Below are 143,321 nucleotides of genomic sequence, written 5' to 3'. Positions count from 1 at the left end.
AACATAAGTAATTTCGACAAAGATTTTACATAATGCACCTCACATGTCATGAGGTGCATGGGATCGACCTTTTAGACAATTTATACCAAGGAGCATGCATGGGATCGACCTTATCTAATTGGAGTCATTTTTCAATTTTGCTAAACTATTTTTTGAGATGTTTGTTGGGATCTCCCTCTCCCATATATCCTTTTAGAGCAAATTAAGACAAATGTTGAGCTAGCGGGCGTATAGATCAAAACAATAACAGTACTCATGTCAATATGATATTACACTATTATATGGCTGGTGTTTGTTAGGAATGATAGGCTTGAAGCCTTGAAGGTGCTTCGTATGACTCAATTTAAGAGATCAAAACAGTAAATATGGCTATAACTTTCAACTTTCACTTTAATATATATAATGAGTTTGCTTATTCCTGATGCCTGACCCAATCTAAAAATCAGATCAATCTAGGTATAATGAACCTTCCTTTTACGAATCTAATTTGCTTATTTTCTTTTTGAAAGGAAAGGAAAACATTTATTATTCATAAATCAAATTACATCATCTCACATAACACAATATCATGAATACACTCTGGAATCTGATCCTCAACATCCATGACATCGAATGTAACACAATATCATTAATAACATCTTTAGCAAGATTATGAGTAGCATAGTTTCCTTCACATCCAACATGTTGACCTGGCCAATTTGAGAAACATTTCAACAAGACTCTGATGTCCCTTAGCAGAAACTCAGATTGGCTCCAGTCCCTAGTTCTCTTATTCAGTGCATTGACCACTTGAAGTGCTACTTTTGGGCCCTTCATCTTTCTGAATCGACACATTTACCCATATTTCAGAATGTGCCTATTACCCATCTTTCAAAATCCCTGACTATAACCTGATGCCAATTTTGCTCTGTGGTTTATCTAGGGGTGGGCAGCGGGGCCCCGCCCCCGCTGCCCCGACCAGTTTCCGCCCCGCACCCGTGCGGCGGGGCGGACCACCCCGTCCGCCAGATGCGGGGGCGGGGTCAATCTGGCGCTCTGTCCGGGGGTGGGTGCGGGATGGGGGTGACACCCACCCCGCCCCGCCAATTACTGTTCATATATATATATATATATATAAAGTACGCATGAAACGACGTCGTTTCATGCGTAGGTTTTTTTTTTTTAAACCCAGGCATGAAACGACGTCGTTTCATGCCTGGGTTAATTAGAAATGAAATCCCCCCCCCCCCCGATTCCCTCCCTCGCTCACTCTCAGACTCTCACTTCTCTGTCTCTGCTGCCTCACAGTGACCCAGCTCCGCTCATCTCTCCCTCTCTCTGAGTTTCCGGCGCCGCACCCAGCTACCAGCGTCTCCTTCAACGTCGCCGTGCGCATCCGGTCCCTTTCTCTGCATCTCACCGAAGATCCAAATCCCGAACTCGAAGGTAAGAAACTCAAACCCTATCCTATTTTATTTTTTTGTAATTTATATTTTTAATGGAGATTGGAGGAAGGAAGGGGTTTATCGGAGATGGAGGATGAGATTTTTGTGAATTGTGTGCTGTGGAGCTTAGATTGTGCATGTGTTTTGGTTTGAAATTTGAATGAGTCCGTGAAATGCATGTGAATTGTGTTTGTTTTCTCATTTCTGTAATTATTTCAGATTTGATTGGATTTGATTGTTTAATTAATTCGGATTGGAACCCCTAAATTAATTTAGGACTCAAATCCGAAACTCTAAATTAATTTAAGAGTTTCAATCTTTGAAACCCCTAAATTAATTTAGGGTATCAAAGATTGAAACCCCTAAATTAATTTAGGGCTCAAATCCGAAACCCTAAATTAATTTAGGGGTTTCAAAGATTGAAACCCCTAAATTAATTTAGGGTTTCGAAATACCTTAAATTAATTTAGGGGATTCAAAGATTGGAACCCCTAAATTAATTTAGGGTTTCGGATTTGAGCCCTAAATTAATTTAAGGTATTTCTAAACCCTAAATTAATTTAGGGTTTTCAAATATTGGAACCCCTAAATTAATTTAGGGCTCAATGTATAAACAAGAAATTGCATGCCATTAAAATCTGGAAATTAACTTTGTGTGTGTATATATTATCCTCTAATACCCTATTCTAGACTAGTAATGCTAGATATAATTTATACAAGTATACTAAGAATTTTCTTTAAAAAAAAAATAAGATTCATCATTAAAAAAAAATATTATTCTTGTAAGTTTCACATTTACTAATCAAGTTTTTTCTTTAAAAAAAAATACACAAGACTTATCTACTCTAAATATCATTTTTCAACCCATACATAATACTACATTTTAAAAATTATTTGATGTTATATTAAGAGATAAAGATTTTTTAAAAAAAAAATAATAAATAAAAAGATGTCATTTCTTTGTTAATATTTTTTAATTTGTTGGATGTGGACTTTTCTACCTTACTTAAATAAAGGAAACATTCATATTTTCTTTCCTCATGTAGTGTATTTGTTAATATACTTTATTAACAACATATAGTGTATTTGTTGTTAATATACTTTATTACATTTATAACCAAATGATAGTGTGATACTTTTTTTTATTCTACTTTTCTTTTATGTTCATTATATAGTTGTTATGTTTTCTATTATTTCAGATTTCTTGTTTGCTTTAGTTCATGGATATGCCAGCGGATTCGAGTGCGAGCTCTCCTTTTCAGGCCGAGGGCACCCCTACCCCTACCCCTACACCTACACCTACCCCTCCTACTCATACCCCTACCCCTAGCCCTACGGCACCTTGCCCCGCCCCCAAGCCCAGCAAAAAACCTGCTTCAATAGTTTAGAGTCATTTTACCAAACTAGAGGGTGGTGACTCAAGTAACCCCCAAGCCAAGTGCAACCATTGTGGCAAAATTTATGGATGCCACTATAGGAAACATGGCACCTCACAATTAAAGGTCCACTTAGAAGAGCAATGCAAAAAAAGTCCAATATTAAGATCATTACAAGATAAAAGCCAATTTAGGCTAGAAGTTGGACTTCAAAAAATGGCGGATGGGACTAGTGGGAGTGCAAGTTTGAGGGGGTATACTAAGTATGATCCGGATGAGTGTAGAAGACATCTAGCTCGTATGGTCATAATAGACGAGCTACCTTTTCAAATTGTAGACGGGAAATGGTTCCAATCGTATTCTCACTACTTTGAACTAAGGTTTAATATTCCCTCTCGCCACACGGTGGCAAAGGATGTAAAAAATCATTTTTACATTGAAAATGAGAAGTTGAGGGGTCAATTGGCGGATCAATTTGTTTGTCTCACCACTGACACTTGGATATCGATCCAAAATTTTAATTATATGTCTTTGACTGTGCATTTTATTGATTGCCATTGGACATTACACAAGAAAATTATAAAATTTTGTAAAATCACCGATCATAAGGGTGAGACAGTTGGGAAGGCCTTGGAGGCTTCAATAAAAGAGTGGGGTTTGAGCCGAGTTGTTACAGTCACAGTCGATAATGCCTCGTCTAACGATGTTGCATTAGGACATTTGAAAACTTATCTTAGAGAGGCAAATAAGACACTTATGGGTGGTGAGTGTCTGCATGTGAGATGTGCAGCACATATTCTGAATTTGATTGTCAGTGATAGTTTGAGATATCTTTATGACTCGATTGCTCAAGTTAGGACTGCTGTGAGATGGGTGAGATCTTCTCCTTCAAGGTTGGAGAAATTCAAGGTTGCTGCGAGATCTGCGAGTCCAACATCTAAGAAGGGCCTTTGTACTGATGTGCCTACACGATGGAATTCAACATTTCTGATGTTGGAGGCGGCCCAAGAATATAGGCTGGCATTTGCATTATTGGGTGATGAAAACATCCAATATGTAAAATATTTTGATGATCACGGGGGATTGGGGAAACCCGTAGCTGATGATTGGGAAATTGTAACTATTTTTGTAGAGTTTTTGAGGCTTTTTTACGATGTCACCACGAGGCTATCTGGAACTTTGTACCCTACATCCAATGTTGTATGCCAGCAAATATGTAGGGTGAAAGAATAATTAGATGACATGGTCGCGGGTGGTCACATTAGGCTGCGGGAGATGACATTGATTATGAGGTCAAAGTACGACAAGTATTGGGGAGATTTAACTAGGGCTAATATTTTGTTATATGTAGCTGTCGTCTTTGACCTGAGGTATAAGTTGGATGGCATGATATTTGGATTGGGCCTTGCATACGGGCAAGTATGAGCGGAGCTTATTGCAACAAGGGTTCGGGAAACCCTAACTAGATTATTTGATGAGTTTTCCACCATGCGGGGTGGTAATATTGCGGCACATACATCTACCCCCTCAGCCTCAGGCTCACAGTTTCCTGAAGTCGAGAGTGGGAAAAGGCGTAGATTGGAGTGGGGTGAGAGGTATGAGCAGACCCCCTTCCTCCGGACTTCTGTAGAGGCTCAGTCAGAGATAGACAGATACTTAGCAGCAGAGATTCTACCATTTTCACGAGATTTCGATATATTAAGTTGGTGGAAGGTGAATGCTGTGAAGTATCCCATCCTTGGAGAGATAGCCCGCACATTTTTGGCCATCCCTGTTAGCACAGTAGCCTCAGAGTCGGCCTTTAGCACCAGAGGACGTGTATTAGATTTATTTCGGAGTTCATTAGCTCCTGCCACTGTGGAGGCTTTGATTTGCATGCAGAATTGGATCAAGGGAACTCCAATTCATGTTCCGGATGTTCTTGAGTATGAGGAGGCCGACGTCGAGGAGGAGGGTGATTATCAGTCTGGATCTGGTATTTATTCTAATTTCTTATTTTTATTTATTTATTTTTATTTATTTATTTTCATTTAATTGGTATTCATTAATTTCATTTCAAATTTAATACTTATAGTGATACATGAGACGGCGTCTACGGCTACCTCCGATGCAGCATGATTTTTGTATTGGACTCACCATTGCCATGGTTTACATAATTTCTTCCCTAATTGTTTTTTGTATTTAAAACTTTGTTTCATTTTTATAACTTTTTAATTCTAATTTGTTTTATTTTTAACTTATTAATATTTTTAACTTATTAATATTTTGAAAAAAAAAAGTGATGTGAAGTGTGTGCTGGTGTGGGGCTGATGCATAGCATTTCCCTAATATTTTAGGGTTTTTGACTTATTAACTTTTATTTTTAACTTATTGATTTTCAGTTTCACAGCAATCGACATTCGACACAACTTAGTGAACTCACAACTACGGCTCCACCCCAAAATTAATTTTCTTAATTTACAATTATTGTAATGTTGCTACAATAGTTAATTATACAATTTGTAATATTTATTTTTTTTAGAAGAGTTTGTAATAGTGTAATAATTTATTAGTTCTCTTAATTTGTATAATTGTAAACTATTTATTTTAGCATAGTGTCTTACTGCCTTAGTGATGAATATTAATTAATTATTTAATAGTTAAAACTTAATATCTACTTATAAAAAAAAATTATTTCTTTTCTGTTTTTAAATTTATATTTTTTTTAATCTAAATAATGGGCCCAAAAAGAATTCTGGGCCCAAAGGGGCCAAAAAACTGATTCTGGGCCATTTAGGGCCCAGAAAAAAGTACTGGGCCGACCATGTGCGGGGGGTGCGGACGGGTGGGGGTCCACCCCCGCACCCCGGGCAGCGGACGGGGGACCCCGCCCCCGCCCATGCGGGGGCAGGGTCCGGGAAAAAAATCTCACCCCCGCATATGCGGGGGCGGGGGGCAGGGAAGGGGTGGCCCCGCCCCGTAGGGGGCGGGTATCGCCCCTAGGTTTATCAACTACAGCATCCCAATTCAATTTATAAAAACCTATTGGAGGTTTCTCCCACAATCGAACCATTTGAAAGGAAGCTAGTATGAGGTTTTCTGAGAGACTTGAGCATTCCTAAAAGCTTGTACCTCCTCCATTGCCTTCTTATAAAGTTGTAAAGATTTAGGAAGGATGTGACGCCCTCAACCTCTGCGTGGGATTAAATGGAGATTTAGAACGTCAGGACATGTAACACAATGTTATATACCCCCGTACATGACAGTTAATATGCAATGCATTCTATAAGTGCAACTAGCATAATGCAATATTCGGAGTGGATTAAGGGTGAAAATAAAACTTATGTCAGAATAACTAAAAACATCTCAATAAATTAATGACTATCATAAATTCAAATCAAATAGTAGCATAAGCTAAACATAAAAGTCTGCAAAACTAAATCAATCACTTCCTGCGTTCTAGAGCATGAAGGACTAGTGCTATAAACATAAGGATAAGGTCTAGTATTTTCTCGATGTCTGGTTCCTTCTCAATCAGTTGGATCCAACGCTCTATCCAATCTGTCATTCTCGGGTCCTCATACAACTTCTATCATTCCAATGATAGTGGGTTCACAAGGTGTGAGATTTACTTGAAATCTTAATAAGTTAAACAACCCATGTGCACAAATATAAATTATGTATGAAGAATGATAAATATGAAATGCATAAAATGCATAAAATGTGAAAAAGTTAGTGTGTCTCCCATCCAGATTCCTTAACATTTTCAAAAAATTTGAGACATATATTTTCGTTCAAAGTGCATTTTTACTTCAACCGTACAAAACATCATAACATTTCATCATTATTAGTAATTTATATTTAATCGTAACATCCTAATGTGTGGTATCATCACAATCCCCCATATGCACTGTGAGTACCTGCCGGTGATCGTAGTATAACTCACCTTGAAACTAAGTTTTCAGCAGACTTGTTCTCAATGCATTGGTAATATAACATAACAGCATAACATGTACACCCACCAGCCTTAGGTGTCATAACATTTGATTTCGCTCCGGTGTTCTTTAAAAAGAACACATTCGAAACCCGTTGACTGTTCTTCGTCAACTCAGGGGTTACCACTTCATTCTTAAACACTCCAGAATGGATAGAGGAGTTCCACTAGGATAATTTCTCATCTTAGCCTTTGGGGTCGTGACAAAAATTATTTTTCATACTATGTTGAAAAATGTATTTCATGACATGTGCATATGTAGCAAGCTTTCATGAAAAAATGATATTTATAGATGCAATATGCTAAAATTGTGAAAAATATCACATGTCATGTAAGTATGCACTCGATGTATTATATAACATGATATTTTATGCTCAAAATGACATTTAAAACATAAATGTGATATTTATCAATAAATCATAAATAACTTATCAATGTGTAAGTTAGAGGCTAACTTACTAACTTATTGAGTTTGAAAAGTCGTAGCATTTGAAATCAGATTCATACTAAGTTAAGATTTGAACCTCTAAGGAAGATGTTCATAGTCAAAGGCTTCAAAAATGAGTATTTACAAAAATACTCCTAAACTTTCAAAAATTGCCACTAAGGCAAGAAATTTTCACTATTTGCAAACAAATATCAAATTTAACCAAACTTCATGAACCTCATATTTTTTATATTCTAAACCCATCGATACACTTAGAATTGTAAAATTAAAAGTGAAACTAGTTCAAACAATCCTAACTCATGGCATGTACTCTAATTGATACCTTTGTGTGTTTTCATATATTGATCTCTACGAATGCATGTTTATGAAATTTTATTTAGTCACAAAAAAAACACTATAGCCCTTAATGATATGATAAAGGTAAATTCTTTAGTGAACATATTCATTCCAACACTTAATCATGGCTAAAAACCTTAATTTTCATTAATCTTTCATTAATCATGCTTAATATTCCTAGTATAAATCACAAAGACCTGCTTTCAAAACCTACCCAAAATATGCATTTTCATTCTTATCCCAATCAGAAGGTTTCTAAATGCTTAATTATCAAGTCTAGGTAGAACAAATCAAACTTCATGCCTTAATCACATACTTACTTAAAACCCATGCATGTTTTGATGATCAAAATAAGATAGAATTTAAAAAAATAAAACGTTCCATGATCATTCTAAGACACTAATAAATCATATCAAAATATGCTAAGACATGTCATAGCTAAAATTTCTAAGTAAAACGATTTAAACACTTAAACCATTCTTAATAACTTGGGTTTGAATCAAGCATGATAACCTTTTCTAAATTCATTCAAAAATCACTTCAACATTTAAAATCACAACTTGACATGTAGACTAAGATCTAGGGAAAGAATACTTACAAATTTCGTAGCACACTCAAGCTCCTAGCACAAGAAATCCAAGAACACTCAAGTAAACACACCTTTCAGTTTCTCTCAAAACTAAGGGGAAGATGGCTCTCAATGCTCAAGGGAAAGCTGGAGATGAGGTGTGAAGGAAATGACGGGGTGGAGGGGCCTATAGGTGGCCAAGGGGGTGGAGACGTTGGCCTAAGTCTATGGTGATTGGAGGAATTGGGCAGTGGTGTAAGGGGATGATTTTTCAGTTTGCACTTCATCACCTTATGTCACTTGTGCAAAGTGAATAGTCCCCTAAAACCACCATGATTTCATCACTTCAGGTGCTACAATGAACCTAAGGGTGTTGGTAAAATCGTGGTGTAGAAGAAATAGAAGAAAACCAACCAAAACCAACTATGAGGCTGACAGGTTCAAAGTGGTTTTTTTTTTTGGCATATTTGATCATAGCCTTGACTCATCTTCTTGACTATTCTTCAAGGCTGATTTTTGCATGTGGAAGGTCACTTCTTGAAGGCTTTTTCAAGTGGTAGAAGGTGGAGAGTGGGCTGTGAAGTGATCATGGACGTGCAGCTCAAAGAAAATGATGCAAGGGAGGGTGGCTACCAAGTGGAGTGGTGCACAAAGCCATTCGGTTTTGGGTGCCTTCTTTGGGTTCAAAAACTGTTCAAAGCTCATGATGACCATTAGGGCCTCTTGAGGATTGAGTGGTGCTGGAGGTGGCATAGGGTGGTGGCTCAGCCATGGGCAAATGGATGGTTGAAACCCAACCAATTCGGTTGTCATCCAACTAGTCTTTTGAGTAAAATCGGTTTGGGGTTTTAGTTTGGTTTTCGAATCCAAATTTCGTCCAAGGCTAGGTCTAAGTTTAAGGGATCATATGAGGTATTAAAGACCATATTGCCTTTAAGAAAAATGCACAATAGGATTGGATTTAAGGACAAAACAATCCATTGCATACAAAGGGCACTCATGTGTGTTGATTGGTGTAGTTTGGGGTTTGATATGTCATTTCTTCTAATGACATGCGTGGAGGTTTATCTAGGGTCCTAATATGATCGAAGAATGATGTAATTAAATAATGAAACAAGAAAATTTCAGATAAAAAAGGTTAAAAAGAATAAGAAAAAATTTAAACTCTAAACATGGTTTAAAGATCACTAATCATAGATAAGTTGATTAATGATCTTAACCCAATTTCAAAACTTAATTTAGGTACTTAGGGTATCACATGGATTTGAGGAAGTTCATGGTATTATGGGTGTAAACTCAAACCGGGTTTTACCGGTTTTGAACCGGTTCGGTCCGGAACCGGTTTCTAAAATGTAAAAACCAGCCGGTTCCGGTTCCGGGATTTTTTGGCCGGGACCAAACCGGACCGGACCCGTTGATTAAAAAAAAAATAAAAAATAATATTTTTATATATAAGTTTTATACAATATATTTTTTTATATATTAAATATTAATATATATAAGTTTTATATATAATGTGTAATTATAAATTTTTATATGAAATTTTATACATAATATATATATTCATATATGAAATAATTTCTTATTATAATTTATAAATTATTACATAAAATGTAATACTAAATCACTAAAAGTTTAAAACTAATACTAATATATAACTTATAACTATACCAATAGTCTAATATTAATACTATTATATAGTCTAATATATTAATAAAAGTATAAAACAGTTTTTGTAAAATCAAAAAATTTTTTTTTTATAAACAAATTTTTAATGACAAATTGTGAAACTTACATTTTAAAAAAATCCGAAAACCGGACCAGAAACCGGTAAAATCGGAAGTACCGGTTTAGGAGGGTAACTGGTGCGTAATCGGTTTTGAAAAATACAAAACCAGTACATACCGGTTCGATCCTAGATTTTATAAAAAACCGGACCGGACCGGACCGGACCGGTTACACCCCTACATGGTATGATGTATTGAGCTTTTAAATTGAAGAGTGAAATAGAACAAAACAAGGCTTTGGGTCTTGTGGGCTTAAAATGGTTATGAGTGTGGGTTAATGGTTCATGGGCTTTGGGGTTTGAGTGAATGGGGGTCTTGTTTTCAGATTTTGAAAGATTATAAGAGACCTCAAGACCCACAAAGATGGGGCTTGAAAGACTTATCTTGACCTAATTGGGCCATGAGTCAAACTTATACCATGTTTGGCCCAAAAGGCCTTATGCCTTCCTCATACTTGGGCTAAGGCTATCCTATCAAGTCTTGTACTCCTATGAGGCTTGGTTAAAGGGTTGTAAGGTTTGGCCCATTAATGTCCTAAGGTTCTAAAGGCCTTAATAGAAATACTAATTGCTTGTTTCTCTAATCTTTCAAGGTTAATAATTAATGACACTAAGTGTCATGGTCTAAAAAAATATAACTATCAACATTGAAGTAAATAAGTAAAATAAGCAATAAAAAATAATATAATAATAATAGTAATAATAAAAAAAATATTTAAAGTCCAAAATCATAAACTTATTCTAATGATATTTTAAGGTTAATCCTAATAGTTAATTAGGCAGGGTGTTACAAAAGACATTTAATGTAAAAAAAACATCCATGTTTTTAGGATAATAATGGCCATTATCAACCATTAAAGTAGTTTCTTTTTGTTGTCTTCCTTTTTTATTTTCTTTATTTTGTATCGAATGGCCCCTTCCGACAAAAGAACATAAATTCATTAATTAGAAATATTGTTAGCATTTAGGGGTTAAAAATTAGGAAAATACTAAATGTATTTAAGAAAAACTTACAAAAAAATTAATTCTCCACATATTAATTATTGATATACTGAAAATCATGAAATTTTAAAATTTCAAAAGAAAACTAACAAAATGAGTATTGTAAGTAAAATTATAAGTACATATAGTACTACTCAAGCCTAAAAGGTCCCCCGGACCCCTTCGATTTCCACCACATAAAGAATCACTCCAAAGTTTCAATCTTGACTTCTAAAAAAACACAAATAATTTTTTTTATAGGTAATTAAGAAATTGTATGCATAGAAATAAGCAAAGTCTAAGTACACAGAGATTATACATGAGAATAACCTAATTAGAATTTACAATCGAAAAGAAAAGATAATATTGTTTACCAAAAAGATAAAAACATTTATCAAGTTGGAGAAGGTTAAGTAGTGTAGATGACATGATCAGATAATTATTTTAGTATTGCAGTCAACCATGCATGCCTTCGACTGAGAAATAGTGCTAATTGTTTCGGAGGATATATATTGGGCTTACGGCCACAAGGAAATAATAATACAACTCATATAACGTGCTATTAAGAAACGTTTGGACACATAGATGAAACATAAAATTATCAAAAAAATTTATATATATATTTTAAAAATACTCAAATATAAACTATTTTTTAATTTAAAAATAATTTTTTTGCAATTTTTTTTTCTCTTTTTTCTAAAATAAAATATTATTTCATTAAAAAGTTCAAATAAAAATAGCAGGTCGTTTCCACACTTATAATTTAAGAAAAGAAAAATAGGGTCATAGATTGCGTGTGGGTTCAAGTAGGAAGCCCATTCCGGCCCAAATCAATCATCATGGAAAGGTTTGGGAACCCAGGCATTAGTTCCCGTTGGGATTGTAAGATAGTCTAATATTATCTTATCTCTTCTCAATATTTAAACATCATAAACATAAATATTTTTTAATTTCAAATCTTTAACTTTTTTTCATATAATCATTATTTAATTATTACAACTTTCTCATACTTTCAAATAAAATATAAAAAATAATTCAACTTTTTTATAATTTAAAAACAAAAATAATATTAAAAAATTATATTCTAATCCTATTTTAACTTTATAATATTTTTATTTAATTTTCTCTCTCCATTTTTTCAATCTATAAAACATTCACTATTATTGATAAATTTCTTTTATCTTTATGAGTGTAGGGACACTATACTGACTAACAAAATTATGCCATTGAAATAAAGGGCAAAAAAAAAAAACAAAAGAAAGAAAAAGTAAGAAACTCCAGAGCAACTTTCACAATGGAAACCATTAAAAAAGGACAAACCGCGGGTCCCGCTTTCATGCATGTACAAGCACCACAAATGCGAAAGAACAACCACCTTCATGGAAAGTGACCAAATAGCTGCACGCCACGTAATTAGTTAATCGATCGATGACTTCATATGATATACGTGTCAATAGTGAAGAGTAGTACTGAAGCTGCATACCCCAAACAATAGAATCTTTTGCTTCATGAGTCCCTACTGAAATTAAAGTTTCACGTCACTAGCTATGAACTGGACAATCTGGCGGGGGTAAAAATTGAAAGAGGAAATTATTCAAACAAAAGCAATTAGAATCTATAAAGTGAAAGGATAAAAAAGTAGAAGAGAAAAATATGTAACATATATCATCAGGAAGTTTTAATTGGAGGACTCTAGGTCATTAGAGAGCTGGAAAAAACTACGAAGGTGGCGTGGCTTGGTATTACGTTATAGTACTACGTCAAATTGTAAAATTATTTTATTTTAAAATAAATTTAATAAATTATATAAAGTGTATTAATTTATAAATTTATTTTTATAAAATCTCTTTATAATTGTATATCAGTATTGCTTGAAACATAATTAAGTGGACGGACAGGAAATCATGGAATGATGATTAGAAAGATTTAATGGTTATGATCTATGTCTTTTGTTTGAGGCTCAATTTGGATTGAGATTTAATTTCAATCTACCTCATCTCATCTCATATCTCATCATTATAATTTTCACAAATTATCAAATTATTTCATTTCATTTCATCTCAACTTACCATTCAAAGCTAACCTGAATGTCTACTAATGGATGGTGCTTTCCGTCTCATTGTTTAGTTACATGATATTGATTAGAATATGCCCACAAATAATACAAATGGTTAAATATAGGATCGTGATATCATATTATAATGACTTTATGATTATGGAAGAGGATAAATGAGAGAAGTTTGTTGTTTAATCGGTAAATCATTAAAGCTAAATAGATAACCTAGCTATATAATTTCCTTCAAATTCATCTCTCTCTCTCTCTCTCGGAAGGTCACCCGCAGCCCCTAATTGACTATTTTAAAACTTGCTTTTCACTTCTCTTTACTCCTTTTTATCGATTCAAAACGTGCTTTTAATTTCTCCTTAGAAATGAATTAATATCCTAGAAGGTGCAATGTGAGCTCGCATTCGCAATACATAGAACTGGCGCTCGTGCTGATCATTTGTTTATAATTAAAGTACTCGTGGAGCACCCTCCGGAGAGTTGGCCCCATCCATAATTCATAGTACTCTGTATAGTTAAATTCTCTTACACATGAGGAAGTGGAGTGTGTGTGTGTGTGTATATCTATATACGTACATGAGTTATATATATAGATTAATTATATGATTGCTTTGCATGGCAAGCTCATCATGTGTTATATCCACGTATAAGCTGCATATTTATGCAGCTTCGCTACAATAAAGCTTAAAGCTGCTGGTCGTCTTACTGTTACTGATAACGGTGGATCATAATGAAATTATAAACGATATATATAAATATATATATATATATATATATATATATTTATGACATGTCGAGTACTCTTGGCCTGGAAGGAATTGTGGATCATGGATAAATCTGCATGTATGAGCTCTTATATATATTTAAACCCACAAACTGATCATCTACTTTACATTAGAGCCGTGCATGCAGGCCGATGCATCCAATTCCAAACCAGATAGACAAGCTTGAAAAGTTTCTGAACGCCAATTGGTTGTGCCATCTTTATTGCAGACAAAAGCACGGTCAAGGACCTGCTTTATTTCCTCCCTCATTCCTTTCCCACGTAATGTATTAGACAGTGCATTAGAGCAAGTGCACAGCAGGGACTCGATATAATGCTCCACCTTGACCTACTTACTCAGCATCCACATCAATGTCTTCCTTAAACACTTCTATATATATAGGTGCGCATATATTTATGAGAAATTCTATTTGTAGTCTCTACTTGGAGACTGTATGTGCAGGCCCTTTATTAAATAAGAAAAAACATCATTTCAGAAGGGATAGTTTTGTAATTTTAAAAAATTTAAAGATAAAATTGCCTAGACTTGTATTGCAGTCTCCAAATGGGGACTGTATCTAGCATTGCTCTTTTATTGAACATCAAAACAATAAAATTCCTATATAAATACATCTAGATATCCGCTCATTCCTGCACATCAAAACTCTCAGAAGATTTTCTAATTAGTTCACTGTCTGAGAGAGAGAGGGAGATAGAGAGATTGTACATGTCTTTGTCAGTGATGGGTATAAGTGAGGTGGTGGAAGTGAACATGATCGGTCCGGTGACAACAAAGAGGCCGGAAGAGGCAGAGACTCCGGCCATCTCAGCCCCACCCCTTCAACTTCATTGCCCTTCAATGTCTCGGTCTCCACTTTTGGATTTAGCCTCTAAGACCCCTAAAAGCCCATTTGCTTCCCGTTTTATGAGTACTCCAATAGCCAGCCCCATGAAAAAAGCCATTATAAGCATGCACGGCTACTTGGAAGAAGTTGGCCACTTTACCAAGCTTGATCCACAGGATGCTTGGCTTCCCATCACAGAGTCGAGGAACGGTAACGCTTACTACTCTGCATTTCATACGCTGTGTTCGGGCATCGGGATTCAAGCCCTTGTTCTTCCCCTAGCTTTCACTTCCCTCGGCTGGTAAATTTCGTCTCTTTTTGTCAAGGGTTAAATGCTTAAGATTGCCTATACGTACATGTAAGTTAGAATAAATTATATAAATTATGTGATTATAAGTACTGATCATCATCTCCTATAAGCCAATTAATTAGATCTATTATTGAGGGATATGAAAATTTAAGTTTTTGTATTGCATGCATGCATGAAATTAAAGCTTGAGTTTAAGGGTTGATCAACGTCTGATGCATGAATTGGGTTTTAATTACCTGTTTCAGGACATGGGGAATTCTGTGTCTTTCCCTGGCTTTTGTCTGGCAGATGTACACTCTGTGGTTACTAATTCAGTTGCATGAATCGGAATCTGGGACACGTTATAGTAGATATCTCCGCCTTTCCATGGTAGCTTTTGGTACGTACGCATATATATGATCATCATCATCTTATACATATATAGTACTATACCTGTAGACTGAACATGAGTACTGGCTTTCAAGCAATTTCGATAAAATTAAATGAGTACTTTAGAACTGTAACGTACATTGATATAAGATTAGAGATTATGAGTTGAAAAACTTAAAGATATATAATCAGGAGAGAAAATTAAAGATATTCTTGTAATAAACAGAAAATTTGCAAGTTTATATATATATATATATATATATATACACGTAATTTTCGAATTAATATATACACACACACACTGAGAATATATAAAATGAGCACCCGTTTAGTAAGCGGGAGGTCTTGAGTTCGACTCTCAAAAGAGTGCAAAAACATATCCTGTCTACTCTTTCTTATAAAAAAAAAAAAGAGAATATATATAATTAAGTGTGTATAATTATATAAAGAGTTATTAAAAAAAAAAAGGTTTATTACTCATCATCCTCACACACTATATATCACACTTTTTTATTATTATTATTATTATTATTATTTTATTCTAATTAAATTGATTGAGTTCTTCTACTCATCATTTATACACCACGTATTTAGTAAAACATTGCTACTCATTATCCCCACGCACCACGCACCATATTATTATTATTATTATTATTATTTTGGGTCATGTTACATCCACCGAGGATGTAGCACAAGACGGCTTCCGACAAGAATAAAAAGGTTTATTTATTTATTTATTTTATTCTTTTAAACATTTTTTTTAAAAACAAATTTATTATATCATTAAAAAATATTCTTTTAATCACTAAATTAAAAAAAAATTGTCGAGATCCAATTAGAACCCAGCTCTTGGTGACAATAGCATTTCTGTTTTGTTTTTTTAGTTTTATTTTTCTTAAACTAATCGAATTATTTTACTTATAATTTATATACCATATATTTTATAAGAGGAAAAAAAATTATGGTATATGATTTCTGAGGATGATAAATAAAATTTTTTATTTAATAAAAGAAAAATTTACATAATTAAAAAATTATATGTAAAGTACAGTGAGAATACGATCATAGTACAATCTTTCTAAAAAGTTAAAAAAAAATTCCCGTATGCCATTATTATATTTTAATAACTTGCGGATAGTCGAGCAACTCTGTGGATAGTCAATTATTTTGCTGAAATGTGTTGTACGTGATAGAAGCATGACCATCCATATCAAACAAATCAACACATAAGTGGCATTCACGTTGAAAGCAGAAATGAACTTACAAAGAAATTAACATTATTATTTTTCCGAAACGTGTTTTGGTCTATCCTCGTCTTTTTGTTACAAGGTTGCTTTCTTTCTTGTCTGAACTTTTTCTTACTATTTACTGTTTAGACGTTAAAAGGTTTGAAACCCCGGGAAAGTTGATAATTCCCAAAATTATTGTAATTGACTAATTCCTACCTGAGTGTGAAATGTGAATAGAACTTAAAAAAAAAATAGATCGGAGGAGTTTAAACTATATACAGAATTGGAGGCATTTCTTTTCTCGAATCTAAACCTAATTTTCAATATTGGTACTGTTCACAATCTAAATTTAAGAGAGCCATTATCATGTATATATAACAGGTGAGAAGCTAGGAAAACTGCTTGCACTGTTTCCAACTATGTATCTATCAGGTGGGACATGTGTGACCCTAATCATGATAGGAGGTGGGACCATGAAAGTCCTATTCCAGATCATCTGTGCGGCCACATGCAATGTCAATCCATTAACGACAATAGAGTGGTACGTGGTTTTCACTTGTTGCGCTACTGTTCTGGCTCAGCTTCCTAACCTAAATTCTATTGCCGGAGTTTCCCTGATCGGAGCCATCACTGCCATAAGCTATAGCATGCTAATATGGATTGTCTCTATAAGCAAAAGTAGACCCATGGGCATCTCGTATGACCCAGTACCCCATGCAAAATCTCATGCAGAAAGGGTTTTCGACATTTTCAATGCACTTGGGATAATAGCTTTCGCTTTCAGAGGCCACAATCTCGTCCTTGAAATACAGGTAAATTTCCAAATATATCTTGTGAAATGATTATTTCAAATGAGAAAGAGATGTATCTAACCTTTTAGGTTAATCTTGGAATCATTGCAGGGGACCATGCCTTCAAGCGCAAAGCGCCCATCGAGAGTACCAATGTGGAAAGGAGTGAAGTTTGCATATGTAATTATTGCAATGTGTTTGTTTCCCATTGCAATTGGAGGCTATTGGGCTTATGGGAATTTGGTAAGCACTTCATTTTAGTACTCGGAACATTCTTGTAACAGTTAGATTAGTGAATTAATAATTCCTCTTTACAGCAAACACAATCAACGGTTTCTGCTTTGTTGCCAGATACCTAATGGAGGGATGCTCAGTGCTTTGTCCAAATATCACGCGGACGACACATCAAAATGGCTCCTAGGATTAACGAGCTTGCTTGTGGTGGGCAACTGTCTGAGCTCATTTCAAATATATGCAATGCCAGTGTTTGACAATCTGGAGTTGAGATACACCAGCAAAGTGAACAAACCCTGTCCATGGTGGTTGCGAGTGGGGTTCCGAGCCGCCTTTGGTTGCCTTGCATTTTTCATAACAGTGGCACTGCCATTCTTGCCAAGCTTGGCAGGATTGATTGGAGGGATAGCGCTACCCATCACCTTGGCATATCCATGCTTCATGTGGATACTGATCAAGAAACCACAAAAATACAGTGGGATTTGGTACATCAATTGGGGGTTGGGAGTCTTGGGAATGATTCTCAGCGTCTTGGTTGTCACTGGAGCAATTTGGGTTATAGTGACCATAGGAATAGAGATCCACTTTTTCAAGCCCCAATGAATGGTAATGAGAAGAAAGCATAAGAAATATTTTCTCCAGTCAGTGACAACTACGGCGAATAGCCATGACTACAGTCAAGTATTTGCATATGATAATAATCACTCACAGAAAACAACTTTAATTGTCTAACACAACTACATCTATAACCCCTCAATTCAATCATAAAACCCCCAATTTTCTATCTCGCAACCGTACCAGTTTGATCAGCTTTTCTTGAAGCAAGCACATCATTATATTCTCTATCAACCTTCTTTAGGTGCAATAGATTGTCCAAAAACGCTGGACCAATTGCAATGGCCAATAACATATATATAACACAACAAAGTTGGGTTACTTTAAAAACAAATAAACAAAAAGAAAGAAAGATTGCAACTGCATATATTGTTTCACATTGATAGTGGAAGAAGCATCCTTCGCTTCTTTTTCCTGGCCAATCTCACTTGCTTTGTAATTTTCATACATAATAGGAATAGCATCGTGATGCATACTAGAGTGAAAGCTAGTCGCATATGCCTAAAGTATAGAGAGACTGCAGAAAAAACCAGCAAAGCTAGAATAACCAGTTCCCATATTACAAAGATCACAACATCCACCCTGCATCCAGATAAACAAGAAAAATGGGCAAAAACACCATCAGAAGTCATCCTACGAAAACCAATCTGCAGCATAACTGAAAAAGAAAATGCAGTTAAAGAACCCATGAATTAGAATTACCCAAAGAAAAATGAAACTCTTCTAGTAAACTAACATATCAAGAAAATTTAGACTAGTGAGAAATTAACCCATTAGTTGAAAATGCTAGGTACAAAGATAAAAACGGGCGCCGCTGTGCAACAGCACCAATAACAGTACTCTTGCACACTGATCAATACACTATGGTTGCGGCCAAATGATTAATGGTCCATAAGAAACAATTACAAAACGTTGTGTCTACCAAGAATTGCTAACATCCAAACAAGCACTCAATATCTTGCAGTTCAAGGTTAGGAGTTTTATGCTCAATTCGTTGGTTGTACTGATTCAAGCCAAGTTTTAAAACTAGACCAGGCCGGCTAGTAGAACCATGGGACCATTTAACCTGTCAACTGTGAGTTGAACTGGTCAGAGGATAGGTCAGTTCTCTATGGTAGCTTAAATTAAAAATGTTCTTCTCAAATTTCAATATGCTGGAGGTAAGTTTCAAGCCTCAGACAAAGGAATTGATATGTCCATTTTCACCACACGGCCAACTTGATGTTTGTACAAGATGTTACCCAAAAATTATTCATATATGTTTCTTTAAATTAAATTAACAAAAAAATTTTTTTTGATAGGTAATAAGCAATTGTATTGATAAAGATAGGCATAGCCCAAGTATACCGGAGGTATGGTATACATATGAGGATACCCAATTAAGAACTAGAAATTGTTACAAGGAAATCATAGAAGCTGAGACCATTTAACTCTAAAGCAATGGCCCACATAAATAAAGTTTTTCAAAAAAAACTCCGAAACTCCTCCAAGTCGTTCATGATCCTCAAAGAATCTACCATTCCTTTCACTCCAAATACACCAGAAAATACAAATGCGCCATCTTCCACACCGCTACAATCTGTGGTGTCCTTGTTATCCCTCTCCAGCTAGCTAGTAATTCCACCACTGTTCCTGGCATTACCCATGCGACTCCCAACTTGTTGAAAAAGTAAGTCCATATGTCTCTTGCAAAATCACAATGTAATAGTAAATAATCTACCGTTTCTCCACTATTTTTGCACATACAGCACCAATCCATAATTATGAGTCCACGCCTTCTTAAGTTGTCCATGGTTAGTATCTTCCCTAAAGCTGCTGTCCAAACAAAGAACGCAGCCTTAGGAGGTGCTTTACTCCTCCATATGTTCTTCCAAGGAAAATAGAGCCTATCTTGAGCTGTAAGAATGTCATAAAAAGAGTGTACCGAAAATTTCCCATTCTTGGAAGGCCTCCATTCCATCATGTCAGCTGGACCCGCAGTAGTGATGTTATATAATAAACTGAGAAAATTCAACAGCTCACTTACTTCCCAATCTTGTGCCTCCCTAGTGAGATTAATGTTCCACTCCTGTGAACCTTGTCTAAGCACCCTCACATCAGCCACCGTAGCTTCCTTTTCTCTTGCAATTCTGAAAATGTTAGGATAAGCATTTTTGAAGGCCATATCTCCTACCCATACATCATTCCAAAAGCTGATTCTACTGCCCTCCCCCAAACACAGCCTAGTATTATTATTCGAGAAAGTCCCCCACCCTTGCCTTATGTGCTTCCACAACCCAACCCCATAAGCCCCCCTCCCCTCATTAGAACACCAATCCCCCCTTGCACACCCATACTTTGCATCAATTACCCCTTTCCATAAGGTTTCCCTCTCATAATTATAACGCCACAACCATTTTTCTAGTAGTGCCTTATTAAGAATCTAACATTGCGAACCCCCAACCCACCAGCGCTCAATGAAGTACATACTTTATCCCATCCAACTAAGTGAAATTTAAACTCATCCCCTATTCCACTCCACAAAAAGTCACATTGGAGTTTCTCAATTCTGGATGCAATGCTTACCGGGAGGGGAAATAAAGACAAGAAGTATGTGGGAAGGTTAGATAGCGTGCTCTTGATAAGTGTGATCTTTCCCCCTTTTGATAAGTATAACATTTTCCACCCGGCCAGCCTACGCTCTAGTTTCTCTAATACCTCCTCCCAAATTGTCTTGGCTTTAAAATTTGCACCCAACGGAAGACCAAGATACTTTAACGGCAACGAGGAGACCACACATCCCAATAAGCTGGCCAACCCACTAATATTTCTCACCGCACCCACTGCAACCATCTCTGTTTTAGCAAGATTGATATTTAACCCGGAAACCGCTTCAAAACAAAGTAAGATAGCTTTTAGAGATTGAATATGTCCTGCATTATCCTCACAAAACAGCAGCGTATCATCCGCAAACAAAAGATGAGAAATAGTGATGGAGCCATGGTTAGAAGCCCCCACTGAAAAACCTGAGAAAACCCCCCCTCTACAGCCGCCGACACCATTCTACTTAGTGTCTCCATCATGAGGACAAATAAGAGTGGTGAAAGTGGATCTCATTGTTGTAGTCCTCGCGAACTATTAAAGAAGCCCACCGGGTCACCCTTTACCAAAACCGAAAAGCGAGTCGTCGACACAATGCATTATCCACCCCTTCCATCTTTCCCCGAATCCACATCTACCTAACAAATAAAACAGAAAATCCCAATTGACTTGGTCATAGGCCTTCTCCATGTCCAACTTACATAAAATACCTGGTACCCCCGACTTAAGCCTGCTATCTAGACATTCATTGGCTACAAGAACAGAATCCAGTATTTGTCTACCTCTCACAAAGGCATTTTGAGACTTAGAAATTATCTTATCCATTACTATGCTCATCCTATTGGCTAGTACCTTGGCTATTATCTTGTATATGCTGCCCACAAGACTAATCGGCCTGAAATCTTGCACTTTTATGGCACCTACCTTTTTAGGGACAAGTGCAATAAAAGTAGCATTTAAACTTTTCTCAAATTTTCCAAACGAGAAAAATTCCTGAAACACCTGCATGACATCTCCTCCCACCACCTCCCAGCAAGTTTGAAAAAATGCCATAGTAAAGCTGTCTGGACCTAGCGCTTTATCCTTGTTCATTTTTCTGACGACGAGTCGTACCTCTTCCTCTTCAAATGGTCTCTCCAATGAAGTCATGCTGTTTTGATCAATGGCCTCAAAAACTAGACCATCCACTTTTGGCCTCCATTCATGGGGTTCTGTCAACAATCGTTCAAAATGTACAGCAACATGATCTTTGATTACGGCTTGATCTGAGGATATACCTTCATCTACTGTCATGGACTCTATGGCATTAAACCTCCTGTGTGAGTTTGCAACTCGATGAAAGAATTTTGTGCATCTATCCCCCTCCTTGAGCCACAAAGCTCTTGACTTTTGCCTCCACGATATCTCTTCCATTAATATCAACCTTTCTAACTCGGACAATACTTGGCCTTTTCGTTCATTCTCATCTTCAACATCCTCCAAACTTTGTAGTTCTTGTAGGAGAGTTTTTTTTTTTAACCACAGGATTAATATATATTTTTTGTTAATGCACAATGAGCTTTGTAGTTCTTGGAAGTGCTTAACAAAAAATATATATTAATCTGTAGTAAATCTGATGTCGGAAACAAGCTAGGCATCTCTACCACGGCCTTATGTATTAGGTCATTCGTAATTCAAACCTATAGGTATTGGTCAATGCACAATGATTACAGCCAACTCCTAAAACTTCGATGGTCCAAATTTAAGAACCACAGAAAATACTAGCAAAAGTTACCAAGTACAGAATCTCTATTCATGTGTACTTGGGCTTCACCTATATACTTCTATCAATAAAATGTTATTTTACCTATGAAAAAAGAACAGAATTCTATCAAAAGCAACAAATAGACATGTCATTTACACTCCAAGACTACCTAATAATCATCCATTGAAAAGAAGCTCTGGATAGTTTATCCAGGGAAAAACATGAAGCTCCTACGAAAAAAACTCGGATCAAATGATTAACAGTCGCCACCAGATGTAATATGTATGGTAATTTATGAAACCACGTGCACATACACAACAAATATCCTCGAGTAAATCCAAGTGTATGTTACATGATAAAGTAAAAAGAAGGTCGGTAACAAAAAGTCCCAAAGTTACAACCTGAAGGCTCCCTTTTCTAAAATGATTCGACACACCAGATGATTTTATTTGGTAGGTCTTCCAGCTTCGACAGGAGCCCCGATGATAGTACTTTATGAATTAAAAGTGCAGTAAGGAGAAATTTTCAAAATTGATCCCAAACGTAAAAACTATAAAGGAAATAGTTTTCACATACAATTACAAATCCCGCTGATCCGAAAAGGAGGCAAAAAAAGTAAAAGAAGTGCCTAATTGTGAGGATATAAACCTAAACGGCGAACAATCGCATCTTATTGAAAAAGAAAAATATATAAGGTAAATTGGCATACCTTGAAGAAGAAGGGAGATTAGAAGTAGATGAGAAGAAGGAGACAGAGGCCCAGTCATGCTTGGATCGAAGCTGGTACTCTCTCAACTGCTCCGCCAGATTCGATCGCGTAATCATGGCGCTCTCTCTCTCTCTCTCTCTCTCGGTCTCTCCCTTCCTGTCTACCTGTGTGAAATGTTTTCCCTCGTCTCTCTGGAGCTCAGAGATCGTCGTCGTCGTTGACAGGGCAACGGGCAACGACGATTTGAACGATGGAACGCGACGGAAGTGGACCTCAACGTTCAATTCGTCACGGCTCCACCCCTTTTCTGAGCTCTCCCTCGTGTATGACGGTTTGGCCCAACAAATTTGAAAGCGCTGTATAGGTTATCTTCCTGGCCTAATAGGCCACTTTCCCACCCGGGCTTTGAACATAGCCCGATATAACAAATAGACCATGTTTTGATCCAATTTGGCTCTCCGCCGAAGAAACCTATCTATGAGCTAATCCCATTATGGGCTCAAATGTTTTGGGCAACTCAATGAAAACTTGACCCATGCGTTTGGACTCACCCATATCTGGGCTCTTTTTCGTAGAGGCTGAAGCCCATGAAAGAAATCTTGAGGCCTCAACACAATGGCCAGTAGCAAACGTCCTTGCTATGATTTATTTATTCGGTTTGAAGGCTGCTCGCACAGGACAACTCATCCTCCGGTCTTGGAAGGAAGGAAGGAAGGAATGAGCCAGACACTTCTGCTTGTGTTCACAAGCAAAATCAAAATCATCGTTTCCTTTTGACGTGAAAGCAGTGTGAATTGTGAAAGGCCATTTGTAAGGAATATATTGGTGTGTTCTCAATAACAAACAAGTTTTAGAATTTATGCGTCTCATGTGCTTCATTTGACAAAAATTGATACCACAATTAAAAAAAAATATAGATATTTTCATTGTGAAATTCAACGTGAAAATTTTACACTACACACCTCTACCTAATTAATATGTGATTTATCATTTTTATTATTTTATTTTAACGCTTAAATCTGTATATATTTAAAATATCATTTTTATTTGAGCTCAAAACTTGTTTACTATTTTTTAAAAGAAGTCTATGAGATTTGTACACATCAAAATAATATCTAACATTACTCTAACAAAATATCTCACTAAAGTCTTCTCAAGTTCTCTATTCAAATTTGAGAAAAAAAATTCTTAAAACATACTCATTCCCATTCCCTCTCTCGTTTGCTAAAAAAACAAAAACAAATGAAAAATATCAATGTTACAGCCTGTCTAGGAAATGGATGCAGCCTTGTTTGGATGATAGATATTTTCAGATATTTTCAAAATTTCTTGTAATTTGGTTCCAAGCTTCCTTAAATATAAAATATTTTTTAATTTTAACTTTTTTAATCCAAATATGAATGATAGCCGCAAAAGGAAACAGCCAACCTAAACCGACCACTTGTCCAACAGCAGCTCCCAATGCCTCTACCCGCATGCAGACCTAAGTACAGATCGCAGAACCAGTCGTAAATCTTGATACACCCCCCTCTCCCTTTAATTGCCACGTGTCACCACTCATACTTAAGTAGGTGCCCGCGCCGACCATTCCATATTTATCCCCCACCTAGACCGACAAAATCGGGTCCCACAACTACACCCTTCCACATTTTTCTTACACGTCATAGGCCCCATTGATTCGTATGTGCATGGGTGTCTTCCCCTCACTCACCTTTCTCTACTTTATTTCTTCTTTTAATTCTTTAGACTATATGCCTTCTCAGATCTCTCGACCTACGGGACAGTTGTCTGAATCAGAGCGTACGAGATGTCTGTTTTACAATCACGACGTTAATACGACACGTCGGTTACACCGATTGATTGGCCACCGATTGAGTCCTCTTTATTGTGACAACGAACTAGCTGGCTTGATCGCGTCAGATCCGCGTCTTAAATTGGTTATATAAACCGTCTCCTCTCAGTGTCTTACCACACAGAATCCATAGTCGCAACACTAAAAACCTTCACAAAACCTTTCAGTTTCAGCGAACCAGAGTATCTTGTTCCATAAAAGATTTATTTGATCGAGAATGGCGGAGGAGCAGTACCACAACAAGGGTAGCCATGAGTACGAGTCTGCTGTGGTCGATCATGATCGGAAAGAGGATGCTGTGGAGAGCACGGACCGAGGGCTGTTTGCAGATTTATTGGGGAAGAAAGAGGAGAAGAAGCCGCAGGAGGAGGTGATCGTTAGTACTGATCAGTTTGAAGAGAAAGTTGCAGTGTCTGAAGTACCTGAGCCAAAGGTAGAGAAAGAAGAATACAAGCTGGAGGAGGAGAAAAAACACGACCTTTTGGATCAGAAACTCCCCCGATCTAAGAGCAGTTCTAGCTCTGTAAGTATCCATCTGTATTTTTTTGCTTTATCAGTAACAGTCGTTGTATGAATCAGTACAAATCTGTTTTGATAATTAATAATTTTGTTCTTATTTTGATCTGAGTGATCCGTTTTTCATGGTCATTCATGAATAGCGACTTGAATCATAAGAAACGTACATATATTGGAAACGACCAATGGTCTAGCACATGAAATCTACTTTTTTGTCTTTTGCATGTATAATCAGAATAGACAGAATATATACGTAAATTAACTGTAAAGTTTAAACCAAGTAAGTTGTAATTAATATTAGAACATGATTTTTATCGCTTGAAAATTTTGCAGTCTAGCGATGAGGAGGAAGGCGAAGGAGAAGAAAAGAAGAAGAAAAAGAAGGAAAAGAAGGGGCTGAAGGATAAGCTAACAGGAGATAAAAAAGAAGAGAAGTACGAAGACACTTCGGTCCCGATTGAGAGGTATGAAGGAGTAGCAGCAGCGCCTGTTCATCATTCAGCAGAGCCAGTCCAACCTGATGAAAAGAAGCCCAGTTTCCTCAGTAAAATTAAGGAAAAAATTCCACAGAAGAAGACCGAAGAGGTCCATCCTCCTCCTCCTCAGGCAGAGTATGCAGAGGTGCCTAGTCCTGACAGCGAGGGGAAGGAGAAGAAGGGCCTTTTGGAGAAGATCAAGGAGAAATTGCCTGGACACCACCCCAAGACTCAGGAAGAAAAGGATAAAGAATCTGCTGCCAAATATTAGAGAACTGGACTGAGTTCAGTGAGTTGTGTTCAATTAAAATGGTGTGATAGTACTGTCACTGGCCTGTGTAGTGTGTGCGCTTTGTTACTATGTTGATTTACGATCTGGGTTGGTTCTTTTGCTTTCTGTTTTTGTTTTTTTAATTATATTAATTTTGGGTCTATAATACCTAAGTGTGCTTTATAGTTTATATCATGTACTTATTATGTGTAAGTTATTTCTGATTTAATATTTGTTTTGATAAATAAATTTATAAGAAAAAGAAAAAGAAAAATAGTTTGTGCACTTGTTTATTTTTTACCTTTTTTTGTTTGTGAGTTGAGCAATATTTATTTAATTCTGTGTCATAGCTGGAAAGAGAGAAAGAAAGTGAAAGTAAAAGAAAAAGAAAAATAAACTTGTAATTATGCCTGGCTCACTTTAGGCCTTGTGTATTGACGAAGGTGCAAGCCAAGCAGCTGTGTCATTATGCCCTCTGACCCACTTGACTTTTCCTCAATTAATCACGCTCCAAAAGCAAAGTAACGTTAGAATTTGAAAAATAAAATTTAGATCTGTTTGGATTGAATCGAAATATATCGTTTTTATATCATAGCCGGTACAGAGAAGAGTATAATAAATTTATTTTTTTATTTTTAATTCAGATTAGATTATTTATAATTTATATCTATATATAATTTATTTATATATAAATTATTATTTTAAAATATAATTTATATATATAATTTATTCATATATAAACTATTTTGAAACGGTACGATATTGAAATATCTCGTTTCAATACGTCAATTGAAATAGTTATCAGTACGGTATTCAAAATATTGATTGAGATATTATCTCATTATTATTCATAAATTTTAATTCACAAATTTTATTACTATTTATTAAATATTTTAACTTATTTTATCTCATCTCTGAATCCGAACGGTGGTTACATCTCTTCATTTATTCATTTCTATAACAATGTAAACTTTCTATACAATGAAGAAATGTTTTAGAAAAAAAAAACTTATAAAAATTAATTTATAAATTAATATATTTTAACATTAAATTATAAAATTATTTGAACTTATTATGTTATATAAAATCATAATAATTTATATATTTATTTTTATAAAATTTATTCATAAGCATAGTGTTTTGAATGTTACTCATAGTAATGGCAATATGTGACACGATCTGTTAATCCAATACGAACACGACACGATAAGAGCGGATTAGAATTTAAGCCTTAACGGATTCAGGTTAAAACGGGTTGACCCGTTAAGACACGATTGCTTAACGGGTCACTAACGGGTCAACCCGTTATGACCCGTTTAAAATTTTAAAATTACCCTTATACTCTTTACCCTTATAACCTAAAGGCTAAAACTATAAAAAAAAAAAAAAAAAAAACCCTAACTCTAACCAGCACCCCCCCCACCCCGCGTTTCCAATGTTTCTTCGTTTCTTCTTTAGAAACTCGATTCCGAACTCCTCGGCTCTTCGCGACGACCACGCCACCCTCCGGGCTCGCCACTCCACTCCTCTTCACGGTGACGTCGCGTCGCCTCCAGTAGTCCAGTGTGCTTCAGTCTTCACGCCTCACGATGATGCCGCCCCCCTCTAGTTTCACGGTGATGCCGAGTCGCCCACACAGATTTAAGCCACGGATTCGCACTTGCCGTCGCCAGCACTCCGTCGCCCACGCCGCGGTAAGAAAATTTGATTTTCGAGATTTTTTCTGTGTTGTACAGTTGTTCTATATTTTAACAACTTTTTCTCGGCATCCAAACACCCATGGATTCCGTCATTATACTAGTCATGGGCAACAAGACAATAATTTGAAGAGGCTGCTTTTTCTTATTGGGTTTTGTGTTCTTCTTGCTCTTATCTAGCAGTAGTTTAAATCTGTTAATGTAAACGTGAATTAAATCTGTTAATCTGCTCTTCGTGAATTAATGTAGAGAAATTGTTCAGAAAATTATAGTCCCATTACGTTGTTAAAGATTGGGATTGTTAGACGTACATAAATCATATAATATTCTGGATCCGACGCCTTCTAGTACCATTCCCATATTGTTAATCAAGAGAGAAGACTTGAACTCACCTGATCAATCACATCTTTCATCCATTCAAATTACATATAAATTCTAGGATGAAATATAGGACGATCCTAATTAATTAGCCTATGCCTGCTGATTAGATCAAGAACACCAAAGCACAAGCAAATTAAACAATATATATATATATATATATATAATTTATGTATGTTTTACATTCAACTATGCATGATTTGTAGATGCGTGCCCAGCTTGCCAATAATTACAGATTCCTTCAAATTTCTCCACATATTTGCACCACGAAATTAATGACAGTTTTCTACAAATGGATCACATATTTGCACCAGTATTATCCTATTTATAAACATGTGTAGTGTGTATGTATGTTGGCTCTTATTCCGTATGAATAGTCAGATTTAGTTGATATGATAATTTTTTTTCCAAATTCTTAAAAATTTAAGAGAAAATTTAATAAATTCCGTAAAATGAATTCTCCCTAACAAGAATAAATTTGGATCCATGAAGATGGATGGAATCATCCTACTCTAGTTATAGTATTGTCTTATCACTTTTGTGAGGGTTAACATAAACTGATAAACATCACTTTGTGTTTTCCTTTGGTATGTGCTACATATTGAGCTAAAAGTACCTTATATATAATGTATTGGATCGTGCTACAGCCCCCGCTGGGGGCTCCCGCTGGGGCTGTAGTGTATTTTTATATGTGTTTTTTTTTAAGTTGTTTTTTATATAATTTTTTTTAATATTTTTTAATATTTTTTAAAAAATAAAATAAATTTAGAATATTATTAAAAACACTTTCTTAATCAAGAAGTAAAAAAAAATTATTAAAAAATACTTCCTTAATCACGAAGTAAAATAAAAAATTATATAAAAATATTTTATATTTTACTTCGTGATTAAGCAAGTATTATTTAATAATATTATAAATTTTTTTATTTTTTAAAAATATTTAAAATTATTAAAAACATCTACATAAAAAAAAGAATTAAAAAATACACATAAAAAAATACACTAGAGCTCCAGCGGGAGCTCTAGCATTTTCCATAATGTATTACTCTTACATTTGTTCTTGTTGTTTGTTGTCAGATGAGTTCGGCAACAAGTGAAAATGACGAGATGATTGATTTGGATCCGTTTGACTCAGAAAGTTTTCAAAATGAGGAAGTTAAAACAAAAAGAAGGAAATGGTCAAACGTGTAGACTTTTTTTGAAATGGTTCCTGATTCTGAGATCAATGATGGCAAACCACGAGTCAAGTGCAAGATGTGTAGAGTTATTTATATGGTAGCAAGCAAATACGGAACCGGCAATATGAAGCATCACATTGAGACATGCCCTAGGAGAAGTTCACGAAATATTGGTCAGATGATCTTATCACAAAATAGTGGAAATATTTCGGTAAGCACTCATAAATTTGACACTGAACAATATAGAGAACTTTTGGTAGCTGCCATTGTGAAGCATGAATTGCCTTTTTGGTCTGTTGAATATTCGGGGGTGAGATCTTTATTACAATATTTACGTCTAGATGTTTCAATTATTTCTAGGAATACTGCCAAGACTGATTTGGTTAAGATGTATCATCGAGAAAAAAAAAAGATTAAATGTATGTTAAATGATTATCCTGGTAGAATTAGTCTAACATCTGACTTATGGACTTCTATAACCATTGATGGTTATATGTGCATTACAACACATTTTCTGGATAAGAATTGAGTTCTGCAGAAAAGGGTTTTGAACTTTTCTTTTATGCCACCACCACATAATGGCATATTTTTGTCTGAAAAAATTTATAATTTGCTATGTGAGTGGGGAATTCAACACAAGATTTTTTCATTGACTTTAGACAATGCTTTTTCTAATGATGTTTCAGTAGAGTTGTTAAAAACTCAATTGAACATTAAGAAAGCTCTTCTTTGTGATGGTGAGTTCTTTCATCTTCGTTGTTGTGCTCATATTCTGAATTTGATAGTACAAAATGGATTAAAAGAGATTGATGTTGCTATCCAAAAAGTTTGTGAAAGTATCAAATATGTCAAATGATCAGAAACAAGGAAAGTAAAATTTATAGATTCAACAAATCAAATGTCTTTGGATAGTAAGAAAGGGTTGAGACATGATGTCCCCACTAAATGGAATTCTACTTATCTTATGCTTGAGAGTGTTCTTTTCTATCGTCGTGCCTTTACTCATTTGGAGTTGACTGATTCCAATTTTAAGCATTGTCCATCAATATCTGAGTGGGAAAGAGTACAGAAGATTAACGATTTATTAAGAGTTTTTTTATAGAGACACCTGTAATTTTTCTGGGATGAAATACCCTACAGCCAATCTCTACTTTCCATCAGTGTTTTCGATTTATTTTACATTAAAGAGACACTCTGAGGGTGAAGATGACTACATGAAGAGAATGTGTTGTAAAATACTTGCTAAGTTTGAGAAATATTGATCCGAATTCAATGTGTCGTTGGCTATAACAATTATATTGGATCATCGATACAAGCTTCATTTTGTTGATTTTTTTTATACAAAGCTTTATGAAAAATGTTACATAGAGTATATGAATATTTAGAATAAAATATTATCTCTTTTATAAAATATGGTTCTTCTAGTACTCCTACAATGACATATTCTACCAATAGCTCATTTAAAAATGAGAAATAAAATTGGATAAGTTCAAGCCCAAACGTATGGGTCCCGTGCAATGCTCGAAAGTCGAAGGACTATATCTGATGTAAATTAATACATCCAATAAAAGTTGCGAATTATTGCAACCACCAGACTATATTTCTTTCGTAGTTCGCAATCACACGTCAATAAACGCCGAGAATTTTGTAGTTGAGACGACGGAGACACTTAACTACTGGTCCTTATGATTAATAGCCATAATGCACTGAAATGGACTAGTAATTATAGTTTTATAAAGATAATATTATGATATTAAAAATAAATTTATAAATTGATATATTTTATATAATATATTAAAAATAAATTTATAAACTGATATATTTTATATGATATATTATATTTATTTTATAATAAAAATAATTTTATAATTTAATACATCGCATCCGCATCAAATTTATAAATTTATTTTATAAAATCTTTCGATATTCAAAGCATGATTTTTGTACCGAAATATTGCCTACCAAACAGTACTTGATCTCAAAGACCGTTAGTTTCACATTAATGCTGACCGTTAAAAAAATACTTAAAATAAAATGATAAAAAAATAAAAACACTACAAATAGTAGATGGATAGTAGATAAATAGTAAGTCTATCACTATCCTTCTAGCATTGATCCTATCCATGTCATTTCGAAGGCTAAATAGTTTTTTTTCATGCATTCTTTTTATATTTTAAAATATTTTTTTAAAAATTAAAATATCATTTAAAAAATACGTAATTAAAAGTATAAAAAACAAAAACAAAAAAAAAAGTGTTTGGAAAATTATGGGAAGCTATTCTACTTTAGCTTTTTCCTTATGAAAAATTACATGAACTGGGCCCCGATTTTGAAGTTGGGAAAGGAATTATTATTATTAAAACTGGATCCTTCCAATAAAGTACACGTGTTCCGTTCTAATATTTTGTCATGAGTTATTTAGGAGACGTATCTAAGCAGCTCAATTGGTCAAAATCTTGATGTGTGGGGAAGCAGCTCTAGAGATTGCCAGCCAAGACAGGCCGAGTTCAGATATTATTCTAGAGCCAAGTTTTTCAATATATAAATTCTATATGAAATCATATACCAAACACCTCCTGTTAATTAATATATAATTTATTATTTTATATTTTTATTTTAATATTTAAATAAAAAAAATAAAAATGACAAATCGTATATTGATGAGACCGTGAAAATATATAGTGTAAGAATCTTATTGTATAAGACTTCCATACAACATTTCTCTATTTTGGAACTATTGAAGTGCCTATATTTCTTGATATTCATCCCTATGTATGGCAAATTGGAGGGAGCGTGATCTCCCATGCATGCATGATAGGGCCATATTGATCAGCTTTGCCACACTATAAGAAAAGTGAGGTTTTGTGACTATTTAATTGCGATAAAAAATTATTTCGAATCAAAATAAATTTATTTTAATTGTAAATAGTGATTTCGTTGGAATTAACTGACTACAGATAAAAAATTTCTATAGAAGTAGGAGAAATAGGTGTTGCCGCTTTTTCTTCAATTCATAAGCTGGTTAACTAACTAGGAATATACCATTTAACTAAAATAGTATGAAAATTGTGGACAACATCAGCTTAACCAGTAAAAATTTTATATGGTTCCTTAAATTAGGAATGGCTACGGCCTGTTATAAACTGAAGGGTTGTAGAAAAGTGAGACTCTGCAGGCAGAGGATCGAACAGACTAGGGCTCAGCATTCAAACTAGCCCTAAAAGACTAGAGGAAAGAGCGTGCGTGGAACGAAGAAGATGAGGATGGGGGTAGCGAATCAAAGATTGTTGCTGTTGATGGTCCTCTTTGTGATTGTGCTGCTTGCTTTTCCTGCGGAGGCCAGAAAGCTTGGCTCAGTGGGTGGGTTCTTTAGAAATTTGCCCTATTATTTTGGTGGGCGCAGTTACAGAAGGGCGCATCGCGTTCATTCACCTCCTCATTCTTTATAATTTGTTCCACGACAGAGGATCATGGGGCCCGGACTGAATCTGTATTTTCATAGGCTGAATGAATCTGTGAGGGCTTCAGCCTCACAGAAAGTATTTCTCTTTCCCTACGTACATTTCCTGCTGTTCTGATCTCCTCACTTGCCGGAGTTTCTGAGAATAAAAGACCTTTCATTCAACCTATGAAAATATTAATTGCATTAAATATTTGTGTTATTTGTGCTGTGATGAGTGTGAGGCAGTTTAATTTTTTTGTTCTTTTATCGATCGAGCGTCAAACTCATCTACTATACTTTCTCATCGATCCATAAAGTATAACCATCAGATTCAACAACATGAAATCCATCGTGTCACACAAAAATAAATTATTGATGTTTTAAATGAAGCTTTTACTGGGAAGACCCATGTACCTAATGAGTTTATTCATCTATATATGCTGAGAAAATAATTTTATATATATATATATATATATATATAAAGGGAATGAGATTCGATGACTTCTATGGCACACTCAAGGAAGACGAGGCCTTATGATCTTGAGGGTGGATTTTTCAGCTTTGCATGCATGCACAGAGCGACATCCGCTTATTATAGAACATGCATCCGGTATATAAAAATCACAGTAATTGGGCTTATCATTTTGCTACACATTAAACAGAAGATGGCCTTGTAAAGCAGCGAGGTCATGTATGGAAGAACCTTGCCTGCAATTGCATGCCTTTTTTTTTTTTTTTAAAGCAAGTTGTATTGTTTAATTAAATATTTTGCAAGGGCGAATCCTCTCTGCTATCAAACTTTACCACACACATGCAAGGAGAAAGGTTGTGCGTTATACTAAAGACGTCAATTTGGATGCTGATCATTGCGCTAGGGAATGCGTGTTAATTAGGAACAATAAGAGAGAAGGTAAAACGAAAAATAAGATTAATCATACACAAAAAAAAGATTTTTTTTTATTCGACAATGTGCCTATGTCTACTAAGCTGTAGAGAATTTAAATATATAATGCAACAATACAATGAGCAGCTTTACAAAATACAATATATGTATATGTGTGTGTGGCGAAACCCTTATTTTGGCTATAGTGGGTAAACTATAATCATTACAAGAAAACTGTTTATTTATGGCTATTTAATTCCAGTAAAATGACTATTTACAGTCAAAATGAGTCTGTTTTGATCACAAATAATATTTTCGCCGTAATTAAATGGCCACAAAAGTCTAATTTTCTTGTAGTGAATTAAAAATCAGGTCAGACCGGTTCAAGAGTAAAAACCCGATCAAAAGGGACAAATTCTTATTGGGAATTCACTCAAAAATCACAACAAATTCTTATCAAATTGGATCATCAAATCCTTATTTGGCTTGCCATTGTTGATTGAGCGCAAAGTAATGGCGTGCATGAGTCTTGAGAGGTGCAAGTTGCATGCCCCTGGTTGTTTGCGGGCCCTATTTGGCGGTTGAAGCTACATAGTCTCCATCATAATGGACAAGAACATACCTAGTCCTTCTCACATACGGAGAAAGCCAAGAAGTGATGCTCTTTTGCCAGCTCAAACCTCGGCAAATCGACAAAACTATCTTAGAACTCATGAGTAGTCTCTTTGTTTTAGGTCCAAACTCGCAAAGAATCCATCACTAACTCCTAAGAAACAAACAGTACTATCAAAAAACAAGAAGCTCAAAACGACGGCTTTATATATCTTTGCTACTAACCGATGTTTTTTACTCAAACCCAAAGATGATTAGCAAGATGCATCGACACCCAGATCCTATGTTCTTTGTAGCTTTTCTCGGCATAATCTGCGGTGTGCTTGGAAGCGCCACCAACGGGGAATACCTGACAGGCGTGGGGAGCTTTGACATGACTGGTCCTGCCGCCGGCGTGAACATGATGGGCTATGCTAACATTTTCCAGAACACTGCCGGCGTCCATTTTAGGCTAAGAACTAGGACTTTTATAGTTGCAGAGAGTCCCCAAGGTCCAAGGTTTGCTTTTGTAAATCTTGATGCGGGCATGGCTTCGCAGCTTGTCACTACAAAAGTGCTGGAGAGGCTAAAATCAAGGTATGTACACTAAAGGCCAGCAAAACCCAGTAGTACCTGATCAAAACATATACAATCCGTTTCTGACTTGTTAACTTAATGATGATTCTTTTTTTGTTTGGGCAATTTGAAGGTTCGGAAATTTGTACACACAGGAAAATGTGGCAATTAGTGGCATCCATACTCATGCTGGGCCAGGAGGCTACTTGCAGTATTTGCTTTATTCTATCACTTCTGCAGGTTTCGTGCAACAATCGTTTGATGCCATTGTTGGAGCAATCGAGCAGAGCATTGTTCAGGCACACAATAATCTCAAGCCCGGTTCGGTTTTCATCAACAAAGGTCGACAGTTTTCCCTATGAAGTGGGAATATATATATATATATATATATATATAAATATATATATATATATTTATATATTTATGAGAAGCATTCATCTTATACAATATATATATATATATATGCCATACTTATTTTGCAGGAGAAGTGGAAAATGCGGGAATAAACAGGAGCCCAAGTGCTTATTTGTTTAACCCGGCAGAGGAGAGAGACCGGTATCCAAACAACGTGGATACCCAAATGACGCTTTTGAAGTTGCTTGATAGAGGAAGCGGGAAGAGCATTGGAGCATTCAGCTGGTACGCAACGCACGGAACCTCCATGAGCAGAGACAACAAGCTCATCAGTGGGGACAACAAGGGTGCGGCTGCCAGGTTCTTCGAGGACTGGTTCTCTTTCAATAAATCTTCCTCCACACCAATCTCCAGCCCCGCCGGTAATTAGTTCATTCATGATTTCCAAGTCCTAACTAGCTAGGTTCTCACGATTAGAATATAATTTAAAAGTTAAATTTGCCATTAAGTTTTTTGGCCAAGCAGTCTGTTAAGGATGTGTTTCACACCACTAACCACTCGGATGACATCTACAGTAATGAGGGATGGCGCTAGCCGTCTTGCGTAAACTCTGATGCTTAAGTCAATAATAATATAAAATTAAGCATATAAAAGTAGAGATCATCATTCAGAATGTTACCTCCATCTAGTTATTTATTGAAAGATATAGTGTGGTATCAAATAACTCTAATTGTCAGTCATTCGTGATCCATTAACTAAACGGAGTGGATATCTCCTATTTTATAGGAGTTATTTCATGCAAGATATTCATACTTTGCCTTAGGCCTCATCCCCTATTCTTCGGGGTTATCTCACCCATAATTATTGTTGTGAGTCATTTACTTATAGGACTCTTAGTCTCAAGCCATCCACAAGTCTTTCTAGGCTTGCGGACGGACTCTGCCTCGGATATGGGCTTGGCCTTAGACAGGCTCTCAGTCCAGGGGTCTAAATGTCCTCTCTACAGTAATTCCAAATTCTTAATTTTTTCTTTATCGAGACTAGATGTCTGTAATATAGTCCCACCTAATTCTGAGTGTGGATCGACAAGCTTTCAATAAAGTATTTTTTCACAAGTGCAATTCAAATAATTAAATATTTTACATATTAAAATCAATCATTAGGAGAGTGTTAAAATATAATTTAAAATCTCTGTTATGGATATAAATCAACTATAGCATTTGCCTGTGCATGTGAAGATGGAAGATGTACGTAAGCCCTTTTAAATGTGACATGAACATAACTCAGTAGGATCATGCCAGGCTAATCTCTTGCGTTCTTTTATTTTATTTTATTTTTTCTCGGCAAGTAAGCATTTATAAATAAACTAACGAATACAAGACACAAGTTCGGTGGGGTGGGAGTCTCTTACAGTCTTCCCAAAGCCAATACACATTACAACACAAAAGTAAAAATACAAAAGAGGTAATCAAAGTCAAAAAATTGACTCACACCCAATTCTCACAATGGGAGACCACTAGGTGACGGTTTTTATATAGTCTGATGAACAGACTATTAAACTGTAGCTAGAAGCCACAATACGAAGAGGGTGTACTGCAACGTGTTGGTCTAGACTGGCTGGAAGGAACTATCACATTCACTTTCACTCGATCTTCGGTTAGGAAAAGTGGAAACATAGTGTAGCAACAAAAAATTGAGACGAATAGCCGGCAAGGGGCCACCATTGGCTGTAGCGGCGCGTGCAGTACACGTGCCACACCTGGAGAGGGTTGAAATGACAGAACAGGAAGATCCGACGCCGCTGATCCCGACGGTGCCGCACGTGGCGGCAGGAAGCTTTCGCAGGCGTGGTGGCGCGTGAAACTCACGCACGGCATAGACCGCGCGTGAGGTTTACGCGCCACTCGAATGGGCAAATTTCTTCTTCCATCATGAAGATTGGCGCCTGGGGAGGTTAATGACAGGGCGCTTGTCGGACTTTGCTTGCTGGAAAGCAGCAGATCGACCAGTTTCGATGCAACCGATGAAAAACTAACATAAAAACTAGGGAAAGAAAAACCTAAATAGAGACTAAGGTTGGTGAGGGAGGGAGGTGGATGAAGCCAAAGCTTCAAGCCTTCAACCCCCCCTCCCCCAGCAAACGGATCAAACTCTTAGAGGTGGCGATTCGTTTTCAAAAGCGAGAGAGAAAACGAGAGAATAAAAGGTTCTTCACTACACTACCATCTCTTGCGTTCTTCATTTACTATAGTAAGTAACAATGATATATCTTCATGATTTTCCATCTTATTTCAAATTTCAACAAACGGTCCATAATTTGAAATAATCTTTACTATGGAACTGTTGATTTTCCATGTGAGATAGAGATTGAAACACTGGTGGAGAAAGCGCAAACAATCAAAGCAACAGGAGGACAACCTTGCGGTAAAACAACCAGCCAAGCTTTTAAAGTGAGGAAGAACGACGGGTCATTGTTCGTAGGAGCATTCTGCCAATCAAATGTGGGAGACGTGACCCCCAATGTGCTAGGAGCATTTTGCACTGATAGCGGAAAGCCTTGCGACTTCAATCGCTCCTCCTGCCATGGCAATGACCTCCTCTGCGTTGGCCGTGGACCTGGGTATTGAAACTTTAACCCAAGTGGGTTCATGTCTTTTACTAAAACGAGCTCACATTAAAGGATGGACTCTGGTAATTATGTGAAAAAACAGATACCCAGATGAAATACAGAGCACAAAGATTATAGGAGAGAGGCAGTTCCAAAAGGCTGTTGATCTATTTGCGACTGCCACAGAGGAATTGACAGGGAAGATTGACTATCGCCATGTTTATTTGAATTTTACAAACATTGATGTTGAATTAGATGGAAGCAAGGTTGTCAAAACATGCCCTGCAGCCGTTGGTCCAGGTTTTGCTGCTGGAACCACAGATGGTCCCGGTGTCTTCGGTTTTCAACAAGGTGATACAGAGGTCAGCATGAGACTCTTGTCTCCTGAAAATTGCAAAATGCTATATATTTGTCTTTTACAAGGATTGAACACCGACACAGGCCAAAAAAAGGTCTCTGTTCATGAGACAGTAACCTTTTTTTTTGGCTCGTGTTCGTGTTCAATCCATGCATGTCTGTGCAGTACAAATCATTCCTGTTATTCAAATTATCACTGTCATATTCGTTAGCTTTCTATTTGGTGTCTCTCCCCCATGTTTCCAGATCAGCGAAATGTGGAAAAAGTTGAGAAATGCACTGAAAGAACCGAGCCCATATCAAGTGGAGTGCCAAAAACCGAAGACTGTTTTGCTTGACGCAGGCGAAATGTTTGATCCATATGCATGGGCGGTAGGACTGATTTGTAATTAGTTTATATATAATTGTTATTCATGGATTTGTTACGTTTTGTGGATACAAATGCAGCCTGCGATTCTTCCAATTCAGATGCTAAGGCTGGGAAAGCTGATCATACTTTCTGTACCAGGAGGTTTGTTTTTTCTCACAAATTTTCCTGCAACCACGTAAATGACACAATCTGATTCTTTGCTTCGACTGTTTACGTGATAAATACCCCAAAACAAGTTGGATAGTGAAATTTAAAAGTCGTGAAAACGAAGCCTAGAGAGGAAATCATGTTACTGTCAGATATAAGAACAACTGAGCTCTTGCATGACTTGGGAATCTGGGATGATAAAGTCCCAACAAAACATTGATCATGACAATGTCGCCTAAGCTATTGAGAATTGCAGAGTTCACAACAATGGCGGGGCGGCGACTGAGGGAGGCAGTTAAGGAGACGCTGATAAGTAACGGGAATGGAGAGTTTGATGACAAAACCGAAGTTGTAATAGCGGGTCTCACAAATACCTACTCGCAATATGTTGCAACTTTTGAAGAATACGAGCAACAACGATACGAGGTATGTACGTATAATGATTGGTCTTGCAACCTCGGAAGAATACGAGCAACAAGATTTTCGTATGATTTAATTGTGCTTGGGATGATACAAAGGATAATGATATTTTGGTATGTTCAGGCTGCCTCAACGCTCTACGGTCCACACACGCTATCAGCCTACATCCAAGAGTTCAATAAATTAGCTAAAGCCATGGCAAAAGGAGAGAAGTTAATTTCCAACGGCCCCACGCCGCCGGACCTTTCCTCTGTTCAACTCAAATTCTTACTCGAACCTGTGGGTGACTCACCTCCTCCCGGAAAAAACTTCGGCGACATGAAACAAGACATCATTATACCAAAAAGTGGCACATTCAGAAAGGGAGACAAACCAAGTGCCACATTTTGGAGTGCAAACCCAAGATATGACCTATTGACAGAAGGTACATTTGCAGTGGTGGAGATGCTTCAGGTGGAGCGTTGGATCCCAGTTTTTGATGATGATGATTTTTGTTTGTACTTTAAATGGAGCGTAGATAATAGCAGCTTTTATGGCTTGGCGACCATTGAGTGGGAAATACCAGAGGTGGTAAGTTCTGGGGTGTACAGGCTAAGGCATTTTGGTTCGGCAAAGAAAACAAAGGCCTCTCCCAACACATACTTCACTGGGGCATCTACTGCATTTACAGTATCATAGAGATTATATATATATATTCCCTATGTAATTTTGCATTTTACAGAAAACAATAAGAACTGTCCATTATTTGCTTAAGATTACTTAGGGGACAGACATCATCTACATATGGTGCACCAAAACCTGATTTGGGCACCAAAACTATATATATATAGTTGGAGGTCTCTCAATTGTTCATCCAAATCACACACCGAAGACACTGTCCTTCAATAAGTAAATCAAAAGCTTTGTTGATTTCATCGAACTGTATCTCGTGCGTGACGAACTCATCCAATTGCAGTTCCTGGTTGCCATTGACAAAAATAGAAGATTTAGAAACTACAAAGAAAACCATCAGCAAGTACTTGAATCAAAATAGCCACCAGAAAATGAAATGCAGCATTTGGTTTTGCATGCTAATTACCATCAGCAAAAAATAAAGGCATGCTTAGGCCTAAAGACATATATGTAGATCAGAGCAACTGTTAAGATCACCTTGTCCAAGTAACGCTTGAGGAGGATGGGAATATCAGACTTAGCTTTGATTCCTCCATAGACGCATCCCATGATGCTCTTCCCCCCTCCATCAAGGACATCTTGAAAGTTAACGCCCAATTCTGACCCCGGCCTGGCCACTCCTATCACAACAGTCTTCCCCCAACCCTGAACACAGAATAAAAATTGTCATAACCTTGAATATTGATTTTCAATCATAAAACAAAAATTAATGTGACCGGCATAATCAGACCCGCCTCTTTTCATATAGACATGAGAGGCTTGATTCTGGTTGCAGATCTGATCTATTACTATGCCATAAAACATGTCATGTAGGACAAGTGTGTGTGTGTGTGAGAGAGAGAGAGAGAGAGAGACATTTCGGCAGCAAGCATATGCTTCTTTCACCAAGGGTGCTACTCCAATGCATTCAAAACAATAGTCTGCTCCCCCACCAGTCATCTCATTGATCAGCTGCACGGTGACAAAGAAAGTAACCACAACACTTTAGAAACAAAAGCATATACACTCATCATTAATGACACAATACTCCATTCTTAATTGTTTCCACCCTCACCATGGGATAACATTCCACACCCTCCCCCCATCCCTAACTCAAAAACCAAAAGGGAAACTAAAATATGTTCTTAATCATCATAAACTAACATATCAACCCCAGGCTGCTTCCAAGCCCAAAAAGTAAATTCGCGAGAACATAACAAATGCACTTGTCGAGTTCTTGGGGCACAAGCTCAAGGCACCAAAAGCATATACACATTTCAAGACGATAAGAGTTCATCTCAAGATTAAGAACATGTAAGAGTATAAAACAAAAACGCAAAGTTTCCAATTCCTTATTGTGTGGGTTAAGAGGAAGACCTGGCTCGCAGGTTTATCTCCACAATTTCCAGGGTTGACAAAGTCTGTGACTCCAAACTTCTTTCCTGTACATTGTGACAACGAAAGTGACTTGAAGAATATGCTCCCTTATATAAAGGAAAGCCTGTTATTTCATTAAGACGAATTCAGTGTTCCATAAATCCCAAAAAACAGGAATCCCCAGATATAACAGACTTACCAATTTCTTTTTTGTCTGGATTAACATCTACACCAATAATTCTAGTAGCTCCGCATAGTCTAGCTCCCTCCGCAACCTAGAAAACAAAAGGGCAGCCGTGAGCTTCTCTCTACAATTCCAATGATGAATGCAAGTTATAAGGAAGAAGATAAATCTCTTTATAATAAGTTAGTTCGAGTTCATACAGCTAATCCAACAGAGCCAAGCCCAAATATAGCAACAGTTGATCCTTCCTTCACATTTGCTATTTTCCAAGCAGCGCCAACCCCTAAGAATTCAAGTTGCATTCAATGAGATAAAAATACATCAATGTTTTCTTAGCATAGAATGCAAGCCTTTAATCAAGTACAACACAAAATACATCACAAATTACCTGTTCCAACTGCACAGCTGAGAAGACATGCCCTGTTTGGGGGGACCAAGGGATCGATTTTTGCTACATTGGCAACATCCACCACTGTGTACTCGCTAAAACTCGACACGTTCATGAAGTGGTATATAACTTCTCCATTAAGGTCAGTGAATCTGCTGCTGTCATATCTTGGCATCCAAGGAGATACTCTGAAAGGGAGTTTTGAACACAGGTTGCTCTTCTTTGACCTGCAATCTTCACATTCTCCACATTCTGAGACAAATATGGGGATGACAGTGTCTCCTTCAGTTACTTCATCTACATCCTCCCCCACACTTTCCACCACCCTACGGAGCACAGAAATTGGATTAACTCATGGGTAATTCAAGGCCTAAATAACAACAACATGGTATCTAACTATCACAAAAATCATTAAAATCAGATTTAGAAAGTTCACAGTAAACGACTGTATGATAACGACACAGGACAAAGAACAAATAGAATGAGCAATGCTAGTCTTCTTCATCTTTAATTTTATTATCCTTAACCAGATCAGCTGATTTGACACAGTTTAAGTTGTTTCATCGGTAAACCACTTAACATATGACACATTGATCAATATACTGGCGATACCAAAGAAAAACAAGGACAGCAGGTAATTTTATTTGACTATAATGTATCACCTACCCGATGGCTTCGTGACCAAAAATTCTTGGAAACATTCCAGGAGGATCCTTCAAACATTAGAAAAAGAAAATGCAGGCATAAATGTATGTTAATGAAGTAGTCAAGAATTTATGAAAAGATTAAGACTATGCTTTCAAATAATAGTTACTGACTGACTACCTTTAGTTTCCAGATAGAGAGATCAGTATGACATAGGGAGGTGCATATGACTCGAATCCGAACCTCCCGAGGCATTGGCGGCGCCACCATAATCTCCTCCATCACCAGAGGCTCCCCTGGTGCCCGACCAACCGCAGCTACAACATATACACATAACAAATCAGTTTCGCACGCTTAAAATGAAAAGGCTTAACTTTAGCATCTTGTGTTCCTTTTTCAGAACTCAGTACTGGAACAAAATGAGCAAAGAAACACCATCAAAAGTCTATCAAATATCCTTTTAAATATCATCATCAGTCCATAATTATCTTTAGAAACGACCATTACCTTATCTTTATGATTTTTCTAAAAAGCATATTTCTTCAATAAAAGTTGTTCTCAATGTATCCCCAAGAGGTACGTACCTCTGCATCGAATAGGCTTCCCTGCAGTGGACATTTTCTCAAGCGTGCAATGCCAAGACCACCCTCCTCTTCCCTCCTTCGCTTATTGACCTTTGTGATTACAATTAAATGTGGGACTCGTGAGATGTAGTTGGCGGGGGGCGACATGTTATTTATATGCTGCAGTTGCCTAACCAACCCGACAGATAACTAACTTAATTAAGGACTATTTCCAGTTATAGATTAGGCCCCATTTTGGGACGAGAATGTTACCTTAATTAGTTGATAGATAAGGACGGTGGGTGATATCTTGTGCAACAATTTAACTAATTAATACCGGAATTGAATTTTATATTTTTTTATAAATCAAATTATGTTACGTGCCGTCGTCTCATTGATTTGTAAATGTAATTTGTCTATATATATATATAAATGAACGCTATAAACTCTTTAAATAGTAGTATGCACGCGCGGGTCAAATGGCTTTCTTAAATGGATGGATAATGAAAATGAAAAACAATTATTTTTTAACTATTTTATAATTTTATATGAAATAAATTAGGAAATGCAGTGATAGGAATAAAGAAAAAGAGAGTGATAGGGATTATGACACTATTAAGGGCCCAGTTGGAAGAATAGGAAAGTTCTTTCCGGAAATAAACCTTTCTAGACATAAACCGACTGATTGACTATGTAATGGACAGAAACATACATTTTGATATTGGTAGGCATTCATTCAAATTCACTAAAGGAGGTGAGAAATATGTGGATGCATAAACTGGACAAAGTACATAGGATGGCAAAGTAAACATACAAAGTATATAATTTGAATATGTTCATAAAGTACCAAGTGAAACAGTACAAAGTTAAAACAGATCGTAAATTCATGCAAGCTTAGTGAATAAGCAAAGCATGACAATTTATATTACAATTTTTTTAGCCAACAGTAGATGTCATGCCAATGTTTCATGGCTGCACAGTTTGGTGGGAATCGATATTCAGAGTTTATGTTGGTGTTTTATTGACGGGGGTAATGGACAGGACATTAAATCTGTTATGACGTTGTTGTCGAAATTGATCTACTTCTTCACCAAAGTGGATGATTCACTCCTTTTCTGAAGCGTTCTGCAATATTTTGGGGATATGGTAAATGGTTCTGCAGGAAATGAATTTAGGGCGTCAATATGGTTATTGTTGTTGTGTGTTGGGGCAAGAAAAACAGAGTGAGCAAAAGCTATAAACACAAAGTCAAAATTTAACTTCAAAATCAAAATTTAACAAAAAAAATACAATGTATGGTGCTTTGTAATAACAAACAATAATTACCTTCAGTTTGGGTTCGTGGACAGGCAAAGCATTGTCATATATACTTATTATCTGTACCCATGTCCAATCAAGTCACAAAAGAAAACCGGGGACCTGCATATGCCCAAATGCATATATAATTATCAATAAGTGATACACAAGGTTCATGGTTCCAACTTCTGAGTAACATATATTGATTAAAAACTTCTTAGTAAAATATACTTTGGTACCACCAGACAAAGGGAGAAGCCTCAAAGAGTAAGAAATAACATGCTGAGAGTGGAAAAAAAAAATGATTATCCATATAAAAGGAAAAGATATAGAAGATGCTTTTGGCATTGATAAACTCATCCTAACCTTCTTACAAGAACAGATTATACAAAACTGGTAAAATTTTATACAATTCAATGCAATTCAATTATTCAAAAAGAAAAGAAAAAGAAAAAGAAAAAGAAAAGAAACCATTACAAATTGCTATAGACCTCGTATTGGTTACCATTCAATTCAGAATTGTGAGTAGTTTTATTGGTTGGCCCATCCTGGAAAACAGCAGGAAGAAAAGAAACATGATGACATTGAATCTACTAATCATTTTAATAAATAAATAGAAATTCTAAAATAACAAGAAAAAATGCCATTCTCATACCTGGTTGCTGCAACAGTTCGCATACTTGAGCTAAACTGTACAAGCATGAAGCAAGTTTTTGCACCATTACTCCCCACAACCTCCCTCTCCCTTTCCCATTCCCCTTTTTCTAGGGGATAAAAAAAATTAGATGACAAAATGTAAAGGTGATGTGTAGGAAAGCCAAATTTGTTTGGCTGGATGTGATGAAACCTTACTTCAGTAGGATGGTTTACAATGATATCATCAAGCTCTGATCCCTAAATTTTATGCTCGACTCTTCACATGTTCTACTACCCTACAAAAGTCATTCAACAAGACCAGACTCCCAATTATAAGTTATAAAAAGGAAAGGGCACCATCCTCAAGAGAATAAACTATGGTTATTTATACCTTTGATTGGCATCCGCCTACAGCCTCTGAATCAAAACCTGTCAAAAACCAGAAGCAAGAGTTCACCTTAATACGCAAGCAATCCTTAATCACAGAAGCAAGCAGAGAGATCTATGAAGGATATCCTGATATTGATATGGGCAACAAATAATTACATGAGGGAGGATAGGAGAGTACTAACATGCAAAACCGGATTCAAGTTTGAATTCTTAAGGGGAAGAGAGGCAGACGAGAGCTTGGTCGCCTAAGCATAGTATGCAAAATCAATAGAGATTTTCCCAATTGTACCTGGTTTTGATGATCCCTGCACACACCCACTGAACGAAAATCACATATTGACCTCCTCTCACAATGCCACACACGATAACAAAATAGAGCACAAATACACAAGAAATTGTATCCAAAGGAGCGAGTTTTCTTTTGACGAAAAATAAGGAAAGTTTACCAAGCTCTAAACCTAGGAGCTGTGAGAGAAGAAGCAATAACAACAACAACAACAACAAAAAAGAGAGACAGAAACGCGATAGAGATGAAGCACATACTTGCAAAAACCATTGGTGGGCAACATTTGGGGAGATTAAGCAAAAACTCATCTGTAGGGATCTTCGAGATGAAGGGAAAATCGATAGGAAAAATCGGTGGAGAAAATCTAGTGCTTCATAAGAGGCAGTAACAATGTCAACATCAACAACGATGACAGCGGCATCATTGGCGGGAGCCGCAGTAGCAGCAATGGGGACAACAGCGGTAGACTGTAGTGAAGAGAAGATGGGTTGGGTTTTGAGGGGGTTTGGCTAATTATGTCTTGCATTTTGTGAAAACGTGAGAGAAATGCAGATGCAGACAGTCTCGTTTGGGGACAAGGGCACACCTCACCTCCTCCCATCAGTCGGCCTGTCAACACAACACACCACCACACTGTACAATAAAAAAGGGGCGACGATTCAGTTCTCAAAGGACCAAAGAAAGCAAATCATTCAAATTGTGACTCTTGATCTTACAGAGAAAAAAACATCAAAGCAATCAGTGCAATACGCACAATAAGAAACCAACAGCCATCACAAAAATATTGCAGATGAAAAACATACCCGGTATAGTAGTTCTTTGGCAGATAAACATCTTTCACCGGACCATATCACTCAGATGGAATCCTAAGATCTTCTATCATGCACATCGTAGTCCAAAATCTCAAAAATTTCATTCTTTAATAGGAGATCATTCACTGATTATATTAACAGATTAGAAAATAATTAGAGTGGAGATTTGAAGATAAATAATATTATGATAATCAGACAACACAAACAGGGATAATAATACAAGATTTTCTCTTGAGAAAAAGACTTGAAGAAGCAAGGAAGAGACCATACGTCAATGGGGAGATTGCGGACCAGCAAACTAGAGGGAACAGGGGAGGGACGGTCTCTATAGGACCTGCCTTCGCGATAGTGATCGCGATGGTCATCTTCGTATTGCTTGCGGCCGAGTGGCGGGGTTCTGCTCCACCGGCGAGGGCTGTAACTTCTGGTACGATTCGTGTACCTCGCCATTGCTACAGATTCTCTCACTCTTACTCCCGATTAAAAATCGATTGAGAAACCCTAGGTGGTGCAAGGCAGCCCCATGGCTGTCAGTTGGTGGCTGGAAGTGAGGTTTGGACTGTCCTTGGTGGGTGGAGGCCGAGAGATGGGAGAAACGGAGAAACAGAGAAGGAGAGAGAAGGGCATTGGGGGCTGGATCTCACGGTGGAGTTTGCTGTGTGGGTGACACCGGCACTGTCTATGGTGGTCCGAGGCGGAACCATAGGCTGGATCTGCTGCAGACTCTGGTTGGCAGCTCAATGGCGACGGCTGCGAGAGGGAAACGTAGGAGAGATTGAGAGAGAGTTTTGTTATGGACTCAGAGCAATAGTATTGGATTAGCCAAAGGCTCTTACTATCCATAAGCCTCATGTTCTATATATTTAAAAATATGTTATTTTATATTTTAATCTTATTTTACGTACAAACATATCTAGAATTATTTTTATTATATAAATAAAAAAATAAAATGATATATTTTTAAATAAATATACATAATGTGAAGTTTATATCTAAAATTTTTGTTAGCCAAATATATTTTCATCTTTAAATTTAACAAATATCATCCATATTTACTTTATATTGAATTAGTTAAATTATTTTCATTCAAACTATAAGCTACAATAAATTCATTTTTCTTTTCAAATATAAAAAGAATTATAGCAAGTTTAAAAGTATTTTTTGAGATTATTATATTATAGATATGAGATTTTTATTCATATGAGATTTTACCATCTATGTATATGAGATTATTATATTATAAATTGTTAGATTGTGAAAATAAAAATAAATATGATTTATTGGTGGTTATTGAAAATTATGAAAATAAAATAAAAATTAATTAAAAAATATAAATAATAAAAAATAATAATATTTTATTATTATAGAGAGTGTGATGACTAATCCAATGTAGACTTCAAGTTTTGAATGATTAGCTAAAAATGAAAAAATTACATATTAGTCAAAATTTGAAGAATAGGATGACCGATTCAATGCTAATGCTCTCACTGCAGTAAACTGTAAAATAATGGCAGATTACGAAAATAGTACGTAAACACAAGAGGATGATGAAAATGGAAACTACAGTGCTTCCATTGCTGATAACTTGGAGTTTTGAGGAATCCAAAATCGCCCAAAGGAAAATACCAAAATTGTTCAGATTTCACATAAGGAATTGCATATTCCTTTTCCCATCTTATCTGCGTGACCTTAACTGAATTACAATTAAAAGACATAAAGACCCTTACACATCCAGCTGATAAAACACAGCGTTTTAGAGTAACAATTCAAACTATACCATACGTTATTAAAGTAAAAGCTGTAAATGACTCCAGGCATGAAAACTACATCGCACCATCCTTCCCTCTACGCACCGTTTCATCACCCATATGAAATGCCCAATTCTTTTCTGCTTCTCATTTGCCCTAGCCCTTCGATACTCTCATTCTCAAATAAAGCTCCTACATTTTCTTCTTCTTCTTCCATAGAACTTCCCATCAGAATCCTAACAATCCCCCACACTTACAAGATCTTGCCCACAAGGTGTGGGTACAAGGCTTTGAGGTCCCATATTTTCTCCCACGTGCTGTCCTCCATGGCCACTCCCGTCCATTTCACCAGTACCTCTGTCACTGCGCGATCGCCTTGTTGTTTCATACGGTGCTCTAATATCTTCTCCGGCTCAGGTAAAATCTCCCCATTTCTGTTTGTAAGTGGAAGAGAAGGCAAGATTTGAACTTGCTCATCGATTTTCTTCTTTAAACAGGACACGTGGAATACAGGATGTATCTTGCTTGTGGGAGGCAACTCCAGTCAGTATGCCACGGATCCCAACCTCTGGATCACTTGGAAAGGTTCGTAAAACCTTGGGGATAACTTCAAGTTGTGACGCACGGCCACTGTCTTCTGTCGGTAAGGTTGAAGGCATAGGTAGACCCAGTCACCTTCCTTGAACTCTTTCTCGGTTCTTTTCTTATCTGCAAATGTTTTCATTCTGTTTTGAGCTGACTTAAGGCTTTGCCTTAAAAGCTCCAACATTTGTGATATGTTGCGTAAGTTCCTATCTACTGCATCGTTGTTTGATGTCCAGGTTATGTAAGAGATGAGTCTCGGGGGTGGATATCCATATAAAGCTTCAAAAGGTGACATTTTTGTTGAACTATGGTAGCTTGAATTGTAGCACCACTCGGCTAAGGGTAGCCACTGCGCCCAAATTTTTGGTTTCTATCCCACATAACACCTTAGATAACCCTCTAGGTTTTTGTTTAAAGCTTTTGTTTAGCCATCACTTTGAGGGTAATAGGCAGAACTGAAGTTTAATGTAGTTCCCTGCAGTTCAAACAAACTTCTCCAAAAAGAGCTTAAGAAAAGAGAGTCATGGTCAGACACAATTGTTTTAGGAAGTCCATGGAATTTGAAAACTGTATCCATAAAGATCTGAGCTACATCTTGAGTTGTATAGGGGTGTGACAGGGTCATAAAATGATCATACTTAGTGAGTCTATCAACTACCACCAGAATCACTGAGGCCCCTTTTGAAATGGGCAGGCCCTCTATGAAGTCCATAGAGATGTCTGTCCAAGCTTGCTCTGGGATGGGTAGTGGCTGGAGCAACCCTGCAGGAAGAATAGTCTCATGTTTAACTGTTTGGCACACCTCGTACCCTTTCACCCATCTTTTTGTCTTTTTCCATACCAGTCCAGTAGAAATCTCTCTTAACTCGCTGATAAGTCTTAAGGTACCCGGTGTGGCCTACCATTGGGTCATTGTGAATGTAATGGAGCACCTTCCTGATGAAAGGTGTTCTCGGTACCAACATCAGTCTTCCTTTTTTTAAAAGAAGTCCTTGTATGATAGAGATTCCTGATTCCTTGTTGTGCTACTGCCTTTGTAAAAATCTCTTTGAACTCTTGATATAATTGGTAACTCAGTTTCAGTTCCTCTACCCAATCAGGTTTTGAAAGTGTAATCTGAGTAAATACTGCTTTGACGACATAATTCCCCCTTCCTTTAGTGAAAGAGTATCAGCCACTCTATTCTCTTGGCCTTTCTTGTACTCAATTTTAAATTCATACCCCATCAATTTAGTAAGCCATTTCTGTTGTGCTTCTGTGCCCACTCTTTGTTCCAGTAAAAATTTTAGCGCTTGCTAATCTGTTTTGACTATAAATGACTGCCCCAACAAGTAGGGCCTCCATTTTTGGACAGCCGTTACTAAAGCCAACAGTTCTCTCTCATAGGTGGAAAGGAGGAGAGCTCTACCCTTCAACATCTTGCTTAAAAAGGCAATAGGTTGTCCCGACTGCATTAGGACAGCCCCTATTCCTGTACCACTAGCATCGCACTCAATGATAAAAGGTTGAGTAAAATCAGGAAGTTTCAACACCAGAGGTTGAGTCACCACCTCTTTCAACCTATTAAAGGCCTGTTCCGCATCTGAAGTCCACCCAAAATTATTCTTTTTAAACAAACTGGTCAATGGAGCTACAAGCACCTCATACCCCTTAATGAACTTCCTATAGTATCCCGTTAGACCCAAGAATCCCATCAAGGCCTTAGTATTCTTTGGCGATTGCCAATCCAGCATAGATTTAATCTTGTTTGGATCTGCCCTGACCCCTTCAAAAGATATGATGTGACCCAAATAATCCACCTTCTCTACCCCAAATCTACACTTAGACATCTTCGCATACAGTTGATGTTGTTGTAGCACTTCCAACACTTGTTTTAAATGTTGTAAGTGTTCTTTCCAGCTCCTACTATACACCAAAATATCATCGAAAACACACAAGTACGAACCTCCTTAAGAACTGCTTGAATACTTGGTTCATAAGCCCTCGAAAAGTGGACGGGGCATTAGTAAGCCCAAAGGGCATTACCAAGAACTCGTAGTGCCCTTCGTGAGTTCTAAAAGTAGTTTTCTCAATGTCCTCGAGTACCACCCGAATTTGATGATATCTCGATTTGAGATCCAATTTTGAAAACACCATCGTCCCACCCAACTCATCCAGTAGCTCATCTATCACCGGGATGAGAAATTTATCTTTAATTGTGTGCTGATTTAGTGCGCGGTAATCGACACACATGCGCCAACTCCCATCAGCCTTCCATACAAGCAGTACATGTGAGGAAAAAGGGCTGGAACTGGGTCTAATAACCCCTGTTTTCAGCAACTCTACCACTATCTTCTCTATCTCGATTTTCTGGTAATATGGGTATCGATAGGGTCTATTTGAGATAGGTGGGGTACCCTCTTTCAAAACAATTTTATGGTCATGGTCCCTTACCGGAGGAAGCCCGTTAAGCTCCTCAAATACCCCCTGGAACTGTGTCAACAGGCAACAGCTCACTAACTTCAGTATTCTGCACCACTACACTATTCACTTTTGACTCCATTTGGATTTGTAGCAAAAACCCTCTTCCCTTAGTCATCGAGGCCAACATTGCCTTACTACTACCTTCAAGAGAGATTGGTGTGGGTTCCAATCCACTAAGCTCCACCTTATGACCGCCATTTTCGAATTGCATAGATAATTTTAAAAAATACCATACAATGGGACCAAGAGTTACCAACCAATTTACCCCCAACAAAATGTCACAACCTCCCAATTCCAAAATGTAAAGAGATGGACAAAACTGAGTACCTTGCATTTTTAAGGGTATCGAATCACAGTGGCCATCACTTTGAATAATAGCTCTATTGGCCACCCTTACAGCTAACTTGGTAGACTGGTTGATATCCAAATTTGCTCTCCTTGCAATCACCGGGTCTAAGAAACTGTGAGAGCTTCCTAAGTCCACTAGGATTACTACTGGTTCTCCACTTACCGTTCCCTTTACCCTCATCATACTTGGGCTAGGAGTACCCGCAATAGCATTAAGTGAGATTTCAGGGTTTCCTTCAGCCTTAGTAGCCAGCACACTATCCTCTTCCAAATGTCCCCCTTTATCACCACTTTCGGGCTGACCTTCCTCTAGGGTCTCACACCCTTGCAACAGAAAAATCTTGGTTTTCTTACACACATAGTTGGAATGTCATTTCTCATCAGAGTGGTAGCACAGTCCCTTCTTTCGTTTCTCATCCCATTCCGTGGAAAAGATCCTTTGTGTAGGCTGGAAGGGTTTAGTCCACTTACTACTGCCTTCAGTGGATTGATCCCCATGTGATGTTTTATTAATCGTAGGAAATATACTCTTGTCCCCTCCTGGTTTCATCCCCTTCCGAGCACTAATAAGATACTCCTCTTGTATTTTTGCCAACCCAAACGCCCCAATTAAATTGGTGGGGTTGAACATTTTTAAAAGCAGCCGGACATCATCCTTCAACCTGCTGATGAAACAGTTTAATTTGTGTGCATCTGATAGGCCATTGATTCTATTAGATAATGCTTCAAATTGAGTCTGGTAGGCTGATACTGTAGAGGTTTGTTTGAGCTTTGTCAAAGCTTCCATTGGGTCATCATACATGGTGGGACCAAACCTGATTTGAAGAATGCGAGTTAAGGTCTCCCAGCTGGTGAATTACCCACTGTCCCAAGCACTTTTGTACCAGATAAGTGCCTCACCATGCATGTGATATGCTGCCATTAGTAATTTTTGTAATGGATGTGTTTGATGAAATTTGAAATAGTGGTTTGCCTTGAACACCTAACCTGCTGGGTCACTCCCATCAAACTGAGGAAAATCTAACTTGATTCCCCTTGTGATTGCTCTTCGATTATCATTTCCCTCATGCTCCCTTTCCTGTCTGTTTTCAGGTCAAACTTGCTGCTGTTGTTCCCATATCGTACGTAGCATCTCAGACATTTGGTCCAATCTATCAGTCAAATGTTGGATGGCTTTCTCCTGGTCTTCCACCCTGCGTTGCTTGGTCTCCTTGTTATCCTACTTGGATCTAGTATTTTCGGCCATGGCTTGGCTAGATGGTTGAATTTCTGGTTGGTAAAATAGGATCTGTTTTTGGTTTATGGCAGATTGTGGAATAAATAAAATAGTATTTGTGGGTTTTGTATTTCTAGGTTGTGTATACGAGAGAAATGGTAAGGATCGTAGGCTCAATGATACCACTTGTTATGGACTTATTGCAATAAACTGTAAAACAATGGCAGATTACATAAATAGTATGTAAACACAGGAAGATGATGAAAATGGAAACTACAGTGCTTACATTGCTGATAACTTGAAATTTTTAGGAATCCAAAACCTCTCAAAGGAAAATACCAAAATGGTTCAGATTTCACATAAGGAATTGCAGATTCCTTTTCCCATCTTATTTGCGTGACCCTAACTGAATTACAATTAAAAGACATAAAGACCCTTACACATCCAGCTGATAAAACACAGCGTTTTAGAGTAACAATTCAAACTACACCGTACGTTATTAAAGTAAAAGCTGCAAATGACTCCAGGCATGAAAACGACATCGCACCATCCTTCCCTCTACGCATCGTTTCATCACCCATATGAAATGCCCAATTCTTTTCTGCTTCTCATTTGCCCTAGCCCTTCGATACTCTCATTCTCAAATAAAGCTCCCACATTTTCTTCTTCTTCTTCCATAGAACTCTCCATCAGAATCCTAACAGTTTTGTCGTTGCTTAAAGGAGGGCGGTTGTCCGGCCTACCCCGCTGTTGCAGACAACGATAATGGGACATGAGGCGGGGAGAGAGAAAATAGAGGAGGTATGAGTTGAGAGAGAGAACTCGGGAGGGAGAGGATTTGTGTGTGTGTGTGTGTGTTCTGAAATTCTTCTTCTACGCCTCACCTCCAAAGTCCGATAGCCAAGAACAACAACCGAGAACTCTGGCCTCCAACGCTCCCATCAACCGGTCAAACATCTTCTCACGCTGACAAAAAATACACAAAATCACTATACAAAAAAATCTTGCAAAAAGAAACCAATCTAGTCCTTAAGGAACCGAACAAACCAACTAGTCAAACCACAACAGAGTAAATGTAACTGAGGCTCGGTGATCCCAAATCAAACTAAAAAAGAAAAAGAAACCAGGAGTCACACCATGGAGAGAAAATGGAAAATGTGCTAGAAACACGGGGATAAAATGGGACAAAAAGCAACCAAAAAGTTACAAACCGAGAAACAAAAAGGGAAAACAAATAAAACAGAGGGCAAAATCATAATACGACCGAACACATATGGACAGGAGTAGAAGAAGACAGTTTCAAACAAAGATACTGTTCATTCATGTTCATTTGTCTATAATGACTTTTATAGTATAAGAGATATATATAACTTATTTAGCGTTTGAAAAAGAATTAAGAAGAAAAGGGAGGATAATTTAGAGGTGAAAATATTGAAATAACAAAATTGTTAAACGGATTTAGAAGATGTTAAAAATTTTTGTAAATGAAATGTTTTAGCTACAAAAAGATCCAACAAAAGTAAACTCATAAACTGACGTGACTTGATATGATACGTTAGATTTTAAAGTTATTTTTATTATAAAATAAATATAATGTATTATATAAAACTATATCAATTTGTAAATTTATTTTTATGAGAATTTTTGTGATTGCGACACCTCTATGAACATCTTATTGATAACAACGATTTTACATATGCTTATTATTCAACATTCTACAATTTTTAACATTTATAAAGGAATAGTTACCAATAAACAAATATAATCAAAATGTCATACAAGAGCTAGGGCTACAAACGAATCGAGCCAAGCTGAATTCGAACAAGGGGTCTCGAACTCAATTAGCATATATATGAGCTCGAACTCGACTCGAACTCGAGAAAAATTAAAAACTTGTGATTAAACTCGACTTGCCTAACATATATTAAGGTCAAACTTGACTCAAACTCGAATAAAATAAATAAACAAGTTAATAAGAGCTCGAGCTTGAGTTAAATCTTTTGAAATAATGTTATTTCTTTTAATTAATTTTAACTAGAATTTCGATAATTAATATTAGATTGAACTCTTATTCAATCTAATCACTCGTTGGACAAATCAATTATACATCACTTGCCACAATGTATTTACAAATAAGTAAATAATTTCAATTTCTAAGGTATCATAATAAATTACAATTTCAAATGGTAGATCACTAATTATTGCATCAACTAGAAAAACAAACTAAAAAAATGGTAGAAGAAAAGTCATCCAACTCTTATTCACTTCAACCCCATTTTTTATGCACATACGACATAGCATTGCTTAAACAATATTTTTATTATAAATAAATCAATGATTCATTACTTGCCACAATATAGTTATAGATAGATAAATAATTCCAACTTCTAAGATATCACAATAAATTATAATTTCAAATTGTAGATCACTAATTATAGCATCAACTAGGAAAACAAACTAAAAAAATGGTAGAAAAAAGTTGTCCAACTCTTATTCACTCCAGCCCCATTTTTTATGCACATAAGCACATGACTTATCATTGCTTAAACAACATTCTTTTTGCAAATAAATCAATGTAATTCAATGATTCATCATTTGCCACAATATAGTTACAAATAGGTAAATAATTACAACTTCTAAAGTATCACAATAAATTACAATTTCAAATGGTAGATCACTTATTATAACATCAACTAGGAAAACAAACTAAAAAAATGGTCCTCCAACTCTTATTCACTTCAGCCCATTTCTGATGCACATATGACATAGGAGCCAATATTCACATTGCAAATAAATCAATGTAAATACGTTGGCCTTCACCTTTGAATGGAGGAACCAATTATATTTTTGATACAATTACATAAGTGTGTAAAATTTGGTTTTAACTTAAAGAGAATAAAATCAGATAAACACTTCTATAACAACCCGATCTTAAGATTAAGACATAAGATAAGTTTTATGTATTTTTCATATAATTATAAATATATTATTATTATTATTATTATTATTATCATCAAATTTAAATTCGTTAATTTTAATAGGATTATTATCATTTTGTTATTTATATTTTACTATGGCCCAATTTGCAATAGCCACTAGAGTTTTGTTTTGAAATTAAATCCTATTTCTTTCTATCTCCACCCGTAAACCCCATCTCTTGATTTTATAATCCTAACCTCATACACATCCTCATCCCCTAATTGGTAAATCAAAATCCTAATAGGAGACCAACTCATATCATAAAACCCTACCATATATCCTCCCCATCGTTTACAAAATCCCACGAAAACCCTATGTTTTAAACACATGAAAATATGAAGAACTCACTTTCACATAAGCCTTATATACTCTACCAAGAACCACCGCAACCTCCCTCCCAGCAGCCACTGTGATAGACCACCTCTCCACGCCCACAAAAATCGCCGATCAGCTCAGCCCCGTCAAGCCCACAACTTTCCGGTAAGCCCACTGTCATCCGTCACCCTCACCTCTCTCTACCCCTCTCAGTAAGCATCGCACCATCTCTCCGACTCTCATTCTCTCTCTCTCGACGTCACACCACCCTGCCCAGAGGAACCTAGTCACGTCGCCGACACCTCCCTCCACCTTGCACTATTCCAGAGCCACTGAACCGTGTCGCTACCCTCGGTGAGTCCCCTACTATTGCACTATTTACTTTCAGATCGTGCTGCCCGTGTGTGTTGCACGAAGGGTAGCCACCATTTTATTTCATGATGGGCCCGTGGGCCTTAAGCCCATCTGGCCAAGAACATCTAGTTCTTGAGTAGGGTTTCGTCTCATGGGTCGTAGGCCTTCCCAATAGAAACCTTATTTCCCTATAGAAAACAATTAAGGAATCTTAAACTATATTGTTTGTTATTAATTTTACAATTAAATTTCAATAGTGAATAGCAAGTGTTTAATCGTTTATTTTAAATACTTTAAATCTATGGTATGAAATGAACCTCTAATGTTATTATAATAGATTTTGATATACTTATGCTATTAAGTTGTAATTTTAAAATAAAGAAATATGTTAAGAGCATTAAAATGATATTAGTATTTATTAGATCTCTTGTTAAATTAAATAATTTTGTTAATGATGGGAAAATAGATCTATTTTAAGAATTGAAGTTTTAATTACTTATTTTAAAATAACCAAAGTATTCTACTAAATTATAATATGTTATTAGTATTTAAGTAATTTAAATATCAAGATTTATTGATTATGGTGTTAAACAAAATATTTATTTGACTATCTTCTAGATTATGAATTTAATTAAGTAGGATTTTAGTACATATGTTCCTAGACAGATTTAGTGATAGTTAATACTGTGTATAGGTGACGAGCTAAGAATTGAGATTTAAGAAGAAGCATGGTGAGGTAAGTAATTTGATCGCAAATTAGGATCATTACAGTTCAGCTTATATATAAGTATTTTTCAAGTCAGTTCATTGACAACCATTATTTATGCACCACTCATGTCATATGCAAACATATCATCCAACATAGAATACGATTATGTCATTCCGCATCATGTTTAAATTTAGAAATTATAATTATGTATGTATTATGTCATGCATCTCATGTGCATAAAACACGTAAGCTATCTTAAGTTCAAGTGCAAGATAAGATCAGATCAGTTAATCAGATGGTCATTTAGATGCATGGTACCAATACAGTTCAGTTTCAGGGTCGATGTGCAAGCCAATGACTCAAGCGTGGTCCACCATAGTATGCTAGAATACTATCAGCGACTCCCCTCATGGCCGTTGGACGTGGGGCCAGTGCACAACCTCGCATACAGGTTTAAGTGTGTTGGCCAATCAGATCAGTCAGTTAATTTAGATAAATCAGTCATGCATAGCATAAATATCAGTATGAACAGTCATGAATTTTAAGCTCTCAACATGAAAACTTTTATGAAAACCTTATGTTTATTATGTTTACGTTGTGATGGATTTTTTGCTGAGTCTTCAACTCATTTTAGCTTGTTTTCATGTTATTAACCACCCATGTGAGAATGATGAATACGAGCAGGCAAGTCAAGATTAAAAGAAGCAGCTGATTTAGTTTCATACTTTCTAGAATAAAATTTGCATTTATGACATAAATTTATTCAGTTTATTCATTTAATGTTTTTTTATTAGACATTTTTCTACAAAATAAATCTTAATTTCATTTATTAAATATGAGATCTCTTACCGGGTTTATTTTATGAAAAACACGTGACACTCCTAGCCTACGGGAATGGGATGTTACAACTTCAGTAGCCCCCCAGAATTTTCAGCTTACCAGAACTACCTATAGGCTATTGTGCATGAGAATGGAAGTTTGAAGAAAAGTTACTGTAAGATCATTCTCACAATTACCAGGGTATTAAGAATTACTCACATTTTCACAATGCACTAGAAATATTTTAGGTAGGCTCAACTACTTAAATCCATTAATTTTAACTAAGAGTAAGCAACTTATTGATAAAAAGATAAATACTAATAATAAATAGCTAGTCTAAAAATGAATGAAGCACAATAGATTGAATAATAACCCGTAGAATAATCAATAAAAGTAATAAAGAAACTAATAATAATAGCCAATAATAACACACAAGAAAGCAATATCAACATGTTAAACTATTTTTTTGAGCAACAAGTACAAAATAAAACACTACAAAAAATTACTTCATGTTCTCCATATCTATCCATCATGTACAATTAGACTTTTACAAAAAGCAGTAGTTAGCAACATTTTCTATACTTCTGCAATTCAAGTATGTCAGCTATTCAAGTACTAAAACCATCCTATATGTCCAAGCTTTAAAAAAAAAAATTAGCAACTTATCAACTAACATTCAAAATTTCCAACAACCTTGTATAATTGGACAGCTCCAACGAGTCAACAAGTTTTTTTAACAAAAATAATTACACCCTTACTTAAATAACATGTCCTATAAGCATACTTCCTTTAACTTCTAATAGTAGATCAATTCACAAAATAAAAAATTAAATAAAAAAAAGTCATAAGCCCATCCCCGTCAAAACACATCACCTCATTAGCAACATGGTATAAAAAAAATAACAATTTAATAATAAATATTTACGATTATACCAAAAACCAACAACATAACAACAATTCATGTTAGGACAGTAAAATCTCCTTATAAGTTGTTAATTCTCTCTACAAAATGAAATAGCAGAATTAGTTAAGACAAGTTCTAGATGACAATGAAAAATCACTAAATAAAATTATACTTACAATTGATGGTTTTTTCAAACCATGAAGTACCCGAGGTCCCGAACCCAATCAGCTCCACATAACAACATTCCTATTGTTTCAATATACTTTACATTGATGCATGCCCTATCACCATCACTAAATGTAGATTCTGAAGCCACTGTAGTAATTATAATTGACAAAATATCACATATCATCTTAGATAAAATGCAGTACTTTAGATCATTGACCTTCCACCATTGAAATGTGAATCTAAATCATCACTACAAATATATACATCTTCCTCTAAGTAAACATTCAAATCAGATTTCACTGATCGAATAGTATCAACATTTCTAACAAATGATTTAAAGATAGACCTACCACTCCTCACATTCTTTCCATAGCATTGACAGAACTACAACAAGAGGAATCTATGTCTCGAACATTTTCATGTCCACTTGACTCCACATGAAATAAATTATAATTTTCAGGATATTCATTATATTACTCATATAAGATTATCAAGATGGTTGCTATGTTTCTAGTGGCTTCAGGTTCTGAATAAATTACTAGAAAATAAAATCGAACAAACATCATTTTGAACCTTGAATCCAAAACTGTAGCTACTGCCATAAGCAAGTTACATTCCCCCCAATATTTATCAAATTTCGTATTTATCTTCACAACCATTGCTCGTATGTAATCATTTTGGTCAAGAGACTTCTTGTTTAGCACACCTTTTATTATCCATACCTCATGAAGAAAGAAATTAGCGGTTGGATACTCGGTTCCTGAGATAATATTTATCACCTCATTAAAAACTCTCAAAACTTGACAAACATTTTTCACTTTTATCCAATCTTCAACGCTTGGAACATAATTAAAACCCTGATCTCTATTTCCATATTTTGGAAAAACTTCTTTAAACTCTAAGGTTGCTGCTAGCATTAGGTAAGTGCTATTTCATCGAGTAGGAGCATCCAAAATAAGTTTCTTTGTTGATAATTGCAACTGTTTTGCAATATAACTAAATTGCTTGATACGAGCTTCTAATGTAATCAAGTATTTGACCAATTCTCAAACATAATCGGCAATTTCACCAATCTGGTTAAGTCCATCTTTTATCTATAAATTTGTTATATGTGCGCAACAATGCATATGAAAAAGCTTCCTCCTGACAAAATAACTTCCTTTTCAAAGAGAACACATCTTTGAGAACCCTTAAAACTACATCATTATATATAGTATTGTCCACTATTATTGTATAAACTTTGTTCTCAATTTTCTAATATGTGAAACGCTTTTGAAGAGCATTAGCAACAATAACACCATTATGTGGGGGTGGCACATTACAAAAATTTAAGACATTTTTTTGTAAATGTCAATCAGGATTAACAAAATTACAGATAACAACCATATACGAGATCTTTTGACCTGAGGTCCACATGTCTGTTGTTATGCTAACTTTATTCACACTTCTCAATATTGTTTTCAACTTATTTTTCTCAATTTCATAAGTGAATTCACAATCATTTCTTATTGTAGTACGACTTATATTTTGCCAATAAGGAGTATTAGCTCTCATAAATTTATTAAACACAATATGTTTCATCATTGAAAATGGATATTCATGATAAAATATCATGTGAGAAGCAAGTTCTCTTACCTTTTTCGTATCACACGAGAAGTTGTTTGTTCACTGTGTTCACACATTCAGGACCTTTCATGTCAATAGTTAAAACCTATAGCTTTGCAGAAGCCACTATATGTGCAAGACAACTTGTCAAGTGCCTATGGAAGTGAGTTGTAGAACTTGATGAAGAAATTGACAATAGCTTTTTGCAATAGTTAGTAGTTACATTCAGCTTTCTTTACATCATTCTTAACCACTATTTTTAAATCTTTGCAAACAGTAGAAGTTTTCTTCCTAAGCTTCCTTTGGCATGCATATTTTTGGGGATCCTTAAGGGCACTAGGGTTTTCTTTTCCACCAATAGTACCATCAATTTCACGGTTCCCATCATTACTATCATACTCTATAAAAGTTGTGGCAGTTTCATATTCTTGTGTAGGTTCTATGTATTTCATGAGTGAACTTGTAGATGAGCATTCCACAATTGTAACATTTTCAGACATGTCTAAAAATCTTTTTTTAGACAAGTAGTGACAATATTAGACTTCAAAAGGAATAATAAGTAACAAAGTTAAAATAAATGAATAACAATTTAACAATAAGTGAATAACAAGTCAAAAGGAATCACTATTAAAATAAAGTATGAGTAACAATTTATTAAAATTTGCTAGATATGACAGCAACCCTCTAACACACAAACAACCTCCTAGTGAATATTATGAAGGCGTCTTACTCACAACTATTATCATGCAGACGATAGGAACATGTAAGTTTGTAACAAATATAGAACATTATAACCTAAAATTTGTGCAAAAGGTGCATTCTTTATTAAGTAATTAAAACTTAATGAGCCAAGATCCTTTAAATCAATTGGCAATACCTTGATTTCTCACTAAAAGAACCAATAATCGAATCCCTCTCCCCGATGTATAAAAAAAAAAAACTTAATGAGCATAAAAGTCACTAACAGAAAACTAAAGAATGAAAACTGCTGCATTTAATCGATCTAAAAGTATTTTTAAAGAGAATATAAGCCATTAACACAAAACTAGAAGTATTTTTACATACTAAATTACATACTATAAAAATACTATAAAACAACAGTAGAAAATCAACAACAAAAATAAACACAAAAAATCAACAATACTACTACCAACACAACCAGCAGTAGCAAAAAATCAACAACAAAAATCAAACACAAAAGATCCAACGACCACACAAAAATCGAGATGAAAATAATCAATACACACTCCTTTCAGATGTAAAAATAAAGGAAAACAAAAAAAAAATCTGAGAATGCTGCTCAAATCCACACCGAGAGAAAAAAAAAAGAATCAAGAATAACCATACTACAACACACCGAGACCAAGAACAAATACGATAAATCAAGAAGTATAGAGAATAAAGCTAACGAGAAACCAAAAAATGACAGAGAAGAGAAATGAGATCGACAAACACTATACCCACAGGCCACAACACACTGAGACGAAGAAAATACAGAGCGCCTTTGAGACAAAAAAAAATTGAGCACTAGATCGAGACACAATTTTCTCCACTCTTCTGAGCCTCACTAGTCACTCCCGAAATATCTCTACTATCAGGCAAAAACAACACAGTGTCTCTGTGCAACACATCCCCTCAATTTGAAAACGTTCCACCATGGGACTGTGCAAGCAACTAGACGAAGGAAAGACCAATCCTCCAATAATAAAATAAACAACCAGACGAAGAAAGAGAAAGAAATTGTGAAGAGTGTTAAGTTGGGAAAAGTAAACGTATGGTGGCACGTTGAGAAGTGGGAACTGATGTAAATGGTATTAAGTGATGTCATACATTGGGAATTGAAGTCTTGGGAAAAAAATTGAAAGGTTAATAGCTGGAACTAATGTACATAGTACTTAAGTGATGGTGGGAATTGATACAAATAGTATTAAAGTAATGCCATATGTACTGGGAAGTGAAGTCTTGGGTAGCACTAACATTAGACTTACATAGAAAATGTCTAGTACATTAAAGTGATTTTTAAAATTACATACTAAAGTTATTAATTTAATATTCAATTATTCAATTATCATGATATCATATTAAATATGACCAAATAATCAAAATGAAATTAAGTAAGAAAATGTCGTGATCAAATTAGAGTTACTATAAAAGCATTCTCATTGGATTAGCTAAAAGTTAAACCTAATGAGAATTTTGCTATTGAACTATAAAATATATCACATTGGAGTAGCTATATTCCATGGAATATAGCTACAGTAATTTCTAAAGTTATTTCCAAATTTGAAAGACATTGTTTATTCATTAAATCCATTTTATATCATTTGTTTCTCTCTCCTGAGGTCTCCGTCAATTTTTTTTTCGTTTCTATTTTTAATCTATAATTTAATTAGAATATAATTACTAATTAATATATAATATTATGAATAGTAAAATATGATAAAATAAAATAATTTCATAATTAAAAAAAGTAAAATATTTTTAAAATTGAAATAGTAATTTGAGTTAGTGATATATTAATTTAATAAGAATATGATTATTAATTAATATATAATAGATAGAATAGTAAAATATGGTAAAATAAAATAAATTAATAATTAAAAATATTAAATATTTTTAAAATTATTAGTTATTCATTACTATATAATAAATAAATGTATAATCTAATGTAGAGATTTGATATGAATAATTAAAATCAAATTTATCTTATATTATTTTATTATTATATAATGAAAAAATAGCTATTCCAATGTGGAGATTTATGTGAATGGAATAGCTAAAAGTTAAATTTCTCTTACATTCATAAAAAATGTCCTTTAACTTTAGCTAATCCAATGAGAGTGCTCTTACTCTTTATAAACATTTGATTCAATAATTCTTTTGTGAACTTAATATATTATTATAGTCAACATTATTCTTTCGTCACCTTGTTGTTTCCCAATAAACGTTTTGTTTGATGGTTTTGACAGTCAGGTTCTATATCTGTGTTTGGGTATTCCATGTGGGTCTGCTTGATCTGTGACTGTTTTCTCTGCTTCTACTTCTTGTATCTCCTTTGGTTTGAAGTAAACTATTTTTTTTTTGTATTATTAAAATGTCAAATAATTTTTGCTCAAATAAGTAGAAGTTCCATTTGCTTGGAAATGAAAGATACTATATTTGGTGTTGAATCCCAAAGCTTTGCATGATTATTTGCATATATTGAGATTGCTTCAACTTCTCTAGAATGGAAACGTACACTCATAAAAACTACCTGCCAGTGCTATAGGCCCCTCATGTTGGTCTATTCCCCAACTTGTATTGAGTTTTTACTCCAGTTCCACATCTTATATAAGCTAAACATGGATGATAACAATTCTTGGACTGACGTGAGTGATAGTGATGATCTGATGGAACTCATAGATATCATGAACACTATTAGGATACTGTCCTGTGGAGAGAGAATGAATCACCCAAGGCCACAACATAATATAGGCCTCCGAGAGCATCAATATATTTTAATTGTTTTAAATGGCCATCCAGATAACTGTAAGATTATGTTTTGTATGGAGGTACCCACATTCCATTGTTTATGCGCATTGTTACGTAACAATCACTTGATACGTGATTCTAGACGAGAAGTGACGGTGGAGTAAGCTATGGGTATGTTTTGCCTTGATGCATTGGTGCGATGGACGGTACGATGATACCAATTATCGTCCCAACTGAGTTACGCGAGGCATATCAAAATGAGTTGGGCCGAGTTGCCCAAAATGTGTTGGCAATAGTTGATTTCGATATAAAGTTTATATTTGTTTACACTGGTTGGGAGGGATCCGCGCATGATGCACGTGTGATCCACCATGCTGCCAGTGATCCAGAAGCCCGTTTTCCATGGCCACCAGAGGGTAAAATTTATTTATTTTTATTAACTTTATCAAATATTTTTAAGTTGGAACTTTCATTGTTTTTGCCGTTATATTAATTGAAGTTTGTGCTTTGAAAATAATTGGACTGGTCAGTATTATCTTGTGGATTCAACTTATCCATGCACTACGGGATTGCTGCCCCCTATCCAAGAGAACGTTATCACTGGCGTGATCGTCACAACCAAAGGGGTTTTCATGGGTATAAAGATTATTTCAATTACCGTCACTCAACAATTCGTAATATTGTAGAACGAACATTTGGTGTTATAAAAGAACGATTCACCATCCTCTCCAACATGCCTCCTTATTCGATTGGGCAGCAAGGACTTATTATTACAGCGTGTTGTGCGTTGCACAACTTTATTAGAACGGTCACCCCCGATGACTGGATATTTCAAACGTGGAGTACGATGCATCTACCAGTTATTGAGCCTCCAGTTGGTGACGGGGCATCCTCATCTGGTAATGCAAACTTGTTGACTGAACCCCAAAATAATATGGCTGCGATTAGATATGAGATTGTCATTTCTGTGTGGGAAGCAAGGGGTGGTCATTGATGGTGTTATTTAAAAATTATGCGTGTATTTAATACCGATATTATTGAGGGAAAAATTAGTTGATTGGCATATTCTTCTAAAAACATGTGTAAACTTGTGTTGTAACAAGTGTGAAGTGTGTCGAAGTAAAAAAGGGAGGGCCAACTCAAGTCAGAGAGTTCGCTCGACTTGGCTCGACATTTCGCTCGAGCTAACTTCAAGTCAGAGAGTTCGCTCGACATGGTTCAACACTTCTCTCGAGCTACATTCAAGTCAGAGAGTTCGCTTGACTCGGCTCGAAACTTCGCTCGAGCGAACTTCAAGTCAGACAGTTTGCTCAATATGGTTCAACACTTTGCTCGAGCTACATTCAAGTCAGAGAATTCGCTTGACTCGACTCAACACTTCGCTCGAGCGAACTTCAAAAATATTCCAACTGCACCATTTTCACCCCCTCTAGGTGTTGTATTGGATTGAACCACTGTTTTTTCAGATATGTTAATGGTTGGCATTGAAATTACCATATATTTTGGATAAATGATGTATTTCATGGATTGTCGATGTGGATTGATCAATATTTCATCATGCTGGACATATTATTTATTTAATGAGAAATGATAGATGAATTACGTCATTGAATTTGGTTATTTGTTTATTTATTTTTACTTGTTGGGTTTTAAGAATCTATTTCTTAAATCAGGTTGTGTTTAATATTTTTGAAGAGGATTTCTAATGGGTTCCTACTTTTTTGTTAAAAAATAGGATATAATAACTTGTCTTTCATAAATGAAGGGAGTAGGAAACCAAAAAACAATTAAAAAAAACCTCTCTTACCTAATGATTGGTATTTTTAATTTTTTTCAAATTAAAATAGGTTTGACGATAATGGGTGTATTAACACATTAATTTATATATAGCAAATCTCACGCGAATAATTTTAAATATTAAAAAAAATTATTCATCATCTCTACATCACATTTATTTTAATACTTTTTCTCTTCTTTTTTTTTTAACTAGTGTCTGCTGTAGTAATAATGAAAAGCAAAAATATTACAAAATATTAGGATTGACTTTGTAAAATATTTGATAAAAGGATTATAGATAGAAAATATTTTAGCATAATATTTTTTAAATGAGGTTGTGGTTTTTCTTCCCTTACAAATATTTCTAATGACTTAGCAAAATATTTGATAAAAACAAAAAATAATTACACATGGGTTTTTAATAAAGGAAGAATGAAACAAAAACAGGAAAAAAAAAATTCATGATCACGCTAGTGCCAAGGAAAACGCCGAGATGCTACCTCTAACCACAATTCAACTGCTCATGCACAGGCTTGCATTCGTTTTCAGCAACCAGGTAGTTTAATAAAATAATATTATTACTTGTGGGTTCCATAACTATAAATACTTATAAAAAAATCAAACTAATTTCATCTCATCTCTATAAACAAATACAATTTTATCTTATTTCATCTTATCTCATTTATACTCAACATATCTCAATACTATTCACACATATTTCAAAAAATTTCATCTCATCTCATATCATCTCAGAAAACAAACGAGGCCTAAGATTCCCTGACAAATTATTGTCTAACTCTGAAACCACCTCCATAGATTGACGGACTAGTGTGAGATTATGTGCGAGGGTCTTAGTCTATGCCAATCTACGCTTCTTTGTTGCCCCAGTGTCTGGAGGAGGTGTTGGGGTTGGTGTAGGTATAGTAGATGTAGTACCACATTTAATTGCATTAAACTCATCATATAATTTATAAAAGATATCTTAGACCATCTCACCAATAAGATCAATCCATGCATGATCGTGCGCAAGTCTCAAACCATATATCATGCCTGAAATTTTCAGACGGGGATCAAGAATAATAGCCACCTATAACAAAATATTTAGTCTAGTCAAGTCTCCCCAATACTTGTCATATTTGACCCTCATGGTCAATGACATTCCCCTCATCCTTAGATTAGAACCCCTACACATGTCGTCTAATTCTTCTTTCACCCTATATATTTGTTGATAAAATTCATAAGATGTAGGGTGCGAAGAAACAGATAACTTTAATGTGACATTGTAAAAAAACTCGTGAAAATCAACAAAAATAGAAACTACCTCCCAATCATCATCATTAGGCTTTCCTAATCCCCCATGTTCATCAAAGTATTTGACATATTGAATGGTCTACTCTATCTGGTAGGAACATCAGTACAAAGACCATTCTTTGATGTTATGCCTACAGTTTTCGTAGCAATTTTACAATTTTCCAATCTAGAAGGAGAAGACCTCACAAATTTCACAACCAATCTAACTCATGTAATCGAGTCATCAACATCTTTCAACCCCTCAGTCACAATTAAATTCAAGATATGTGCAGAATATCTAACATGCAAATATTCACCACATAAGAATGTCTTATTTGTCTCTCTAAGATAAGTCTTTAGATATCTCAATGCGACATCATCAGACGAGGCACTGTCAACCGAAACTATCAAAACCCGTGCCAACCCTAACTCATTTATTGAGGCCTCCAAAGCCTTCCCAATCGTCTCACTCTTGTGATCAGTTATTTGACAAAACTTAATAATCTTTTTATGAAGAATCTAATCAGAATCAATGAAATTAATAGTCAAAGACATATAATTGAAGTTTTAGATAGAAATCCAAGTATCGGTCGTGAAGCAAACTATCAAACCCGCCAATTGGCCCCTCAAAACATCTTTATATTTCCAGTACATCTTTTTAATATCTTTTGACATAGTGTGGCGAGAAGGAAGCGTAAATCTAGGTTCTAATTCTTGGACAAATTATTGAAACTCTCTCTCATCCACAAATTGAAAATGTAGCTCATCTATGATAACCATACGAGCTAACTTCCTTCTACACTCATCAGCATTATACTTTGTATACCACTTCAACGTTTGACCCCCACTACTTCTATCTGCCATTTTTTTTAGTCCAATTTCTAGTCTAGATTGACTCTTCTCAGTAAGGATCTTAATATTGGATTCTTCTTGCATTGTTTCTCTAAATGAATCTTTAACTGTGATATACCTAGGGGTGTAAATTTAAACCGATAAACATGTCCGGACGGGACCGAACCGGACCAGTTGGTCAGGTTTTGAACTGGTCCGGTCCAGAACCGGTTCCTATATTATGAAAACCGGTCGGATCTGGTCCGGTTTCGATTCTGTAATTTTCGGGACCTGACCGAACTGGACCGGTTGGAAAATATAAATATATAAATTAATTTTATATATTATACAAAATATTTATATATAAGTTTTATTTATAATATATAATTATATATTAAATTTTTATATATAATATATAATTATATATACATATGAAATAATTTCATATTATAATTTATAAATTATAATATAAAATGTAAATCTTAAATATGAATATTTGTAATTTGTTTGATCATATGTTATTAATATAATTATATATAAGATAATGTTATTATAATTTATAAAATAAAATTTTAATCTAAAGCTGAAAATTTAATTGATCATATGTTTTAAACATAATATATATTAAATTATTAATAACATTTTATTATAAAAAGTAACACTTTATTATATTTTTTTTTACATTTTAAAACTGAAAAATCGAACCGGATCGGAAACCGGTAAAATCGGAGGTACTGGTTTATGAGGATAACCGGAGCGTAATCGGTTTTGAAAAATACAAAACCGATACATACCGGTTCGGTCTTAGATTTTGTCCAAAACCGGACCGGACCGGTTACACCCCTAGATGTACCATGTTTCCTATAGTGACATCCATATATTTTTCCACAATAATTATATTTAGCTTGTGGGTTATTGGGATCACCACCCTCTAGTTTAGTCAAATGAGACCAAACTACGGAAACATGTTTCTTGCTTTGTGTGAGCTTGGGAGTAGGGCATGGTGTACTCCCACTCCCAAGGGTTGGAGTAGGGTTAGGTTCTGGGGCAGGTGTACTGATAAGGGTAGAAGAGCTATCAGTGAAATCTATTTGAGAAGACATTCATGATTCTATAACACAATAAAAAATTATAAAATCAATCAACACACGACATAAGAAAATCGTAATAATACACCACACATGAAAAAAGACAAAGTGCAAAACCAAAACAATTTAGGGCTTTTGGATTAAAACCCCTAAATCAATCAATTTATGGGTTTAATCCGAAACTTTAAATTTTGTTAGGGGTTTCAATCTCCAAATTTAAACACCCAGAAATAGTAAAATACAAACTACAAAAAAAAACAAAAAAACAAAGAGAGAGAATAGATAAATTTCAAACACATGCACAAATCAATCCATAGCAGGGTTTCGGATTGAACCCCTAAATGGATTTAGGGGTTCAATCCGAAACCCTAAATTGATTTAGGGTTCCAAATCCGAATACCCAGAAATAGTAAAATACAAACTACCAAAAAAAACAAACAGAGAGAAGAGATAAATTTCAAACACATGCACAAATCAATCCACAACACAAATTCACAATCATTCCCATCCTCCATCTCCGATTCAACCCATCTTTCCTCCAATCTCCAATCCAAAAATAAAAAAATAAATTCTAGGGTTTCGAATGTCTTACTTTTGAGTGGCGGCGAATGCGAAGTTTCAAAATAATAAGTTCAAACGACGGTGGAGTGACTATAGTTCTGGTGGTGCTTGTGCAGTCGTGCGTGAGAGAGAATAGATTAAGCGAGAGAGACAGAGAGATCGAGAGAGTGTGAGACAGAGAGAGAGTGAGTCTGAGAGAGAAAAGAGTTCGAGTCTTCAAGAAGGACGCGGGGGGAAGGGGGAGGGGAGAACTTAACTAAAAGTGAAACGGCGCTGTTTTGTCATGGACAAAACGATGCTGTTTTACTTACTAATGGGGTTTTATATATATATATATATATAATTTTAATTATATATATATTAAGTGGGGCGGGGGAAAAGCGGAGCTGCGCTTAGCCCCCTTCGTCCCCCGCCTCTTGGAGTGCGGGTGGGGCCCCCCACACCCCGCTCATGCAGGCCAGAACCCCCGCCCCGCATGGGCTGGGGCAGGGCGAACTGGGCGGGGCAACGCGGCCCCGCTGCCCACCCCTAGCTGCTTCTGCAATTAAAGATTAAGACAACATTAACTGTGGTTCACTACAAGTTGCCATTTGTTCTCCATTATGGTCCCTAATTATAATCCCAACTCTTACTTTTTGATTTTTTGAATATGTAGCAGCATCAAAGTTAACTTTAAGCCAACATTCCTCAGGTTTTCTCCAAATAGCCCTCTCTGGTCTTGGATGTTCTGTTGTGTTTCCCATTTCCTTCTTTTATTGAGCATCTTTGAACTCTTTTAATGACGATAGAGTAGATTGAACAATTTGTTTTGGGCCATCAAAGTGATTTTTGAAGACTGATCTATTTCTCTTATGTCATATACCTCTTAAAAAAACTGCTACTTCTTCCAACTTATCTTGAAACTGCCTTAGGTGCATTTTACCTCATAACTCCATAAAATTCACAGCCATAACAGTCCACTTATGTAAGACTTAAATGTTATATAGATATATATATATATATATTATATATATAATGATATGAGTTCAAAAAATCTCAAATTTAAATAAGTTTTCTATTTAAAATATTTTTAATGATGAGTTTAAAAAAATTGTCGAATCTCATTATTCTAAATATTTAATTATTTAAATTGTTTAGATGTTTAACTGAGTTGAAATAAATTGAATTCTTTTATGAATAGTAGTAAGTTAAAATGATTAAATGAGTTTTGTAAAACTCACATAAAATGAGTTTAAATGTGTTTAGATGTTAAGATGTATTTATGTGAACTTGAAAAGATTATGAATTCGGTATATAAAGAGATCTTGAATTAAAAAAAATTGTGATATAAAGAGATCTTAAATTAAATAATATTTAATAATTTAAAAATTATGTATTTAAATATTAGACTATACTTAAATTTGAACTTCTGCTCCAAACTACGTAGTAAAATTAATCATCTTTTCATCTAGATTATTCTGGAAATTCTGTTTCATGATAAACAGGGGCCAAGATTGCTTTTAATACGCCCCAAAGTTTCCTGCTTTTTGGTGCTCCAACCTCGTAAACCAGAGTAAAGTATTAAAGCTCGTCTCTTTTTGCTTACTCATCAAGTTATCTACTTTTTCAGTGATCAATAGTTAAGTACATCCCACTCTCAGCTTCCTCTCATCTCCGATCTTCGATTCATTTCCCAGCCATCCACACACCCAACGAGGTTCGTTTTTGAATTCCTAGCTCGATTCGTGCCTATACTATGTGTATTTGGCGATAGGCAGCTTGCTTGTTGTCCTGGAAATTCTCATACCGTTGATTGTGGATGAAATTTTGAGGATTCGTTTTCCTTGTTTTCTCTTTTGGAGTTATCTATCTTGTATCTGTGGATATTTTTTTGTCGACTTAATTTCTTGAAAGCCATAGTTAAGCAATGATAGCGTTGAATAGCAGGATTTAACGAACGTTAGGGGATATGCGCATTTGCGTGATTTCAAAGTCTGAGGGTTTGATAATATCTCTCCTGTTTTTTTTTTTTTGGCAAGAAAACAACTTAGGGAAGTTGCTTTTTGTTATACATTTGAGTTTAATTTGAAGGAAGTGAAATCTCATTGATACTGGAGTATGAAATCCTTGTCTTGGTGATTGCGGCCTACTGGTGTCGAACGCAGTTCCGGGTGGTGGAACTGCGAGATTTTGTGAACCTGGAGGCTTTACCATAAGATATGCACTTTGGATCCCCAAGAGTTATTGACCGAACTCTAGGGCCTAGAGTGGGAGAGAAATAGATATATGAAGTGAACTCGACTGTATATATAGTTGCCAATTTGAATTTCTTGGGTAGCAGTAGAGGATTCAAATTCATTTTGAATATGGGAAATAGTGTGTGGAATTGAAATTAGCAATTGTGACATGGCCAAACCCATGAATCATAATGGAAGTTAATGACTCATGGGTTTGATAAACACATTTCATGTTGTGACTTGGATTAAAAAAAAATGGTAAGTCATTGATTTATACATATTACATGTTATGGCTTGGATGTTGTCAACTGTAGTAATGTTTGTGGGAATACACTACCCGGCACTATATGTTTATTTTTAGTCCAAGTAAACTTTTAGTAACACTTATAAAAAAAACTTTTAGTAATTTTTCTCTGAATTTAACTGCTGATAAGGAGGTTGGCCTAGTAGATACTATAATGGAAAGTTAAAAGTTGGCATCTTAATGTATTTGCATTCGCTGATCTGCACCCCTTTTTCTATGCGAGAAAGGTTAGATTGCAGTCTTGCATTTGGAAGCAACACCCTTTAATGGACGAAAGAAAAGACGTGACCTATGACGAGAAATTTTAGTTTTTATGGTTGCTTACAACATATATTAATTACGTCAGTAAGGGTTGTTCTCCTTTAAGTGATAACAAATTCCCTGTACATTATTAGCAATCCTTTTTAGGTGGGTCTCGATTTGAGACTGAGGATTTTGGTTTTTTGCACCCCCTTTATAGCACTTCTGTTTAAACCATTAGGGGTTTTTGTTGTTTTTATAGTATGCCACCTATGCTGTATATTTTGTGCTGCATAATTTAAAATGATCTGAACAGGATTGTCTGAGTACATTCTTTGGGTTCTGGACATCAGTTTCTGTTGATATAGCATGGCGGATCAGTACTCCAATGAAGGTTCCAGAACTGGAAATGTTTCTGGGGAAAGCTCAGATTTGACTGTTCAGCTCAATATCAAGACTCTTGATTCCCAGATCTACAGTTTTCAAGTGGACAAAAATGTGAGCGCCAGTCTACCTTATTCAGGGTTATGTTTTGCACTATGCATGGGATTATTTGTCTATTGTATAGTTTTTTTGTCTAACTTTTGCCATTATCAAGTTATTACAGATGCGTGTTTCGTTGTTTAAGGAGAAAATAGCTAATGAAACTGGCGTCCCAGTTGGTCAGCAACGGCTGATTTTCAGGGGAAGGGTCTTAAAGGATGATCATCTTCTCTTGGATTATCGTATCCAACCATGGCATCACAGGCATTTATAACTGATCACATTACTCAGATCTATGACTTGGATACTTATTAAAACCTTTTCATGTGAGCTGACATGAATGTTTTTGGAGACCTTCAACAATCCATATTAGTTTGCCTTATTTTCTTTAGCATTGTAAATGTTTCCTTTTCTTTGGTTGGGTTAGTTTGATCCAAAACCTTCCTATCTTCTTTTGACTACAGCTAGCATATGATTATAAAAATATGTGTTCAGCTAGCATATGATTATAAAAATATGTGTTCAGCTAGCATATGAATAAGAGTGCCATTTATCTAAGCATTTAGCATCAAGCAAGCACTAATGTATTGAAGTAAAAAACTTGTAAAGTTGGGTACATACACACACACACAGAGTTAACTTGGTCAGATTTTTGTTGGCAAGTCATAATGATAAGTTTGAAAGGGCTTTGTTGATCACTGATGTGTCTCTGTCTTTGTGAATACAAGCTGACTGAAATTAATGTAATAAGAAGAATTGGTGTTTTGTTCTTCTTTTCTGAAATTGTTAAGGTTTGCAAAAGGCTTAGTTTTTATTTTTATTATTTATTTATTTATAAATAAGAATCTTTATTGAATTGAATGAAACTAGACAATGCCCCAAGTACATAGGAAGTATACAAAGTGAGACACCTAATTACATTCTAATGAGCTGAAAAGAAGATAGAAACTCATGGACATTCCCGCCCTTCAATACAATAGCAGAAAACCACTGTCAAAGAGACAATACAAATAAATTTCAGATTTCCCCCACTGCACGCTCCTTGTTGTTGAAACACCTATCATTCATTTCCGACCATAAGCACCACATTAAGCACAAAGGTATCATCCGCCACACTGCTGCCACTCGAGTGCTATTATGCCTCCTGTTCCAGCACGCTAGTAGTTCCACCACACTCTTAGGCATTACCCAACTTAGCCCGGCTCTATTAAGGATACCGGCCCATAACTCCCCAACCACCTCACAATATAAAAGCAAGTGATCTATCGATTCTCCATTCCTTTTACACATGTAACTGTCAATGGATAGCTTTGCTGTCCATCATCAATATAGTTTCCTTCTATTCTTCTTCCGTACTTAGGCTTGTACAGAATATATAGTTTCCTTATAAGGCTAAGAACGCTAGAATCACTCGATAATTAGTTTCTTCCCATGTATAGTTCTCTTGTAAAGTTTCTATATAATATACAGATTACTCAAAGGCCAATTGATTTCGGCCATTCAAACAGAACTTTAACCTATTTTGACATGGTATCAAGAGCCGGTTGAAATTTTTTTTCTCCTCTCAGTTTCGTTGTCGCCCGTGTGAATTTTTTTTCTCTCGGTCCCGTCTGTCGGCGTCGTCTGAGTCTCGGCAGCACATCTCGGCAGCTTTCGGCCTTCTGTTTCTAGTGGAGTCATTGTCGGCAGGGTCTGTCTCGGTTTTGATCATTTCGGCTTCTTCTCCCTCCATCGACGCGATCTGCTTCTGGAGTAGTGATTTTCGGCAGCTTCTGTTTTTACGGTCTGGGTATTTTTATTTCTTTCGGCGTTTTCGGTTTCAGTTATTTGGATTGGGTGGTTTCGGCATTTGTTTGGTCTGGGTATTATTTTTAGCTTCTATCATCTGTCGGTAGAAGTCCTCTATTGGCTCATTTATTTTTTTCTGGATTTTTTTTGCTTCATATTGGGTTCTATTTATTTGCAATGGACTCTACACCTATGTGTGTCAAATTTACAGGCAAAAATTATTCTACTTGGGCCTTTCAGTTTGAACTTTTCCTCAAGGGAAAATACCTTTGGAGCCATATTGATGGCACGGATGTTGCACAAACATCCAATACTGAAACATCCAAAGATGTCATGTCTTCGCCTTCTTGGGATGTGCTTGATGCTCGGATCATGTCTTGGCTTCTTGGTTCAGTGGAGCCACATATTGTCACTAACTTGCAGGCTCATCGCTCCGCTCAATCCATGTGGATTTACTTGAAGAAAGTTTATCATCAAGACAATGATGCTCGTCGCTTTCAGTTGGAACATGCGATTGCCATGTTTCAACATGGTAGTCTTTCCATCCAAGACTACTACTCGGCATTCTTGACTCTTTGGAATGAATATACTGATTTGGTTATAGCGGATGTTCCTGTTGCCGTACTTTCGACTATTCAGAAGCTTCATGCGACTAGTCAGCGTGATCAGTTTCTTATGAAGCTACGCCCGGAATATGAATCTGTTTGCTCTTCTCTACTAAACAGATCTCCGGTTCCTTCTCTGGATATTTGTTTTGGTGAGTTACTTCGCGAGGAACGTCTTAGTACTCAAGCTATTCTGGAGCAATCTCATGATAGTTCCAGTACGGCAACTGCGGCTTATGCTGCCCAAGGACATGGATCACCTATGACTTCTAAAAATTTGCAGTGTTTCTGTTGCAAGGCCTATGGGCATATTGCTGCCAATTGTCCTAAAAAATATTGTTCTTATTGTAAGAAAAATGGTCATATTATCAAAGAATGTCGTATCCGGCCCCAGAATCGTCAGGCTCACGCATTTCAGACTTCTGTGTCTATTTCTCCCACAGCGACTTCTGTAGCACATGACTCTTCCTCAGGTGTTTCCTCTGATCTTGCATCTCCTGCAGCAACTTATTGCACTCCTGAAATGGTGCAACAGATGCTAATTTCAGCATTTTCTGCGATGGGGTTTCAAGGTAAAAATTCTCCTAAACTCTGGTACGTAGACTTGGGAGCTTCTAATCACATGACAAATACGCCCACTGCTCTGTGTCATGTTCGACCCTATGCTGGTCAATCTGCTATTCAAACTGCCAATGGTAATTCTTTGCCAATAGCTGCTGTCGGAGATGCCTCTTCGACATTTACTGATGTGTTTCTTGCTCCTCAACTTTCCACGAATCTTATTTCTATTGGTCAATTAGTGGATAACAATTGCGCTGTTAAATTTTCTGGTGATGGTTGTGTTGTGCAGGACCAGGTAACGGGGGAGCCGATCGCGAAGGGACCTAAAGTGGGGCGTTTGTTTCCACTATTTTTACCTGTTCCAGCACTTTCTCCAGTTTCTTCTATTACGTCTTTTGCTTGTAATAATGTTCCTAATCTGAGTATGGTGTGGCATCGTCGTTTAGGCCATCCCAATACTCAGATCTTATCTCATGTATTGAACTCTGGTTTTCTTGGTAATAAAGAATGTTCGTCTTTATCTCTTGAGTGTGATTCTTGTAAACTTGGTAAAAGCAAAACTCTTCCATTTCCTTTGCATGCTAGTAGAGCTTCTCACTGCTTTGATCTTGTTCATAGTGATGTTTGGGGACCTTCCCCCGTTAGTTCACATGAGAAATTTAAATACTATGTGACTTTCATTGATGATCATAGCAGATTTACTTGGGTTTATTTCCTTCGTTCCAAATCTGAGGTTTTTCGTACTTTCACTGCGTTTTTAGCATATGTTGACAATCAATTTTCTGCAACTATTAAGACATTACGCACAGATTCTGGTGGTGAATATTTGTCTAATGAGTTTTAGGTTTTCTTGGCTTCTAAAGGTATTATTCATCAACGTTCATGTCCCACTACTCCCCAACAGAATGGAGTAGCCGAACGCAAAAATCGCACTCTTCTTGACATGGTACGTACTCTCTTGTTAGAATCCTCTGTTCCATCCATGTTCTGGGTCGAGGTTCTGAAAACTGCTACTCATTTGATTAATCGTTTACCTTCCCAAGTCTTACACATGGAGTCTCCCTATTTCCGCTTGTTTGGTAAGCAACCTAGTTATGATAATCTTCGTACATTTGGTTGTGTATGCTTTGTTCATTTACCTCCTCATGAGCGACATAAATTATCTGCTCAATCTGTTAGATGTGCATTCTTGGGATATAATGTGTGTCAAAAGGGATTTGTTTGTTATGATCCTACTTTACATCGCACATGCATTTCTAGGAATGTTATTTTCTTTGAAAATCAACATTTCTTTCCTGTGTCATCTGTGCCCTCTTCTTCCACTGTGGTCCTCCCCTCCTTTGAGCAACAATTCTCAAATCTTCCTCCAGTCCGCTCTCGCTTTAAACCAAGTATTGTGTATACGAGACGCTCCCGCCCACAGTCTCTTCCCGTGGCTCACCCGATATCTGATCCTAACATGCTCCAGAACCAGTCAGATGCAGCACCTCCAGAGCCCTTGGTACGACGCTCTCCTCGAGTGTCTATACCTCCGGATAGGTATGGTTTTCCTTCTGGGTCCTCTATTTCAGCTCTTACTGCTGCATTATCCAATTTTGATATTCCCACATGCTACTCACAAGCTGCCAAGCATGACTGTTTGCAACAAGCTATGCAGGAAGAAATTGCAGCTCTAGAGGCCAATCATACCTGGGACATTGAGCCATGTCCTCCAACAATTGCTCCTCTGGGTTGCAAATGGGTTTACTCAGTCAAGGTTCGATCTGATGGAAGTTTGGATCGTTACAAAGCTCGACTTGTTGCTCTTGGGAATAATCAGGAATATGGTGTCAATTATGAAGAGACCTTTGCTCTTGTGGCTAAGATGACTACTGTTCGTACGATTCTAGCTCTTGCTGCTTCTAATGATTGGCCACTACATCAGATGGATGTCAAGAATGCTTTTCTTCACGGGGATCTTAAAGAGTGTATTTATATGAAACCACCACCGGGACTGATTTCTCCTTCGACTTCGCATGTGTGTAAGCTTCGTCGCTCCCTTTATGGTCTCAAACAAGCTCCAAGGGCCTGGTTTGATAAATTTCGAACCGCTTTATTACAATTCTCATTCAAACGGAGCAAGTATGACACTTCATTGTTTCTTCGGAAATCAGATGTGGGTATTGTTGTTCTTTTGGTTTATGTTGACGATATTGTGATTACTGGTTTCGATTCTATTTTACTTGGCCAGCTCAAGACTCATCTCTCTGAGTCATTTCATATGAAAGACCTTGGGTCTCTCACATATTTTCTTGGTCTCGAGGTGCATCGTAGTTCATCTGGTATTTCACTCAATCAACATAAGTATGCTAGTGACCTGGTGGCTACAGCTAGCCTACAGGAGGCCACTTCTGTTGATACTCCCATGGAATTGAATGTCAAGCTTCGCAAAGAGGAGGGTGATTTACTTGAGGATCCCAGTTTATACTGGAAGTTGGTAGGTAGTCTTGTCTATCTCACCATTACTAGACCGGACATTTCCTTTGCAGTACAACAAGTCAGCCAGTTTCTTCAGACCCCTCGTCATCTTCATTTGGCTGCTGTCCGTAGGATCATACGCTATGTTCAGGGCACCTCTGCCCGTGGCTTATTCTTTCCTGCAGGCAATTCTCATCGCCTTATTGCTTATAGCGATGCTGATTGGGCCAGTTGTGCTAATACACGTCGATCTATTACTGGTTGGTGTGTGTTTTTAGGTAATGCATTGATCTTCTGGAAGAGTAAGAAGCAAGACAGAGTCTCTAAGTCATTTACAGAATCTGAGTATCGGGCAATGTCTCTTGCTTGTTCCGAAATTATTTGGCTTCGAGGTTTGCTTGCTGAGCTAGATTTTTCTGAGACCGATCCTACACCACTACATGCTGATAATACGAGTGCTATTCAAATCACAGCCAATCTTGTTTATCATGAGCACACGAAGCATATTGAAGTTGACTGTCACTCTATCCGTGAAGCATTTGAAGCTCGTGTTAGCACTCTCCCACATGTTCCCACTGAACTACAAATTGCTGATATCTTCACCAAAGCTCTCACTCGCCATCGACACTGTTTCTTAAGTGGCAAATTGATGCTTGTTGATCAACCCGCATCAATTTGAGGGGGGCTGTCAATGGATAGCTTTGCTGTCCATCATCAATATAGTTTCCTTCTATTCTTCTTCCGTTACTTAGGCTTGTACAGAATATATAGTTTCCTTATAAGGCTAAGAACGCTAGAATCACTCGATAATTAGTTTCTTCCCATGTATAGTTCTCTTGTAAAGTTTCTATATAATATACAGATTACTCAAAGGCCAATTGATTTCGGCCATTCAAACAGAACTTTAACCTATTTTGACAGTAACACCACTCTATAACCATCATACCCCGCTTCCTTAGATTATCAATCATCAAAATCTTCCCAAGTGCAGCTGTCCAAATAAAAAATGCAACTTTAGACGGCACTAAAACTTTCCAAATGTTCTTCCACGGAAATAATGTGGGTTGTTGGACTGTCAAAACCTTATAAAAAGATTTAACAATAAACTTTTTCCTCCCCGTGTGAATCCACAACATACGATCACCCTCATTGCCTCCTAACTTTGCTGAATACAAGTAGCTATAAAAATATGTCATCTCTTCAAGTTCCCAATCCTAAGCATTTCTAGTAAAAGTAACATTCCAAGTTACCGTCCCATTTGCACGATACAACAATTCTGAAACTGTAGCTTGCTGATTTTCTGCCAAGTTAAATACCACTGGATAAACAGTGTAAAGAGGGCTCTCCCCACTCCACGCATCGAATCAAAAGTGGTTCTTGCTCCATTACCCACCTCATACTTAATATGTTTTTCAAAAGTGTTCCACCTCTTTCTAATAAATTTTCATAAGCTTACTCCATAAGATCTCCTACCCTCCTTAGAACACCAACCCCCCCATGCACTACCAAACTTGTGATTAATAACCTCTCTCCACAATGAGTTCTATTCCATTTGATACCTCCACAACCACTTCCCTAGGAGTGCCTTGTTAAAAGTACTCAAATTTTGCACCCTTAACCCACCATTCGCAATTGGACAGCTCACCCTTTGCCAACTTACAAGGTGAAATTTAAATTTCCTCCCCCATGCCACCCCATAAGAAAGCTCTAAACAAATTTTCACTTTGGTTTGCCACACCTACCGGTAATGGGAATAGAGAAAGATAGTAAGTGGGGAGGTTGGAGAGGGTACTTTTGATAAGTGTTAATCTCCCCCCTTTTGATAGATATAGCCGCTTCCACCACGATAATCTTTTCTCAATCTTCTCTACCACCCCATCCCAAATGCTCTTTGCTTTGAATAACGCCCCCAATAGAAGTCTAACGTATTTCTTAGGAAGAGAGGCAATTTTACAACCCAACAACTTTGCTAGAGAAGCAATATTACTCACATCCCCCACCGGTACCAATTTTGACTTCCCCAAGTTCACATTGAGTCCCGAAACAGCTTCAAAGCACAACCAACAGAACTGCCCTTAGAGCTTGAATCTGGTCACTAACAGCTTCAAATCACAAAAGATGAGCGTATCATTCGTGAATAGTAAGTGAGAAATGGAATTGACACCATTACTATTGCTACCCACTGAAAAACCAGCAAGAAATCCCCCCCTCACAGCTGCCTTCACCATGCGACTCAATGCCTCCATTACTATGACAAAAAGGAAAGGTGATAACGGATCTCCTTATCGCAAACCCCTCAAAGATTGAAAAAAACCACAAGATTTTCCGTGACTAAGACCGAAAACCGAGCGGTCGAAACACAATGTTTAACCCATTCGTACCACCTATCCCCAAAGCCACATCTTCTAAGCATATAAAATAGGAAGTCCCTACACATATGGTCATAAGCCTTTTTCATGTCTAGCTTGCAAAGGATCCCCGGAAGGCCCTCTCTTAACCCGTTGTCCAAATACTCATTTGCTATCAAAACTGAATTCAAAATTTGCCGACCCCGAACGAAAGCATTTTGAGGTTTGGAAATGAGTGTATCCATCAACAAACTCATACAATTAGCTAATACTTTTGATATGATTTTGTAGATCCCACCTACCAAGCTAATAGGCCGGAAGTCTTTCAATTCATAGACACCAATTGTCTTTGGAATAAGTGCAATGAAAGTAGCGTTTAATGACTTCTCAAATTTAAGATTAGAATGAAAAGCATGGAAAATGTGCATCATTTCCTCTTTCACTATATCCCAACATTCTTGAAAGAAAGCCATAGAAAAACCATCCGGACCCGGGGTTTTATCTTTGCACATACCTCTCACCATGCAAAGGGCTTAGTTTCAAGGTTCTATTGTATATGTCGACTGTTCATGTTTTAATTCTCGTGCATAGTGGGGGTTCATAGTTCTGATTGCTTGTAAGTTTGTTACTGACATTTTATTGTTTCTAGGATGGGTTCATGTTAAATAATAAAGCACTATCCCCATTAGGGGTGGCAATATGTGACACGACCCATTAACCCAACTCGAACATGACACGAAATTAGTGGGTTTGGGTTTGATGTTACGGATTTGGATCAAAACGGGTTGACCCATTAAGACATGATTCATTAACGGATCACTGACAGGTTAACCCATTAGTGACCCGTTTAGAGCCGTTAAATTTCTTTCACTCAAAATTATAATTATATCATTTTTAACATAAAAATAAAAATATTCTAACCTTATTTTGTATTCCCTAACTCTCTTAGTTCTTAGTCGAGTCAGTTCCCACGAGTCATGACCGTCTCCTACACTTCATTTGGATTGTAATTTTGGTGTTTTTATTATTTGGATTGTAATTTTGGACTTATGTAGCTTATCAAAAAAAATTTTGGACTTATGTAGTTAGTTTTATATTTTTGGGAGATATTGTGATTTTAACTTTTATGTGAAATTATGTTAATCAAGTCAGATGAATTATTTGGGTCAATTCAACCCATTTACATAAATGGGTTGAAACGGGTGGTGTCGATATATTTTTAGTTAATTCATAATGGGTCAAAACGGGTCTTGTTGTGTCAACCCATTATTTTAATGGGTCGTGTTAGGGTTTGGAGATTTGACCTATTAAGCTTAATGGGTCGTGTTTGGGTTGAGCCATATCGTATAATATACACGACCTGACACAATACGAATATGACCTGTTAACACAATTTGCCACCCCTAAATTCCCCATAACTTTCAACAATAGTTCCTTAATCAGTTGTAGATGTGGAGAATGGGCATACCTTGCATTTAGTGGAGAGGCAGCCATCCCAGGCACAACCTTCTTCTGGTGCAGGTTCTGGAGAGGCAGCTGGGAGTAATGGTAGTAGAGGTTGGTTTTGGGGCTATGTGCTTGCGCTGTATATTGAGCTTAGAGCAAGAATGAAAGTCGGTCAGTATTAAGTTATATTAATAGTGGTTATTTACATGAGTTGGCAGGGAGTGATCCTAGTACCGGCAACCCTCGTAATCGCGTTGGGCAAATTTCACACAGTGTAGTTCTTGGGACCTTTAATGTTGGGGAGCAGGGTGAAGGCGTTGTTCCGGACCTTTCCCGGGTGTGTCTTTTTGCTTGTAGTTTATGAAAGTCTTGCTTAAATTTGTTGGTAGTGGGGTATGGGGTGAGGTAGGATTATGTCCATTAGTATTGACACAAGCATTTATGCTTTTTTTGTTTTATTTGAGTTGTAGGTTATTGGGGCTGTTCTGAATTCTATAGGACTTGGCGGCCAGACTACAACTGTTGGTACTAGTGGCACACAGTCTTCTACTTTGGTGAGTGATGCGTGAGCCCTGAAATTGTGGTTATAATATTGTATTCATTTTTTTAATAAAAAATCTCAGTTCTCACAGAGAGGCATTTTTACCATGATCTACATGGTCATATGCTAGAATTACAATTTATTGTCTTGACTTCATAAATCATGCTGTTCGGCGTTTACCTGTTTAAAGCAATAAATTATGCATATTTTGGGGCTTATGATTAGGATGGCACCTGACATGTGATCAATCTAAGACTTTTTAGTTACTGTTAAATGGTTTCAACTAAGCTCGTCTCTCAGTGGGGTTTTTTGAGTCAGTAAAGAAATTTGACTTAAAGAGATGATGTGACCTTTTTTCATGTAATGAATAATTATATGCATTTCCCTCCTGTCATAGCCAAATGATGCTGGCCAGGCTCCTCGAGGAAATGAAACAGAAGGGATACGTGGCAATGTTGGAATTCAGATCCAAGCAGGAAATCAGGCACAGTCTGGGCAGGCATTTTCTGGTCAACTATTCCAATCTTTACCTCAAGTCGTGCAAATCCCTTTGGCTACAGCAGCAGCACCTGTTCCTTCCCTTCATGTGGTAGTGATATATACTTTTCTTGATGTTTTACTTGTCTTTTGCATTTTATTGTTCTTCAATGTCATTTCCTTTCCCATTTCAGCCTATTCCTGACTCTCTGAGTACTCTTTCCGAGTTTATGAATCGCATGGAGCAAACATTTTTGCAAAATGGTGAATATTCCAAATACCTTTTAATCTTGTAGTTGCAAACAACTACATAAAAGTAACCAGTTATCCTTGATGTAGGGTATCAGCCGAATCCATCTTCAACCAATGCTGGTGACCCACCAAGGGTGGAATTACCTTCCAATGCGCAGGGGATGTGTACGCCTGAAGCATTGAGCATTGTACTACGCCACGGGCAACGACTTCTTGGTGGTCAAGCAGCTGCTGCGCTATCTGTAATCACTATATTCAAAATACTAGTAGTTATGTTTATCATTGTTAGTGGCTTAGTTCTTCCTCTTGGGTATTTGGACCTCTAATTTTTATGTCTAGCATCAAAACTTTGTTAGTGTGTAGTGTGTACATTTGTTGTTAACCTCTTTTTGTGCTTTGTGTTTTATAATATTATTTACCTCTAGAAACTATGTGCCCTCTTTTGTGGAAGATAATAATTCACTACGAATTAGGTGTATCCGATGCATACCTCGTGTAGTTGGGATGGTGTCTTTTTTTCTTTTTTTTTTTATCATTAATAAAAAATAATCTTTCTTATATTAAAAAGAACAATTTATCATGAGGAAAAGAGAGGAATGCCTTTCATTAGTTCTCTAAACCCCAATCTTGGAATTGTCTATATTTGTTGATAAGGACTCAAAATAAATAATGAATTTCTCTGTATGTCTCCTAATTATCCTATTTTATTTGGTGTTCCTCTTGTATTCTTCTTGTGTACTTGGCTATGCTTTTTGCAATTTTAATGAAATCTTAGATTACTTACGTATAAAAAGGTCTCCTAATTAATCCCAAGGGGTTGGCCCAAGTGGTAAAGGCCTTGGTCTTGGGGTATCACTCCCTTCAAGGTCCAAGGTTCAACACTTCATGGGTGCAAACAATCCTTTTGGGCCGCACCTCCTGGTGAAAAGTCAGCGATTTAACCAGTTTCGTGTAGGGAAACTTCCGAGGGTGCGGTGCACGAGACAGGGGTTTATTATACAGGAGTGGGTCCGAAAGACCCTGCCTTGGAAAGGTTCCCTAACATAAAAAAATAATAATAAAATAAAATAAAAAGGTCTCCTAATTATATGATAAAGAGTTTTTTCCGTAACAAAACTCTAATTTCTGAAAAGTGTGATCGATGAAGCTGGGATGCTCGTAGATTTGTCAATTTTACATTCTTTACATTTGCTACTTATCTGATCATATGTTACCTGTAACTTGCTGCAACTTTGTAGCATATTGCAGGACGCTTGGAGCAAGAGGGATCTTCTTCTGATACCACAATAAGGGCCCAATTACAGGCAGAGTCAATGCAATTAGGGCTTGCAATGCAACATTTAGGAGCTTGGCTTCTTGAGCTTGGTCGCACAATTTTGACACTGCGAATGGGACAGTCTTCAGTATGGGTCTTATCCTTCATGTATCCCTTCGTCTATTGGTGAGTAGAAGGCATTTAACATCTCGTGGTTCAATTTGCAGGCGGAATATGTTTTGAATGCAGGACCTGCAGTTTACATATCTTCATCAGGGCCTAATCCTATAATGGTTCAGGTTTGTCCATGATCATATGCTTTTACGAATTCTTTACAAGTTATTAAGCATTTCAGGTGTTTGGTTCATTTTGACCAGTTTAGAAGAAGTTGGATATGTAAGCTACTGTGAGGTTAATCTGATTTAGGCTAGTTGAAGTAACATCAATTATTTGCAATTTTAGTTGTCAATAGGTTGACCGAATCATTCTTGTCTCTGAATCAGTTGTATTCAGCAATAAAACAATTTTCTCCTTAAACTGTAAGACTGGTTCATCCTGAGGCCAATGCTTTATGAAGTGTATTTGAATTTTGATAAGGTTTAGTAAGTATATTCAATATGAACCGGGCATGCTTTATTCTCCGAGTAGAGAACAAATAGAACAATCTAACAAGTGCAATGTAATAAGTAGAGCAAGCTATAGAATAGAAAAGAAGCTGTAGATTAACTTGTCTAATCCTGATCATCCTTAAGCCCTAGTAGTTATGGCTTATATAAAATTGTGTTGTTTTGATGTCCATTATGCATTGGTGATCTTGTACTATTTGCAGCCTTTGCCTCATCAAACCAGCTCCTTCTTTGGTGGTTCTGTTCCTCATTCAAATCCCGGCCCTGTTGGTATAGGGATTACTCCAAGGCACATTAACATTCATATACATGCTGGTAAGAAATTGCTTATCACATGAGGTTTCTTCTCTTTTCTACTGAAAATTTTCATTAACTTATTTTGAAATAGAGGAATTTTATGTACAAACCCAAACTGCGTATTTCTTATATCCTTGAGTTTTCTTCTTTATTTTTTCTAATTCAAGGATTATCATCAATAAAATTATTATTTACCGATCGGTTTTTTTTCCTGTATGATGATTTAATGCTATTTAATATCAGGTACTTCGCTTGCGCCAATTGTTTCTGCAGTTGGTACAAGGGCCGGTAGTGCAGAAGTAATGCAGGGAGAACGTCAGAATGGTGCTGGTTCTGGTGATTCCAGTGCAACAAGGGTGCTACCTACAAGAAGTGTCAATCCAGTGGTTGGCGCATCACATCCTAGTGGTCTTGCAGGTTCTGGTGTAGCACAACCTAGTCTAGGTATTTCAGTTTCAGATCCACCTTCTGACTCTGTTTCACTATCATCTGTTATGTCCTAAGTCGATTCAGGAATTAGAAATTTCGTTGGTAACTTGCAAGGAGATGCCGTGGTTTCATTCAGTACTCTGGTTTTGAAGCCATTAATTGTTTGTGTCAATGAACTTAATGCCACCCAACTCACCATCCTGTTCTTTGTCTACACAGGTGGCCAACCGGAGTCAGTTGTTCAAAATTCTTCTGTTGAATCTGCCGCAGGCAGGGATGTGGGGAATGAACAGCAAAATAACAATACAGTTAATTCAGTCAACAGATTTGGGGAATTAGGCAAATCTATTCCTGGGTGCACACCTGAAAGTGAAGGTCAGAAGGTATATATTTTGATGCAATATGGGGATCCTATTTCTGTTTTTTCTGTTTTTATTATTGGAATCTTGTGCTGATTTATTGATTAACCAGCTCGACCAATTGAGTGATATTAATGTTTCAACTGGCTTGAAAGATGTTTCTGCCTCTGGAACTTCTCTGAGTTGTTTAAGTGGAGGAACTGAAGCAAAGTCTGACTTTCCTCAGGAAATTACTCTGAGATCTGATCAGAAGCATGATACATCTGAGGGTGCCAAAGCTGTTCCGCTTGGTTTAGGGCTGGGAGGTTTGGAACGTAAGGTAATTGAGCTATGTATTTCTATCAATATTATTTTAAATAGCTTATTGGAAGCTATATGATATCCTTAAACTACTGCTATGTATTTAACTTTCCTTGCACGTGGTGTTCTTGGTATAACGTGTTAGAATCTCATGAAATGAACATATGGGGTCTTTCTGTATACAATAATAAAAAAACGCTCATAATAACTGGGAGGATCTTCAAATGCAAGACTTACTGCATGGAATCTTTAAAAAGTTCTTTATCTCTCTTGGTCAGATGTTCCTCATAGTTAGTTTGTGCTTTTATGTCCTTGCTTTATCTATGTATTTTGCCGCTTGATGTTCATTTTTTAGACAACATTGTTTTAAGATGTATGGCTGGTGACAGATTAAGCAATAGAAGTTTATGAAGCTTTGATTATCATGTTTAGCATTCTGGATGCCTGTTGTGGGTTCATTCTATATGCTTTAGTCAGATGGCTTGAGTTTGTATATTTCCAAAGTAGTACGTGAGTATTCTTCCTCAGGTGTGGTTCTCTGTGTTGAATGGCTATGCATGCCATGTGCCACTTTGCTTTGTTGTAATTATTTTATTTTATGTTTCAAATGAAGTAGTGGGCTATCGGTACATTCCTTAGTTTTTGGGTGCTTTCGGTGACGTGATGAGTCAATTGCATGTTTCATAAATACTTAATCCATGTAATACTAATGCAAGCAGAGGCGAGGCATGCAGCAAAAGTCAAAGGTCATGGGTGGTGATAGTGGGACTACTAGTACTTCTGATGATCAGAATCAGCAGATAAGAAAAAGCGGCCAACAGATTTTGCAGTCTCTAGCATCTCGTAGCTCTGTTGTAAATAATATGAATGCAAATGAACGGTCCCCAGAGCAGCTACCCTCTCCAATTGATATGGCAGGTCTTATGTCTCAGGTCATGCAAACTCCTTCGTTGAATGGTTTGTTGACTAGTGTTTCAGAACAAGCTGGGGTTGGCTCTCCTGATTTCTTGAGGAATGTGTTGCAACAGCTCTCTCAGAGCCCTCAGATGAGGAACACAGTCAGTCAAGTTGTTCAACAGGTTGATAGCCAAGATCTTGGAAGCATGTTTGCTGGGCTTGGAAGAGGCCAAGGTGGTGGCCTTGATTTGCCTAGGATGTTCCAACAGATGATGCCCATTGTTTCCCAAGTCCTCAGAGGTGGATCAACCCACTCTCAGCTTTCTCCTGCCATGGAAGCTGAAGCCCAACCGCACCATAATGAACCAAGGATGCGCAATGATGACAAACAAAATGAACAAAACTTCCAGGTTTGAATAGGCACACATCCATAAAGTAATTTATATAGTAGTTTCTTTTGCTCTTTTACGTTTGTTTCTTTTTATGGGCTCTAAGTCAAATATACTAACAGTGCTTCGTTTGCACGAGTCCAACTTTTTAGCCATGGCTTCAATACTTCGATTTGTTTTTATACTGCTACCTCATTGAACTGCTTCAGGTTGTTGATGGACTTTTTTTAACCTTTGGAGCACCTCTGTGTACAAACCAAGTTTTGGAAAGTAAATCTGTATATTATTGTTGCTAACCAAGAAATTGAAGGACTGCTTAGATTACATACTATGATAACATTTTCTGGACTATTATTTTGTGGACCATTGTTTTCATGATTGTTCTTATGTGGGTCCGATGCTTAATACTAAAATTTTGTACTTTAGCTAAAATAAAATTAAAGTCACCATTCTGCCTCTTTCCGTCGATTTGGATCATCTGTTACCATATCTAGTCATTTGAAACTGGTGCTTCTGTCTTGCCGTTTTCTTGGGCTGATTTTTTTATTTCTCTTGATTGTGTTGATACCATCTTCTGTTCTAATTGTGTCCTTATCTTATTTGTTTTTCAGACCAATCTCCAACAAGTGGCTCAGAGGATTGAGCGACTGAATCCACCCGGAAATGTTTTCCATTCTGTAGTCGAAAATGCAGTTCAGTTATCTGGCAGAAGTGGTTCTGAAGATCTTATTAATGAATTGTGCAGCGATGAAGGTCTTGCTAATGTAAGTGTTCCAATGTTATGATTTGTGAACCCGATCCTGCCAATTGATTGAAGTGCAACTCTTCAGTTGACTGCTTCAAAAGTTATGAACTTCCATGGTTTGAGCTCATGAGATATTTCTGGCTTATATATACAGGAATATATGGAGATGTTGCGCCGTGATGTTCATCGACGACTTCATGGCGAGTCTAGGCCGGACAACTGCTCACCATAGGTTTTGCTGGTAATTATTGAATCTGCTAGGGGTTTATTTGCAGTTACTTGGCGTCTTTGTACAATGTAGGTTTGTTATATGGTTTGCTTTTGATCTATAGTTGATATATTTTGTTAAGAGTCACGTATCTGGTTCATAGTTGTATCAAATTACTATCAGAAATTATTGAGTTGATAATTTTTTAAGACCAAAGGGATATTATGCATGATCATGGCAACTATCCGTTTCTAATTTTTTCTGAACTTGTTTGACTGTGCGCCAATGCGGCCCCGCCACAGGTAAATGCGGAACAAACATATGAAAATACATATTGACCGATCCTGGTCTTTCAGCATGTATAAATTATGAGTACCCACAATTTTGGAGCATGAATCATTTTTCCTTCTGAAAACGTTTGATCTAACATGTGGGTGCAACATTTAATTGGTTTGATACATGTCTATCATTGAAAGAAGAAAGAAGGATTGCCAAAGTGGGGGGGACATAGCAGCTGTGGTCATAATTCATCAGCCTGCTTGAATCCAACGGCCAATAACATTTTGCTCAAGTTTCGATCAAATGTTCTTCACCCGTAAGATGGCTTCCAGGCTTTGAACTACTGTGAACAATCGTGTGTTCCATAGTGATCTCTTGGCATTATGTTTACGACTACTTTTGTTTTTTTTATGACATTGGTATATGATAAAATTTTAATTATTTAATTAAATTTAAACCCAAAAAGTTGAGTCTGGTTGAATTTCCATAGAATGGGGATTCCTGTTTTTTTCCAATCAAAACCATTAACGCCAGTTGATGCTGGCTCATGTCATCATAGGCTTTCCGAGAGATCACTAGCGACAATAATAGTAATTAATTAATGGGATGTGTTTGGTGTTTTTTTAAGTTGATTAAGGTTCCGTTTGTATGATCAATTGAATTAAGTTGAGTTTTTTATAAATAGTAATGAGTTGAGATGGTGTAATGATTTTTGTGAGAGTCATCTAAGATGAATTTAGATGTGTTTGGATGTGAAGATAAATTTAGATGTATTTATGAGAAGTTGAAAAATGTTGTGGGTCATGCGTGTAAAGAGGTGTTTAGTTGAAAAAGATTGTGAGTTTTATGTGTTAAAAGGTTTTGAGTTGAATGATATTTAATGATTTGAGAGTTTGATATTTAGATTTAAAATTAGATTTAATTGAATTCATCTTAATATGTTTCAATGTCCAAACAGAGTTTAAATCATCTTTTTTAGTTCAAGATAGCAACTTTAACAAAAAAAGAAAAAGAAAAAAAGGACAAAATTAAATCAAAATCCGTTGACGCAAAACATCTATAAAATCAGACGTGATGGTAAATTACAATAAAGATGAATGAAAAAAACACTACAAAATTACAAATATGAAAACCAAACATGCCCCTGGGAGTGAGGCCCGCATATCAAATTATAATAAACTCGCGACAGAGTTTCATGTGATAATGTATTATATCAAATTATGTTAATTTATGTAGTTATTTTTATAGAATTTTTTTATAATTAAAGTATTTTTTAAATTATATATTATTTTGAAAAAAATAATATTAAATACAATTTTAATGTGTACAAATTTTGCATGCACATTTTAAAAATAGTGAAATTCATTGTAAAAAAATTGGTTTTTTATACATAAGTTTTAGATTTTTTCGGCTTTTTTCAAAAGTAATTTACATTTTAGAGCTGTATAAATAATTTTTCATAAAGATTTAGGTTTTGTTTAGTTTATCAGATGAGATAAGATAAAAGTTAAAAGTTAAATAAAATATTATTTTTAATATTATTTTTATATAAAAATTTAAAAAATTATAATAATTATATATGATGAGATTAGATCATCTATCAAGCCAAACCAGGCCACCACAATCTTCCTATTCTCTCCGCTCTACCAAAGGCAATAAGTTCAATTTGTTGCTTTCTTAACATAAAAGAAAAAGGTTACACGTGCTGCATCTTAGGACCATTTCATGACTTAAGTTCAAATTATAACTCCATAATTTGCTAATTAGACTACAAAGTAAAGCGCATCGTGTCGTCTATGGGGAGCAAAGCTTTACCAAAAGAGTAACGTTAGATATATGGTTGTCTATTATGTACTCATTTTACAAAAAAATAAAATTTATTATTAAAAATTTATTATTTTTTTATTTTTTTTAAAAAATAATATACAACGGTCACATACTCTATTTTATTAATATCATTTATCTTTTAAAAAAAAAAAAATTATGGATATTCTGAATGCTTCTGCGACTTGCGCTCTATTTAATCTGAGTTAATGCGATCCATGATTTTCAATCAGTTTTCCTCCGAACTCTTTCCGAGAAAGAACAACGGAAACCGGTTGGAATGGAAGAAGCCGACGGAAACGGGAAGTCCATGAAGGGCAGGGGTCGCCTGTGCTGCATCTGTAGCAAGAGAAGGGCCGCCCTCAAAAGACCCAAAACCCTTGAGCAGGTGACTCTTCCTTCCCTCCCTCCGCCTTCCAATGAATTAATTCAGCAAAGAATGGTGAAGCTAAGTACAAAGGCGGAGCAGATTGATTTTTGTATTTTATTAGATTTCTTAATTGAATTGATTGCAAATTACCGTTAAGAGTTTATTGCTGAAGCAAATTTGAAAGTTCTAGTTCTTATTCGGCTCGAAAAAAAAGAAAGAGAAAGAGAAGATTTTTTAAGTAATGGGCAGTTATATTTGTGCTCCGCTACTTGATTCTTTCTTTCCACTTTGTTAGTGTGATTAGGGTTTAGGCTACATTCATATCTGTAAATATATTGAGCTGAACATAGTGGTGCCCCAATGGAATTGAAAGAGAGAGAGACGATGGCACTATGGCAGGGCTGAAAAATTTTAATCTCTGTGAAGATTTGCAGGGAGTGTTTCTATGAGGTCTTTGAGGAGGAGATCCATCAGGTAATTGTGGAGAACCAATTATTCAAGCCTGGTGAACGAATTGCTATTGGCGCCTCTGGTGGAAAAGGTGAATGCTTTGTTCGTTATTAAGTTCTTTTACATTCCAGTGATCATGCTTGTTAGCTTATGATGCATTCTGGGTCACATCCCAGGGGAAACGCTAGGTTTACTTCATACTGACAGAAGCAAATATTTTCATTCGGATTTGGGTGTCACCTAATTTCTCTGTGTTAGGTTCCTTTTGATTTTGCATTTTATTACCCGCGTGATTTGAACAAGTCGCTTTTTATTACCTCCAGGGATATGGATGAAACTGACAATTTATGATTTCATTATAATAATGGATCTCCAAGTTTGGTTCCTTAAATTAAGTCAAGTTTGGTTCCATTCATGACATCGCTCAACAATTCTATGATGCTTTGGGGAAAAAATAGTCACATATCTTATTTTAGCCATGTGAAATGTTGTACAAATGTTTGGTAATCAACATATTCTAAGATAGAGTTTCAAAAAAAAAAAAAAAACATATACTAAGATAGATACAGAAATTTTGACGATTAAATTTTATTTTAGTCAATTAAATGCTAATGCATGCTTGAGAGTGTTCAGGAGCAGCAATCAATAAATCCATAACAGAGTTGGGCGTATATGAGGATTGACTGAATTATTCATGTGATGAATCAGATCATCTTAACTTAATAGATACTCACCTCTCCAGATTATGACATAGGAACATATATGATTGGGTTTGTCGGAACATGTGCAATGGTTATACACCGTTTCTCCCATTCAATTGATATTGCAATGTATAAATTCCCCTTGTAAAAGAAAGAGGTAATAGTTCAATTACGTATTCCACAAAATTTAGGAGCACAGGTTGCTTAATAGCTGAAGTAGAATATATCTATACTTTATGGCTCAGGGTTTGTTTTAAGTGCTAAGATGCTAGACATTGAAAGTTGTTCTCATGTCCTATTCGTGAGTTATTTGACTTCTTTGTGTTTTATGTTATATGATGCTAAATTCAGTTTTTTTTTTTTTTCTTTTTGTATCTCATTATCTCTTCCCTTGCTTGCAGATTCCACAGTCCTTGCTTATGTATTATCAGAATTGAATCAGCGACACAATTATGGTCTGGATCTCTTCCTCTTGTCCGTTGATGAGGGCATTACAGGGTACAGGGATGACTCTCTTGAAACTGTCAAACGAAATGAAATTCAGGTGAGCAAATCTTTTTTATTAATATTTCATTTCATTTTCATTCATATTGTGTTATTATTAAGACTTCAACACCATTTTCCAGATCAGATGTTTTTTTATTCATTCAAATTTGGATTCTTATCATTTTGTTGATGTTTTGAATAAGTTGTAATAAAGTTTTCATTCTTTAATTTTTTCTGTTATTCCTGAATCTGAGAGAAACACGGTGACCATATTTTATTGTCCAAGCATGCTGCTTCATCATATGGTAATTTTCAATTCACAGTTTTGTCTGTGGGCTTGTGGATTTTGGAGTTTTTTTTATTAAAATTAACTCTTGCTTGTTTCAGTACTTAGAGGGTAGTTGTGCTACTATCCTCTTTGCATCGTTGTTATTCCATGTTGTCTAGTGTATGAAACTCATTCTACAGCTTTGATTATGTTTTGGATAAGAATGGTTTGCCTCAATTCCGACATTGATATGGCTGCTCTTAACTAGTTATACTATACTTTATTTGATAGTCTTACTGCTTTGTCTTTAGTATATGGGGTATAGTTTTGCAAAGGTTTTGTTTTTGGTTTGCATGTATATGATATTCCTCTGCCAAAAGTGAGGGTAGATAAATAAAATTGGGGTATTGTCCTCTTTTAAAAATAAAAATAAAAATCTAGAGCTTTGAGTGTTCGAATGCTTGGGCTTGTTAATTTCCTTTCTCAGCATTCCATTTATTATTTTTTATTTACTTTGATTCTTTCTATTATTCTGATGACTGGGTATTATTGTAACTTTTTACTTTCAGTATGGACTACCACTAAAAATTGTCTCATACAAGGATCTGTACGGGTGGACAATGGATGAAATAGTGAAGATGATAGGTTTAAAGAATAATTGCACATTTTGTGGTGTTTTCCGCCGCCAGGTATTGGACATGACTTCCTATGAAGAAATAAACATATATAGATGTTCATTATGGCATCATCAACTTGTTCTACCATTTCTGCTATTGGTGGCAGGCACTTTGCACTGATGATTAACACTCAACATGCATAGCAGATTTGATGCTAAACCAAGAACTAAAGTTTTTTTCTGCCTGCTTATGCTGTCTTTAATCATGAGGATGAAAGTTTTATTAGAGGTGAAAGTAGATGGAATGATTAATCATATATTGGCTGTTTTATCTTTTAGGCCCTTGATCGAGGTGCTGCATTGTTGAAAGTAGACAAGCTTGCTACTGGACATAATGCAGATGATATTGCTGAAACAGTTCTTTTGAACATTTTACGAGGAGATATTGCAAGGTGAATGCATTCATCAACTCTTATGTTTGTTGTTTCTGCTAAAGGCTTTATGTGATAAACTCATTGATTCTTTTGCTTTATAGATTGAGTAGATGCACTTCAATAATCACCGGTGAAGATGGACCAATTCCAAGATGCAAACCTTTTAAGTACACATATGAGAAGGAGATTGTTATATATCCTTTTTATTGAAATTGCCAACAGATTTGAATGTCTAGCAATGTGTTATCATTTAATTCTTTGATTGTACTATATATGAAACCTTAACCAGATGCTCACGTATGCATATTTCAAGAGGCTGGACTACTTCTCCACCGAATGTATGTCTTTAATTTCATTTTTCATTAATTGTCTTTTTGGTGGCTCATTGCATTTTCTTTGTTTGTTTCCTTTAATAAGACCAGGATTTCGTGAAATTTAACAAAGTTCCATGCTATTTTACGAATTTGCAACTGATCTTACCAATATAGATTTCATGATCTAAAGTCAATCAATCCCGTGATGTTCCTTTTAGTGTTCTACGTTTCTGGTGAGTGGATTCTTAGGTATGCTCTTTACTATGATCTTCTTTTTTTTTTTTTTTCTTTTTGAAATTGCAGGCATTTACTCTCCAAACGCATATCGCGGTTTTGCTCGTGAGTTCATAAAGGATTTGGAAAGAATCAGGTTCTTCTCTAGTTGAGTCTGTTTCATCAGTGGTTGGCATTTCGGCTGTTCATTATTAATTCAATTATCTATTTTAAGTTTGACATTTTACATGGAATCCTACTGAGGCAGACCTAGGGCCATACTTGACATAATCCAGTCAGGGGAGGATTTCAGGATTTCCACTTCCACTAAAATGCCAGAGCAAGGGACTTGTGAACGCTGTGGCTACATTTCGAGCCAGGTAAGCATTGCTTCTACTTCCATCTGCAATAAACCTGAAGATTTCAAAGAGTTACAAGTTATTCAGCACTCTATATGCAGCATTGACCGGTATATTCCATGACCATGTGTTTAACCAAAACTCAGTACCAGTACCATACAATCAATGCTAGGGTCAATTATAGAAACTGTCCTGTTCTCGCCTTAGGTATTATCTTTCAAATTCATGGTACCAAAAGATCAACCATATTTTTCCCCTACGAGAACATATCAGCTACTGGCTCTGGTCTCTGTAATTTTCTTCTGTGAACCAGTGCTTCTTTTTGAGATTTCATGCGAATTATATTTGTAAGGACAGTTCTGAGATCAGACTCGTGGCTAAATCAAACTGTCGTCACCACATTTGATGTTGCGATTGCCATCAGTTTCCCCCTTCTTCCTTTCTCTGTCAGTGTCTGTATGTTTTGCAAGACTGCAGATGCATACATGTGCGCTACCCCAGTTTACACCCAGTTAGAGCACGGGATTCATCATTCTTGTTTTATTTTGCAGAAATGGTGTAAAGCTTGTGTTTTGCTTGAGGGACTGAATCGGGGATTGCCAAAGCTAGGCATTGGGCGGAGTCGAGGTCTTAATGATGATCGAAAGAAGGGAATAAAAGAAAATATTGGAACAAAGAGTATTGAGAGCAAGCAATGTGGAACTTTAGACTTCTGATATAACATGTTAGCATCACTTAGCATTTTGTGAAAGAAACTCCAGGGACCAAGCCCAACTAATGCAGCTGACGTGACAATGAAGTTGTAGAATTGGTTGCTTGGATTGAATCCAGCCTTTTGGTTCCATAGGAACTAAATGAAACGACAAAGAAAAAGACCTGGGAGCCAATTAGAGGGAAGGAGTTGTTTTTTGGTAGGGTTATAGTCTCATTGATCTGGGAAGAATCCCATTACATAGCATGGAGTTGACATGGCGGAGACTGCCCTCGGCTATGACAATGGCTGAAGTAGCACTTTGCCCGTCATAATTTCTGTCGGTACACATTAGAAAACCAGTTTGCTTTCAGGGAAGTTCTTCGCAGTTTGCTAGTTATGCAAACTTGAACGATGACAGCATCTATTGTTTGATGGAAAAAAATTATAGTTTCTATTATTTAACGAGAAAACTTACTAGTACACATGTTTATTGATGAATAATACTAGGAACAAGTCTTATGTGTGCTTTAGGTGTGCAAGATTTCATGTAGGCCTTTTGAAAAAAAGAATTGATATTTGTAGTTATATAGCGCTCAAGCGCAGTATACTCATTTTGAAAAAAATAAATAAATATAAGATCTACATAAAAAAAATTAATTTTTAATAGTAAATTTCATTTTTTTTCAAACTATTGCGACGCTTGCACAATTTACGACTCTATTTAACCTTACTCGTTAGAATTGTTATAATCAATCTTCCATCAATGATAATTAGGGATGATACCCGCATGGTGCGGGGTGGGGTAGGGTGGACTCTTCCTTGCACTCTGTCTTGCACCATGCGGGTTAAGGATTTTCAACCTCTGCCCTCGCCCTAGTGTCGGGGGTGGGATCAAAACTGTGCCCCTCCCCCTACCCAAGCCACACGATCCATTGAGTCTAAAAATTATTTTTTGATCTAAAAAAAAATTTTGAATCCAAATTATAATATAATTAAAATTTATAAATACAAAAGAATTTAAATTCATTAAAGTTGTATTTTGTATTGCTTTGATCTCTTAAGTCAATCTTTACATATGAGATCAAAATAATACAATAATTATACTTAAGTAATATCGGAGCTCCTGTCCCTTCATGGGTGGTGTGGGATATCATGTCTACTCATGCGGGGGCGGGGCGGACATGGTGGGTTGCCCGGGGGAGGGGGGACCCCTCATTGATAATCACGTTTCGGTGCAATAGGCTGCTTTGTGGACTTCCCATTGGGCTCTGATTGGGCTTGTTGCTACATAAATCAAGATGGTTAGAATCCACAAGCCATTACTCCGAAGCCCAAAACTTATTTTCCACTTAACCAACGCCTCAACAAGTTGCGGACTAAGTTCACAGCCGATTCGAAGCATCCCGTTCTGAACCGGCCGACGCTCTCTCCTCCATGGCTTCCTCAGCACCACCCAGCTCAGGTCCAGGCGTCCAAAACCCTAGGCGATCGATGGGGCTTTTAGCGAACGCAATGAAGCGCAAAGACAGCTTTATACAGTTCTTCGCCATGACGGGGATTTTGCTCCTGAGCCTCAGATCCTTGGGCCAGAAGTACCGCATCCACGACCTCCAAGAGGACACGTCTGCTCTCATAGAGGAGCGAGACACCCTCACCGAGCGCATGAAGAACATCAAGCGCGACCTCCTACACGAGGCCTCTCTCGATCCCACCGGTTTCCTCTCCTCTAGGCTTCGGCTTCTATACGGCGAGGAGGATTGACCTGGCCGAGGTCACTGTACTGTGAGTTCTTCATTTTCGCTTCTGTGAGTTCGATTAGTCCTGAATCTATGTTTTTTTGCTCTAGGAGTCCCGTGAAATGTCTTTCGCATGACTGTGATATGATCATTTTGACAACAAATTGCTCGAAAAGAAACTCGAAATGGACAGGCTTCAGTGAATTGCTTTGATTATTTGGCTCGCTATCTTCTGAACTCTTGGAAATTTACTCAGTATAGGGTTTTTTTAAAAGCTGTTTCGCGTTCTTCGATGATTACGTTTTGCTCTCATTGGGACGAAGATGACGACGAGTCGGAGGGTTTTGTAAGTTACCCCGTACTCTGCTCTAGTTAGGGTTTTTGGGCCTTTGATGTTTTCTTCGTCTTCGGTGTTTTCTTCTATTACTATGATCAGTTTGGGTGGTATTGTTTTTGTGGTTAAAAAAAATTCCAAAAACACTAGTATTGGAATAATGCAGACTTTTTTGCCCAGAATCGGGCTTATGAATTGTTTGGACGACGTTCATAGGGCAATAGTAGCTGCCTGTCTCTGATACATATTTAATGTGGTTGGTTAATTGGCAAAGAGGATCGCACGAGATGGTTGGATATCTTCCCTGCATGATCGTAATGAGATGCATGTAATCCCCAACCACTTCTCTTCCGGTGGGACTTAAAAAAGCGTGGGTTGGATGATAAGTAGATAGGGGATTGGATATGGCTCTTCTAAACGGATTGATTGGTGTAAGGGTATTTAGTATTTATGGCTCTTCTAGACTTTCTACTAGACTACTTCACAGTTGACTTCGTATGAAGTTTGATTTGATTATAATTTAGCATTTTGATTGAGGTTTGCCAAAGCTTTTGTCGTGGTCAGTATTTTTTGTTTTTTTTGTTGTTTAAAGAAAATCACACTTTTATCTCCACAAACTATTACTTCTGCATTGTTATCAATTTTTCATCTATCTACCATTCAAATTTTAACAACGGGGTAAATTGTAACATACGATTGAAATTGGGCACGGATTGATAACTTTGATAGTTTGATGGTGATACTGCAATGATGGTAATAGTTTAAGGAAGTCAAGTGTATCTCTTCCTTTTGATTTTGGATGAAGTGTTGATATGCTTGAATTTGGCTGAGTTGACAAACAAAATTTAAGGACTGAGTTGGAGGACAATTTTAGTGCTTTTTTTTTTTTAGAAAAAAAAGCTTTTATGAGCATTTCTGTACAAAGTGGTGATCTAATTAAGGCCATCAAATATGATTCTTGATTCCACTGAATTGGTGCTTTTTATGGTGAAGAGAAAGGGGGAGGGGGGTGACTCATGGATCACTGGAATTAGAAATAGAAGCCATTAGTTTTGAGAGGGAAAAAAAGGATCATTTTAGAGATTGGTTTTGAAGAGTAGGCTGAGGAGTAAATAGGTAGAGTATAGGTGTCTCTGGGAAGGAGGAGTTAGTTAATGGGATTCTTACAAAAATGAACTTACAAAACTAATGTTGTTTGATTGTAAATCTCTTTTTATTGTAAAGTAGATATCAAATTTCAAATTATGTCATAGGTGCAAACAATCAATTGGGGCCACACTCCCTGGTGAAAAGTCAGCGATTTAACCAGTTCTGTGTAGGGAAACTTTTGAGGGTGCAGTGCACGGGACCAGGGTTTACTCTGCAGGGGTGAGTCTGAAAGGCCCTGCCTTGGAGAGGTTCCCTGACATAAAAAATATATATATATTTATCAAATTATGGCACTTTAATTTGTAAGTTTACTTTTATAAGATCTTTGCGTAGACCGAGCACTTATCTAAAATTCTTAATTTTCTAAGGAGCAATATACAGTTGTTACTCAAAAAGATTCTTGGGCATGAAATGAGGATATATGTTGGACAATGTGATGTGGTTGTAGACGCCTTACTATCATACTTATGTACTACCCCAACCGATTGGACGACTGATGAAAGGATTTATACAGCATAGATTTTGACTTGTGAGTAGGGAGGGATCAGTAGCATTGTCTTTGGATAAAACAAACATATTATTTCCCAAGTTAATGGTACTGGAAGTCTGGAACCGAGTTAGCTGCAACTTTGGCGCAAGTGCTAATGTCTGAACAGCTGTAGGGAGTGACATGATCAATGCTTTCCTTGCGTGTATGGTTTGAGCGTAACATGCCCACTGATTGTGGGTGGATGGTTCCTGCGGGACCATCAAACACACCACCCCCAACTACTTTCACCAGACAGATATGTCATAATTTGTTGGCTTCTAAGCATCTTATAATTTGTATTTCAGACCCCTTACCAATAGATTATAGTATTAGTTTTTTCTAATATCTGCGCATCATTTTAATTCAAATCTCCTGAGTCTTGTGATGATTTTAAATTGATATATTAAATCACTCATTCAACAAGGTCGTCGATGATTTTCGAAGGCTTTTTTTTTTTTTCCTCAAAAACATCCGGACATGAAATCTTCGTACTCTCAAACTTTATGGAGAAACGAAAGAATAATGATATTTGTAGTTTTAAGTTGCGTAGGTCCTGTATCTTTGAAAAAATAATTTATTTTAGTAGGTTTATTTTTTTATCAAAGAGAATGCATGGGGCTTGCATGATTATATTTAGTATTACTCATTATTTATAACCCATATTACAACTAACTAATGATACTGGATTGCTTCGTTAAGAATGCTACAGTTTTTTTATTTTTATTATTATTTATTAAAACTTATAAATTTTATATAATCATCCACTATTTAATTCAAAAACATGTTCAATGATTGCACATGCGATAAAGTCACTAGTGTTTATTCATTGTGGGGACTTCCCAAATTGCATGTAGCTGTTTGATTTATTTCATTATTTGCTGCACATCTATGCTTTTTATGTTTCGGATACATGTGTTGTCTAAAAAGTCACAACGCAAGGACGATTCCTTTTAGAATTCTGTTAGGACTTTCACCCTTCACGAGCACCGAAGAGTCGAAATGTGGCTAGTGCTTTATATGAAATTGGCATGTCAAAGTCCTTGTGGAAAAATAATTATGATCGGACTGTTGAGTGTTGAAATGTGATGAGGTTTAAGATAGAGCTTAGCTAGGTCATGAGTTTAAGTACAAGTTAATCTATTCATTTATAATTACAAAACTAATCAAAATGGTGGGTCACACACATATCGTTTCAAATCTTAATTTATTGATGGGTTCAAATCTTTATGTTTTTCGCCGGCATCAACTTTAAGATAATCCAAGAAATGTGAGCATTTATTGTAATTTTTTTAAGAGAAATGATATTTACAATTTTAAGATGTGTAAATTATAGGAGTGTTACTCGCATGCGGGGCAGGGGCACGTGTTTTGTCACCAAAATAGTTGGCACTTGGCATTTTTTATAAGAACGAGATTCTTACATCTTTTTGATTCTTTGAAACGATAAACAATAAAAACAGAAAAAGGAAATTGTAGGAAAAAATCTATTTCTAAGTCTCTCATTTTTTACAACAATGCATGTTGAAGAATGTCTTAGATCATAAAAAGAATTATGAAAAATGATAGACATACAACAATTTTTATAACTCTTTATACAATTATATTTTAAATTATGTATTTTATAAAATAATTCATAAAAATAACATCACTTTATATAAATACTTTTATTTAAAATATAATTATATAAAACATTATAAAAAATATTGGGCGTATATCGTTAACACATAGTAGTCAATGACAAAAAGATCTGAATGATGGAGCATCTTCTTGTTCGTGTATGATTGTATCTATGTTCAATGGATAAAAAAATTTTAAAAAAATCGGTATCTCCGAAACAAGCCAACATACCTTTCATTTCGGATTTTCTCAGTAATACATTTAAAAAGAAAAATAACAGGGGCTTAGCAACTTCAACCACAATACCATCTTTACAGAACCATCCTGACCCAGACCCCCCCAACACGACTTAAGTCGTGCTCCTAAATGCTCATAACCACATGACATGTCCACAACAAAGTGATCAGGGGGGCCACTGCGTGTTAAAACTCATCACATGCGCTCTTCTCTCTTTCTTCCGCGTCCAAACAAAACCTCCATGTTTCAAAGTGCGAGAGACCAAGCTCATATGATACTGTTGTAACTTGTACCCCACTGCTACCGACACTTCCCAGAATTTTCTTTTATTTTTCCTTTCTTTTCTTGCTGTTTTCTTTTTCCCTCCCATTCTTCACGAATCACGGCTACACACCCATCTCACCACCTCTGTAAAGCACTTAAATACGTGCCATGTTGCTCATCATTTCCTAACCTCACCTCCTCTTCTTTAAAACACTGCCTCTCGCTTTCCATCTCTTTCAGCCTTTCCCAACTAACACACTCACACACGACGCACAAGGGAGCCGAGCTGTGCTAGGCAGAACTTCCTGCCTCTCTCTTGGTTGAAGGAAATGCCGCTAAACTTGGCGGGAGGAAGTGCACTGTTCAGTGCCATGCTATGTGTGGCGGTTTCTCTTCTCTTCCTTTCCCTCGCTGGGGCCGAAGATCCCTACAAGTTCTTCAACTGGAACATCACTTACGGTGACATTTACCCACTCGGCGTTCGCCAACAGGTTTGTGGCTCAGATCTGCTGGGTTCTTGGTGGTATTTTGTGATCTGGGTTGTGCTTATTTTAGTTTGATCTAATGGACAAATTACACCCAACGCGCGCGCGCCTTGTAGGGAATCCTCATCAATGGACAATTCCCAGGCCCTGATATTCACTCCGTCACCAATGACAACCTCATTATCAACGTGTTCAACAACTTGAACGAGTCCTTCCTCCTCTCCTGGTACATTTTCTCTCTCTCTCTCCCCAAACAAATATCATGTGCAGCGGTTAGCGCGCCCTTGGATAAACGACAGATTCGGTGTGTTACATGATGTTCTTGTACGACACTGCCAGTGTTAAGGGCATATTTGTATTTACATTGGTTTGCACTGGACTAGGCCTAACTCTGCTCGTACATTTTCTTAGATTATGGTCAAGAGAATGTCTAATGTGCCCACAAAAATACATAAAAAGGTTGTCTAATGACTTGGGGTTAGTTTCACATGCATTAGCTTTTTTTTAAATCTCTCTTGTTCTTTATCCCCCATATTTAATGTGAATCCTAAGAGAAAACCCATGTACTGGACATTGATCTCATTAAGATCTCACTTTTTGGGTCGGACTCAGTATATACAGTCACGGGTATAGAGAGCAGAGTATGTCTCGTTTGGTTACGATGATTGAGATGAGATGAAATGATATTATATATTCAAACCAAGCTTTAAAACATAAGAAGAGAGTAGCCCGTGAGCCATGAGGAGTTCAGTTCGTTATTGGAGTTCATAAATGCTGTCACTGTTATGATTCATTGCATGAGAATTGGAGTAATTTCTCCTTATAAAATCATGAGCAATGATACAAAGACATGTTTTAAAGTGAGAATATTTTTATAAAGTTATGTTATTTTTATAAAATATTTTATTAAATTATTTTTTATTTTAAAATATGATTGTGTAATGTATTGTAAAATATTATGCGTAGTTATCATTTTTCTAAAATTATATACATTAGTGCTGAGGGGATTAGGCTTCTTTAAACAGAAAGCGACTCTTCTGACAGAAATAGATGGGCGGGGCGGATTAGTGGGAAGCTTTTTAAACATTTCTCAACTTATTATTTATAAGGTTATGTTTGGGTACTAAACATTCCTCAACACTTTTTAAGTATTCTTGTACTTTTGAAAATATTTTACATACCAAACAACTTAAAATACTCTCAATGGGACCCACAAACCCACTTCAATCTCTACTCATAACTATTCACAAACATTCTATAATACTTATCACTATTATATATAAATAAAAAATAAAATCACTATAATATATAAATAAAAAATAAAATCACTATAATATTTATCAATATTAAATAAAAATAAAAAATAAAATCACTATAATATATAAATAAAAAATAAAATCACTATAATAAAATAACTATAATATAGAAATAAAAAATATTTATCACTATTATATATAAAATCATTATAATATATAATAAATAATAAATAAAATTACTATAATATTTATCACTATTAAATATAAATAAAAAATAGAATCATTATAATATATAAATAAAAAATAGAATCACTATAATATATAAATAAAAAATAGAATCACTATAATATATAAATAAAAAATATTTATCACTATTATATATAAATAAAAAATAAAATCACTATAATATATAAATAAAAAATAAAATCACTATAATATATAAATAAAAAATAAAATCACTATAATATATAATAAATAAAAAATAAAATTACTATAATATTTATCACTATTAAATATAAATAAAAAAAAATCATTATAATATATAAATAAAAAATAAAATCACTAAAATATATAAATAAAAATAAAATCACTATTATATATAAATAAAAAATAAAATACTATAATATTTATCACTATTATATATAAATTAAAAATAAAATCACTATAATATATAAATAAAAAATAACATTACTATAATATTTATCACTATTATATATATATAAATAAAATCATTATAATATTTATCATTATTATATATAAAAGTAAAATAAAATCACTAAAATATTTATTAATATTAAAAAATCACTATAATAAAATCATTATAATATTTATTATTAAAAATCAAATCACTATAATATTTATGGGACCCACACATTTTTCAACTACCTACTCAAAAGTTAACAACTCAACATACTTCACACATCCAAACAACTCAAAATACTCTCAATGGGACTCACAAACTCACTCAAATCTCTACTCATAACTATTCACAAACATTCTCAACACTTCTCAACACTTCTTAACACCCAAACGTACCCTAAGAGTTTTAGCTGTCATCCACTCTTTTAGGGATTGGCCACCAACTCCAAACCGAGGATGGTGACCTTTGTCTACGTTCAAACTAAACATCTGCACAATTTTATCATCAAAATATCTTTTACAGTTTAAAGAAATAATAATAGAATAAAAATTGAATTATTTATTATATTTAATGTGAGAATTTAAAAAAGTTGTTTTGAAATTTTAAAAAAAAATTAAATTGTTTATTATATTTTGTGTGAAAATTTAAAAAAATTGTAATAATGAGATGAGATGAGTTTTGAATCCAAACCTTATTATCACGATTACGACGTACAAGTTTATAGGTCATAGATTTGTCTATTTTTTTTAAAAGGGAGTGAGCGGAATTTGTCATAATGTACAAAAAGAAAAATAGGTGCAATATGTAGGTTTTATTATAATCAATATTGGAATTTATATTTATATTGTCTCTGGGCAGCATATAATGCTATGGAGTTCACTAGTTCTCCTTGGATTGTAAATTTAAAAATTACAAAAAGAAATTTATCTACTCGAAAAATGATTTTATGCAGTGGATAAACCATTTCATTTATGTTTATCGCTTAAAAGACATCTTAGACTCCCAAATTTTTTTCAAAATTCAAAATAGCCCCAAAATTTTACTTATAATTCCATGTATATAGAAATTGGCCCCCTAAAAAAATTTATATTTTCTTTAATCCCATATGTTTTCTAAAATTTTGTAAAATTTCAAAAATGTCTCTCTCTAGTTTTTTTTTTCTTATAACCCCTAGATTTTGTATAATTTCTATATATTATCTATTTTTAAGGATGTGGCCACATTAAAATTAAATTAAAACTAAGATTAGGAGAAATAATAAACTATTAACATTGACCTCAAAGTTTTTTATTATACAATATTAAGTTTCTTAATATAAAATCTAAAGTGAAAATACCAGAAAACTCATTTCAGATTGATGATTTATATGAAAAATAGTGGTGATGATTTATCCTCTAAATTTCATTGAGCTAGGAAAAGTTTATTTAAGGTCTTAGTTGTAGTATTTTATGCTTAATGTGATACCAAAATAGATAGATTTTACATGAAATTTGATAAACTAGCTTAAATATTAGAATGAAAGATGACATTCTAAAATATTACTTGATAGTTTATACGAAAAAAATCATTTCTAAATATTTCATATTTACAAAAATAATAATGGATTAATATTATTCTATGAAATATTATCGTAAAAAATCTGAAACAAACATTAAGTTGTGTTTTTTAAATTTTATTTCTACATTATTTGAAAAATTATCAAGATTTAATTTTATATATGTTTTATAATTTTGTAATAATTTTGGGGGCAATCACCCTTTGTTTTTATACATGAAGAATTTATCAGATATCTTTTAAAGCAGGGATAAGATGACATTTTCACTTTTCACAAAATGTCCTAACTTAAAATATATTTATATAATTGCTCTTTTATTTATGTCATGACATGTTATTACAAGTAAAGAATATTGTTTTAAAAATAAAATAAAAATAATACATACTATCGAACTCGCCTTATAAAAAAAAAAAAGAGTTTTTAAAATTGTTGCTCGAATTTAAAAGTTTCACAGTTAAGTGAGTTTTATATATTTATTATTTATTTTATATTATCTAAAATTATAGATAATAATAAAATATTACAAGACTCATTCTATATATCTATCATTCTCATGTTCTATAGGGTTTAATTCTTCTCATCTTATCTTATCTAATCATTATAATTTATTTAAATTTTTATATAAAATAAAATAAAAAATTTAATTTTTTAAAATCTTAAAATAAAAATAATATTAAAAAATATTTATAATAATATTTTATTAATTTTTTAATTTTAATCTCAATTATTAAAAACAATCGAGGGTTTTAATGAAACTTGATTGACACCTTAGGTGACTGCAAGCTGCTAACAATTAGGCAGCTGAGATGGCAGTCTCATTCATTATCATGCAAATCTCGGAAAATCAGTGCTTATTGAACATGGGCATGTGCAAAACTTTTTTTATTTTTTATTTTTAGATAACGCACGATAAATCTCGAACATATGTGAAAGATCAATAACACCCAGGAATGTTCTGTTTTTGCATAAAATACATTATAGATAGTATGTAAGCAATGAATAAAAGATGTTAATTCTGTTTTCGTTTCTGGTATCTATAGGAATGGAATTCAGAACAGGAGGAATTCGTTTGAGGATGGTGTATTCGGAACAACATGCCCAATACCCCCGGGGAAGAACTTCACCTACATTCTCCAAGTCAAGGATCAGATTGGGAGTTATTACTACTTCCCTTCCCTCGCATTCCACAAGGCTGCCGGTGGGTTTGGAGGTATCAGAATCCTTAGCAGGCCACGAATCCCTGTCCCCTTCCCTGACCCCGCCGGCGATTACACTGTTCTTATCGGAGATTGGTACAAGTCCAATTACACGGTAATTTCGCTTTTTCTCTTTCAGCATTCGCTGGTAATGGAATCCTCTTCAAACTCGAGGATTTTAATGTTTTGATTCTCTGGGATTGTCACCTTGCGTTTGTGTCGGTGGCATATGGGGGTTCTTTGCTGTGAATATTAAAACATTCAACTTTTTAATGATGCTTCCTCTCTGCTGCCAGCTGTTTTCCTGACTACCTTTGTTATTGGAAATTGGAAGAAGAGCACATTCTAAAGCAAACCCACTACTGATTTTTTTAGTTCATAAATACCACAATTTGTACAGGGAGAGCAGTTGAAAAACGCCAACATGCTTCTTTTTTTCTTTTCTTTTTTTCCTGTCCTTTTATACTGGTTGTCCCTTGTTCTGGATGCATCTTGTTAAACTATGTCAGCAAATCTACGTGTTTTTAGGGCCCTTTTGGCGTTTGCTGACTATGGAGATGATCATATTTTAGAACACAATTATTGTATGTTACTTTCCATAAATGTCTAGCACATGGTGGTATGGATTGTTTTAGATCACAGACCATGTCCTGGTTTGTGGGTCGCACATGTCCTCCCTAGTTTCATCCTAGATAATTCCGATCGGTGAATCCCAATGGATAAATCGTGTTCAACTTATTGGCAGTGATGGAGTATGACTTTGTTTCTGGGCATAAAAGCTCTTCAAATAAACAAGTAAAAATATAAATTGATATTATACTTATTATTTTAATAAACTTTTTAAAAAACTCTCGCTTGAATAAAAAAAAAAAAAAAACTCATTATAGTTCAATTTTAGTTTATGTGAACAATTTTTTCGTTTATTTAAATTTTGGTGTGTTTATTTAAATTTTAGTTTATGTAAACTTTTAACGATAAATGCAGGTTTCAAGCTCGTACTTGGTGTGTAATGAATTTATGTATGTCTGTGCAGGCCTTGAAGGCTATTCTAGATCGTGGTAAGAAGCTGCCTTTTCCTGATGGAATCCTTATCAACGGTCGCGGACCCGGTGGTGTTTCTTTCAATGTAGAACAAGGTACGATCTCCTTCAAAATCTGCCAAGATTTTCTCGTATATAGTAAATTCTCCTTTGTTGTGTCTTTGCTACCTTTGTCATGGACTTTTGGATGGACAGTTAAAAAACTAATGGAAACCCCCATTTTTGGGACATGCTATTTAGACTCTTTACATTGGGAAGGTGTGAGGATGAAATGATAAATTGGATCAATATCTCTCTAAGTTTTTGTTCAAAATTGAATGCTTCAAACGAAAGATAGATAAAAACGAGTTCTACAACATTAATTGAGCATTTAATGCTGCTTATAGAGTAGATTTCATGCATCTATCTGTCTCCCACTTGAAATGTTTAAGTTTATGCAAGACTATCTTTTTCTCTATAAATCTCCCTCGATGGCATTGTGTTTGCAATTTTTTAAATTCGATTAGAAGCCAATTGTATATATGGATTATTCTATATGTAATGTTAAAGAACTTTATGAGCACCTCGTTAATATCCATATGTTAATGTGATAATTAACCATGATTATTTTGCTGTCAATTCCCATTCATGGCCTAACATTGTAGTCTGTCATTATCAATTTACAGGAAAAACCTATAGGCTTAGAATATCAAATGTTGGGTTGCAAAACTCCCTCAACTTCCGCATTCAGGGCCACAAGATGAAGTTGGTGGAAGTAGAAGGAACTCACACTCTTCAAGTCACCTACTCCTCGCTTGATGTTCATGTTGGTCAATCTTACTCTGTTCTAGTCACTGCCGATCAGCCTGCACAAGACTATTACATTGTGGTTTCCTCTAGGTTCACCTCTACTATACTCACAACCACCGGCATTCTTCGTTACAGCAACTCCGCCGGCAAAGTCTCAGGCCCACCCCCTGGTGGACCTACCATTCAAATTGACTGGTCTCTGAACCAGGCCCGCTCTATCAGGTACATAAGACCCATGTCATTCCTCTCTTTTTAAATCCAGGCCTGTACTTCTTTGTACAATAACACTTTTGCCTTGTTATTTTTTATTTATCTGTCAATCATTTAATATCACGTCAAAAAAATATTATTGCAAACTCTAACATTGACTTTCATACATATGGAACTAATCATCATGTTGATTACAGGACTAATCTGACTGCAAGTGGACCAAGGCCGAACCCACAAGGCTCGTATCACTATGGTCTAATCAACACAACCAAGACCATCAGGCTACAAAGCTCCGCCGGTCAAGTCAACGGCAAACAAAGATATGCAGTAAACAGTGTATCATTTGTCCCAGCAGACACTCCCTTGAAGCTTGCTGATTACTTCAAACTTGGAGTTTTCCGTGTTGGGAGTATATCCAGCATTCCTACAGGTGGTGGAATTTACCTTGACACATCAGTGATGGGTGTTGACTACAGAGCATTTGTCGAGATTGTATTTGAAAACCCTGAGGATATAATTCAGAGCTGGCACCTTAGTGGCTATTCTTTCTGGGTGGTTGGGTAAGTCACCATATTAACATTGCATAATATGTGGACTCCATGCCCGAGTTTGTTTCTGAACCATTGCTTGCCTTTTTTTTCTTTTTGGGGTCTGGTTTTTCTTGCTCTGACGAATATCTAAAAACTCTGCAATTAACGCAGTATGGATGGAGGGCAGTGGACTACAGCTAGTAGAAACCAATACAATCTCCGAGATGCAGTTGCACGTTGCACCACTCAGGTGAGTTTCAACGCCATTTTCGTTTTCGCCAACTCAGAGATACCTCGGAAATTTAAACAAAATAACATTAACATGATGGTTTTTTTATTCTTGGTGAGAGTGCAGGTATATCCCAAGTCGTGGACTGCTATATATGTGGCGCTTGATAATGTAGGAATGTGGAACTTGAGATCCGAGTTCTGGGCACGACAATATCTCGGACAACAGCTTTATTTGCGGGTTTATACTGAATCAACTTCACTCAGAGATGAATACCCCATTCCAAAGAATGCACTTCTTTGTGGAAAAGCTGCAGGCCGACACACACGGCCTCTCTAAGCTAATAGCAAATAAATACAAGAATCCGCAGTTGGATAGTAGGGGGGAAAGCCTGTCTAGCTTAGAGGGATTTTGTGTTGCTTCTTGATATTAGTATTGAGTGATTTTAATGTATCATTAGGACTCCAAATGACCTTAGCTCGAGGTCGCATTCTTTTCTAGAAAGACTCTTATCCCCTTTGTTGTTCTTAAAGTTTTCATACCTGTATTAGAACTATATATATATATCTATATGAAGTAAGGTGATGTTCTTCATGATCAATTCTTGTTGGGTCTCGTATACTGACATACCCTATTTTATTTGATGATTTTTTTAAACCATAATTATTGTGTTCGAGCTCAAACATATGAATATTTAGTAATTATTCGATATTTTTTAAAGTACGAGCACATGGTAATCTTGTTTTATCACAGGATTTCATATCATTAAAGAATTTTTTTTTATATATTATAAGTAATTTTCATGTACTTTTTATGATAACGTTGGAATGTAATGTTATTGACAATTCAAGTACCTAGAAATTTTATTTGCATAATATTTTTAAATTGAAATATTTATAATCTTGGTATTTATTGTTTAAATCAATAAAATATTAATGCCATAATATCTCTAATCTTTTCCCTTGATCATCATCGAGATTAGAGAGCAATTCACATTCGAGGAAAAAGATGTACCTACATGAAGTCCACCAAAATTCATATTCGAGGAAAATATGGCATGTACTTGGTGTAAGTTTTTCGTCAAGGATATATATATATAGTCCAAAACTAAGAGAAGTGATATGAATATAAATGGATTACACAAAATTAAAGTTACAAATTGACGTATTTTCATGAAATCCGTTATATCTACTTTATAATAAAAATAATTTTATAATCAGACATACTACACAAGTGTTTGTGGATTTACTTTAGAAAATAATAAACCTATAATTATTTTACAACTATTCTACAACTTTACTTAAAATGAAGAGTAATTATATAAAATTAAAATTATCTTTCAATAAAATGGCATAATTATATTTGTCAAAAGAGTGTGCTGGCTTGCATACTTTAAAATTATATATAATATTATTCAATTTAAAACATGTTATAACATAATTGTAAAGAAGTTATAAATATATTATTATCAGTTTAACTTTTATATCCCTTAACAAAAATATTAACAAAAAAATTTAACTTTTATATAATATTTTATTTGTTAAAATATTTATCTAAAATTAAGCGTGACTTTATTCTGAATATTACGTGCAGATTAAAAAATAAATAATAAATGTAGCAACACTATAGATTTATTTAGACATTGAGATGAAATGAGATGAAATGAAATAATTTTAATAAAATATTATTTTTAATGTTATTATTATTTTAAAATTTTAAAAAATTAAATTATTTATTATATTTTATATAAAAATTTAAAAAATTTATAATAATAAAATGAGATTCAATCCAAACCCAAACGACTTCATATCACCAAGTGCCTGTAGCATTTAACTATTTAAGTGAGAAAAAAGCCAAACCTTGTGTGTCGCCTTAACGCTCGTTTCGGCGGGATCCAGTGTCTCAAAATCTCCATTCAACCTCTCCGTCTTCACGATTCTTCGAGACCAGGTAATGGAATAACTATACTTTAGGGTTTCGTTGTGTTTTCTTGAACTTTTGGGGTTTTATTCCGCTTTTATGCTTTCTTTTGCAGTATCGAAACAAGCTCACAGTTCTATCTCACTCTTGAATCTTTAATATAGTATGTTATGCGTAGTATTTTCTTTGTTCCTTGCTTGTTCGTTTGGTTATTGAGAAAATGATTAAGGGGAGGAAAATGCTGTAAATATCACTTATATTTTGTCTGGTGATTTGCGAAGGGTTTAAGTTTCGGTTTCTTGTGTTAATATTGCTTCAGATAAATTACCTGAGCATCTTGGTTCCAGCTAGCCTCACTACATCACTCTTCATGGCGGTATGTTAGATGCTGTTAATTTATTGTTTTGTTTTGTTTCTTTAATAATTCTTCAATATATTTTCTCTTGCTTGAGAATGTTTGTAGGTCGATAGAATTTTTAAAGATGAAGCTAGTGAAGAAAAGGGGGAGCGTGCCAGAATGGTGAGTCTCATGTGAAAGTGACCGATATACATATTTTTTGTGCTATAATATTGATGTACTAAGTTACCGATAAAAAAATATTGATGTAGTAAGTTATAAAATTCATTAATGAGAATCAAATTAGTTTCTTAAATTGGGGTGTTGGTACTTATAACAAAGGGTATCAGTACTGCTGACTGGATTCGTGATTTTAAAATTATAATATTTTGAACTTGGTGCATCTTTCATATATTTTATGTTCAATATGAGCAGAATGGCTAAATTAATTTTTTTCTTTTACTAGGCATCGTTTATTGGTGCAATGGCAATTGCTGACCTGGTCAAGACAACCTTGGGGCCAAAGGGGATGGTAAATTTCATAATACTCGAGGGTGTTGTCAAATGTGATGATGCCGTTCTTTTAGGCCATTGGCCTCCATTGTGAACTTAATTTATGGCCTGACTGTTGATTTGTATTTATCAGGATAAAATTTTACAATCAACAGGCAGGGGACGTGAAGTCACGGTCACAAACGATGGTGCCACCATCTTAAAGTCCCTTCATATTGATAATCCAGCTGCTAAAGTTCTTGTTGGTATCCTTGTAATTGTTCTTTGCTTGATGATCATGGTTTTGAGAATTTATTTTATAATTGATTAGTAGTCTTTTTGTGATTGACAAAGATATTTCTTTTAGCAAAATGGCTTGTTTCATATAAGTATATGTCAATGGAACTTATGCTAGTTTAACTATTTAAAAAAATGGAACTTATGCTAGTGTAAGTTACCAAGCCAATATTGGACACTGACCACTAGGAATTTATTGAATAAAATATCATATCATTTATCATCCTTAATTCAAGCATCAGACATTTCAAAAGTTCAAGATGATGAAGTTGGTGACGGGACAACTTCTGTTGTTGTCTTGGCTGGGGAACTTCTGAGGGAGGCAGAAAAGCTTGTTGCAGCAAAGATACACCCAATGACCATTATATCAGGTCTGGATGCTTAAGAATTATATGTGATCTTCTATTATTTTGCTTTCTTTGTGAAGCAGTATTCTTATGTAGGTTTCTTAATTGCTAAACTAGTAGCAGGGTATCGTGAGTTTTATTTATTCTTATCGTATGTATAATGTCCACAGCGGATGATTATCGTTTCAGTCAACTGATTGCTTCTTGAAATACTTTAGAAACTTATTCCTGCAAAGAATGAGATTTGTTTCCTTTGCTTTGGTAGTGTGTGTGAGTCTGCGTGCATGTATTCATTTGTTTGGCATGTGTGAAATACTTTGCAATTGTTTATTACTTATAAAGACAATAAAGTTTGCCTTATGTGGTTACCATCTTTGGCATGTGCAGTACCAGGTTTTCTAATAGATTATTTGGTTGTTTAGGTTATCGAATGGCAGCAGAATGTGCACGAAATGCTTTGTTGCATAAAGTCATCGATAATAAAGAGGACGCTGGTATTGTTTAGTGTTCTATATTAACTTTATCATCATTTGTATTTTGCTTCATTGCTTTCTTGATTGTGGGAACTGCTGCTTTATTTCTTCTTGAAAGATTTTGTTTTCATTGAGATCGTTTTGATGTGATAATGGTGATTACTTATGGAATAAGCTGATGTACAAGCGTGGTGCTTTAAACAGGGATGGCAACTTCTAATTTGTGTGACCAGGCTTTGAGTTTCCTTAGCCTTCCTTTATAATTTTATGTTTAATGCATATCATCATTGGATTATGCAGAGAAATTCAAGTCAGACTTGATGAAGATTGCAATGACTACTTTGAGTTCCAAGATACTCTCACAGGATAAAGAACATTTCGCAAAACTGGCTGTGGATGCTGTTATAAGGCTCAAGGTAATTGGGGAACCTTTTTTCCAGGAAATGTTTTCAGCAATAAAACCCTAGTAGTTGGGTTCGAACCCTCAACTGGGGACCCATGGTCCTTTCAGCCTGAAAGCCATTGGCAATTTTGTGGCTTATGTAGTAGAGAAAATATCTGATTTGTCGTGCAAGGCATCCTTTTTATTGAACTTTTAGCCATGTTGCTGATGCCAATTGTGGGGATTAAGGTCAGTTGACTGAAGTTGTGTTTTTAGCCATCCTTCATGCTCGTTTTAAGAAGAACGTATTCTTAATGATGGGATTATGTTTTACATAGTTCTTTTGACTATCTTGTCACATCATGGTGGCTTTTGTATTTATAATTTTTTTTTATTGATAATGCTGTTGGAAATGGCAGGGAAGCACGAACTTAGAGTCTATTCAAATCATTAAGAAACCCGGAGGATCTCTAAAGGAATCCTTTTTAGATGAAGGGTGGGGCCTCTAAACTTGCAAGCTCCTTATTAGCTACTTCTCTGCACCTTTCTTGATGATGACATTTTTATGTTTTCCGTGAGATGTTTGTTCTTATGGGAGTTGCATGCTTGTTCAGATTTATTCTTGACAAGAAAATTGGCATTGGACAACCAAAACGCATAGAAAATGCAAAGATTTTGGTGGCAAACACCGCGATGGACACAGATAAAGTGAAGATATATGGGGCACGAGTCCGTGTTGATTCAATGTCCAGGGTTGCTGAGATAGAAACAGCTGAGAAGGAAAAGATGAAAGAAAAAGTGCAAAAGATCATAGCTCATGGCATCAACTGCTTTGTCAACAGACAGTTAATTTACAATTTTCCTGAAGAACTCTTTGCTGATGCGGGCATACTCGCTATTGAGCATGCAGATTTTGATGGGATTGAGCGCCTTGCTCTAGTTACCGGTGGTGAAATTGCATCAACATTTGACAATCCAGAATCAGTTAAGCTTGGACACTGCAAGCTCATTGAGGAAATCATGATTGGCGAGGACAAGTTGATCCACTTTTCTGGTGTCGAACTGGGTGAGGCTTGCACAATTGTACTGAGAGGTGCAAGGTATGTAGCCTGAATTTTCTTTCTTAATTTTTCTCTCCTGTAAATAAGGTAGTCTGCATTCAAATCATATGGTTATGCCTACCGAAGTGGTTTCAGTGTATGTGCACGTGTCTGTGATAAGACACATAATAGGAAAAGCAATACTGGGTCATTGGTTTGAATTATTGCTCCAATCGAGGCATTGTCCGCCTATCTTGTTCTTGAAGTCTGGGACTTTTGTTATCAAAGTTCAAACCATAAAAGTTATAACATACCTTCATTAAAATTCTATTAAATTCAATTCTGGCAGAGAAACTGGGAAATGGGTGTTCTATCGGGGTGATTTAATCTGCAACATTTGCACTTAAGGGATGGATATGTTTTCCCACAACTTCATGAAGCTAATAGAATACATGCCTATTATTTATTCATTTTACTGGTTTTGGGAATATACAAGCTCTTTTCTACAGATAGAATTTTCCTTTATCCTGGTCAGTTACCAGATTTGGTATAATAGTCTAACTGTCACATGTTTGTTTGCTCCTACTTCTTGATTATGTTTTCTTTGGGGTATTATAGATTAGCTTTTCCGTAGCATACTAGCATTGTTGCTTTTATTGCCGGTCATTTGATTTAGTTTCTGAGTAACTTGTCTTGTTTTGCTGTAAACTCTTTACAGCCACCATGTGCTTGACGAGGCTGAAAGGTCTCTGCATGATGCCTTGTGTGTGCTGTCGCAGACTGTCAATGACAGTAGGGTTTTGCTTGGAGGTGGGTGGCCTGAGATGGTGATGGCAAAGGATGTGGATGAGCTGGCGCAGAAGACTCCTGGGAAGAAGTCTCATGCTATTGAAGCTTTTTCACGGGCACTTGTGGCCATTCCAACAATCATTGCTGATAATGCTGGTTTGGACAGTGCTGAGTTGGTTGCCCAGCTCCGTGCTGAGCACCAGAAGGAAGGATGCACTGCAGGGATTGATGTCATCTCTGGATCTGTGAGTATATAAAAAGAATATGTACATTTCGATTACACGTGTGCATCAATTTTGATATGGTCAATATTGATTCACTGGTCTACCTTTGGGATTAACAGATCCAATATTTATTAATTTTGAGATGAACATCAATTTTGATCGGCCTGATTCATTTTCTCATTTTATTAGTGCACCCTAGTTCCGGCCAATGTTTTTGGTTTCTATTTGGTTGGAAAGAGCCTTTGATAAGTGTGTTTGCTTAGAACATGGATTGTTGGTTGCTTTTCTATGAAGTCGCATCTTAAATTTCAAGTCTTGATGGAACCTAATGTCGTGGCAGGTAGGAGATGTGGCACAGCTGGGAATCTCTGAATCATTCAAAGTAAAGCAGGCCGTATTGCTCTCTGCCACAGAAGCTGCCGAGATGATTCTCCGAGTTGATGAAATCATCACATGCGCTCCACGGAAGAGAGAGAATAGAATGTGAAGATGCATTAGATCATTGGCTAATTGAGGACCTCTTTTTGTCATCATGTCATTATTGTATTGCCGTGTTGGATGGGAAACATGGCAATTACTAATGTGAGATTTTGAAGCAATTATTTTTCCCATTTTGGGAAGAGCTGTTGTTGAGACGGGGCTTCTGAGAGTCCTGTGAATGTGAATCCATCATCTCTTTAATGCATTTTAGCAGTCTTTGAGTAATGAGCATCAACTTTCGCTGTTCAGATATGCTTATAACGAGCTGAGTCTCTGTTCAAACTTCAAAGCCTTCCCTACTCATTCCTACTTGAGCTAGTGGCCAAGGTTACGGGGTTTCAATATCTAAGAAGTTCAATGTGAGGGAAACTCGCTGGACGGGTGTCATTCTAATAAATCAGGGGTTCCACTTTTGCAGTTTATGAAGTTCAACTCATTCGAAAGAAGGAACAAAACAAGTAATAAATTTTCCAGTTTTGTGGTATGAACTATACTAAAACGATGAGATAGAATACTGTGATGTTGGAGAGACGTCCGGATCTTCTATCCAAATCCGATTACACGGCCCGCGGCTCAAATACTGAGTTCGGCCTATGGTTCATTACCATTGATCAGGTCAAGTTGTGGCCCAACAAATATTGAAAGAGCAAAAATATAAAAAGAAAGAAAATGATATGTAGAAGAGAATTATTAAATTTATACAAAGATATTATAAAAGTAAATTTACATAATAATGTGGTTTGACTTTGATGTACTAATTTGCAATTTCACATATCCCTTCAAAATATGTCAATTTATAAATAATAATATTAATACATTTATTAGGATGTGTAAGTTCTGTATATCTTTTTTTTTTTTAAATAAAATTTTTTTTTTCAGGTAAATTTTAGATTTATTTATTAAAAATTCGTGTGACTTGCATAACCTAAGACAATAAGTGTCTTTGTAATGAAATATTTTCCAATACAGAAAATCGGACTTTAAAAGTTTTCATGTAATGTTTTTCAAAAATATTATATAGACCATGGACACCGTAAATTTATATTTAATATACCGATGGTGTGGAAGATTTTAATACACATAGTAGTATTGTTGGGTCTGGAAAAGTATAATAGTATATATAATCGTAAAATATATAAATATTATATAATTATTTAAAAAATAAAAATTTTTATTAAAAAATTATTTTTTATATGAATCTCTTAATTACCTATTCTTTTAAAAAAATTATACAATACTTAAACATTCCACGTCGATTATTTAATTTTAATAATTTATCGTGCCCGTAAAGAAAATGAAAACTCAACAGATTGGTCAACAACAAATACGAAATTTATATTAAAAAATTTAAAATTTTAATAATAAATCCCACTCATTCTGATTAACTTTAAAACTCGTCAATAATAGAGTACACCTCGATAGCCGTTCCTTTCGCGGATGCTACAATTTTCTTCTTTCTTCTACCCGTCCATACCGATCAATTTATAACTGCTTCCTTCCTTTGTATGGGGAAATACAAATCCGGATAATCAAGCTATTTGCTATTTATATACTCTCCTTTCCCTTCCGGAGTCTCAAAGCTTGAGCTTCTGTTACTGATTAAGCAGCGATGGCCGACTCTTCAGAGTTTGACCCTCAATCTATTCTTTCTCACAAATACCCTGATGTACCCTTTCTCTTGTCTCTCTTTTTCAATCCCTTTCAAATTGGTTTCGTTCTCTTCGAGATTTACAAATTCTTTGTTTTGATATTTCTTTTTTTTTTTGAATTTTGGTTCATGTGTGGAACGGGCTTCAGACCACATACACCTATACCGAAAGGTGAGTCTTTTTTTATCTTTTTATTCTGGTTACTGCAATTGGTTGTGGCGTCTGGTTGCTTCAACGTAACAATTGAATAATCACTCTCATTGTGAACAGAGATGTTGTGCTCTATGCGTTGGGCGTAGGAGCTTGCGGACGGGACGCCGTGGATGGGGACGAGCTTAAATATATTTACCATGAAAATGGGCAACAATTTGTCCAGGTACTGTTAATTTATCGGTGCAGCGATTGTTGAAGTAAGCTAGTGCTTTCTGTTCATTTGCCTATTCAATTCGTTAAGTATTAGTTTCTTTACCCTTTGTTTGTTCTTAGAAAATGGTGATAATCACAATCTCTATGATCAACTGATTTGGTTGGTAAGTTAATTTTTCGTTTGCTTGTGCATATAGAGTTATGATATGTATTCGTCTCTGTAATTGCAGGTCTTGCCAACATTTGCCGCTCTGTTTTCGCTTGCATCCGCGCCAAATGGTTTCGATCTGCCTGGGTTGCAGTAAGTACTTGCTCTGATGGGTTTTATTTACGCGTTTCTTATCTGACTGCTCTTTTGAATGATTCATCATTCTAGAATCCACTCTGTTTCGCTGGGTCATAAGCTCTCCTTGTATTGTCTTTAGCGCTTTCGGTGTATGGAAGAAAAACTAATGGACTTCTGCGGTTTTCGTTGCTACCAGATACGACCCACGTCTTCTGTTGCACGGACAACAATACATAGAATTATACAGGCCGTTTCCATCAAGTGGTTGTGTACGATTTCTGACTCTAAGCTTTTGATGATGCTTCATAATATGCCTGAATACGTAATACTTTTGGCTTCGTTCTGCCGGGTTTCATGCGATCCAAGTCTCGAATTTCTTTGGAGAAAAAATCAAGCTCCATTCGTATTTGGTCCAAATAGTGTAGACAATGTTGATGAACGTGCCAAGTTTATTGTTTCTTGTCTTGTTGTAGTACCATTTCTACTATAAGATCATCTTTAGTTTCTTTTCCGTGTTATTTGTTTTCGAGTTGTTTCCTAAAGATTACACTAACCAAATGTCCTATATTACTGTATTGTTGATTCAGATACACAATAAAGTCAGTCTTGCAGGATTGCATGATAAAGGTTTGTATTTGTTGCCAAAAAGGAAATATGCTCTTATTTTGTTAATCAAATGTAAGACTGTCTTATGAGTCAAAACTCTGCCTCTCTTTGATGGGTAGATATTGCTTTTGAAGTGCACATCTTTTATTTGAAGTGAGAAATAAAGGCATGCTTGAGGGAATAGCTGATGCTTTTCATAACTTCCTAATTTTGTTAGCAGCCTCCCGAGAAGCGTGGTGGTATGATAAGCACTTATTGAGATACTTCTTCATTATTTTGATTTTATCTTCAGGTAAAGCAGCTATTATTGAGATCGAGACAAAAAGCTATGAGAAAGATTCTGGTGAATTATTATGCATAAACCGGTAAGTTCTCTTTAAACATCTGATTAATCCTCCTTTGCAAGTGACTCAGCTATAATATTACTTTGCAGGATGACAGGCTTTCTGCGGGGTGCTGGTGGCTTCTCAAAATCATCTCAGCCATATTCCTACGCAAGCTATTCATCCAACAAGGTTTCCAGTGTGAAAATCCCAAAAAGTCAACCATTTGCAGTGTTTGAGGATTGTACCCAACCATCTCAGGCATGTATTATTTATTTCATTCTTGCTGGGACTGGAGCTACATAATGGCTGACTGTTGATAGCACCATATTTTAGTTTTTATGCTATAAATTTTGAATCTAGTATTTTGAACTCTCATAACATGGAATGAAAAAGATTCTGATAGTTATACTGTTTTAGCGTTGTTCTGCAGGCATTGCTGTATAGGCTCTCTGGTGATTATAATCCTTTGCATTCAGATCCTATGGTTGCAAAAGTTGCAGGGTTTGTACTCCCCAAGTCCACTTGGTTGCATAACTGCTATTCTACCATATTAACTTTTTCTTTCAAATAGGAACTCATTTATGTGTTCACTGTAATGCTATTTGCCTTTGTTTTTCTTTTCTGTGTTTGGACGTTGAAGGAAACAAATAAAAAAGAAAATATCAGTTAAGCAGCCTTCTGGGCTTGAATCTTCGTGTCATGATCAAACATTTGAAGTAGATCTCAACCTTTCTGTATACCATATTTCACTCCCAGCTATACTTATAAGTGAAACAGGATAGGTGTATCCCAGTAGGATCTATGTTCATTCTTTGCTTGTTCTCATTTCGATTGATTATCTTCATGTACATCAAAGCATGATTGGCGAAATGTTTATATAGTATTTAAATCGAACTTACGTGATTATTCAATCTTAAATGAGTCTGTTTCTGTCGTGCACGTGGGGTTTTTCTTGGGATGTATGAAATGATTTGCCATAAAGGTTCCCCTTGATATAGAGTTGACTTTATTATAGGGGAAATCTGAATGCAACCTAAAGTTGTGTTTATCTAACTATTTTCACTCTTAACAATTTGTCAAGATTCTCGCGACCAATATTGCATGGGTTGTGCACACTCGGGTTTTCAGTTCGGGCAATCATTAAGTGTATCTGCCGAGGAGATCCAAACTTGGTCAAAAGCATATCGGCACGGTTCCTTTTACACGTGTACCCTGGTGAAACTTTGATCACTGAAATGTGGCTTGAAGGCTTAAGGTAGAACCTTTTTTGTGCCATTCATGAGATCATGAAAATTTTACCCCTCTTTTGATGCCCATAGCATATACTCAATCTTAAGTTCAACATTAACTGTTCCACTTCCATCTAAATGCGTGGAGCATTGAGATCTTTGTTGAAATGTGCAGGGTTATATATCAGGCGAAGGTGAAAGAACGAAACCGGACAGTGCTATCTGGCTATGTGGATATCCATCGTTTAAGTTCAGCATTATGAATTAATTGGGTGCAGAATAAACATACAGTACTCTGGTTTGGTTATATTTTAGTGTGGTCTAAAGTAGTTATTTTCTTAGCTTGTTCTTGGAGAGAGCGTATTCAATAAGAGGCTTTTAAAAGCCTAATGTTGGTCTTCATAATAACATAAGAAAAGAGAGCCTTTAGTGATCTGTGGGCACTCATTTGGGGCAGGTTTGTCCTCCTATTAAAATAGGTTATTTTATTCTCAAATTGGTGTGCAGCACATCATCTACATCTCTTAGATGGTAAGTAAGATCTGATTTGTAATATTTAAATTTTAAAATTCTTCTTCTAAATTAAATTATGTTATATAAGTACTTTATTAGATATATTGACCACATTAGCTTATAAATAAAATTTCTCTATTAAAATTATCAGAATTTTTGTGGGTTCCATAGTAAGATGTGTTTTTGGAAGTAAAGTTGAGATGAAAATTTTCTTTTTTTGGAAGAAGAGAACTTGGTGGGTCCCACTGTCTGTGCATTTATGGCTTGTCGTGGGAAACTTTACATTTTTCTACTCCCGATTCGTCTTTTTCCCCTCGAAACCCTCAGTTCCTCATTACTGCATGCCCTGCATTTCAAGATTTCTTCAAGACAAGTGAGACCCGCGTTTCAAGACCAGCATCTCCTGCGTTTCAAGACTCGTATCTCCTGCATTTCAAGACCCTCCCTCTCCAGTTGTATCCAATGACTTTTGCACGGGCTTTGTCTTTCCTTTTTGAGTTTTATCTTTCTGGCACAACTACAAAGTCGACAACTAGGTAAGTTCCCGTATTTATGTTGTCTACTAAACGAAATCCAAGCCCTCAAGATTTGGGTTTCCTTTATGGGTTTCGCATCTCCATTTAATTTTGTGATTGGGTTCAATTTACAGTGACAATGGTTGGGATCTGAGTTTCTGTTGAAAGTTGAAGATGCTGCTCTTGTACATTTTTTGTTTCACGTGTTCATACTTTGCCATTTTTCTACTTTGTGTGTTTCCAACCGCTACCATCCAAAGCCCAAATTTTTTCCAGATGAAACGTGTGCACTCGTAATTTTCTGGTTTGAACATGAAACATCCCGATGATTCATCTCGCTCTATGTTGGGTTTCGGTTGCTATGGTAGATGATAAATTGTACCTGAAGGTTATCTGCCACCATTTTCCAAATTTGTTTCTCACATCATTTTTTTGAGTCATTTGCCACTTTTTGAAATATCGTTTTACATGGCACTCCATTATAGTTCATCAATTTTTATTTTCTGATGGTAATTTATTTTGGGAGTTTATTGGATTTTTGCACAAGGTCTTCATTGTGCATATCTGCTGTTTTTGTTAAAACATTGCAGTTAAAATGAAATGAATAATACTGGTGCATTAATGTTAAATTATGCGTGTCATGTGTTTTGATCTCATATCTTGTGACTGCTTCAACTTTACATAACCACATCTTCATATTCTTCTTCCTGCCCATTATAATCGATCCATCTATGAAGTGAATCAGTTTACTTGGCCTTCTATCAATGCATTCTCATATCAATACTCTCATAACCTTGGGTCAAAACAATTGTTGCTACAACACCAACATTCATTAAGGGGGCAAGAAGGTTTATAAATTAAATTACTCTACTGCTATCTAAGACCTTAACTATATTGAGGTATCCAAAATCATTACTATATTGGAGTCTGTAATTCATTCTAGTTCCATTACTGTGTTTGTTTCCATTACTGACCATGTTGCCGAGATGCTATTATAAATTACTCTGTTTCATTACTGACCATGTTGTTTGGTTGGGAAAGGGGGCAGGGAGGTATATGGTAGTATGAGAATAAAGTAGCAACTTATGAAATTAAGAAATGAACTGAACAATAGCTAATAAGGTCAATGCAGTTTTGTAGTAAGAAGTGTGGGTTGAACTGCTGCAGTTTTTGTTATTCATGTGATATTGTTATAGTTTGGGATGTATATCTTGGTGTTATAATCTTCTGAACTTCAGTCACTCAAACCAATCTATATGATGCTGTTATATTTTCTAATAATGAATTTCCCTTTATAACATCAATATTATAAATTCCCCGTGGGTAGTGCACACGCTAGCTTCTTGTGAGCTATCTGCCTTTATTCTCTTTGGAAGAAATGTGAGAAACTTTATCCTAGCAATTTGTTTACTTTGTGGCTTTTACTTTCTGTGCAAGAATTATGGAAACTAGTAGCGGTGAGTCCATAAATTGCCCTTATCCTATGAGGGCAGAAGATGAGCTGGTATTGGAACGAAGACCTTTATGTTATTGTGGATTCCCTCCAAACTGCGGACGTCAGCCAAGCCCAACAATTTTGGGAGGCGTTTGTTGAATTGTCGATATTATAAGGGTCAAAACCAATGTGAATTTTTCCAATGAGTTGATCTTGCAATGTCGCTACCAGTTTGTTGTGAGCGCACCTTAGAATTATGTAATTTTACCAACAAACAAAACAAAACAAACAAACTTTGAAGGAATTATGTAATTTATATTTCTCTACTTCCCATTAATGTTCCCAATATTGATGAAATTTTATACCAACTAAAGGCAACACATTAGATTTGTAATAGCATCATTAGTCAACACCATGTCAATGTTGAGCTGGTAAGAACTAAAGGCTACCATTATCAATCCACCAGATTTATACAAATAATACACCCCAACATGCTACAAATAAAGAAACTTACTAGAGCATGTTAGAAATGTCCAAACCCATTTTCAAGTTCCAAAATGCATCAAGATGTTGTAATGTAAAACATCCCAAATAAGATTTGTTAGATAACTCAAACTAATTGAAATTCCTAGTTTGTTAAGGAGATATGGTCTATATGTTTTGTTATTCTCTACTTTGACAAGTTCAAAGATAAAACCTTTGTTCCACAAGATTTTGTTCAGTTTTGACTCCTCAATTCAACTGGGTAACTCTAAACTAGGAATAATTTCATTTGCTGCCTATATAATTATGGATGGTGTTCTATCTTGTTCATTTACAGTTTCCTAGCTAGAGATGTTCGATGGCAACAAACTGACTCCAATTATAGTTGCTTATCCAAAATAATTTGTATATATGAAAGCCTTTTTCATTATCATTTCCTTGTATTTCTTTTGGTAAGTTGTAAAATCATTTGCATTCTTCGACTGAAATTTGAAATTCTTGTATTTGCTTTCGTGTCCACTAGTTTGATGCTTGTCTGGTTACTTGTCCTAAATCAATGTCTTCTATTTAAGTCCATATTGCCAACCATGTTTGACAATGGTAAAAGAGATAGATGCATGTGAAGGAATCCTTTCCAAATTAGATAGAGAATTTAATTGTTTTATCTTTTTTATGTGAAGTGATCTTTTCCGTCTGAGACTAGTTAATAGATGTAAATTTGTAGTGTCTTTGACTCCTATATGTGTGATAAGTAAAATTGTTGACTTCTACTTTGCTTACCAATTTGTGTTCTAGTTGTTATATGCATGCCAACAATTTATACGATTACATATAAAAGTAAAAAATGCCGAACCTTTTCAAGGCCTGAAAACATTTCAAGAAATTCCTCAAACTGTCTGAGTTTGTCTCTAATGGACCTCTCTACCAAACCCTGATCATTGTCCATACTTTTCAAACAATAAAAAAACTAGCAATCCAAATTTCATTGGCCTAGAACTCAAGCCTAATCATGTGAACCCCAGACAAATACACTAATCAAGATACTACCAACTCCAACGCACAAAGTTTTTCCAGACACAACACGCATGGATAATAAAATCACATTTTGTTTGATGCAATTTCCTGACTCCAGTCACTCAAAATTGAAATAATCGTTAGAATATATTTGGTAGGAGCGTGTCTTAGTATCCGTGATGGTAAAGTTATGGACGGTCCGAAATCTATTGCGATGTTTGGAGATGGCGTTGTGAGACTTGCAACGGTTCATTGGGGTGTCTTCCATTGGAGTGGAAAATGCGCCTTTATAGGCCATTTTGTAGGGCAAAGACAGTCGAGCTCAATACACGAGAGTGCGTTTGGTACTATTTCAAACCACGCGAATCCAGTTATCTCTGTGGGGGTCACTTCTCTTCATCTGAAGGCTGCACAACACAGGCTATGCTTTAGGGCCAAAGATTCGGCTGGGTGGGGGTCAACATTACACTGGCAATGCACAGGTTAGGGCTAGCGATTTGTAGGGCAGGATGATTTGAGGTTGGAAAGGCTTCAAGCATAATGCCTTCAAGGGAACGGGAACACAAACGAGGTCAATACAGGGGCAGAGATGCGATTCGGAGGTAAGAGGAGTCGATACCAGCAATTAGGGCATGAAGGAATTATGGGTTTGGGGGTTGGGGCGCAACCGATATTGACGAGACTTGTATATTGATTGAGCTGAGTTATTGCATATTTTATACATTTAGAACCAATATATTTTATTTATTTCATTACATTATTATTGGTTTTAGATGAAAAATAGTTAAGATGAACAAATTCGAGTAGTGATTTAAATTGGTTAATAACATGATTTATACTTAATTTTATAATTTTTTATTTAATTGGACAATGTTCATTCACATGCACAATATATTTTTTTTATATATTCTATTCTTCTTTTTTATTTTATTTTATTTTATTTTTAATTTTTATTTATTTTTACATAGGTAAAGAAATGCATGAGAAAAGATAAAGAAAAAGGCAAGTAAAAAAAAAGTTAAAAAAATAAAAAATAAAAAGAGACACCAACCTCTTGGTGTTTGGATAGTGGATGGAAGTAAAAAATAAATAAAAAATAAAAATTCTTACTCAAGACCTGCAAGACACACGGAAAAGCAAAGAAAAAAAAAAGAAGAAGAAGGAAACTCACACGCGCAAATGCAAGAGAAGAAAAAAATGCGCATGGCTCCTTAATTGCAAAAGACGCACGCAAGAGGGAGTATTTTTTTTCTTTCTTTTTCAGACGGACGAAACACATTTTTTTGGGGAAGCGCCGCACGCACTTGAAGAATTCCTTTCGTATTCAACTGCTCTAGCCTTCTCCTCTCTTACCTATTACCTCTATTTTTATTCATTTGATTTGTTCTTTTTATTTTTTATTATTTATTTAATTTTAGTTTAAAATTTATGATGTATTTTTAAGATATTTGACTTAGATCTTTGGACATTTTATTTACTATTTATTTACTTAGTGTTATTTATTTTTCTCACTTCTTTAAGCTTTTATTTAATAGTGATTACAATTGCTATGGATTGATTTTGAAAATTTATGATTTGAATATAAGGATGAACTCTAGAATCTTGATTTTGGAGCTTTTCAATTTTCATTCGTATTTTGTCAATTACTTTCTAATCTAGTTTAATTCTTAACTTAGTTTTAATAATCTCTTAGTTCTATTGCATATTAAATTGATTAAAACTTAATTAGGACTTAAATAATTTCAATTTTATTATTTAATTTTCAGATTAATTAAGATTGTTTAGCTTAGTTGATTCCTTGATTATTAATTTTAATTTGTTAGTCTTTTACGTTTCATTTCGACACTCAAAAATCTAAAAATATGAATCTAGTCCATGACTAGTGTCCTTTTCATTTTCATTTCACTCTTCTATTCATTGCACATACCATCATTTTTATTTTCTCTTTATGAATATTTTCACCATTTTAAACGAGTTTAATTTTAAGTAACTTTCCATGAAGAGACAATCTAGGAATTTATTCCTAATTATTACGCGACATCCTCCTACACTTAGGATAGCCTTTGTGCTACTCATTTTTTAGTGAGTCATATACTGCGTCTTCAACGAACGAAATGGAGTTCGAATTTCCTAAGATGGGTCGAGGCATCAAGAGAACAGGAGCTTCATTACAAACGAAGGAAGGTGGTTGAAAGAGGGAAGAAAAGTAATGGCTAGGGGAAAGTACGATCAGAGGAGGGACAATAGCTACCAGAAGTCTGTGTATTGTCATGTCTATGAACAGTATAATAAAATTTCAAAACACAGATATCTCGGTTAGGTTTTTGCAAAATGGCCGTTTGGATATTTGATCTCATCTCAGCTCTAAAACAGGATGAAAATTTCGTATTTCGTCCCAGCCCCCAAACCAGACCATCAAAGGCCACTCCCCCTTAATCCAGATCATGCATATCAGCACATTCAAATACACCAGCCTTATGGCGATCATTGGGTGCCTTTTTCTTCCTCTTTGGCCGAATCATGCAAGCCATTAGCAGGTTGCTAACACCGAGGTGGCTGTAGACTATTTGGAAAGATTCCCACCGATAAAAAAATTACAGACAAAATCTACCAATTGTATTTTTTTCTTTTATTTAATAGTTAAGGAAGTGTTTTTTAAACGAGTTTATGATTTTTAAAAAAATATATATTTAAGGAATTTAAAAAATGTTTGAAAAAAAAATTTACACAATCAGTAAAAAATTTTGGTGGCTTTTCTTGGTGAGGTGTAGCATTATCCATCTAGAAATGGGGTTGATCGAACCGTTCTTTATAGGTGGACAGTCACCCTATTCTTTATTGTTTTTTTAGGGAATTCAATTTAGTATTGGTGTGTATTCTTTAAAAATTATCTAATAATTAACACTTAAATCGTTAAATACGCAAATTTTCATTATCTATTTATAAGAAAAACTGCAGTTTGAAAGGTATCAATCCAATATTTGGTAGGCACTGAAAACTGGGCTAAAAGAGAGCCAAATTTCAACATTATGGCGATGACGCCATTTAGTACTGTCAATTTATGCATGGATATGGACATATGATTCCATGAGAAATGTCAAGATCTTACAAGATATCATGAAAGGGGCGGAACTAGCCACCCCAATCAAATTGAATGGCAATTATATTTTTTGAAAAAGCATTACATACATATTTAATGAAAGTTAAAAGATTGGAGACACATCAAATTTTGCATGTAAAGGAAAAAGCCAAACATATTTTGTAAAGTCTTCAACAATAGAAAAATAAAATCTAAAACCACTGGAGGGTAGCACAGGTGTAGGTCTCCAGACATTTAAAAATTACAACTGAAAAGAAAAATTAGAGCGAGAAGGTGAGCGTGGATAAGGGAGAGCGTGTGATTTGGCTTGAAGATATGCCAAGCAAAGAGACGAGGTGGAGGTAGAAGTGACAAGAAGGTTGTATTGACGTATGGTGAAGGAAGTGATTTGTGGAGAGGGGTGACCGAGACGAGAATGCTAGATGTTTGGTGAGGTCCTTTCGCCCATGAATGCATGCCGAGAGGGAAGAGAGACGGTCTTATCATCAGTTGGAAGAACGTACATGTCATTCCTAACAAGGCCCTAAAGAAGTACCTCATAGGAATGTAAATCCTTCACAAAAAAATTAGATTAGTTAAATTCAAAGAAAACAAAATTATTCAAACGAAATTGTCTAACAGATAATAAATTTCGAGAAATTAAAGAAAAATTGAGTAATTGGCGGAGAATAAAATTGCCAGAAGGTGTTGGAAGTAATCCAAAGCCAAAGTTTTGAATAGCGAGAGATAATTCATCGCCAATGATCACTTGATCAAGCCCCTGATAGGGTGTAGACCAATGTTTTGAATACCGTACCGGACGCTGTACCGGTTAAGGCATTGAAACGAAATATTTCGGTACCGGTACCGTTTCGGGATAGCGTTTCGAGATAACATTTCGGGATAGTCGATATATAAATAAATTATATTTCAAAATTATATTCCAAAATAATAGTCTATATATAAATAAATTATATATAAATACATATATATAAATTATAAATAGTCTAATCTGAATTGTGGGTCAAAAAATGAGCTTGTAGTTTGAAAAAATTTAAAAAAAAAATTGAAGGCCGAAACACAGGCCGGTACATGCCGAAACGGCCGGTACCGGCCGGTATTTCGATCGGTACGAAATACAGGTAATACCTGTACTGGCCCAATGGCCGGTACGGCAAATACCAGCCTTACCGGTCAGTACGAAACGATTTTTAAAACATTGGTGTAGACTCCAAATTAAGTTTAGAAAAATCAGATGTGAAGTGGGTAGAGGTAGCAGTATTTGGGAACCAACCAGCAGAGGGAGATGAGGTATTCGGGAAATTAGTGAAATTAGATGAGAGATAGGGGAGGAGGGGACTAATATTCATGATCAAACCTATGATAACATGACATAACCGTGTGACCAATTCGATTATAAAGCTGGCAGGTGGGTCAATTGGTCTGGGAAGAGGAATAGAAATTAAAGGGGTGCGGAGTGAAGTTACGACTACCCAATCCTCTCCGAAAGCCACGAGCTCGGCCTCGATTAGGTGGAGTAAATGGACGTGTAATGGTGGAGTTAGCAGTGGAGGAATTGGCTGAGAGAAGAGATTGTGTTTGATGAGCAAGACACGACTTGTGATTCACAAAAACAAAAACTGTAAATCTAAGAGATGAAGAGAGGATCGGGACGAGTAGTGATCGAGGACACTACTGACTCAAAATCAAACCCTAATCTGATTAAAAGGTAGATGATGAATTCAGAATCGGGAAGGGGATGGCTTGTGGCATTGAGAGATGCAGACAAAGCCTTGGCTTTGTGAAAATAGACAGAGATGGAGTCGGAGCCTTTTTTGAAAGTTGCAAGTTGGAATTTTGTGAGCATGAGATGGACGGTAGTCTGGGCAGAGTAAAGGCTATGGAGTGTTTGCCAAATTTGACGGGAAGTTGAGCAATCAAGAACATGGGAGAGGACTGTATCGGTGAGGGAGGAGTAAATCACAGATATGATTAGTTAATCTTGAAGGAGCCAAGAGGTATATTCTGGGTTAGGAGAGTCGTCGATGGTGGTGGGAAGCATGGGTATGGTGCTGTCAACTACCCAAAGAGTTGGTTGCCGTGAAGGAAATGGACAATTTTGGCTTGCCATAATAGATAATTATCTGTAAATAATTTTATGGCGATGAGATAAGCGGCATAAGTGGTGATAGAGGGATTCGGGGAAGTGGGTTTGGGTGTTGCCATGATGATTAGAGAAGAAAGTGTAGGCGTTAGCCCTACCGGGCTCTTGATACCATGAGGAAACAAGCTAAGAGAAGAGTCTAGAGGACCTGTTTGATGAAATGCATCAATGAGATTTTGTAATTTATAAATGCATTTCTGGTATTGCAACTCAATCCTTAATACAGTAGCACTTAGTGCTATTCAACATTTATAGAAGATGAGAGCAGTTACAGAAGAATAGTCTAGAAGATTCTACAACATTCCTTATTAGCAAATTTAGTTTTGGCATTCTGTTGAGAATGTGCACTGGACGTTTCTTGTGACGTTTGAGGCAGGTACACAGGCTCTAATAACTGGGACTTGCGCGCTACTCGCAATGAAGAACTGACTCGTGTCGTGTCCCATGCAAACTCCTATCACACTTCTCGTCTCAAAACTCAAATTCTGAGTTTTGCGTCCTGACCAAGCTCTCCCCCCCCGCCCCAACCGAAAAAGAAAAGGATATATCTACCATGAAGCAGAGCATGTTCTCTTTGCTAGGGCTGTGCAAACGATCCGTTAATCCGATGGGCCCACTTAAATCGACTCGACCCGAACCGATTTTGTCCGGTTATTGTATGATCGGGTCTCCAGCCCAACTAGTTAACGGGTTTGCATTTTTATTTCAACCCATCTGCATTTTTTGCATTTCGTTCTTTTCGTGCCTTTGCCAACACATTGAGCTTGTTTCGCCGATTCCACCAAGACGTCTTTGTACCTCATGCGTTTCTCATCATCGTCGAGATCGTTGGTCTGGGAAGAAGCTTTTGGTTTCTATATGTATATAAATCCACATGGTTATTCGAGGCCTTTACTGAACTGTGGATAGAGATTTGTAAAGTGAGATAATGGCTACGCTTGGCTGGTGGAGATTGTTTGGTGCTGCGGCCGGCAAGCTTCTGTTCCGGGATCTGTGAGGTGCGCCAATCTTCTGCACCGGAACGTAGTTGTACACGATGACTCCATGGTCCGTCAGGGAGTAACAGATTGGGAGAGTGAGCCGAGGTTGTTCTCATTGGGGAACTCCGACGGTGCATCGATGACGATGGGGAGTTACCCGAGATTCCCCATGTATGAAAATGACTTCAGGTGGGGACGGTCTCTGGCAGTGCAGTGAACAAGTTCAATGGCAAGATCTCAGTGTTTCCTAAGATCCAATATAAGTTTATATGTTTCAATAGATATGGGAGGTTGATCATTATGAAATTAGGTTCAAGCTAAAGCATCTGCTCTTTAAAGAAAAATAACCAGAGGTTCATCTGGTCCCTTGGATTCATCTTCAGATGCTTCCATCAAGTCCTCCCATCTTCTCCTCTTCCACAGTGCAAGACCTAGTCAGGTCATATGGGTTCGACCCGATTTTATTTTGATCGGGTCGGATCGGATCGGATCGGGATTATACTAGAATGATGCCGTTTCGGGTCAGATCGGATCTGGTATAAACCCGATTGTTTTTGTTCGGGTTGCAGCCCTACTCTCCGCCGCCTTGGTACGCCAGAACAGCTCCTGCAACCCCTGGTGTCTCAGATCCTCATATGAGTTGTAGGGTAGCATGAAAGTAGTTTTTTTTTTTTTTTGTCTTCAAGTAATTGCCCAAATTAGCGGTGTGAGTACACACATTGCTTTCACATTTGAAGCAGGACTCGGGAATCAAAGCATTAACATGAGCCAACCTCCTTCATTCTACGTGCTTTGATGGACAGTCTAATTGCAATGACATAGAATGTGAAGAACGCACGTTTACCGAAAATCATTTTATATCACTCTGTGTCGCTTACCATCTAATCAATAATATTTGCATTTTATATTATGTACTCGATATTAAATGACTAGGAAGTGGAAAGAACAAAAAATAATAATAACAAGAAATACTTAAAAATCAGTTAAATTATGGCCGAAAGCAAGTATAGACAAATGCAGATAATCATAATTGGAACTTTCAAACAAGAGTATTGCGTATGGGAGGGAAGGTTTCTTTGTTGTGGTTGTAATTCTTTAAAAAAAGGCAAAAATAATACGTTTTGGATCCAACCTCCCATTAAATCTCCCAAATGCATGATGCATTCGGTCAATCCATACATTCACCTAGTCAATCCATGTAGCATCCAACATCTTGGCCATAAAACCATACCGATCAGCAGCTTCATCGATCTGAGAATGAGAGCCAATGACCAATAAACAATCAGAGAATAAAATAGAACTATTTTAGAAAAGAGAATATATATCTATATATATATATATGTATGTATATAGTTAAATGGTAACTTATTTCGCTTAGAAAAAAAATGATTACCAATTTCTGTGTAGGACGTCCAGCTCCATGCCCTGCCTTGCACTCAATGCGACCAATAATAGGATTGGTCTGGGGGCTGTTCTTCAAGCTCGTGCAAAGAATGTATTGCATAGTCTGATAATGAATAGAAAGGATTTTCTAAAGAGGAAAAGAGAACGAAATACAGGCATGCAGTGCGAATATGCAATGACTAATAACTTCAATGAGTGCTAAAGATAAAAAGACTAACCGCCAATAACTTCAATGAGTGCAATGGCACAACCCTATCATCATGATCGGCAGTCAACAACATTGTGGATGGGTACTGGCAGGTTTGATCTGGGTGCTCTTCCCAATGTCTCCTCACATTATGCAGTGGAGAATACCTAAAAACAATAACATCACCTGTGAGCAACATGCAAAGAATCCCATAAAAAAAATCAAAATGAATACATTTAGCTTCATGTTAAAATTCATAACCTAACCCCAAATCTTAATAAATAAATAAAAATTGAAATTTTCTTAAAAACTAAAAAGTTTGGCCTACAGAGCTCTCTTTTTTTCTTGATAAGTAGCCCAAAAAGTTATGTAGAGGCCAAATATTACACACGCACGCACGAACACACCCTCAAAAATAGGACTCAATGCATGTAATATTTTTATATTCTCCTTTATTTCTCCTTCAATCTTTTCTTTATTCTCTTCTACTTTATCTTTTATAAGCAAGACTTTTCTTCATTTTCCTTGGAATTTTCTTTAACACTCTTCCTTGTTAAGGTTCAATATATTATTATTTTTTAAACAATGAGTATTCTTATCTCTAGTTACCATTTTTTACTGTAAACATACACCATGTATCCTTAAATTGGTGCTTGGGCTATGCCTTCTACTATCAAAAAAGTTTTACTTTTACTTGTAAAAAGAATATTATCTGAGCTTCAGCGAACATAAATATTCATGGCAAATAACATCTAAACAAGGTAAATTAGATACTAGGCCAATGAATCGGGAAAGAAAAATCAATACGGATAATGCTAGAACTATGAGGTTAAAACAAGCAAAAATATCACAAATACAAAATAGGGTGAATAAATCAATCTCAAGTTCAAACCACAACATAGAGAAAATTCAGAAGTTTTTTAGTTTCTTAGAATCTTATGTAATGTAGTATAAATTACAAATGAAAGATGAGAAGATTGCTATCAGATATTTGATATAAGATAAACTTTACTCACTTGATTAGCCAATGGAACTCTTCCTCCTTGTCTGAACAGCCATAATCAGAAGTCCATGCATGGCCTAGAAAGCAATCTAATTCAATACATTGACTCAAAACTTTTAATTAGTGGATCCACGAATTTAGACCAACCTATGGTAAACTTATGGAATCGCAGCATGTCCATAACACCAACATGAGCCAAAGCACAACCAAAAAGATCCGGTCTCTGCCAAAACCCACAAAAGTAATTATTCTAAGCATTCAAAATGATTATAATGGAGATAGAACCTAGAATACGATCAAGAAAATGGCCCTCTAATACAGCAATACCTGATTTATGCAAGCCCCAATAAGAAGTCCACCATTGCTTCCACCTTCAATACACAACTTCTTGGGCTGGGTATAACCAGCAGATGTAAGGTATTCAGCAGCAGAAATGAAATCATCAAAGCAATTCTGCTTTCTTGCAAGTGCGCCTGCTTTATGCCATTCCTCTCCATATTCTCCACCACCACGAATGTTAGCTATGCAAAAAACAACACCTAGATGCCTTGTGAGCACAATTCGACTAACACTAAATGATGGTGTGAGACTAATGTTAAATCCACCATAACCATATAACAAACATGGGTGTGATCCATCCAAAAGAATATTCTTTCTTGCCACAATGAACATCGGTATCTTGGTACCATCCTTACTGGGCACAAAAACCTGGATATGAGAAAACCCAATCAAGTAAGATGAACATCAAAATACAGCTTGGCAAGGTGGAAAAAGAAGCAGCAAATTAGAGTAACTAGCGTATCAACAAGGTAACAAGATACCTGATTGACATGGAACCCTGAGCGATCAAACCCAGGAACAACAATTTCACGAAATATCTTCATCTCAGGAATCTCAGTTCCTAGATTACACTGATAAACAATACCAGGTGTAAGAAAGCTAGTGAACCCAATAAAAACAACATTGTCTTCACGCCTCGCAGAAATCCCTAAAACTGTCCCAATATCAATGGGTAATTGATGTAGCAAGGAACCTGATTTCAAGTCCCTTATCTGCAGAACATACTTGACATCACTCAGGTAACTAACAATCATCTGGTTACCATTAACAGCACAAGCCGATTCAAGTACATCATTTTTGGCCTCTTGGATAACATCAGTCCAAACAGTTGGTTCCTTAAGATCAACTCGGACTAACTTATACTTTGGAGCATCTTTATTTGTATGAAAGGTAAATAGAGTGTCATCATTTGCAATGGCAGCATACTGTGCGTCAAATTCATCAATAAGCTTAATAAATGGGAGTAGATCATTTTTCCCCTTCATCCCAGCAAGCCCATTAGGAAGTGCAGACAAGTCACAGTAATAAAACTTGTTGACAGGGTCACAACCCTCCTCAATGTGCAAAAGAACATACTGCACAATAACATCAAGGTGGAGTCAGCTCGATGGAAACCCATTTTTAAACCAAAAAAAAAATCATTTTCATTCTTATCTAGACCATATTGTTTAGGAAAATTTCTTTTTGATAAGTTGTTTAGGAAAAATTCTACTCAACAGCCCTACTGACACCTGCTTTTATTTTTTATCTTTTTATTGTTTTTCCTCAACAGATGTGTGGAGTAGGGCTGCTGAGTAGAATAGCTCATAGTCATTGTTTAGGTACTCAAGCTCGTGAATGCACATAACATGCACATAAGCACAATATACATGGATCCTAATTTTACTCAACTGAAGAGAATGTTTTAAGTAGAAAGATTATAAAGAATAAAATCATTGAAAACAAGCTGGATCCATTAAAAAAGAGCGTTAAGAATCATGCACTTAGATTAACAACAGCACAAGACAGTGGCCACTACTGTGGTATAACCAAAAATACCATGAAACGAGAGATTACCTTCCCATCATCTGTAACATCAGCTCCAAACAAGTATTTAGGGTTTTCAGAATCTCTCCAGCATAAAATATCTTCGGATTGATCCGTACCCAAGAAATGATAGTATAGCTCATGGTAAAGATTAGAATTGGTCTCCGTTCCAGCATCTATACCTTCTCCCTCTCTACAGAGAAACACTACTTATTTTGGATTAAACATAACAAGCTATGAGATCGCAAAAATAATGTACTAAATCCAATTAGTCCTTCCCAAACTTATTTTGCAATACCATAATTTTTTTTATGGGTATTCTATACCATAATTCTGGTTCCTTTTTTTTTTTTTTTTTTTGTTAAGTACCATAATTCTGGTTCATAAATGATAATATTCTATTTGTTGCTTCTTTTGTCCGCTAAAATTCTGGTAAAACTGGATTTTTTGCAGTTTCAATATCCACTTTAACTTCCCCAAGTATTTTTCTCTCCAGATTCTTGCCAAATTCTTAGAATCAGTACATGCAATTTCTAACACCCACGATCATCCGAGGGGCACGTGTCAGAATCCAAATTTGATACTTTGCTGAAACGTAAGAATCCGATGATGATCACTTACTTGGGAGCAGGATATCGACTGTAGAAAAACCCTTTACTGTCATGAGTCCAATTAATAGACGAAAACTTAACCTGAATTACAACATATATAACGTCTTTCATCAGTCTTACTAAAAAAAGCATTTTCTGTACCTTTTTCTTTTCTTTTTTTTTTGGATGAATAAGATGCAATAAGATACTCACCCATGATAAAGTATCAGCTTCAACCTTTTTGTCCTCCACCCGCGTTAATTTGATCGTCACCCAATCGCTACCACTAGTACTAAGCCCGTAAGCCAAGTACTTGGCGTCTTCACTGACTGAAAGCGTGTTCAAAGAGACAGTTCCATCTTCACTAAGCGTATTTGGATCCAGCAAAACCTCAGGTTTTCCATCCAAGCTATCCTGAATAGGACGCGCGGGGGGTGAATAGTCATAGACAAAACCAAGCGAATAGAGGTCTCATAATTCAAATTACAGGTCACGAACCTGCACGTAGAGGACGTTTTGGGCTTGAAGCCCGGTGTTGTGGAAGTAAAAGTATTTGTCCCCTCGCCTGAAAGGCGCTTCGTAACGCGGGTGATCGAAGAGCTTCGTGATGCTCTCTCGAAGCTTCTCTCTCGTCTCGCATTTCTCAAGCAGCGACTCGGTCAATTTCACCTGCTTCTGCACAAATTCTTTCACTTCCTCGGCGTCCGGATCCTCAAGCCTAAAGATTGAAATTTTAAAAAAAAAAACAAAAACAAAAATCTCGTCAAATTTCCTTTTGAACAGTTCGTCGATTAAACCTCCACGGGAATCGAGAAGAGAAACCTTGTACTCATAAACGGTATTCCAGTGGGAATCAGTTTTGTTTAATTACCATCTATAGGGGTCGGAGACCTTAACGCCGTGATAGTCGTCGACGACGGACTCGTCTCTGCGAGCAATCGGGTACTGCAAATGCTCTTCTAGGGCACCAATCGAACCCATTGTGGGGCTTGAGCAAGAAGAAGAGGAAGGAGAAGATTGGATTATAGTTTGTAAAAGCGGCTTGGGCTCTCGTCTTTGCGTGGAATAATTAGAGAGCCAATGAACCAATGCGAATCGTATTAAGCTTCAAATCCACGGTAAGCAAAAGTAAAAGGGAAAGCAAAAGGGAAATATAGTTGTATATATGACGCATGCCAATTATTTTATAAAGAGAACTTTCAAAAGTGAAAAAGTATACTAGGAATCTATGATTACAGCCGCGTGGAAAATATTCGTTAATAATAGAAAATAGTTAATATTTTATTAAAATTTTAAAAATATCAATAAAAATATTATAAAATTTAGTTTTATTTTAATATTATTTTATTTTAAAATTTAAAAAAATAGTATTATTTTTTATATTTTATTTAAAAGTTTAACAAAATTATAATAATTAAATAAAAAATTTAAATATTTAAAATTAAAAAATATTTTACATTTGAGTGATGTTTAAAAATGAAATATCTGATAATATATGATAATATTTGAAACTACTTGAAAACGGTCGTGTTGCCAAACAAATCTTAAGGTTATTTTTTTAATTTTCTATAAAAAAAGTTAAACTTATATCAACTTACTTCATACATTTCAATTTAAAAAATTAAAATCATATCAATTTAAAAAAATTAAATTCATCTCAATGTGAGCTACAAAATATTATTATTCATAACTTAACTAAACTCATCTCAACATCCAAATATAGCATAAAGTTAACTAGCTTAGAACATTCACATCCGGTGCCCCAAAGCACCACTTTTCCTATAATTTGAGGTTTATTTTAAGGTTTTGATCAAAATATCTCATACATCTGAATCCCTATTTTAGGAAAAATGTTTCGGGGATGAATAGTAGTTTTTCAAATATAGGGAATCATTATTCATCCCCTAAATTATTTTTTATCAATATTTTATTCTAATACATAAAATAAATTATTCTTCAAATCATCTATGTTTTCTCTCATTCTCGTATTTGTTATAGTTTTAAATAATAATTTTAAAAATAATTTAATTAATTACGAAAATATAAAAATAGTAATTTTAAAAATATTATCATATCCACAACAAAATTTTAAAATTTTTGTTTAAAATATTCACTAGAGTAATAGTTAAAAATATAAGAAAAAATATTGAGTAGTTAAGTATGTAAATGGAAGTGGCAGAAAAAAGTAAAGAAAAAATAATAGAAGAAATATTATATTAATAAAATAGATAGATTATAGGGAATGAGATGTATGAGACTTTTGAAAAATAAGAAAAAATTAAGAAAAAATTTTAGAGAATGTACTTTTTAACTAAATTATTCGAAATTTTATGGGAAATTAGATGAGAATGCTATAAGAACAAGTCAAGTTTAGTACTTGGATATAAAGTCTAAAGTAAAATATTTGATCAGTTTTAGATTATACAAGTCTTGCATAATTTTCTTTAAAAGCGAGCGTCTACTTGTGATTCACACGAAAAATCAATTTTTTACTGTAAATTCTTATTTTTATAAAAAGAATTACACAAAATTTGTTTAGCCTGTACATAACATTACTCAATAATAAAATATTTTGAGAGCTTTTTGTAAGTACTAACAATTTGCCACTTTTAATAAGAGTGCTGTAACGACCCCATTCCCGTAGGCTAGGTGTGTCACGTGTTTTTCATAAAATAAACCTGGTAAAAGATCTCATATTTAATAAAATGAATTTAGGGATTTATTTTGTAGAAAAACTGTCTAATAAAAATGTTTTCTAAAAACATTAAATGAATAAACTGAATAAATTTATGCCATAAAAATATGTTTTATTTTAGAAAGTCTGAACTAAAAATAAATGCTGATTCTACTCCTGGTTTGCTTGCTTGTAATCATCATCTTCACCTGGGTGGTTAAAAACATGAAAATAAACTAAAATGAGTCGAAGACTCAGTAAGAAATCCATCACAACGTAAACGTAATAAACATAAGATTCTCATAAAAACTTTCATGCTGAGCTTAAAATTCCTGACTGTTCATACTGATGCTTATGCTATGTATGATTGATTTATCTGAATTTACTGACTGATCTGACTGATTTAACTGATTTATCTGACTGGCCAACACACTTAACCTTGTGTGTAGGTTGTGCACCGGCCCCACATCCCGCTGCAGCAAGGCGAACCGCTGATAGTATTCTAGCATACTATAGTGGACCACGACTAGGTTCGTGGCTTACACATCCACCATGAACTGAACTGCATTGGTACCATGCATCTGCATGGCCATCTTATTAACTGATCTTATCTTATCTTGCACTTTGAACTTAAGATAGCTTACATGTCTTATACACATGAGATGCAAGACATAATACATACATAATTATAATTTATGAATCTGAACATGATGCAGAATGACATGATCGTATGCTATGATGGATGACATGTTTGCATATGACATGAGTGGTTCATAAATAATGGTTGTCAATGAACTGGCTTGAACAATACATATATAAGCTAACTGTGATGATCCTAATTTATAATCAAATTACTTACCTCGCTGCGCCACTTCTTAAATATCACCTCGTAACTCGACACCTATATGAAATAATAACTATCACTGAATCTATTTGGAAACGAAAAAGTATTAATATCCTACTTAATTAAATTCACAATCTAATAGGTAGTCAAATAAATCTTTTGTTTAATACTATAATCAATAAATCCTAGTATTTAAATTACTTAAAATACTAATTTAGTAGAATATTCGAGTTATTTTAAAATAAGTCATGAAACTTAAATTCTTAAAATAAGTTTCATTTCTTAACATAATTATTCAATCTTATAAGAAATCTAATAAATATTAATATTGTTTAAATATTCTTAACATATTTCTCTATTTTCATCCTACAACTTTAATAGCATAATTATAACAACATCTATTAAAGTAGACAGTAGAATCTCATTTAATAAATCGTTCAAAAATAATTTAACAACTTTTACTGCTGAAATATGATATTTAATCTTTTAAATATAATTTAACTGTATATATATATATATATATGAATCTAAAATAATTGGTGGAAACATTCGATTAATAAAAGTAGACTCAATCATAATATTATTCAACATTTATAACATATTCCATAATTTATTTTTAAAGTATAACATAATAATTTTATTAAAATCTGACTAAATAGATAAAGGAATATTAAATAAACTATAAGCTCCATAATATACCTTTGAACACATTTTAAATTCCTTCAACATTTTCTTATAAAATAGCATTTGACTAATATATTTATTTAAGAAAACTGACTTTTAAAATATTAAGCCCAATAAAAATCACTAAAACAATTATTGAAATAAAATAAGATCAAGCTCAACTTAAATTACAAATTTATTTAAACATCATCATAATTTTGTAAGAGTCAAAACCTGGCCCATAATAATAATACTACATGAAACCATCTACATAAGCCCATCATACGCACAAAAGGGCCTAGGGCCCAATGGCCCATCAAGAATCTAAGGGTTCTTTCTAGAACCCGAAATCACGGCTAAGCAAAGAAAAGAAACAAAGAGTTTGAGAGAGAAAGGGTTTGCGATGGTCTGAAACTCACCGAGGGAGGCTGAGTGCAACGGCGGCTCTGGGTTGCTGACGGGGGTCACGGTAGTGCGACAGCTTTGTCTGGGCAGGGTGGTGAGACGCCGAGAGAGAGAGAACGAAAGAGAGTGAGTGAGTTTAGAGAGAGAGTTCTGTAAACCGAAAACTACCGAAACAACCGAAAGGAGAGGCTGACGGCAGTCGTGGCTTACCAGAATGGGTGACGGGGTTAGGTTGGTCGGCGTTTTCTGTGGTGGTGTGGGAGGTGGTCCGTCTAGATGGCTGTTGGTTGCCGGGAGGGAAGCTGCGTGGTGCTTGTCTACATGTGCAAGAGAAGCAGAGACTTCGACTTCGCGTTCGTGGCTGCTACGACGTCCTTTGGCGGCTGAGGGTGGTCCGATGTCCTCTAAGGTGGCCGATGGTGGCGTTGGCATGTTCTGGGCAGCTTGGAGTCGCCGCGGAGGAACGTGGTTGATGGTGGTTTGCGGCACGACCGATTGTAGGATTTCTCTGTTTTTGGTGAAGCAAAACAGAGTGTTTTCCAATGGGGGTTTTAAATGGCTGGGTGTTAAGGACAAAGATGCCCCTGCACTACCTGTTAGCCAAACCACATCACAGCAGCAGAACAATAGCTCTCCATCGTAACAAACTCTGCAGTGCATGCGTTGGATGTGTACGCTCACTGCCATTGTGTAACAAACTTCTTCTACGTTAGAATATTCTGGATTCTTTAGTCTAGCTTCTATAAAAGGAAACCCTGTACATTGCTTTTGCATCAATGAAAATACAATTATATTTTCAGCACTTTTAGCATGGTATCAAGAGCCTAAAAAGGACTTATCGTCCATGGCTGAATCCGACTCATCCTCTGTTTCTCCCACCCTCTCACAACCAAATTTCTCCCACACCATTGCTGTAAAACTCACGCCTGAAAATTATCTACTCTGGAAAACCCAGCTAGTTCTGTATCTTCATGGAAACCGACTTTACAAATATGTTGATGGTTCTTGTCCATCACCTAAACTCATGCTTGATAACAAAACCCCAAATCCAGCCTATGCACTCTAGTTTCAACAAGATCAACAAGTAATGTCTACTCTCATTTCTTCTTTATCAGAACCCATAATGGCCCAAGTTGTTGGCTGTTCTTCCGCAAGAGATGTTTGGACCTCCCTTGAATCAACGTATGCTTCTGTTTCTCAAGCTCGGGTCATTCAGACCCAACTTCAATTGGCATCTCTCAAAAAGGATACTGATACCATTTCTACCTATTTTCGCAAAGCTAAAGGCCCTGCTGATGTCATGGCAGCTGCGGGTCGTCCTCTTCCTCCTGCGGACTTCGTTCCGTATCTCCTTGCTGGACTAGGCCCCGATTATGATGGCTTAGTTACTTCTGTGGCTACCAGGCTTGTTCCAATTTCTCCTGAGGAATTACTCGGACACCTCTTAGCTCATGAAGCTCGATTACTTCATCATTCTGAAATTGGCACTTTTCCAATAGAAGCTTCCGCTAATTTTACTGTAAAAGTTTCCTCTAGTTCACAGGGTCGAGGAAACCGTGGTGGACGCAACTTTAATCGTGGACGTAATGGAGGACGATCAAATCGAGGCCGTAGCAACTATGTAGGTAACGCATCTTCTAATTCGTTTTCCTCTGCTGCTGATCAACGTGTGGTGTGTCAGGTCTGCAATCGCCAAGGCCACATTGCTATAAATTGCTTGAACCGTTTCAATCAAGCCTATACCAGTCCATCACCTATGACAACAAACTTCACCTCAACCAACTACTCACCTGATACCAATTGGTATCCAGATACCGCTGCCACAAACCATATCACCAATGAATTGAGTAACCTTAATCTGCATGCACTTGAGTATGGTGGAGACGAGCAACTTCGTGTTGGTGATGGCTCCTCAATTCCTATCTCACACTCTGGTTCAGCCTCTTTTCTCTCCTCATCTCAATTCATTCTAAATAAAATTTTGTGTGTTCCCTCTTTTAAAAAGAATTTGATCTCTGTCCGTCAGTTTTGTATGGACAACAATGTCTTCTTCCAATTCTATGCTAACTCTTTCTCTATTCATGATTGCAAGTCCGGGAAGCATCTTCTTCAAGGGACCACAAGTAACGGCCTCTACACAATTCCATCCCCAGTTTCATCACCCTCTACATTCTCAAGTCATCTTTCAGTTCCCTTTTGGCACACTAGGCTTGGACATCCTTCCATCAAGCTCGTCCAGCCCATCCTCCAGCAACATCAACTTCCTTTTGTGCGCACTTTAATTCCTTTTTGCAATGCCTGTGCTCAGGCCAAACATCATAGATCACCTGCTCATCAACGCATAAATAAATCCAGTGCACCTTTTCAGCTTATATTTTCGGATCTATGGGGTCCATCCCCTTATGTGTCTCCTGATAATTATCGTTTTTACATTACCTTTGTGGATGATTTTTCCCGATACACATGGCTTATTCCACTCAAAACAAAATCTCAAGCTCTCGATGCTTTTGTT

At 35.9% G+C, this 143,321-nt stretch overlaps 12 protein-coding genes and 1 long non-coding RNA gene across 24 annotated transcripts; 9 read left to right on the top strand and 4 right to left on the bottom strand.

Moving 5' to 3' along the window:
- The first annotated feature begins 14,381 nt into the window (after positions 1-14,381).
- Positions 14,382-18,230, top strand: LOC109015900 (lysine histidine transporter-like 8). Its single transcript, XM_018998349.2, has 5 exons — positions 14,382-14,866; positions 15,121-15,254; positions 16,855-17,285; positions 17,376-17,507; positions 17,616-18,230. Exons 1-5 carry the CDS (start codon positions 14,448-14,450, stop codon positions 18,099-18,101), a joined length of 1,602 nt encoding a protein of 533 aa, XP_018853894.2. The 5' UTR covers positions 14,382-14,447; the 3' UTR covers positions 18,102-18,230.
- A 146-nt stretch (positions 18,231-18,376) lies between these two features.
- Positions 18,377-23,488, bottom strand: LOC109004286. The gene is made up of 2 exons (XM_018982795.2): positions 23,147-23,488; positions 18,377-18,695 (listed from the first exon to the last, which is right to left on the bottom strand). Exons 1-2 carry the CDS (start codon positions 23,260-23,262, stop codon positions 18,488-18,490), a joined length of 324 nt encoding a protein of 107 aa, XP_018838340.1. The 5' UTR covers positions 23,263-23,488; the 3' UTR covers positions 18,377-18,487.
- Positions 23,489-24,902: 1,414 nt separating this feature from the next.
- Positions 24,903-26,559, top strand: LOC109004283 (phosphoprotein ECPP44-like). The gene is made up of 2 exons (XM_018982793.2): positions 24,903-25,521; positions 25,848-26,559. The coding sequence occupies exons 1-2, from the start codon at positions 25,216-25,218 to the stop codon at positions 26,259-26,261; spliced, it is 720 nt and encodes a 239-aa protein (XP_018838338.1). The 5' UTR covers positions 24,903-25,215; the 3' UTR covers positions 26,262-26,559.
- Positions 26,560-34,713: 8,154 nt separating this feature from the next.
- Positions 34,714-39,945, top strand: LOC109004273 (neutral ceramidase 2-like). The gene is made up of 9 exons (XM_018982778.2): positions 34,714-35,027; positions 35,140-35,348; positions 35,489-35,782; positions 37,725-37,980; positions 38,072-38,330; positions 38,572-38,697; positions 38,773-38,836; positions 39,099-39,268; positions 39,386-39,945. The coding sequence occupies exons 1-9, from the start codon at positions 34,714-34,716 to the stop codon at positions 39,938-39,940; spliced, it is 2,247 nt and encodes a 748-aa protein (XP_018838323.1). The 3' UTR covers positions 39,941-39,945.
- LOC109004282 (alcohol dehydrogenase-like 7) lies at positions 39,274-43,217 on the bottom strand. The gene is made up of 10 exons (XM_018982792.2): positions 43,092-43,217; positions 42,688-42,824; positions 42,529-42,575; positions 41,863-42,188; positions 41,675-41,757; positions 41,490-41,565; positions 41,291-41,355; positions 40,790-40,885; positions 40,412-40,579; positions 39,274-40,220 (listed from the first exon to the last, which is right to left on the bottom strand). Exons 1-10 carry the CDS (start codon positions 43,123-43,125, stop codon positions 40,104-40,106), a joined length of 1,149 nt encoding a protein of 382 aa, XP_018838337.2. The 5' UTR covers positions 43,126-43,217; the 3' UTR covers positions 39,274-40,103.
- Positions 43,218-43,827: 610 nt separating this feature from the next.
- Positions 43,828-47,306, bottom strand: LOC109004281. 8 transcript variants are annotated; one of them, XR_004802183.1, is made up of 10 exons: positions 46,761-47,306; positions 46,482-46,615; positions 45,936-46,311; positions 45,575-45,710; positions 45,394-45,431; positions 45,219-45,298; positions 45,022-45,124; positions 44,872-44,914; positions 44,397-44,489; positions 43,829-44,226 (listed from the first exon to the last, which is right to left on the bottom strand). It is a non-coding gene; the product is annotated as an uncharacterized LOC109004281 (long non-coding RNA). The 8 variants fall into 8 exon arrangements; XR_001998249.2 differs by having other exon boundaries at positions 43,830-44,226; positions 45,022-45,130; XR_001998251.2 differs by having other exon boundaries at positions 43,828-44,226; positions 44,844-44,914; positions 45,022-45,298.
- Positions 47,307-71,232: 23,926 nt separating this feature from the next.
- On the top strand, positions 71,233-89,178 carry LOC109004278 (ubiquitin-like domain-containing protein CIP73). 4 transcript variants are annotated; one of them, XM_018982786.2, is made up of 18 exons: positions 71,233-71,416; positions 72,797-72,978; positions 73,079-73,205; positions 82,172-82,279; positions 82,387-82,505; positions 82,639-82,722; positions 83,107-83,298; positions 83,381-83,450; positions 83,526-83,680; positions 84,677-84,841; positions 84,921-84,992; positions 85,523-85,634; positions 85,860-86,060; positions 86,265-86,428; positions 86,631-86,723; positions 87,424-88,011; positions 88,602-88,754; positions 88,890-89,178. In XM_018982786.2, the coding sequence occupies exons 2-18, from the start codon at positions 72,850-72,852 to the stop codon at positions 88,965-88,967; spliced, it is 2,610 nt and encodes an 869-aa protein (XP_018838331.1). In that variant the 5' UTR covers positions 71,233-71,416; positions 72,797-72,849; the 3' UTR covers positions 88,968-89,178. The 4 variants fall into 4 exon arrangements, with proteins under 4 accessions (XP_018838331.1, XP_018838332.1, XP_018838330.1 ...); XM_018982787.2 differs by having other exon boundaries at positions 72,834-72,978; positions 73,088-73,205; positions 88,890-89,154; XM_018982785.2 differs by having other exon boundaries at positions 72,834-72,978; positions 88,890-89,154.
- Positions 89,179-91,220: 2,042 nt separating this feature from the next.
- LOC109004279 (cytoplasmic tRNA 2-thiolation protein 1) lies at positions 91,221-96,464 on the top strand. The gene is made up of 10 exons (XM_018982789.2): positions 91,221-91,434; positions 91,843-91,957; positions 92,969-93,111; positions 93,891-94,010; positions 94,277-94,389; positions 94,473-94,565; positions 94,669-94,709; positions 94,989-95,055; positions 95,167-95,278; positions 95,809-96,464. The coding sequence occupies exons 1-10, from the start codon at positions 91,327-91,329 to the stop codon at positions 95,971-95,973; spliced, it is 1,077 nt and encodes a 358-aa protein (XP_018838334.1). The 5' UTR covers positions 91,221-91,326; the 3' UTR covers positions 95,974-96,464.
- An 843-nt stretch (positions 96,465-97,307) lies between these two features.
- Positions 97,308-97,963, top strand: LOC109004280. The gene has a single exon (XM_018982791.2). It carries the CDS (start codon positions 97,386-97,388, stop codon positions 97,710-97,712), a length of 327 nt encoding a protein of 108 aa, XP_018838336.2. The 5' UTR covers positions 97,308-97,385; the 3' UTR covers positions 97,713-97,963.
- Positions 97,964-101,880: 3,917 nt separating this feature from the next.
- LOC109004277 (L-ascorbate oxidase homolog) lies at positions 101,881-110,341 on the top strand. The gene is made up of 8 exons (XM_018982784.2): positions 101,881-102,308; positions 102,419-102,528; positions 106,794-107,064; positions 107,983-108,085; positions 108,655-109,000; positions 109,186-109,548; positions 109,690-109,768; positions 109,874-110,341. The coding sequence occupies exons 1-8, from the start codon at positions 102,147-102,149 to the stop codon at positions 110,084-110,086; spliced, it is 1,647 nt and encodes a 548-aa protein (XP_018838329.1). The 5' UTR covers positions 101,881-102,146; the 3' UTR covers positions 110,087-110,341.
- A 1,223-nt stretch (positions 110,342-111,564) lies between these two features.
- Positions 111,565-116,780, top strand: LOC109004276 (T-complex protein 1 subunit beta). Of its 2 annotated transcripts, XM_035693474.1 has the most exons (13): positions 111,565-111,697; positions 111,783-111,830; positions 111,987-112,043; positions 112,131-112,187; positions 112,471-112,536; positions 112,651-112,762; positions 113,036-113,164; positions 113,563-113,634; positions 113,914-114,029; positions 114,415-114,491; positions 114,610-115,095; positions 115,754-116,069; positions 116,389-116,780. In XM_035693474.1, the coding sequence occupies exons 3-13, from the start codon at positions 112,038-112,040 to the stop codon at positions 116,533-116,535; spliced, it is 1,584 nt and encodes a 527-aa protein (XP_035549367.1). In that variant the 5' UTR covers positions 111,565-111,697; positions 111,783-111,830; positions 111,987-112,037; the 3' UTR covers positions 116,536-116,780. The 2 variants fall into 2 exon arrangements, with proteins under 2 accessions (XP_035549367.1, XP_035549366.1); XM_035693473.1 differs by lacking the exon at positions 111,783-111,830.
- A 1,163-nt stretch (positions 116,781-117,943) lies between these two features.
- Positions 117,944-121,589, top strand: LOC109018894 (enoyl-CoA hydratase 2, peroxisomal). Its single transcript, XM_019001086.2, has 11 exons — positions 117,944-118,194; positions 118,326-118,348; positions 118,448-118,553; positions 118,774-118,844; positions 119,026-119,098; positions 119,417-119,456; positions 119,728-119,800; positions 119,869-120,019; positions 120,192-120,262; positions 120,843-121,016; positions 121,166-121,589. The coding sequence occupies exons 1-11, from the start codon at positions 118,138-118,140 to the stop codon at positions 121,251-121,253; spliced, it is 927 nt and encodes a 308-aa protein (XP_018856631.1). The 5' UTR covers positions 117,944-118,137; the 3' UTR covers positions 121,254-121,589.
- A 10,543-nt stretch (positions 121,590-132,132) lies between these two features.
- On the bottom strand, positions 132,133-137,353 carry LOC109018893 (prolyl endopeptidase-like). Its single transcript, XM_019001085.2, has 12 exons — positions 137,095-137,353; positions 136,722-136,941; positions 136,437-136,637; positions 136,255-136,325; positions 135,664-135,826; positions 134,589-135,182; positions 134,095-134,475; positions 133,915-133,990; positions 133,781-133,844; positions 132,796-132,931; positions 132,567-132,680; positions 132,133-132,424 (listed from the first exon to the last, which is right to left on the bottom strand). Exons 1-12 carry the CDS (start codon positions 137,202-137,204, stop codon positions 132,359-132,361), a joined length of 2,196 nt encoding a protein of 731 aa, XP_018856630.1. The 5' UTR covers positions 137,205-137,353; the 3' UTR covers positions 132,133-132,358.
- Between the last annotated feature and the right edge of the window lie 5,968 nt (positions 137,354-143,321).

This window comes from Juglans regia, chromosome 8, assembly GCF_001411555.2.
Source record: "Juglans regia cultivar Chandler chromosome 8, Walnut 2.0, whole genome shotgun sequence".
Taxonomy (NCBI): Eukaryota; Viridiplantae; Streptophyta; class Magnoliopsida; order Fagales; family Juglandaceae; genus Juglans; species Juglans regia.
This window is presented reverse-complemented; position numbering and strand designations above follow the sequence as displayed.

Excerpts from the sequence above, each read along its gene's own strand:
- LOC109015900 (XM_018998349.2), top strand. The coding sequence starts at position 14,448 with ATGTCTTTGTCAGTGATGGGTATAAGTGAGGTGGTGGAAGTGAACATG. Across the intron at positions 14,867-15,120 it reads GCTTTCACTTCCCTCGGCTG|GACATGGGGAATTCTGTGTC; the intron begins GTAAATTTCGTC and ends TACCTGTTTCAG. Across the intron at positions 17,508-17,615 it reads ATTGGGCTTATGGGAATTTG|ATACCTAATGGAGGGATGCT; the intron begins GTAAGCACTTCA and ends CTTTGTTGCCAG.
- LOC109004286 (XM_018982795.2), bottom strand. The coding sequence starts at position 23,262 with ATGATTACGCGATCGAATCTGGCGGAGCAGTTGAGAGAGTACCAGCTT. Across the intron at positions 18,696-23,146 it reads AATCTCCCTTCTTCTTCAAG|GGTGGATGTTGTGATCTTTG; the intron begins GTATGCCAATTT and ends ATCTGGATGCAG.
- LOC109004283 (XM_018982793.2), top strand. The coding sequence starts at position 25,216 with ATGGCGGAGGAGCAGTACCACAACAAGGGTAGCCATGAGTACGAGTCT. Across the intron at positions 25,522-25,847 it reads CTAAGAGCAGTTCTAGCTCT|TCTAGCGATGAGGAGGAAGG; the intron begins GTAAGTATCCAT and ends AAAATTTTGCAG.
- LOC109004273 (XM_018982778.2), top strand. The coding sequence starts at position 34,714 with ATGCATCGACACCCAGATCCTATGTTCTTTGTAGCTTTTCTCGGCATA. Across the intron at positions 35,783-37,724 it reads ACCAATCTCCAGCCCCGCCG|AGATTGAAACACTGGTGGAG; the intron begins GTAATTAGTTCA and ends CATGTGAGATAG. Across the intron at positions 38,698-38,772 it reads TTGATCCATATGCATGGGCG|CCTGCGATTCTTCCAATTCA; the intron begins GTAGGACTGATT and ends ATACAAATGCAG.
- LOC109004282 (XM_018982792.2), bottom strand. The coding sequence starts at position 43,125 with ATGTCCACTGCAGGGAAGCCTATTCGATGCAGAG. Across the intron at positions 41,566-41,674 it reads TTGGCTCTGTTGGATTAGCT|GTTGCGGAGGGAGCTAGACT; the intron begins GTATGAACTCGA and ends TTTGTTTTCTAG. Across the intron at positions 40,580-40,789 it reads CATATGCTTGCTGCCGAAAT|GGTTGGGGGAAGACTGTTGT; the intron begins GTCTCTCTCTCT and ends TTCTGTGTTCAG.
- LOC109004278 (XM_018982786.2), top strand. The coding sequence starts at position 72,850 with ATGGCGGATCAGTACTCCAATGAAGGTTCCAGAACTGGAAATGTTTCT. Across the intron at positions 82,280-82,386 it reads TGGGAGTAATGGTAGTAGAG|GGAGTGATCCTAGTACCGGC; the intron begins GTTGGTTTTGGG and ends ATGAGTTGGCAG. Across the intron at positions 83,681-84,676 it reads AAGCAGCTGCTGCGCTATCT|CATATTGCAGGACGCTTGGA; the intron begins GTAATCACTATA and ends GCAACTTTGTAG.
- LOC109004279 (XM_018982789.2), top strand. The coding sequence starts at position 91,327 with ATGGAAGAAGCCGACGGAAACGGGAAGTCCATGAAGGGCAGGGGTCGC. Across the intron at positions 94,390-94,472 it reads TTACGAGGAGATATTGCAAG|ATTGAGTAGATGCACTTCAA; the intron begins GTGAATGCATTC and ends TTTGCTTTATAG. Across the intron at positions 95,279-95,808 it reads GTGGCTACATTTCGAGCCAG|AAATGGTGTAAAGCTTGTGT; the intron begins GTAAGCATTGCT and ends TTTATTTTGCAG.
- LOC109004280 (XM_018982791.2), top strand. The coding sequence starts at position 97,386 with ATGGCTTCCTCAGCACCACCCAGCTCAGGTCCAGGCGTCCAAAACCCT.
- LOC109004277 (XM_018982784.2), top strand. The coding sequence starts at position 102,147 with ATGCCGCTAAACTTGGCGGGAGGAAGTGCACTGTTCAGTGCCATGCTA. Across the intron at positions 102,529-106,793 it reads GAGTCCTTCCTCCTCTCCTG|GAATGGAATTCAGAACAGGA; the intron begins GTACATTTTCTC and ends TGGTATCTATAG. Across the intron at positions 107,065-107,982 it reads GGTACAAGTCCAATTACACG|GCCTTGAAGGCTATTCTAGA; the intron begins GTAATTTCGCTT and ends ATGTCTGTGCAG.
- LOC109004276 (XM_035693473.1), top strand. Across the intron at positions 112,188-112,470 it reads AGGGGGAGCGTGCCAGAATG|GCATCGTTTATTGGTGCAAT; the intron begins GTGAGTCTCATG and ends TTCTTTTACTAG. Across the intron at positions 113,635-113,913 it reads CGATAATAAAGAGGACGCTG|AGAAATTCAAGTCAGACTTG; the intron begins GTATTGTTTAGT and ends TGGATTATGCAG.
- LOC109018894 (XM_019001086.2), top strand. The coding sequence starts at position 118,138 with ATGGCCGACTCTTCAGAGTTTGACCCTCAATCTATTCTTTCTCACAAA. Across the intron at positions 118,349-118,447 it reads ACATACACCTATACCGAAAG|AGATGTTGTGCTCTATGCGT; the intron begins GTGAGTCTTTTT and ends CATTGTGAACAG. Across the intron at positions 119,099-119,416 it reads CGTTTCCATCAAGTGGTTGT|ATACACAATAAAGTCAGTCT; the intron begins GTACGATTTCTG and ends TTGTTGATTCAG.
- LOC109018893 (XM_019001085.2), bottom strand. The coding sequence starts at position 137,204 with ATGGGTTCGATTGGTGCCCTAGAAGAGCATTTGCAGTACCCGATTGCT. Across the intron at positions 132,681-132,795 it reads ACTCATTGAAGTTATTGGCG|ACTATGCAATACATTCTTTG; the intron begins GTTAGTCTTTTT and ends ATTCATTATCAG. Across the intron at positions 132,425-132,566 it reads GACGTCCTACACAGAAATTG|ATCGATGAAGCTGCTGATCG; the intron begins GTAATCATTTTT and ends TCTCATTCTCAG.